The following is a 144,179-nucleotide window of genomic DNA, read 5'->3' as shown; positions in this document are numbered from 1 at the left end:
TATACCTGCAGTAGTGATATATATATATTTTTTATATCATTATCATCTCTATACTAGCAGACGCAGTACGGTAGTCCACGGCTGTGGCTACCTCTGTGTCGTCAGTGCTCGTCCATAATTGTATACCTACCTGTGGTGGGTTTTTTTTTCTATCTTCTTCATACTAGTAGTTTAGGAGTCTGCTGACAGTGTCCAGCAGGTCCGTCATTATATTATATATAGCTGCAGTAGTGATATATATATTTTTTATATCATTATCATCTCTATACTAGCAGACGCAGTACGGTAGTCCACGGCTGTGGCTACCTCTGTGTCGTCAGTGCTCGTCCATAATTTTATACCTACCTGTGGTGGAATTTTTTTTTCTATCTTCTTCTTACTAGTAGTTTAGGAGTCTGCTGACAGTGTCCAGCAGGTCCGTCATTATATTATATATACCTGCAGTAGTGATATACATATATTTTTATATCATTATCATCTCTATACTAGCAGACGCAGTACGGTAGTCCACGGCTGTGGCTACCTCTGTGTCGTCAGTGCTCGTCCATAATTGTATACCTACCTGTGGTGGTTTTTTTTTTTCTATCTTCTTCATACTAGTAGTTTAGGAGTCTGCTGACAGTGTCCAGCAGGTCCGTCATTATATTATATATACCTGCAGTAGTGATATATATATATATTTTTTATATCATTATCATCTCTATACTAGCAGACGCAGTACGGTAGTCCACGGCTGTGGCTACCTCTGTGTCGTCAGTGCTCGTCCATAATTGTATACCTACCTGTGGTGGGTTTTTTTTTTCTATCTTCTTCATACTAGTAGTTTAGGAGTCTGCTGACAGTGTCCAGCAGGTCCGTCATTATATTATATATACCTGCAGTAGTGATATATATATATATTTCTCTGACGTCCTAGTGGATGCTGGGGACTCCGTCAGGACCATGGGGATATAGCGGCTCCGCAGGAGACAGGGCACAATAATAAAAGCTTTAGGATCAGGTGGTGTGCACTGGCTCCTCCCCCTATGACCCCCCTCCAAGCCTCAGTTAGATTTTTGTGCCCGACGAGAAGGATGCAATCTAGGTGGCTCTCCTGAGCTGCTTAGAATAAAAGTTTAAGTTAGGTTTTTTATTTTCAGTGAGTCCTGCTGGCAACAGGCTCACTGCTACGAGGGACTTAGGGGAGAGAAGAAAACTCACCTGCGTGCAGGATGGATTTGCTTCTTAGGCTACTGGACACCATTAGCTCCAGAGGGAGTCGGAACACAGGTCTCACCCTGGGGTTCGTCCCGGAGCCGTGCCGCCGACCCCCCTTGCAGATGCCGAAGTTGAAGAGTCCTGAGGTCCAGAAACAGGCGGCAGAAGACTTTCAGTCTTCATAAGGTAGCGCACAGCACTGCAGCTGTGCGCCATTGTTGTCAGCACACTTCACCAACAGTCACCAACTGTCACTGAGGGTGCAGGGCGCTGGGGGGGGCGCCCTGGGCAGCAATGTATAATACCTTTTTATTGCTAAAATACATCACATATAGCCCTTGAGGCTATATGGATGTATTTAACCCCTGCCAGATCTCACAAACTCTGGGAGAAGAGCCCGCCGAAAAGGGGGCGGGGCCTATTCTCCTCAGCACACGGCGCCATTTTCCTGCTCAGCTCTGCTGTGAGGAAGGCTCCCAGGCTCTCCCCTGCACTGCACTACAGAAACAGGGTTAAAACAGAGAGGGGGGGCACTTATTTGGCGATATGATTACATATATAAAAATGCTATAAGGGAAAACACTTGTATAAGGGGTTGTCCCTGTATAATTATAGCGTTTTTGGTGTGTGCTGGCAAACTCTCCCTCTGTCTCCCCAAAGGGCTAGTGGGGTCCTGTCCTCTGTCAGAGCATTCCCTGTGTGTGTGCTGTGTGTCGGTACGTGTGTGTCGACATGTAGGAGGACGATGTTGGTGAGGAGGCGGAGCAAATTGCCTGTATTGGTGATGTCACTCTCTAGGGAGTCGACACTGGAATGGATGGCTTATTTAGGAATTACGTGATAATGTCAACACGCTGTAAGGTCGGTTGACGACATGAGACGGCCGGCAAACAAATTAGTACCTGTCCAGGCGTCTCAGACACCGTCAGGGGCTTGTAAAAACGCCCATTTACCTCAGTCGGTCGACACAGACACTGACTCCAGTGTCGACGGTGAAGAAACAAACGTATTTTCCTTTAGGGCCACACGTTTCATGTTAAGGGCAATGAAGGAGGTGTTACATATTTCTGATACTACAAGTACCACAAATAAGGGTATTATGTAGGGTGGGAATAATCTACTTGTAGTTTTTCCTAAATCAGATAAATTAAATGAAGTGTGTGATGATACGTGGGTTTCCTCCGATAGAAAATTATTGGCGGTATACCCTTTCCCGCCAGAAGTTAGGGCGAGTTGGGAAACACACCTTAGGGTGAATAAGGCGCTCACACGCTTATAAAAACAAGTGGCGTTACCGTCTCCAGATACGGCAGCCCTCAAGGAGCCAGCTGATAGGAAGCTGAAAAATATCCTAAAAGTATATACACATATACTGGTGTTATACTACGACCAGCAATCGCCTCAGCCTGGATGTGCAGCGCTGAGGGGGCTTGGTCGGATTTCCTGACTGAAAATATTGATACCCTTGACAGGGACAAGATTTTATTGACTATAGAGCATTTTAAGGATGCATTTCTATATATGCGAGATGCACAGAGGGATATTTGCATTCTGGCATCAAGAGTAAATGTGATGTCCATATCTGCCAGACGACAGTGGTCAGGTGATGCAGATTCCAGACGGCACATGGAAGTATTGCCGTATAAAGGGGCGGTCCATCGGACCTGGTGGCCATGGCAACAGCTGAAAAATCCACCTTTTGTTACCCCAAGTCACATCTCAGCAGAAAAGGACACAGTCTTTTCAGTCTCAGTCCTTTCGTCCCCATAAGGGCAGGCGGGCAAAAGGGCCAGTCATATCTGCCCAGGGGTAGAGGAAAGGGAAGAAGACTGCAGCAGGCAGCCCATTCCCAGGAACAGAAGCCCTCCACAGCTTCTGCCAAGTCCGCAGCATGACGCTGGGGCCGTACAAGCGGACTCAGGTGCGGTAGGGGGTCATCTCAAGAGTTTCAGCACGCAGTGGGCTCACTCACAAGTGGACTCCTGGATCCTACACGTAGTATCCCAGGTGTACATTGGAAATTCGAGACGTCTCCCCCTCACAAGTTCCTGAAGTCTGCTTTACCAACGTCTCCCTCCGACAGGGAGGCAGTATTGGGAACAATTCACAGGCTGTATTCCCAGCAGGTGATAATCAAAGTACCCCTTCTACAACAAGGGAAGGGGTATTATTCCACACTATATTGTGGTACTGAAGCCAGACGGCTAGGTGAGATCTGAAATATTTGAACACTTACATACAAGCGTTCAAATCAAGATGGAGTCACTCAGAGCAGTGATAGCGAACCAGGAAGAAGGGGACGATATGGTGTCACTGGATATCAGGGACGCTTACCTACATGTCCAAATTTGCCCTTCTCACCAAGGGTACCTCAGGTTCGTGGTACAGAACTGTCACTATCAGTTCAGACGCTGCCGTTTGGATTGTCCACGGCACCCCGGGTCTTTACCAAGGTAATGGCCGAAATGATGATTCTTCTTAAAAGAAATATGGACGCTTTCCTGATAAGGGCAAGGTCCAGAGAACAGTTGGAGGTCGGAGTAGCACTATCTTAAGTAGTTCTACGACAGCACGAGTGGATTCTAAATATTCCAAAATCGCAGTTTTTTCCGACGACACGTCTACTGTTCCTAGGGATGATTCTGGACACAGTCCAGAAAAGGATGTTTTCTCCCGGAGAAGAAAGCCAGGGAGTTATACGAGCTAGTCAGGAACCTCCTAAAACCAGGAAAAGTATCAGTGCATCATTGCACAAGGATCCTGTGAAAAATGGTGGTTTCTTTCAAAGAGATCCCATTCGGTAGATTTCACGCAAGAACCTTTACGTGGGATCTGCTGGAAAAATGGTCCGGATCGCATCTTCAGATGCATCAGCGGATAACCCTGTCTCCAAGGACAAGGGTGTTTCTTCTGCGGTGGCTGCAGAGTGCTCATCTATGAAAGGGCCGCAGATTCGGCATTCAGAACTGGGTCCTGGTGACCACGGATGCCAGCCTGAGTGGCTGGGGAGCAGTCACACAAGGAAAAAATTTCCAGAGAGTGTGATCGAGTCTGGAGACTTCTCTCCACATAAATATACTGGAGCTAAGGGCAATTTACAATGCTCTAAGCTTAGCAAGACCTCTGCTTCAAGGTCAGCCGGTATTGATCCAGTGGGACAACATCACGGCAGTCGCCCACGTAAACAGACAGGGCGGCACAAGAAGCAGGAGGGAAATGGCAGAAACTGCAAGGATTCTTCGCTGGGCGAAAAATCATGTGATAACACTCTCAGCAGTGTTCATTCCGGGAGTGGAAAACTGGGAAGCAGACTTCCTCAGCAGGCATGAACTCCACCCGGGAGAGTGGGGACTTCATCGGGAAGTCTTCCACATGATTGTAAACCGTTGTGGAAAACCAAAGGTGGACATGATGGCGTCCCGCCTGAACAAAAAACTAGATATTGCGCCAGGTCAAGGGACCCTCAGGCAATAGCGGTGGACGCTCTGGTAACACTGTGGATGTACCAGTCAGAGTATGTGTTCCCTCCTATGCCTCTCATACAAAAAGTACTGAGAATCATAAGAGGGAGATGAGTAAGAATGATACTCGTGGTTCCGGATTGGCCAAGAAGGACTTGGTACCCGAAACTTCAAGAGATGTTCACGGAAGACCCGTGGCCTCTACCTTTAAGAAAGGACCTGCTCCAGCAGGGGCCTTGTCTGTTCCAAGACTTACCGCGGCCGCGTTTGACGGCATGGCGGTTGAACGCCGGATCCTGAAAGGGCATTCCAGATGAAGTCATCCCTACCCTGGTCGAAGACAGGAAGGATGTAACCGCAAAACATTTTCACCGCATTTGGCGAAGATATGTTGCGTGGTGTGAGGCCAAGAAGGCCCCTACAGAGGAATTCCAACTGGGTCGTTTCCTACATTTCCTGAAAACAGGACTGTCTATGGGCCTAAAATTAGGGTCCATTAAGGTTCAAATTTCGGCCCTGTCGAATTTCTTCCAGAAAGAACTGGCTTTAGTGCCTGACGTTCAGATGTTTGTAAAAGGGGTACTGCATATACAGCCTCCTTTTGTGCCCCAGTGGCACCTTGGGATCTCAATGTTGTTTTGAGTTTCCTAAAGTCACATTGGTTTGAACCACTCACCACTGTGGACTTAAAATATCTCACATGGAAGGTGACGATGCTATTAGCCCTGGCTTCAGCCAGGCGTGTGTCAGAATTGGCGGCTTTATCATATATAAAGCCCTTACTTAATTTTTCATTCTGACAGGGCAGAATTGAGGACTCATCCTCAATTTCTCCTTAAGGTGTTTTCTGTTTTTCACATGAACCAACCTATTGTGGTACCTGCGGGTACTAGGGACTTGGAGGACTCCAAGTTACTTGACGTTGTCAGGGCCCTGAAAAATATGTTTCCAGGAAGGCTGGAGTCAGAAAATCTGACTCGCTGTTTAGCCTGTATGCACCCAACAAGATGGGTGCTCCTGCTTCTAAGCAGACGATTGCTCGCTGGATTTGTAATACAATTCAGTTTACACATTCTGTGGCAGGCCTGCCACAGCCAAAATCGGTAAAAGCCCATTCCAAAAGGAAGGGGGCTCATCTTGGGCGACTGCCCGAGGGGTCTCGGCTTTACAACTTTGCCGAGCAGTTACTTGGTCAGGGGCAAAACACGTTTGCTAAATTCTACAAATTTGATACCCTGGCTGAGGAGGACATGGAGTTCTCTCATTCGGTGCTGCAGGGTCATCCGCACTCTCCCGCCCGTTTGGGAGCTTTGGTATAATCCCCATGGTCCTGACGGAGTCCCCAGCATCCACTAGGACGTCAGAGAAAATAAGATTTTACTTACCGATAAATCTATTTCTCGTAGTCCGTAGTGGATGCTGGGCGCCCATCCCAAGTGCGGATTGTCTGCAATACTTGTACATAATTATTGTTACAAAAATCGGGTTATTCTTGTTGTGAGCCATCTTTTCAGAGGCTCCTTCGTTGTTATCATACTGTTAACTGGGTTCAGATCACAGGTTGTACGGTGTGATTGGTGTGGTTGGTATGAGTCTTACCCGGGATTCAATATCCTTCCTTATTATGCACGCTCGTCCGGGCACAGTATCCTAACTGAGGCTTGGAGGGGGGTCATAGGGGGAGGAGCCAGTGCACACCACCTGATCCTAAAGCTTTTATTATTGTGCCCTGTCTCCTGCGGAGCCGCTATATCCCCATGGTCCTGACGGAGTCCCCAGCATCCACTACGGACTACGAGAAATAGATTTATCGGTAAGTAAAATCTTATTTTTTATATCATTATCATCTCTATACTAGCAGACGCAGTACGGTAGTCCACGGCTGTGGCTACCTCTGTGTCGTCAGTGCTCGTCCATAATTGTATACCTACCTGTGGTGGGGTTTTTTTTTCTATCTTCTTCATACTAGTAGTTTAGGAGTCTGCTGACAGTGTCCAGCAGGTCCGTCATTATATTATATATACCTGCAGTAGTGATATATTTATATTTTTTATATCATTATCATCTCTATACTAGCAGACGCAGTACGGTAGTCCACGGCTGTGGCTACCTCTGTGTCGTCAGTGCTCGTCCATAATTGTATACCTACCTGTGGTGGGTTTTTTTTTTCTATCTTCTTCATACTAGTAGTTTAGGAGTCTGCTGACAGTGTCCAGCAGGTCCGTCATTATATTATATATACCTGCAGTAGTGATATATATATATTTTTTATATCATTATCATCTCTATACTAGCAGACGCAGTACGGTAGTCCACGGCTGTGGCTACCTCTGTGTCGTCAGTGCTCGTCCATAATTGTATACCTACCTGTGGTGGGGTTTTTTTTTCTATCTTCTTCATACTAGTAGTTTAGGAGTCTGCTGACAGTGTCCAGCAGGTCCGTCATTATATTATATATACCTGCAGTAGTGATATATATATATATTTTATATCATTATCATCTCTATACTAGCAGACGCAGTACGGTAGTCCATGGCTGTGGCTACCTCTGTGTCGTCAGTGCTCGTCCATAATTGTATACCTACCTGTGGTGGGTTTTTTTTTTCTATCTTCTTCATACTAGTAGTTTAGGAGTCTGCTGACAGTGTCCAGCAGGTCCGTCATTATATTATATATACCTGCAGTAGTGATATAAATATATTTTTTATATCATTATCATCTCTATACTAGCAGACGCAGTACGGTAGTCCACGGCTGTGGCTACCTCTGTGTCGTCAGTGCTCGTCCATAATTGTATACCTACCTGTGGTGGGGTTTTCTTTTCTATCTTCTTCATACTAGTAGTTTAGGAGTCTGCTGACAGTGTCCAGCAGGTCCGTCATTATATTATATATACCTGCAGTAGTGATATATATATATTTTTTATATCATTATCATCTCTATACTAGCAGACGCAGTACGGTAGTCCACGGCTGTGGCTACCTCTGTGTCGTCAGTGCTCGTCCATAATTTTATACCTACCTGTGGTGGAATTTTTTTTTCTATCTTCTTCATTCTAGTAGTTTAGGAGTCTGCTGACAGTGTCCAGCAGGTCCGTCATTATATTATATATACCTGCAGTAGTGATATATATATATTTTTATATCATTATCATCTCTATACTAGCAGACGCAGTACGGTAGTCCACGGCTGTGGCTACCTCTGTGTCGTCAGTGCTCGTCCATAATTGTATACCTACCTGTGGTGGGGTTTTTTTTTCTATCTTCTTCATACTAGTAGTTTAGGAGTCTGCTGACAGTGTCCAGCAGGTCCGTCATTATATTATATATACCTGCAGTAGTGATATATATATATTTTTTATATCATTATCATCTCTATACTAGCAGACGCAGTATGGTAGTCCACGGCTGTGGCTACCTCTGTGTCGTCAGTGCTCGTCCATAATTGTATACCTACCTGTGGTGGGTTTTTTTTTTCTATCTTCTTCATACTAGTAGTTTAGGAGTCTGCTGACAGTGTCCAGCAGGTCCGTCATTATATTATATATACCTGCAGTAGTGATATATATATATATTTTTTATATCATTATCATCTCTATACTAGCAGACGCAGTACGGTAGTCCACGGCTGTGGCTACCTCTGTGTCGTCAGTGCTCGTCCATAATTGTATACCTACCTGTGGTGGTTTTTTTTTTCTATCTTCTTCATACTAGTAGTTTAGGAGTCTGCTGACAGTGTCCAGCAGGTCCGTCATTATATTATATATACCTGCAGTAGTGATATATATATATTTTTTATATCATTATCATCTCTATACTAGCAGACGCAGTACGGTAGTCCATGGCTGTGGCTACCTCTGTGTCGTCAGTGCTCGTCCATAATTGTATACCTACCTGTGGTGGGGGTTTTTTTTCTATCTTCTTCATACTAGTAGTTTAGGAGTCTGCTGACAGTGTCCAGCAGGTCCGTCATTATATTATATATACCTGCAGTAGTGATATATATATTTTTTATATCATTATCATCTCTATACTAGCAGATGCAGTACGGTAGTCCACGGCTGTAGCTACCTCTGTGTCGTCAGTGCTCGTCCATAATTGTATACCTACCTGTGGTGGGTTTTTTTTTCTATCTTCTTCATACTAGTAGTTTAGGAGTCTGCTGACAGTGTCCAGCAGGTCCGTCATTATATTATATATACCTGCAGTAGTGATATATATATATTTTTATATCATTATCATCTCTATACTAGCAGACGCAGTACGGTAGTCCACGGCTGTGGCTACCTCTGTGTCGTCAGTGCTCGTCCATAATTGTATACCTACCTGTGGTGGTTTTTTTTTTCTATCTTCTTCATACTAGTAGTTTAGGAGTCTGCTGACAGTGTCCAGCAGGTCCGTCATTATATTATATATACCTGCAGTAGTGATATATATATATATTTTATATCATTATCATCTCTATACTAGCAGACGCAGTACGGTAGTACACGGCTGTGGCTACCTCTGTGTCGTCAGTGCTCGTCCATAATTGAATACCTACCTGTGGTGGGGTTTTTTTTTCTATCTTCTTCATACTAGTAGTTTAGGAGTCTGCTGACAGTGTCCAGCAGGTCCGTCATTATATTATATATACCTGCTGTAGTGATATATATATATTTTTTATATCATTATCATCTCTATACTAGCAGACGCAGTACGGTAGTCCACGGCTGTGGCTACCTCTGTGTCGTCAGTGCTCGTCCATAATTGTATACCTACCTGTGGTGGGGTTTTTTTTTCTATCTTCTTCATACTAGTAGTTTAGGAGTCTGCTGACAGTGTCCAGCAGGTCCGTCATTATATTATATATACCTGCAGTAGTGATATATATATATTTTTTATATCATTATCATCTCTATACTAGCAGACGCAGTACGGTAGTCCACGGCTGTGGCTACCTCTGTGTCGTCAGTGCTCGTCCATAATTGTATACCTACCTGTGGTGGTTTTTTTTTTCTATCTTCTTCATACTAGTAGTTTAGGAGTCTGCTGACAGTGTCCAGCAGGTCCGTCATTATATTATATATACCTGCAGTAGTGATATATATATATTTTTTATATCATTATCATCTCTATACTAGCAGACGCAGTACGGTAGTCCACGGCTGTGGCTACCTCTGTGTCGTCAGTGCTCGTCCATAATTGTATACCTACCTGTGGTGGGGTTTTTTTTTCTATCTTCTTCATACTAGTAGTTTAGGAGTCTGCTGACAGTGTCCAGCAGGTCCGTCATTATATTATATATACCTGCAGTAGTGATATATATATATTTTTTATATCATTATCATCTCTATACTAGCAGACGCAGTACGGTAGTCCACGGCTGTGGCTACCTCTGTGTCGTCAGTGCTCGTCCATAATTTTATACCTACCTGTGGTGGGGTTTTTTTTTCTATCTTCTTCATTCTAGTAGTTTAGGAGTCTGCTGACAGTGTCCAGCAGGTCCATCATTATATTATATATACCTGCAGTAGTGATATATATATATTTTTTATATCATTATCATCTCTATACTAGCAGACGCAGTACGGTAGTCCACGGCTGTGGCTACCTCTGTGTCGTCAGTGCTCGTCCATAATTGTATACCTACCTGTGGTGGGGTTTTTTTTTCTATCTTCTTCATACTAGTAGTTTAGGAGTCTGCTGACAGTGTCCAGCAGGTCCGTCATTATATTATATATACCTGCAGTAGTGATATATATATATTTTTTATATCATTATCATCTCTATACTAGCAGACGCAGTACGGTAGTCCACGGCTGTGGCTACCTCTGTGTCGTCAGTGCTCGTCCATAATTGTATACCTACCTGTGGTGGGGTTTTTTTTTCTATCTTCTTCATGCTAGTAGTTTAGGAGTCTGCTGACAGTGTCCAGCAGGTCCGTCATTATATTATATATACCTGCAGTAATGATATATATATATTTTTTATATCATTATCATCTCTATACTAGCAGACGCAGTACGGTAGTCCACGGCTGTGGCTACCTCTGTGTCGTCAGTGCTCGTCCATAATTTTTTACCTACCTGTGGTGGGTTTTTTTTTTCTATCTTCTTCATACTAGTAGTTTAGGAGTCTGCTGACAGTGTCCAGCAGGTCCGTCATTATATTATATATACCTGCAGTAGTGATATATATATATTTTTTATATCATTATCATCTCTATACTAGCAGACGCAGTATGGTAGTCCACGGCTGTGGCTACCTCTGTGTCGTCAGTGCTCGTCCATAATTGTATACCTACCTGTGGTGGGGTTTTTTTTCTATCTTCTTCATACTAGTAGTTTAGGAGTCTGCTGACAGTGTCCAGCAGGTCCGTCATTATATTATATATACCTGCAGTAGTGATATATATATATTTTTTATATCATTATCATCTCTATACTAGCAGACGCAGTACGGTAGTCCACGGCTGTGGCTACCTCTGTGTCGTCAGTGCTCGTCCATAATTGTATACCTACCTGTGGTGGGGTTTTTTTTTCTATCTTCTTCATACTAGTAGTTTAGGAGTCTGCTGACAGTGTCCAGCAGGTCCGTCATTATATTATATATACCTGCAGTAGTGATATATATATATTTTTTATATCATTATCATCTCTATACTAGCAGACGCAGTACGGTAGTCCACGGCTGTGGCTACCTCTGTGTCGTCAGTGCTCGTCCATAATTTTATACCTACCTGTGGTGGGGGTTTTTTTTCTATCTTCTTCATTCTAGTAGTTTAGGAGTCTGCTGACAGTGTCCAGCAGGTCCGTCATTATATTATATATACCTGCAGTAGTGATATATATATATTTTTTATATCATTATCATCTCTATACTAGCAGACGCAGTACGGTAGTCCACGGCTGTGGCTACCTCTGTGTCGTCAGTGCTCGTCCATAATTGTATACCTACCTGTGGTGGGTTTTTTTTTTCTATCTTCTTCATACTAGTAGTTTAGGAGTCTGCTGACAGTGTCCAGCAGGTCCGTCATTATATTATATATACCTGCAGTAGTGATATATATATATTTTTTATATCATTATCATCTCTATACTAGCAGACGCAGTACGGTAGTCCACGGCTGTGGCTACCTCTGTGTCGTCAGTGCTCGTCCATAATTGTATACCTACCTGTGGTGGGGTTTTTTTTTCTATCTTCTTCATACTAGTAGTTTAGGAGTCTGCTGACAGTGTCCAGCAGGTCCGTCATTATATTATATATACCTGCAGTAGTGATATATATATATTTTTTATATCATTATCATCTCTATACTAGCAGACGCAGTACGGTAGTCCACGGCTGTGGCTACCTCTGTGTCGTCAGTGCTCGTCCATAATTTTTTACCTACCTGTGGTGGGGTTTTTTTTTCTATCTTCTTCATTCTAGTAGTTTAGGAGTCTGCTGACAGTGTCCAGCAGGTCCGTCATTATATTATATATACCTGCAGTAGTGATATATATATATTTTTTATATCATTATCATCTCTATACTAGCAGACGCAGTACGGTAGTCCACGGCTGTGGCTACCTCTGTGTCGTCAGTGCTCGTCCATAATTGTATACCTACCTGTGGTGGGGGTTTTTTTTCTATCTTCTTCATACTAGTAGTTTAGGAGTCTGCTGACAGTGTCCAGCAGGTCCGTCATTATATTATATATACCTGCAGTAGTGATATATATATATTTTTTATATCATTATCATCTCTATACTAGCAGACGCAGTACGGTAGTCCACGGCTGTGGCTACCTCTGTGTCGTCAGTGCTCGTCCATAATTGTATACCTACCTGTGGTGGGGTTTTTTTTTCTATCTTCTTCATGCTAGTAGTTTAGGAGTCTGCTGACAGTGTCCAGCAGGTCCGTCATTATATTATATATACCTGCAGTAGTGATATATATATATTTTTTATATCATTATCATCTCTATACTAGCAGACGCAGTACGGTAGTCCACGGCTGTGGCTACCTCTGTGTCGTCAGTGCTCGTCCATAATTTTTTACCTACCTGTGGTGGGTTTTTTTTTTCTATCTTCTTCATACTAGTAGTTTAGGAGTCTGCTGACAGTGTCCAGCAGGTCCGTCATTATATTATATATACCTGCAGTAGTGATATATATATATTTTTTATATCATTATCATCTCTATACTAGCAGACGCAGTATGGTAGTCCACGGCTGTGGCTACCTCTGTGTCGTCAGTGCTCGTCCATAATTGTATACCTACCTGTGGTGGGGTTTTTTTTCTATCTTCTTCATACTAGTAGTTTAGGAGTCTGCTGACAGTGTCCAGCAGGTCCGTCATTATATTATATATACCTGCAGTAGTGATATATATATATTTTTTATATCATTATCATCTCTATACTAGCAGACGCAGTACGGTAGTCCACGGCTGTGGCTACCTCTGTGTCGTCAGTGCTCGTCCATAATTGTATACCTACCTGTGGTGGGGTTTTTTTTTCTATCTTCTTCATACTAGTAGTTTAGGAGTCTGCTGACAGTGTCCAGCAGGTCCGTCATTATATTATATATACCTGCAGTAGTGATATATATATATTTTTTATATCATTATCATCTCTATACTAGCAGACGCAGTACGGTAGTCCACGGCTGTGGCTACCTCTGTGTCGTCAGTGCTCGTCCATAATTTTATACCTACCTGTGGTGGGGGTTTTTTTTCTATCTTCTTCATTCTAGTAGTTTAGGAGTCTGCTGACAGTGTCCAGCAGGTCCGTCATTATATTATATATACCTGCAGTAGTGATATATATATATTTTTTATATCATTATCATCTCTATACTAGCAGACGCAGTACGGTAGTCCACGGCTGTGGCTACCTCTGTGTCGTCAGTGCTCGTCCATAATTGTATACCTACCTGTGGTGGGGTTTTTTTTTCTATCTTCTTCATACTAGTAGTTTAGGAGTCTGCTGACAGTGTCCAGCAGGTCCGTCATTATATTATATATACCTGCAGTAGTGATATATATATATTTTTTATATCATTATCATCTCTATACTAGCAGACGCAGTACGGTAGTCCACGGCTGTGGCTACCTCTGTGTCGTCAGTGCTCGTCCATAATTGTATACCTACCTGTGGTGGGGTTTTTTTTTCTATCTTCTTCATACTAGTAGTTTAGGAGTCTGCTGACAGTGTCCAGCAGGTCCGTCATTATATTATATATACCTGCAGTAGTGATATATATATATTTTTTATATCATTATCATCTCTATACTAGCAGACGCAGTACGGTAGTCCACGGCTGTGGCTACCTCTGTGTCGTCAGTGCTCGTCCATAATTTTTTACCTACCTGTGGTGGGGTTTTTTTTTCTATCTTCTTCATACTAGTAGTTTAGGAGTCTGCTGACAGTGTCCAGCAGGTCCGTCATTATATTATATATACCTGCAGTAGTGATATATATATATTTTTTATATCATTATCATCTCTATACTAGCAGACGCAGTATGGTAGTCCACGGCTGTGGCTACCTCTGTGTCGTCAGTGCTCGTCCATAATTGTATACCTACCTGTGGTGGGGTTTTTTTTTCTATCTTCTTCATACTAGTAGTTTAGGAGTCTGCTGACAGTGTCCAGCAGGTCCGTCATTATATTATATATACCTGCAGTAGTGATATATATATATTTTTTATATCATTATCATCTCTATACTAGCAGACGCAGTACGGTAGTCCACGGCTGTGGCTACCTCTGTGTCGTCAGTGCTCGTCCATAATTGTATACCTACCTGTGGTGGGGTTTTTTTTTCTATCTTCTTCATACTAGTAGTTTAGGAGTCTGCTGACAGTGTCCAGCAGGTCCGTCATTATATTATATATACCTGCAGTAGTGATATATATATATTTTTTATATCATTATCATCTCTATACTAGCAGACGCAGTACGGTAGTCCACGGCTGTGGCTACCTCTGTGTCGTCAGTGCTCGTCCATAATTGTATACCTACCTGTGGTGGTTTTTTTTTTTCTATCTTCTTCATACTAGTAGTTTAGGAGTCTGCTGACAGTGTCCAGCAGGTCCGTCATTATATTATATATACCTGCAGTAGTGATATATATATATTTTTTATATCATTATCATCTCTATACTAGCAGACGCAGTATGGTAGTCCACGGCTGTGGCTACCTCTGTGTCGTCAGTGCTCGTCCATAATTGTATACCTACCTGTGGTGGGGTTTTTTTTTCTATCTTCTTCATACTAGTAGTTTAGGAGTCTGCTGACAGTGTCCAGCAGGTCCGTCATTATATTATATATACCTGCAGTAGTGATATATATATATTTTTTATATCATTATCATCTCTATACTAGCAGACGCAGTACGGTAGTCCACGGCTGTGGCAACCTCTGTGTCGTCAGTGCTCGTCCATAATTGTATACCTACCTGTGGTGGGGTTTTTTTTTCTATCTTCTTCATACTAGTAGTTTAGGAGTCTGCTGACAGTGTCCAGCAGGTCCGTCATTATATTATATATACCTGCAGTAGTGATATATATATATTTTTTATATCATTATCATCTCTATACTAGCAGACGCAGTACGGTAGTCCACGGCTGTGGCTACCTCTGTGTCGTCAGTGCTCGTCCATAATTTTTTACCTACCTGTGGTGGGTTTTTTTTTTCTATCTTCTTCATACTAGTAGTTTAGGAGTCTGCTGACAGTGTCCAGCAGGTCCGTCATTATATTATATATACCTGCAGTAGTGATATATATATTTTTTATATCATTATCATCTCTATACTAGCAGACGCAGTATGGTAGTCCACGGCTGTGGCTACCTCTGTGTCGTCAGTGCTCGTCCATAATTGTATACCTACCTGTGGTGGGGTTTTTTTTTCTATCTTCTTCATACTAGTAGTTTAGGAGTCTGCTGACAGTGTCCAGCAGGTCCGTCATTATATTATATATACCTGCAGTAGTGATATATATATATTTTTTATATCATTATCATCTCTATACTAGCAGACGCAGTACGGTAGTCCACGGCTGTGGCTACCTCTGTGTCGTCAGTGCTCGTCCATAATTGTATACCTACCTGTGGTGCGGTTTTTTTTTCTATCTTCTTCATACTAGTAGTTTAGGAGTCTGCTGACAGTGTCCAGCAGGTCCGTCATTATATTATATATACCTGCAGTAGTGATATATATATATATTTTTTATATCATTATCATCTCTATACTAGCAGACGCAGTACGGTAGTCCACGGCTGTGGCTACCTCTGTGTCGTCAGTGCTCGTCCATAATTGTATACCTACCTGTGGTGGTTTTTTTTTTCTATCTTCTTCATACTAGTAGTTTAGGAGTCTGCTGACAGTGTCCAGCAGGTCCGTCATTATATTATATATACCTGCAGTAGTGATATATATATATTTTTTATATCATTATCATCTCTATACTAGCAGACGCAGTATGGTAGTCCACGGCTGTGGCTACCTCTGTGTCGTCAGTGCTCGTCCATAATTGTATACCTACCTGTGGTGGGTTTTTTTTTTCTATCTTCTTCATACTAGTAGTTTAGGAGTCTGCTGACAGTGTCCAGCAGGTCCGTCATTATATTATATATACCTGCAGTAGTGATATATATATATTTTTTATATCATTATCATCTCTATACTAGCAGACGCAGTACGGTAGTCCACGGCTGTGGCTACCTCTGTGTCGTCAGTGCTCGTCCATAATTGTATACCTACCTGTGGTGGGGTTTTTTTTTCTATCTTCTTCATACTAGTAGTTTAGGAGTCTGCTGACAGTGTCCAGCAGGTCCGTCATTATATTATATATACCTGCAGTAGTGATATATATATATTTTTTATATCATTATCATCTCTATACTAGCAGACGCAGTACGGTAGTCCACGGCTGTGGCTACCTCTGTGTCGTCAGTGCTCGTCCATAATTGTATACCTACCTGCGGTGGTTTTTTTTTTTCTATCTTCTTCATACTAGTAGTTTAGGAGTCTGCTGACAGTGTCCAGCAGGTCCGTCATTATATTATATATACCTGCAGTAGTGATATATATATATTTTTTATATCATTATCATCTCTATACTAGCAGACGCAGTTCGGTAGTCCACGGCTGTGGCTACCTCTGTGTCGTCAGTGCTCGTCCATAATTGTATACCTACCTGTGGTGGGGTTTTTTTTTCTATCTTCTTCATACTAGTAGTTTAGGAGTCTGCTGACAGTGTCCAGCAGGTCCGTCATTATATTATATATACCTGCAGTAGTGATATATATATATTTTTTATATCATTATCATCTCTATACTAGCAGACGCAGTACGGTAGTCAACGGCTGTGGCTACCTCTGTGTCGTCAGTGCTCGTCCATAATTTTATACCTACCTGTGGTGGGTTTTTTTTTCTATCTTCTTCATACTAGTAGTTTAGGAGTCTGCTGACAGTTTCCAGCAGGTCCGTCATTATATTATATATACCTGCAGTAGTGATATATATATATTTTTTATATCATTATCATCTCTATACTAGCAGACGCCGTACGGTAGTCCACGGCTGTGGCTACCTCTGTGTCGTCAGTGCTCGTCCATAATTGTATACCTACCTGTGGTGGGTTTTTTTTCTTTCTATCTTCTTCATACTAGTAGTTTAGGAGTCTGCTGACAATGTCCAGCAGGTCCGTCATTATATTATATATACCTGCAGTAGTGATATATATATATTTTTTATATCATTATCATCTCTATACTAGCAGACGCAGTATGGTAGTCCACAGCTGTGGCTACCTCTGTGTCGTCAGTGCTCGTCCATAATTGTATACCTACCTGTGGTGGGGTTTTTTTTCTATCTTCTTCATACTAGTAGTTTAGGAGTCTGCTGACAGTGTCCAGCAGGTCCGTCATTATATTATATATACCTGCAGTAGTGATATATATATATATTTTTATATCATTATCATCTCTATACTAGCAGACGCAGTACGGTAGTCCACGGCTGTGGCTACCTCTGTGTCGTCAGTGCTCATCCATAATTGTATACCTACCTGTGGTGGGGTTATTTTTTCTATCTTCTTCATACTAGTAGTTTAGGAGTCTGCTGACAGTGTCCAGCAGGTCCGTCATTATATTATATATACCTGCAGTAGTGATATATATATATTTTTTATATCATTATCATCTCTATACTAGCAGACGCAGTACGGTAGTCCACGGCTGTAGCTACCTCTGTATCGTCAGTCACTCGTCATCCATAAGTATACTCGTATCCATCCATCTCCATTGTTTACCTGAGGTGCCTTTTAGTTGTGCCTATTAAAATATGGAGAACAAAAATGTTGAGGTTCCAAAAATAGGGAAAGATCAAGATCCACTTCCACCTCGTGCTGAAGCTGCTGCCACTAGTCATGGCCGAGACGATGAAATTCCATCAACGTCGTCTGCCAAGGCCGATGCCCAATGTCATAGTACAGAGCATGTAAAATCCAAAACACAAAATATCAGTAAAAAAAGGAGTCAAAAATCTAAAATAAAATCGTCGGAGGAGAAGCGTAAACTTGCCAATATGCCATTTACCACACGGAGTGGCAAGGAACGGCTGAGGCCCTGGCCTATGTTCATGGCTAGTGGTTCAGCTTCACATGAGGATGGAAGCACTCAGCCTCTCGCTAGAAAAATGAAAAGACTTAAGCTGGCAAAAGCACAGCAAAGAACTGTGCGTTCTTCGAAATCACAAATCCACAAGGAGAGTCCAATTGTGTCGGTTGCGATGCCTGACCTTCCCAACACTGGACGTGAAGAGCATGCACCTTCCACCATTTGCACGCCCCCCTGCAAGTGCTGGAAGGAGCACCCGCAGTCCAGTTCCTGATAGTCAGATTGAAGATGTCAGTGTTGAAGTACACCAGGATGAGGAGGATATGGGTGTTGCTGGCGCTGGGGAGGAAATTGACAAGGAGGATTCTGATGGTGAGGTGGTTTGTTTAAGTCAGGCACCCGGGGAGACACCTGTTGTCCGTGGGAGGAATATGGCCATTGACATGCCTGGTGAAAATACCAAAAAAATCAGCTCTTCGGTGTGGAAGTATTTCAACAGAAATGCGGACAACAGGTGTCAAGCTGTGTGTTGCCTTTGTCAAGCTGTAATAAGTAGGGGTAAGGACGTTAACCACCTCGGAACATCCTCCCTTATACGTCACCTGCAGCGCATTCATCATAAGTCAGTGACAAGTTCAAAAACTTTGGGCGACAGCGGAAGCAGTCCACTGACCAGTAAATCCCTTCCTCTTGTAACCAAGCTCACGCAAACCACCCCACCAACTCCCTCAGTGTCAATTTCCTCCTTCCCCAGGAATGCCAATAGTCCTGCAGGCCATGTCACTGGCAATTCTGACGAGTCCTCTCCTGCCTGGGATTCCTCCGATGCATCCTTGCGTGTAACGCCTACTGCTGCTGGCGCTGCTGTTGTTGCTGCTGGGAGTCGATGGTCATCCCAGAGGGGAAGTCGTAAGACCACTTTTACTACTTCCACCAAGCAATTGACTGTCCAACAGTCCTTTGCGAGGAAGATGAAATATCACAGCAGTCATCCTGCTGCAAAGCGGATAACTGAGGCCTTGGCATCCTGGGCGGTGAGAAACGTGGTTCCGGTATCCATCATTACTGCAGAGCCAACTATAGACTTGATTGAGGTACTGTGTCCCCGGTACCAAATACCATCTAGGTTCCATTTCTCTAGGCAGGCGATACCGAAAATGTACACAGACCTCAGAAAAAGACTCACCAGTGTCCTAAAAAATGCAGTTGTACCCAATGTCCACTTAACCACGGACATGTGGACAAGTGGAGCAGGGCAGACTCAGGACTATATGACTGTGACAGCCCACTGGGTAGATGTATTGACTCCCGCCGCAAGAACAGCAGCGGCGGCACCAGTAGCAGCATCTCGCAAACGCCAACTCTTTCCTAGGCAGGCTACGCTTTGTATCACCGCTTTCCAGAATACGCACACAGCTAAAAACCTCTTACGGCAACTGAGGAAGATCATCGCAGAATGGCTTACCCCAATTGGACTCTCCTGTGGATTTGTGGCATCGGACAACGCCAGCAATATTGTGTGTGCATTAAATATGGGCAAATTCCAGCACGTCCCATGTTTTGCACATACCTTGAATTTGGTGGTGCAGAATTATTTAAAAAACGAGAGGGGCGTGCAAGAGATGCTGTCGGTGGCCAGAAGAATTGCGGGACACTTTCGGCGTACAGGCACCACGTACAGAAGACTGGAGCAACACCAAAAACGCCTGAACCTGCCCTGCCATCATCTGAAGCAAGAAGTGGTAACGAGGTGGAATTCAACCCTCTATATGCTTCAGAGGTTGGAGGAGCAGCAAAAGGCCATTCAAGCCTATACAACTGACCACGATATAGGAGGTGGAATGCACCTGTCTCAAGCGCAGTGGAGAATGATTTCAACGTTGTGCAAGGTTCTGCAACCTTTTGAACTTGCCACACGTGAAGTCAGTTCAGACACTGCCAGCCTGAGTCAGGTCATTCCCCTCATCAGGCTTTTGCAGAAGAAGCTGGAGACATTGAAGGAGGAGCTAACACTGAGCGATTCCGCTAGGCATGTGGGACTTGTGGATGGAGCCCTTAATTCGCTTAACAAGGATTCACGGGTGGTCAATCTGTTGAAATCAGAGCACTACATTTTGGCCACCGTGCTCGATCCTAGATTTAAAACCTACGTTGTATCTCTCTTTCCGGCAGACACAAGTCTGCAGGGGTTCATAGAACTGCTGGTGAGAAAATTGTCAAGTCAAGCGGAACGCGACCTGTCAACATCTCCTCCTTCACATTCTCCCGCAACTGGGGGTGCGAGGAAAAGGCTCAGAATTCAGAGCCCACCCGCTGGCGGTGATGCAGGGCAGTCTGGAGCGACTGCTGATGCTGACATCTGGTCCGGACTGAAGGACCTGACAACGATTACGGACATGTCGTCTACTGGCACTGCATATGATTCTCTCTCCATTGAAAGAATGGTGGAGGATTATATGAGTGACCGCATCCAAGCAGGGCCGGCAACAGAATTTTTGGGGCCCGGTACACTGATATTTCTGCGGGCCCACCCTGCCCCCCTCCTTCCCCCCGGCCCAAACACCCTCTTGCCCCCTGACTCACACACATCCCTCCCTGCATGTGCCAATAAATGTATTGAAAAATATTTGATACTATAATACCATAATTGTGCAGAGACAGGAGCCATACAATTTGGGGGTCAATGGCATGATAGAAGTAAAATTAGAGTTGCCTCCGAACATTTTATGTGACCGTTTGATATGTGTCACGATCCGGGTATCTGGACGCCATTACTTACCCTTCAGATGCCTCCTAAGGCGGGCTCAGCGTTCCAGGACCGGATTCCGCTGTTCCTGAGTTTCCACATGCAGAGTGGTCTTTTCATCAGCCGCGGCCTCCGCTGTGCCCGCGTGGTTAAATGTGCATCTATCAGCCTGGCGTCTCCTGTCTCCGGTGGCCGGCGCCGCCATTACTGTTTCCCAGACCACATGGATTACAAACCAAACTTCCCTCCAAGTATCTGCATGGGCGCAGCCATCTTGGATTCTGTCATCTGATCATTTCCACCAATCTGCTGTCTGTGTTGTTGATTTGCATAATTGCCTAGCCAACCCCTTCCTTGCTGCAGGTATAAGTAAGCTGTACCTGAGCAAGGAAGACGTCAGTGCTTTGGTTGTCAAACCTAGTTCCTGTTTGTCTCTCTTCTATGATTGTCTTCCAGGTTCCAGCTCCTGTCTCAAGACTTCCACCATAGAGACCCGCACTAGCATTCCACCTGCGGTGTAGCCTGACTCTCCAATCCATTGTGGATTCATCTGTTTCCAGCTACAACACTACCTGCTTCCAGCCTCAGCTTCCAGCAGAGTACAGCTTCCCTTAAAGGGCCGGTGTCCTTTCTACACTTTACCACTCTCCACCGGAATTATTATTTCTCCGCTCTCAAGTTCTACATTTCAGTTCACATTTCATCGCTCCCAAAGTTCATTTATTATTTAACTGGTTCCAGCCAGTATCCACTCCGTGCTAACAACAGTCTGGTTCCAGCCAGTATCCACAGCAGCTGTTTTACCTTCAGCAACCCAGCTCTTCCTGGAACACCAGCTGGTACAATCCTGGGTTATCTCCATTGCTACAGCCGGGCCTGGTAAGGACTTTCCATCTAGAAGATCATAAGAACTATCTCACACTACCAGTGCCCTGTGGCTCCTGCCATGCTGTAGTACTCAGGAACTGTATTTATTCTTTGCTGACTTTTACGTTTTCTTTTATTGCTGCTGTGATGCGGAGTTGTCATAATAAACATCATTGACTTTTATCTAAGTTGTCGTGGTCACGCCTTCGGGCAGTTATTATTCATGTTACTTACATGTCCAGGGGTCTGATACAACCTCCCAGGTTCCGGTACATCTCAGCCCCTACAACTGAGGCTGCCTCCCGTCAGCTCAGGCCCTCAGTTGTGACAGTAAGCACTGACCTAATGAATCCAGCCGGAGACCAGGATCAAGCGGCCAGGCCGATGCAAGAACTGGCAGCCCGACTAGAACATCAGGAGGCTGCACAGGGCCACATCATCCGCTGTCTCCAGGATCTCTCTACTCGGCTGGATGGGATTCAGACAACTCTCCGTGGATCAGGCGCGTCTGGTGCGTCAACCACAGTGACTCCAGCTATAACCCCACCCACCTTACCCATTTCTGCTCCACGTCTTCATCTTCCAACGCCAGCAAAATTTGACGGATCTCCAAGATTCTGCAGGGGATTTCTCAACCAGTGTGAGATTCAGTTTGAGCTACAACCTGGCAATTTTCCCAGTGACCGTACAAAAATTGCCTACATTATTTCTCTTCTCAGTGGCTCAGCCCTTGATTGGGCATCACCATTATGGGAGAGGTCCGACACCCTGCTATCTTCTTACACTGCATTTGTGTCAACATTCAGGCGCATCTTCGACGAGCCAGGCCGGGTAACTTCAGCTTCGTCTGAGATTCTCCGTTTACGCCAGGAATCACGTACTGTAGGACAATATCTTATACAGTTCCAGATCCTGGCATCCGAACTGGCATGGAACGACGAGGCCCTGTATGCTGCATTCTGGCATGGTTTATCCGAGCGTATTAAAGATGAGTTAGCTACCAGAGACTTACCCTCCAAGTTAGATGAGCTAATCTCACTTTGTACAAAAGTTGACTTACGTTTCAGAGAGAGAGCAACTGAGCGTGGAGGATCATCTGCTCCAAAATCTTCTACTCCTCCTCCTCGCCAACTGTCACCAACTACAGATGAACCCATGCAAATTGGCCGTTCCCGTTTAACTCCTGCTGAGCGCCGAAGACGTCTCTCCGAGTTTCTCTGTCTGTATTGTGCAGCTCCGTCTCACACCATTAATGCCTGTCCCAAACGTCCGGGAAACTCCAAATCCTAGCTCGCCAAGGAGAGGGCCGGCTAGGAGTAATGATCTCCTCTCCATCTCCTCAAGATTGTAACCTCCCAGTCTCGCTTCAAGTTGCTCAACGTTATCAGAACGTCATTGCCCTCCTGGATTCCGGAGCAGCTGGGAACTTTATTACTGAAGCCTATGTTAAACGGTGGTCCCTACCCACCGAGAGACTTCCTTCGTCCTTTTCCTTAACTGCTGTGGATGGCAGTAAAATTTTTGATACAGTTATTTCTCTAAGGACTCTACCAGTTCGTCTGAGAGTGGGAGTTCTTCATTCCGAACTTATTTCATTTTTAGTGATTCCAAGAGCCACACATCCTGTGGTCCTGGGCCTTCCATGGCTCCGTCTTCCCAATCCTACAATTGATTGGACGACTACGCAAATCCTGGCATGGGGTTCCTCCTGTACTAAGACATGTTTGTTTAAAGTGTTGCCTGTCTGTTCTTCCTCCCCCAGGTCGTCTGATGTTCCACCTCCTCCATATCAAGATTTCACGGATGTGTTCAGTAAGGCTTCTGCTGATATCCTTCCTCCTCATAGAGAATGGGACTGCCCGATTGATCTCGTTCCAGGGAAGGTTCCACCTCGAGGCCGAACTTATCCGTTGTCTCTCCCCGAGACACATTCTATGGAGGAATACATTAAAGAGAACCTAGCAAAGGGGTTCATTCGACCTTCTTCTTCTCCAGCCGGCGCAGGCTTCTTTTTTGTAAAGAAGAAAGATGGTGGTCTGCGGCCGTGCATCGACTACAGAGGTTTGAACGACATTACCATCAAGAACCGCTATCCTTTACCCCTGATTACTGAGCTCTTTGACAGAGTTAGCGGAGCTACCATCTTTACAAAGCTGGACCTGAGAGGTGCATACAATCTCATCCGGATCCGTGAGGGTGACGAGTGGAAGACCGCATTTAACACCCGTGACGGACATTATGAGTACCTCGTCATGCCCTTCGGATTGAGCAATGCTCCAGCTGTCTTCCAGCATTTCGTCAATGAGATCTTCAGAGACATTCTATACCGTCATGTCGTGGTCTATCTAGATGATATCCTCATTTTTGCCAACGATTTAGAGGAACATCGTTTCTGGGTAAAGGAGGTTCTGTCCCGTCTCCGTGTCAATCATCTCTACTGCAAATTAGAGAAATGCGTCTTTGAAGTCAAGTCCATTCCGTTTCTAGGGTACATTGTGTCCGGTTCCGGACTAGAGATGGATCCTGAGAAACTACAAGCAATCCAGAATTGGCCGGTACCCTTAACCCTCAAAGGGGTCCAGAGGTTCTTAGGGTTCGCCAATTATTACCGAAAGTTTATACGAGACTTTTCCACCATTGTGGCGCCTATTACTGCTTTCACCAAGAAGGGTGCTAACCCGTCCAAGTGGTCTGAAGAAGCCATGCAAGCTTTTCATCTTTTAAAACAGAGGTTCATCTCTGCACCTGTCCTGAAACAGCCTGACATCGACTCTCCTTTCATCTTAGAGGTGGATGCCTCCTCCGTTGGAGTAGGAGCGGTGTTATCTCAGAGGGCTAAAGATGGTCATTTACATCCTTGCAGTTTCTTCTCACGGAAGTTCTCCCCAGCGGAGCGCAACTATGCCATTGGCGACCAGGAGTTGCTAGCCATCAAGCTCGCTCTAGAGGAGTGGAGATATCTGTTGGAGGGAGCTTCTCATTCAATCACCATCCTTACAGACCACAAGAACCTTCTATATCTAAAAGGCGCACAATGTCTCAACCCTCGTCAGGCCAGATGGGCACTTTTCTTTTCCAGGTTCGACTTTAAACTCCAGTTCTGTCCGGGCTCTCAGAATCGCAAGGCCGATGCCCTTTCCCGCTCATGGGAGCAAGAAAATGACTCAGAGTCTTCAGACAAGCATCCTATTATAAATCCGTTGGCATTCTCCACGGTAGGGATGGACTCTACGCCCCCATCAGGGAAAAGTTTTGTGAAGCCGACACTAAGGAAGAAGCTCATGCATTGGGCCCATGCTTCCCGTTTTGCCGGACATACAGGTATCCAAAAAACCCTGGAGTTTATCTCTAGGTCCTATTGGTGGCCAACTCTGAAAAAGGACGTTTTGGAGTTTATTGCATCTTGCCCAAAGTGTGCTCAACATAAAGTATCCCGCCAGTCGCCTGCGGGGCAACTGGTTCCACTATCTGTTCCCCGTCGACCATGGACCCATTTGTCGATGGATTTTATTACAGATTTGCCCATGTGCAACAAGTTCAATACCATCTGGGTGGTAGTTGACCGGTTCACCAAGATGGCACACTTCATTCCTCTCACCGGTCTTCCGTCAGCTTCCAAGTTGGCTCAAGTATTCATACAAGAGATCTTCCGACTCCACGGTCTTCCAGAAGAAATTATCTCAGATCGAGGAGTTCAATTCACAGCCAAATTCTGGCCAAGTTTATGTCAAGTCCTCCAAGTCAAGTTAAAGTTTTCCACGGCTTACCATCCTCAGACCAATGGTCAAACTGAGAGGGTGAATCAGGACTTGGAGGCCTTCCTCCGCATCTATGTGTCCTCCTCTCAAGATGACTGGGTTCAATTACTTCCCTGGGCCGAGTTCTGTCATAACAACCAGTATCATTCTTCATCTTCCTCAACACCATTCTTCACCAACTTTGGATTCCACCCTAAAGTCCCTGAGTTCCAACCGCTTCCAGCAACTTCTGTTCCCGCAGTGGATATCACCTTGCATCAGTTTGCCAATATCTGGAAGAGCGTACGATCAGCTCTGCTCAAGGCATCGTTCAGGTACAAGAAGTTTGCGGATAAGAAGCGTCGAGCAGTTCCTGCTCTCAAGGTGGGTGATCGGGTATGGTTATCCACGAAGAATTTGAGGTTAAGAGTTCCCAGTATGAAGTTTGCACCTCGCTACATCGGTCCTTTTAAAATTGATCAAGTCATCAATCCTGTTGCTTACAGACTCCAGTTACCTCCCTTCTTAAAAATACCCAGGACATTCCATGTTTCCCTGTTGAAACCGCTAATCTTGAATCGGTTTCATTCCTCACTTCCACCAACTCCGAAAGTCCAAACTCAACGAGGCGTTGAGTATGAAGTGGCCAAGATCCTGGACTCACGTCACCGTTACGGTCAACTTCAGTATCTCATTGACTGGAAGGGCTATGGTCCTGAAGAACGCTCTTGGACCAATGCCTCTGACGTCCATGCTCCTGCCTTGGTCCGAAATTTCCACGCAAAGTTTCCTTTAAAGCCTAAGAAGTGTCCTGGGGCCACTCCTAAAGGGGGGGGTGCTGTCACGATCCGGGTATCTGGACGCCATTACTTACCCTTCAGATGCCTCCTAAGGCGGGCTCAGCGTTCCAGGACCGGATTCCGCTGTTCCTGAGTTTCCACATGCAGAGTGGTCTTTTCATCAGCCGCGGCCTCCGCTGTGCCCGCGTGGTTAAATGTGCATCTATCAGCCTGGCGTCTCCTGTCTCCGGTGGCCGGCGCCGCCATTACTGTTTCCCAGACCACATGGATTACAAACCAAACTTCCCTCCAAGTATCTGCATGGGCGCAGCCATCTTGGATTCTGTCATCTGATCATTTCCACCAATCTGCTGTCTGTGTTGTTGATTTGCATAATTGCCTAGCCAACCCCTTCCTTGCTGCAGGTATAAGTAAGCTGTACCTGAGCAAGGAAGACGTCAGTGCTTTGGTTGTCAAACCTAGTTCCTGTTTGTCTCTCTTCTATGATTGTCTTCCAGGTTCCAGCTCCTGTCTCAAGACTTCCACCATAGAGACCCGCACCAGCATTCCACCTGCGGTGTAGCCTGACTCTCCAATCCATTGTGGATTCATCTGTTTCCAGCTACAACACTACCTGCTTCCAGCCTCAGCTTCCAGCAGAGTACAGCTTCCCTTAAAGGGCCGGTGTCCTTTCTACACTTTACCACTCTCCACCGGAATTATTATTTCTCCGCTCTCAAGTTCTACATTTCAGTTCACATTTCATCGCTCCCAAAGTTCATTTATTATTTAACTGGTTCCAGCCAGTATCCACTCCGTGCTAACAACAGTCTGGTTCCAGCCAGTATCCACAGCAGCTGTTTTACCTTCAGCAACCCAGCTCTTCCTGGAACACCAGCTGGTACAATCCTGGGTTATCTCCATTGCTACAGCCGGGCCTGGTAAGGACTTTCCATCTAGAAGATCATAAGAACTATCTCACACTACCAGTGCCCTGTGGCTCCTGCCATGCTGTAGTACTCAGGAACTGTATTTATTCTTTGCTGACTTTTACGTTTTCTTTTATTGCTGCTGTGATGCGGAGTTGTCATAATAAACATCATTGACTTTTATCTAAGTTGTCGTGGTCACGCCTTCGGGCAGTTATTATTCATGTTACTTACATGTCCAGGGGTCTGATACAACCTCCCAGGTTCCGGTACATCTCAGCCCCTACAACTGAGGCTGCCTCCCGTCAGCTCAGGCCCTCAGTTGTGACAATATGACCCTTACATGCCATCAAATTTTAACACATGATTTTGACAAATCCCTTCTTAGTGGGTGCCTACGTCACATTACAAAGCTACTGCTCAAATTTCAAGTTCCTAGTCCCCAAGGTTCTGGAGATTTTGTGATGAGTCAGTGAGTCATGGGCCCTACACAGTCAGCGATCCGCTGCTGAGCTGCTCGACGGCCAAAACGGCGAACATGTGACCCGGCAGTGGGAGGGGGGTGAGGTGTCGGGGGGAGTGAAGTTTCTTCACTCCCCCTGTCAACCGTCTCCATAGCAGTGCATGCTAATATGGAAGAGATTGTCCATATTGGCCTGCATGCATAAGCGACCCGGCACCAACGATGAATGAGCGCAGGGCCGCGCATTGTTAATCATTGGTGCCTTCACACTGAATGATATGAACGAGTTCTCGTTCATTAATGAACGAGAACGTTCATATCGGTCAGTGATATCAATATTGATTCACATGTAAAGGTACACAGTACATTAAATGTCATGAATAATACAATGAAATAAAGTATAAGACAAACAACTTATTGACACTCTAATTTTTGTACAGACCATGTTTTAAGGCTTTCCTTGCTTGCACACAGGGGACTTAATTAGTACCTCAGTCAATTTGATCTAACCATGTGGACTCAAACATGGATAACCTTAAAACCTGGACTGTAAAGGCAGAGTTTGGGGAAATCTGCCGTACACAAAACTGGGCATAAAAACCTAACACTAAACTGGGTATAAGAGCATAGAAAGTGTACACCAACACCCCTGGCATCGGGTCTTTGCATAGCATACACAATGGTAGACCAAAGCAAAAGTACAGTACATACAGTAGTCTCAGTACCAAACATTAATATGAAACCACAAACCGGGTAGGAAAATGACTCATAACAGGTGCAAAGGTAGGGCATTGCAAATTGCAGAATTATGCAGAATCACAAGCCATCAGACATTCACGTACACCTTGGAGAAGATTCAGTTAGAGAAGATCCAGGACTTGCTACTGCACATCTTCAACTCCCGAGTTTAATGCCTTGAAATATTCCATTACCGTGCATGGTAAGTCCGTGGTTAACCAATAGCTCCTGGGTTAAGTGCGTGGAGCTAGGCTACAAGTCTTCAAATAGGTAATGATGCTTGCAATTCTATATCTGTGGTTTTGGAATGATATATTCAAAAAGTACATATGGCTGTATTGTTCAGCTGTAAACAAAGAAACCTAGAATTTGACAGAGAAGAACCACTATGTGCATCTAATCTGCCCTAAACACAATTACACGTAGGGTGTCATTCCGAGTTGATCGCTCGCTAGCCAGAATGCCGTCAGGGGGCCTAGGTATATTCCCATTCGAGGGGATTCCGGTGGTCAGCATACCGACACCAGGATCCCCACGAGTGGGAATATGCCTGGGCCCCCTGCCGACAGTCTGTCGGCCAGGATCCTGGTGTCGGTATGCTGACCACCAGGATCCCGATGGCCGGGATAATAACTATGTCCGGATCCCAATCCCGCCTGCCCAATACAATAACAATATAATGGGATCATCACTTTCCAAAATTAAGATTCACAGACCCACAATAGTCAGGAATTTTGTACTATCTGTGCCTAGCAGCAACTGAGCCTGACTGACCCGTCACCACCACAGCACGGACATTCTGCTCTGATGAGTCTGATCTCATCTGACACGCACATGCATGCATGCAGATGCATCTATGTGCAGAATGCAGATGCATGCATAATGTGCCTGCCTGCATCCCACCCCAATCTAACCTAAAGCCCTAAACCAAACCCAAATCCCATTCCCTATACATAAACATGTATTATTATGATTCATGACCTAAGAAAAGCCTTACCCTGCTTGCTGCTGCAGCAACACACTGACACAGCCGCGGTGCTAATTCACCAGGCTCGCCTCCCCAATTCCCGCAGGCCGCTGTACTCTGTCCTGTCCTGGCCGGACAGCTCCTGCTTTGCGCTCCATGCCTCCGTCCGGCTCCTCACACTCACACGCAGCAGAGACAGGGAGGTCTCGTGCGGTGAGGACGCTTGAGGGGCAGTCCCGTCCGGACGAGCCTCCTTGCTGGGGACTGGCTGGCAGGTGACCTGGGGGCTGGGAGCACTGAGGGGTGAACAGCACATAGGACACAGGACTCGGGAGAGAAGGGGGGGCGCAAACACACATTGAAACACACAGCGCAGCGGGCGGCCCGCGATGCCGGGAACACAATATAGTATTTTTTAAAGTTGTGATGAAATGCAGCCGCCGCAGCCCACTGCCTGGGCCTTGGGGCCCCTAACAACGACGGGGCCCGGGACGGGTGTCCCCTTTGACCCCCCCTGTCGCCGGGCCTGCATCCAAGTAGGCACGTCAGACAGTCCGTACGTATACTGGCAGGAAAAAGAGGCAATTTGGAGGCCCTTGCACAAACAGGCTTTATTCTACCTAAGTTGCCCTCCCACAAGTGTGTACTCCGAAAGTGTGTTTAGTGCCGCCGCTCACCTTGTCAGCAATCGGCGTACGAGGTTACTTCCAGAAAATGTGGAGAAGATGATGTTCATTAAAATGAATTATAATCAATTCCTCCATGGAGACATTCACCAGCAGCAATTGCCTCCACAAAGTACACAGGAAGCTGTGATGGTGGATTCCAGTGGGGACGAATTGATAATCTGTGAGGAGGGGGATGTACACGGTGATGAATCAGAGGATGATGATGAGGTGGACATCTTGCCTCTGTAGAGCCAGTTTGTGCAAGGAGAGATTAATTGCTTCTTTTTTGGTGGGGGTCCAAACCAACCCGTCATTTCAGTCACAGTCGTGTGGCAGACCCTGTCACTGAAATGATGGGTTGGTTAAAGTGTGCATGTCCTGTTTATACAACATAAGGGTGGGTGGGAGGGCCCAAGGACAATTCCATCTTGCACCTCTTTTTTCTTTCATTTTTCTTTGCGTCATGTGCTGTTTGGGGAGTGTTTTTTGGAAGGGCCATCCTGCGTGACACTGCAGTGCCACTCCTAGATGGGCCAGGTGTTTGTGTCGGCCACTAGGGTCGCTTATCTTAGTCACACAGCTACCTCATTGCGCCTCTTTTTTTTCTTCTTTGCGTCATGTGCTGTTTGGGGAGTATTTTTTGGAAGGGCCATCCTGCGTGACACTGCAGTGCCACTCCTAGATGGGCCAGGTGTTTGTGTCGGCCACTAGGGTCACTTATCTTAGTCACACAGCTACCTCATTGCGCCTCTTTTTTTTCTTCTTTGCGTCATGTGCTGTTTGGGGAGTATTTTTTGGAAGGGCCATCCGGCCTGACACTGCAGTGCCACTCCTAGATGGGCCAGGTGTTTGTGTCGGCCACTAGGGTCGCTTAGCTTACTCACACAGCTACCTCATTGCGCCTCTTTTTTTCTTTGCGTCATGTGCTGTTTGGGGAGTGTTTTTTGGAAGGGCCATCCTGCGTGACACTGCAGTGCCACTCCTAGATGGGCCAGGTGTTTGTGTCGGCCACTAGGGTCGCTGAGCTTAGTCACACAGCTACCTCATTGCGCCTCTTTTTTTCTTTGCGTCATGTGCTGTTTGGGGAGTGTTTTTTGGAAGGGCCATCCTGCGTGACACTGCAGTGCCACTCCTAGATGGGCCAGGTGTTTGTGTCGGCCACTTGGGTCGCTGAGCTTAGTCATCCAGCGACCTCGGTGCAAATTTTAGGACTAAAAATAATATTGTGAGGTGTGAGGTGTTCAGAATAGACTGAAAATGAGTGGAAATTATGGTTATTGAGGTTAATAATACTTTGGGATCAAAATGACCCCCGAATTCTATGATTTAAGCTGTTTTTTAGGGTTTTTTAAAAAAAAACACCCGAATCCAAAACACACCCGAATCCGACAAAAAAAATTCGGTGAGGTTTTGCCAAAACGCGTTCGAACCCAAAACACGGCCACGGAACCGAACCCAAAACCAAAACACAAAACCCGAAAAATTTCCGGTCCACATCTCTAATGACATGTATGTATGTTGTGTGTGCAGGTATACTGTGTGTGCATGCAGGGGTGTAGCAAGGGTGGCTCCAGTGGAGCGCAAGCTCCGGGTGCCAGAAAAGTTAGAGTGCGCACCGCCGTCTGCTCACCCCCTCCTTCTGCCCGCTATACCACACTGACTCGGACTCTGAGACTAGGTAGGGAGCAGGGCAGGTCAGAGGGGTCAGCAGGAGACACTGACAGCCGACACATGCCGGAGCTCTGCCGCCCTCCTTACAGTATATGTCTCACTGTCTGCCTGTAGCTGTGCAGCAGGGTTACTTCTGTCCTGCTACACCACTCTCTGCCCCGCCTGCTGCAGCACCTCTTTCTGCCCCCGGCTACTGCAGCACTTCTCTTTGTCCCAGCTATTGCAGCATCTCTCTCTGTTCCAGCTGCTGCAGCACCTTTTTCTGCCACAGGTGCTGCAGCACCTATCTCTGCCCCGGCTGCTGCAGCACCTTTTTCTGCCTTGGGTGCTGCAGCACCCGTCTCTGCCCCAGGCTGCTGTTGCAGCACCACTCTCTGCATAAGAAGCTGCAGAGTAACATTTATAAGCGGCTCTACTATGGCATAACTTCCCCTATATTTTTGTTGCGGTCCTTTGGCGTGCACTGTCCCTGTTTTAAACATGACGGGCGCCCAAAAGAAACTTTCACCCTGAGATCCACAAGGTCTAGAACCTGCCCTGTCACCAATTTTGGATTTTTCTATATTTTTTTCTTTTCAAATGTAACATGCACCCAATTCAGTATAGGGGAGGGGGTGCCGAAACATACTGTTGCTCCGGGCACCATGGCACCTAGCTACACCTCTGTGTGCATGTACAGTATGTATGCTTTATGTGCATGTATACTGTGTGTGTATGTATGGCATGTAAGTATGCTGTGTGCATGTATACTGTGTGTGTATAGCATGCATGTATGTATGTATGTATGTATGTATGCTGTGTGCATACATAGTGTTTATGTATGGCATGTATGTATGCTGTGTGCATGTATACTGTGTATGTATGGCATTTATGTATGGTGTGTGTGTGTGTGTGTGTGTGTGTGTGTGTGTGTGTGTGTGTGTGTGTGTATGCATGCATAGTGTGTGTGTGTGTGTGTATTTGTGTGTATGCATGCTGTGTACATGCATAGTGTGTGTGTGTGTGTGTGTGTGTGTGTGTGTGTGTGTGTGTGTGTGTGTATATATATACTGTGTGTTTGTGCAAGTATACTGTGTAAGTATGCTAATGTATGTGTGTGTACGGCAGTCCGGCACTCCTTTTGACATACAAAATGATACCCTCTGTATTTAATTGTAATCCCAGTAAAAAAGACAGGAACCCGTAGCCCCGAAACGTTGGTATGCTGTGAACTTGCATCATTCCAATTTATTTATTTTTTATAAAATCTAAGGGCCCCTGGCATTTTTACTGGGATAAAATCAATCTATCTTATCTTATCTTTCTGTCTGTCTATATTTCACACACACAGACGTGCATACATACATACATACATACATACATACATACATACATGGAAACCCCTCTATGAAAATCCTACGTTTGCCACTGGGCATTCCAATGTGTATTGTAGTTAAGATCTAATACCCTGTTATTCTGAAATGTTTTGCATTTTACCCTGTATTGTGCTGCTTACATTTTGTGGCTCCTTATGATAATAATAATAATAATAATAATAATTATAAGTGCAAAGCTGATTCAGTAAAGGAGGTGGCCTATATGCAGTCTCTGTGCAGGCCCACCCCTCTCTCTCCACGCATGCTCCGGGCAGATTCCGGCAATCTGTGAATATCTCCAGTATAATGGTGCAGACATGATTTTCCCAGTGATTTCTGCAGACAGGTAAGTGTAATCTATGGGTGCACTGCACACCCTGAACCCATTATAGATGTCTCTAAATAGGTGAAACTAGTTGGCCAGCTATTCATTCCCTAGAGTACAAGATCCTACCCTATAACATTAGCACTGTGTGGCCACATCTACACAAGCTGTAGGGAGAGCTCAGAGACTTGTAGAGAAGAAGGCAGACTGAGGGGGATATCCAATTAAAACATTGTGTCCGAAAAACGGCCGTTTTCGGTCGTTTATCTGCCTTTTTTCCCGATGTTTCACCGATTTCTTTTTACATGCTATCCTGTTAAATTAAATCGCGTGTAAAAAAAAACCCTTTCTCCCGAAAACACACAGGTTCAGTGAAACCAGTGTGTTTTCGGGTGAAACAGCCCCGTTTTCGGATGAAAACGGGGCTGTTTCCGGGGGCAGGCGAAACAAAATCCCAGATAAGTCGGCGCGTGCCGCGGCTTATCGGGGCTAATTAGATAGCCCCCGGCGGGACAATTAGCATTGGCAAACGCAGGATTTCTAGAGGGGGGGTTTCCAAATGCAATCCACAATCTCCCACTCTGTGTAACATTGGAGCAAGTGAGGGAGTCTGGGTTATCGGTAGAAGAACCTAGTAACGGCCCTGGACATTAAGGTAAACATTTTTATACACTGTATATTGTATGGAATACAGTATTAATATTTTACACTAGAGCTGGTCTATTGTATAGGCCAGGCATGCCCAAACTGCGGCCCTCCAGCTGTTGAGAAACTACACATCCCAGCATGCCCTGACACAGCTTCAGCATTCTCTGACAGCAAAACTGTGTCAGGGCATTATGTAGTTTCATAACAGCTAGAGGGCCGCAGTTTGGACATGCCTGGTATAGGCTGTATCAAACATATTTAGCTAATAAAAATAAGATAAGTGGTCAGGAAAAGGTTTAACATCCCATAATAAAGACACAAACATAATAGAACCAGTACTGCACTTTCTAAGCGCACATACTCCCACCTCATTGTAAGGCTCCTGTCTCTTCTTCCTGATAGCTACTCTCTGGTGCAGTGCACTGATTGAGAACTCAGATCCACACACACAGCAAACTTGGTAGAAGAAGCTGCTACCACTTGACATGTGCAGCAGCTCTGTTCTGTCCCTAAATCTGCATGTTGTGGCAGCAGCTCTAGTGATAATCATATTATATACCATTGCTATTGTCATAATTTGAGCCACTTGCCAAGAGGAGGGGGGGTTACGGGCAACCGGAAACCCCTCCTGCGTTTGCCTATGATTAGCCCCGGTAAAAAAACGGGGCTAATTGGATATCCCCCTTAATCCAAATCCATTTCATGTTTGCTGGAAGGAAGCAAAGAGACAGGCTTCAGGTGAGAGAATCTGCAGAGACAGAAGAAAAGTGGCTAGGAGCGAGTCAGTGCCCAGAATGGGGCTTTGCTTTTCATTAAAGCCATTCATACTGTGCTGATGACAAAATAAAAGTTATTTTTCCATTTGGACTTTGTTGGTGGAAAACCCTTTTTGTGCACAGGACACACACGCTCAGCCTCCGACCAAACTACTATTACCTGAGGCTGAGCTAATCCTCTGCCCTCAGAGATGGATGGAGATCACACAGACGGTGTGATAATATTCTAATGTAACAGGAGGCAATGCATGTAAATAGACGCCTCTTGTCAGCTTCTCTGATCAGCTGCTGCATCCGAAGACGCAGCATCCGGTAATCTGTGTGAACTTTGGTCATCTGCATAACCCTCAGGTTACTCAGGATGACTGGGCAATTTAGCTGCTGTGAGAATGCAGTGCTTATAGTAAGCTCTGAACATAAAACCAGCACACTTCTGGTTCCTTAATGTAGCATTTCTTCTGGGAACATTTTTATTGTGTAAACTGATGCATGACTGCATATGGCCACACACAGAGAATAGGCTATGTACACAATGCGGCAGCAAGTGGGATCGCAAATGTTCTAGTTCCTTTCAACTAGTGCAGCCGACACCTGCGACCCGAGCCCACACACTGAGCAGCTGGAGGCACAGAATACCAGGCAACAGTATGTTCCAGCTCCATATGCAGCATCTGGTGTTATGTCCAGAGAGCTTGTTGGACACATGACAAGTTCAAGTCCTTTGCGCCAGTTCTCAGGCATAATAAAATGTTCTGTGACTGCTATCCTATGCAATGGGACACAATGTCATATCGAAACACTGCAAATGGATTATTTTCCCTTTTATTAATTATAGTAGTCCAACAAATACTCCAGGTGTAGCAGGTATTTATTAGTACTGAAATGCAACTGTTTGAAGAGACTTGTAAATTCATGAACGTATATGTGCAGCACTTATAGGGAAATGTTTCATGAATAATAACGAAACAAATATGAACAGTTTAAGCTCATGCTGTCAAAATGCACTATTCAATTAGCTATGATAAATTTTTCTGTAAAATAAAAGAACTGACATTTTCGCAATTTTATTGCCCAATGTTTTTTTTACCCAATTCAATTTAGCAGAAACATTTACCCATCTCCGAGCGAAAAACAGAGGATCTGGGATAGGTTCCTGGATCCATGTATTTTCACAATGCAGCTGCGAAAAATAGCACTTACCATGGATGTTGTTTCTCCAGCCTCTGTGTCACAGAAACTAGTAACATATCATATCTTGATTACAATCGGCATTACACAGACCCAAAGAATAAAAAAATCCTACTATATGAATCTCTCCATGCAACCAGAACCACAGGTTTGCAATCATATACTCTCCATCAATGTATAGTTCAGAGACACCTGAGTGATAATTGGCATTAGCACAACCAATCTTCCTAGTGGATATCCGTTAGTTTGAGCCCAAGTATACATTTAATGACAATTGAATATGGACTAGAAAATGCTATAAATATTATTTTGATTAATTCTATACATTTAGTGTTTACAATTTAGGAATAAATGTAAAGCAGTTAAAAAGAAGATCTCTGAAGGCGCTAATATACTTTTATTAGAGTCTATTCTCTAGCTGACCAGACTGGATCATAGCACAAGATGTACATAAGAAGGGGGGTTTAGATATTTGATATGCTTTATGCCTAACTGTCAATTGAGTAGATTGAAATTATATTACATTAGTGATTCAACTACTTTTATAAACAACTGATGTATTTGATGAGAAATTATGTTATATAGGGGTAGATGTATGATGGGGTGTTATGGAGTTTACCAGTATGTTATGTGCTGCACTTAACACTTCTGCCCATGTATTAATGTAGTGTAGTGTGCAAAAGTATGTGCTATGTGCTCCTGTCATTATCAGTGATCCTGTCTTCTTTGTTAAATTGCATTGATTAATTTGATAAGCAACATTTGTACATCTGTGTGCAAATAAGTCTGATAATCCTTTTACACCGCCGGCTTTGAACATGGGTTATTGCACATGAGCACGCATAACCCGTGTTGCTGTGTAGTGTAAAAGAGCCCAGCTGGAAATATCCGGGTTGAGCGACCGGGTATTCCAACTCGGGTAGCAAGCAGGGTTAAACACGTGTTCAACTTGGCTCACTGTGCCGTGTAAACGGGAAGCTGGGTCGATGCAACACGTTCCCATTCACTCTGTGGTCCGGGCGGCGCTTGGAGATTTTGTGATCTCTAAGCACCGCCCCCACCACTCCACTGGTGACGTCACCAACCTTGCAATATGCCACGTAGGAGACAGCTGTGGCGAGGGGCATGAAGCGGACGCAGCCGGGAAGCACCTGTGTCAGGCTCCCAGGTGTGTTCCGCCTCAGGGGGTGTAAAAGGGGTATGAATCTGTATACAAAGTGCTATGATGTACGGGCTGCGGCTTTTCTCACTCCAAGTTCCGTTGTGCTTCACCCGTAACTTTGGATATGTTCAAAACTCATTTCTGTGCTATTAAAGTCGCAGCCCGGCATCTGTAGTACTCTGAGCGGTGTTTTGCTGCTTATGTGATGCGAATAAGATGCAAAATAGAGAATTAGGGCATGCTGCGCCTCTCTGAGCTACTCGTAGTGTGTTTCACAGTGTATGGAATAATGAGGCTAGAGATGTGTAGTTCAGTTCTCCAGAAATCCGAAATTCACATGAATTTTGTGGATCCGAACCAAACCAAAACCCGTCCGGATCTCCCAAGGAGATCCAATCAAAGTCCCAGTTCGGATCTTCGCTCAGTTTGGAATTCAGATTTTAAATCCAAATTTGGGGTTTTGGATTGCAAAAAGTACATGATTTTAGCTCTTTTTTATAAATGATTATCGATTTATTTATTTTTATTTATTTTTAACCGAACCAAAAATACTTGAGGGTGGTTTTGCCATAATCAAAACACGAATTAGAACCAAAACCAAAACACTGGGATTCAAGCACATTTCTAATTAAGGCTAGGTGTATGAGTACACATCTGTATGTCTGATAACCATGTAATGTAAGCTTATTTTAGCCTAAGTGACCGACGAACACAGTCCCTTCCGCACCTCCGCTGCTCATCTCAGGTAATGTTCCCCTGCTTCCCTATGTCCTTCTGTCTCTGCTGTCACTCTCCCTGTCTCTGCTGTCACTCTCCCTGTCTCTGCTGTCACTTTCCCTGTCCCTGCTGTCACTCTCTCTGTCCCTGCTATCACTCTCTCTCCCTGTCCCTAAATTTTGGCTCAAACTGTGTGGCATATAGTGAATTTTGGCTCATTCCGTGTGGCGTAATGTGAATTTCGGCTTATACCGTGTGCTGTAATGTGAATTTTGGCTCATACCGTGTGCTGTAATGTGAATTTTGGCTCATACCGTGTGCTGTAATGTGAATTTCGGCTCGTACCGTGAGCTGTAATGTGAATTTCGGCTCGTACCGTGAGCTGTACTGTAAATTTCGTCTTGTACTGTGAGCTGCAATGTGAATTTTGGCTCGTACCGTGAGCTGAAATGTGAATTTCAGCTCATACTGTGTGGTATAAGGTGAAAGGGGCACCAGTACTAGATAGTATAAGGGTTCCTACTACACTGAAGGACATGCCCCATTTGAGTGGCCACGCCTCCTTATCAGTGACCACGCCCCCTTTCCCGGAGCACACGAGCCTTAGGCACGCGCATAATGGCAACCTTCAATTTCCTTACCCTCTCTTCAAAATTTCCACTTCGACCATAGCCCCAGAGAGTGTCAGGGGGAGAAGGGGGAGAGAGAGAGGGGGGAGTGGGAGCCAGCACTACCTGACTCCAGCAGAGGTCTCTGATGGGGGCAGGTACGTCCCGACATTAGGCCCCACCCCCTAAATACCCAAAAATTACGGCAGTCGGAGCTGGAAATTAGCCCCCCACCCCCTCCCCTTGCTGCATCCTCTGTGCGGCTGCACTTCCTCATGAGAAGGGGAGGCTATGATATCAGCGGCATCCAAATGGTTTATGATATCAGCAGAGATGATGGGAGCTACTGGCCTTTGAGGCAGCCTGTGACTGGGTGCAGGGGGAGCAGCAGGCCCTCGAAGCAGCCCGGGTCCCATAGCGGGTGTAGTATGGTATGCCAGCGGCCGCGCTCCCGGCAACCAGCATACCGGCGCCGGGAGCCCAACCGCCGGCATACTGACAGCGTGGCGAGCGCAAATGAGCCCCTTGGGGGCTTGTTGTGCTCACCACGCTGTGGGCACGGTGGCGCGCGTTATTTTTTCTCCCTCCAGGGGAGTCGTGGACCCCCACGAGGGAGAAAATTTGTCGGTATGCCGGCTGTCGGGATTTCGGCACCGGTATACTGTGCGCCGGGATCCCGACAGTCGGCAACCTGAAGACCACCCCCCATAGCAGCTGCACCCCCAACACCCTCGGTAGTTACACCACTAAAATTCACATATTCCGCAAAGCTTTAAATAAAATATAAGTAGAGTTCTGCATGACACTATCATTGTTGGCCATTTATATCTCATCATATTAGAGCTCACTGCAGGGGCATAGCCAGAACATTGTGGGCCCCATAGCAACATTTTGAAGGGGCCCCCATCCCAATGCTTCTAAAGAGACACTTCTCTTCAGCAGTTAATTTTATGCCTTATAATAGTGCCCTAGTTCCTTTTCTGAACCATAGTAGAGCCTTATTTAATGTTATGCCCCATAGTAGCTCCCTAGTTTCTTTTATGAATCGCAGATGTGCTTAAGTTCACCCTATGTCACATTTCAGAGCTGCCAGTACACATTATGCCGCACAGTACCCCCAATTCACATTATGATATATAGTGCTCCATGTTCATATTGTCCCTCATTACAGTGCCACGGTTCATATTATATAACATTAAAATGCCCTCCAGTTCATTTTATATTACACTACAATGAGCAGGTTCAGGGGCATACCTAGCTATATTGCAGGCCCCAAGGAAAAAGTTTGAAAGGACCCCTACGTACCACCCAATGGCAAAAAATTTATCTAACACATCTAACTTTGACAGGGAATGTGGGCCCCTCTCAGCTCTGGGCCCCATAGCAGCTGCACTGCCTGAACCTATGGTAGCTACACCCTTGGCTCACTGAGTTTTAGTAGCGATGAATTCAAACATATTATTTACTGTATTTTGGGAAAATGTGATGCTGTTATACCATTGGCTGCTTGGAATATTATGTTATATTATATTATGAGGCTTATGCTCGGTTATATGTAATGAGGGAGCGAGCAGGCGGGAGGGAGGTTAGTTTTTACTTGTTTATTGCACTACTTGAGCAGTGGTACAAGCATCCATTGGATGCCTATACTGCTGCTCCAACACGTGGCAGCACCGGCGACTGTGTCAGTGACTTCCACCGCGGGGGACCCCTACAAGGTGTACACACCTCAGGGAAGCCCTGCAGCAGCATCTGGATACTAGGAGGTAAGGTACTGGCTTCCCTTCTTGCAAGAGTCCCTGCTTGCAGGAGACAATGGGGAGCAGGTGCAGTAGGGGCACAGTGCACTGCACTACACCACCACGTCATGGGCCACAGGTGTTGACTAGTCTCTGGCGTTGACAACAGCTAAAGGGGAGGTAAATATGGCCTTTATCCCCTCTCCAACCACTTTGGCTTGCTTGAAGCCATTGGCTAGCTGCATGCCTCCGGCTCACTCCTCCCTCTCTGCTACCTCAGGACACTGGGCAGCCATTTTAAGCACATTGTTGCTCCAGGTTTGCACAGAGAGGGAGGCATGGACTCCTCTCCCCTGTACCATGCTCCTATTATTTCCCACATTGTCTTGTGCTTTGAGCGTTTTGTATGCTATATAGGAACAGCCTATATTACTCTGCTGAGCAGTCAGTACAGGGCTTAGCGAACATCTCAATCTCTGTCAAACAGCTCTTAGATAGCGCTTGGTTGTCTCAACGCAGGCCAGTGGCACAAGAGAGATCTACCCCTTTGTTGGAGAAGGGCTTTGAGCCAGAAGCCATTTCAGATGTGGAGTCCTCTTTGGTTCCTGAGGAGTCCATGTCCCGAACGGTACTTCAGATCGAAGGGACAAGGCTCCAATTTTTAAGTGTCAGAAGAAGTCCACTCTGTTTCTCGCATTTGCTCAAATGGAGTACCTTTTGTAGGTGGCCTGGTCTCAGCCGACAAGATGTTTGCAGGTACCCAAGTGTATGGCTTCCTTTTATACTCTTCCTCCTAAGGAAAGGACCAAGTTGTAATCTCCTACTCCAGAGGATACACACATTGCGCAATTGGTTAGGGCCTCAGTTTTACCTATCCTGGATACCTCTTCCCTCGGATACCACGGTTAGGAAACTGGAAAATTTGCTCAAATTGGCTTATCACTCATCTGGCCCTGGCGTTGAGTACCTACGTTGGCGAGGTAGCCATAGATACGGGAATCCTAACATCTAAGGTTTCAGTTTCTACGATTGCGGCCAGGTGGACCCTGTGGCTACCTTCCTGGCGCATGGACTCCAAATCCAAAAAGGCTCTTGAGGCATTCTCTTATGCAGGAGATATGCTTTTTGGTCAGGAACAAGACAAGACAGTTTCAACGCTGGCAGCATCCAAGACAGCCTTCTTGCCCTCAGCTGCACCACCTCAAGCCAAAACTTCCTTTTGCTTCTTTCGTCTACAGGGCAGTCAGGGGTCAGGCATCTTCTAAATATCAGCCTCCATCCAGGGCTCTAAGCCTCGAACTAAGCAACCCTGGGCTACTAGACGCCCAGCTACCAAGCAGCCTGGGAAGCCCACAGTGTGATGGGACGGGCCTCCTCATGGGGAACCCTAGGGTGGGAGGCCGACGTCTGTCTTTTGCGCCACAGTGGATCAACACCACGATGGATGCATGGGTCAGAGGTGCCATCGCTCGGGGATGTGCACTGATGTTCTGGAGTTGCCCTCTTTTGTAACAAACTTCCGCAGGATGCAACAAAAGCAGCAGCTCTTCGGCACTTAGTGTAGTCTCTTCTGGCCTCCATCGTCATCACCCCTGTCCCCCAGGCTCAGAGGGGTTCAGTTTATTATACAAGCCTCTTCCTTGTTCAAAAGTCGGATGGCTCTTACCGACCTAGTCTCAACCTCAAGAAACTGAACAAGTATATTTGAATTCACAGGTTTTGCATGGAGTCCCTCCGAACCATTATCCTAACTCTGGAACCAGATGACTTCATGGCATCTCTGGACATTCAGGATGCATACCTTCACATTCCCATCTGGCCAGACCAGCAACTATGCTTTGCCGTCCTGGAGGATCACTTCCAATATCAGGCGCTGCTGTTCGGTTTGTCTACAGCTCCTCGGGTGTTTACCAAGATTATGGCAGTCATGGTGACACACCTGCATTGCAGAGGAGTCCAAATACTGCCCTATTTGGACAATCTCCTCCTATTGGCCCAGACCCTGGCCATGTTGCAAGACCACATTCGAGTTACAGTCGATCCTCTACAATTTTATGGTTGGAAGATAAATTGGCAAAAATCCTCTTTAACACCTTCACAGGAAATGCTGCACTTGAGAGCGTTCTTGGATTGTTGCCTTCCTGCCACAGGACAAGGTTTTAACAAGGTTTTAGCCTTGCAATCCAGGATCAGGTCCTTGTTACATCATCGCCAAGTCTCCATCCATGCATGTATGAAGATCCTGGGGTCAATGGTGGCTACATTCGATATTGTGGAGTACGCTCAGTTTCACTCCCATCCTCTGCAACTGCAGGTTCTCAAACAGTGAAATGGCTCCTACCTGCATATCAGGGCGCAGACCATTGTTCTCTCCCGAGAGGTTTGGCTCTCCCTCATGTGGTGGCTTCTAAAGTCCAACCTGACTCAGGGACTCCAATTCTGGATCCCAGATTTTATCCAGGGATCCACCGATGCCAGCCTGCAGGGGTGGGGAGGGGTCTGTGACACCTGGTCATTCCAGGGCCACTGGACAGCTCAGGAGAGCATACTCACTATAAATGTACTGGAGCTCAGAGCCATCTTCTGAGCTCTGTCTGTGGCTCAGCACCTCTTCCGGGGCCACTCAAAGTGCAATAGGACAATGTGACAGCAGTGGTTTACATAAACCGTCAGGGAGGCACCTGCAGCTGCGGTGCAATGAAGAAGGTGATGCGGATCTTTCATTGGGTGGAGCATCATCTGTCAGCCCTGTTGGTAGTCTTCATTCCCGAGAATTCTCAACTGTAATGTGGACTTCCTAAGCCACCAGAACATTCACTGCAGTGTGTGGGATCTACATCTGGAGGTGTTTCAGATGCTGATCCAACTTCATGGCGTCTCGGCACAGCCACCAAGTGTCCATGTATGGCACAGGGACAGTGACCTTGATGCCCTCCTAGTGGGTGAGTTAACAGCTCCATGGTCATTTCCTCTGGTGTATGTCTTCTCTCCAATACAGATGCTTCTGCGAGTTGTCTGCAAGTTTAAAAGGGAAGGCGGGACTATGATTATGGTGGCTCCAGATTGGCCACATCGAGGATGGTACACAGATATTCTGTATCTCAGCATCGACACACTACTGTGTCTCCTTCTGAGACAAGACCTTCTCTCTCAAGGCCCATGCTTTCATCCGGATCTGAACCGTCTAGCTTTGATGGATTGGCTATTGAGACATCGATCCTGAAGGTGAAGGGTTTCTCCAGCAGGGTCATTTGGACAATGCTCAGGGCCCAGAAGCCTTCCTTGGCCAGAATTTACTACCAGATTTGGAAAGCTTACTTTGTCTGATACTCTACCAGGGGGTTCAACCCGCATGCCTTCCCTCTGTCCGCTTACTAGCCTTTCTTCAAGCAGGTCTGTATCTGGGTCTTCGACACTCCTCGTTGAAGGTCCGGGTCTCTGCAATGTCTGATTTCTTCCAGCATCAGCTGGCTAGTTTTCTGGACATTTGAACCTTCTTGCAGGGGGTTCTGCATGTATAGCCGCCATTTGTGCCCCCTGTAGCTCCGATGGCTTACGTGGAAGACCTTCTTCCTGTTGGCCCTCTCCTTAACCTGATTGGCGTCGGACCTTAGTGCCTTATCCTGGTGCTCGCCCTTTTTTATTTTCCATTCAGATAGGGCGGTTCTTCGCACCAGCTCGGGCTACCCACCCAAGGTCCGTTTCCAGGTTTCATTTGAACCAGGAGATAGTGGTCCCTGCCTTTGTGGAGAGTTCATGTGAGGCGACCTCCCTGGATGTTGTCTAGGCTCTCTGCATTTATGTGCATAGGACTCGGGAGGTTTGTAGGTTGGATTCCCTGTTCATCTTCTATGACTCTCACAAATGGGGCTGGCTGGCTTCAAAGCAGACTTTGGCCAGGTGGCTCAGTTTAACTATTCACCAGGCCTATTCCTGCAGGGGTAATTACACACTTTGCTCATTCGGTGGGTGCCTCTTGGGCAGCTAGCCATGGGGCCTCTGCAGAACAACTCTGCAAGGGGGCCACATGGTATTTTGCCCAGACATTCATCAAGTGTTATGCCTGCAACACTTTTGCATTGACTGATGCAACCTTTAGGCGTAATGTCCTCAGCACAGTCCAGGAACATTCCCGTCCATGGGGTTTATTTATTAAAGTCCCGATTTTGTCCGTTTTTCTTTTTTCTAAGTGTCAAAACGGGAATTTACTAAGCACAAATCTCGGCAGTGTTGGGGCTATTCGTAATGGTTTTCATGGCAGAGATCAGAAATATGAATGAATAGACCATCGGTCAAACGCGGCTGTTTGTTCATACAACACGGGAATTTACTATTCATTCGTATTTGGGTGTTTGTCTCTGCTCAATTGCGGGTGTATTTTTTTGCAATTCGTTAAAAAAAAAGCAGCAAAAAAATAGACCTGCTTTTTCCTGGTGTGTTTGGATAATCATGCATGGATCAGTGAGATCCATGCATGATTATCTGTGGGAATGGGTCTGTTTAGCTTTAAAATGTTTTAAAAAATTGCGTGGGGTCCCCCCTCCTAAGCATAACCAGCCTCGGGCTCTTTGAGCCGATCCTGGTTGTAAAAATACAGGGGAAAGAATGAATAGGGTCTCCCCATATTTAAACAACCAGCACCAGGCTCTGCGCCTGGTCCTGGTGCAAAAAATATGGGGGACAAAAGACGTAGGGGTCCCCAGTATTTTTAACACCAGCACCAAGCTCCACTAGCCAGAGAGATAATGCCACAGCCGGAGGACACTTTTATATTGGTCCCTGCGGCCCTGGCATTATATCCCCAACTAGTCACCCATGGCCAGGGTACCCCCCCTCCAGCCACCCAAAGAGTAGGGGTGAAGCCCAAGGCTGTCCCCCATCCGTGGGCGGTGGATGGGAGGCTGATAGCCATAGTGTAAAAGTAAAGAATATTGTTTTTTTGTATAAGAACTACAAGTCCCAGCAAGCCTCCCCCGCAAGCTGGTACTTGGAGATCCACAAGTACCAGCATGAGGGAGAATAACGGGTCCGCTGGTACCTGTAGTTCTACTACAAAAAAAATACCCCCAAAAAAACATAACACACACACCGTGAAAGTACAACTTTAATTAACATACATGCACACTTACACACACACACACACATACTTACCTATGTTGACACGGAGCCCCTCGGTCCTCTTCTCTAGTAGAATCCACGGGGTACCTGTAAATAAAAAATATAGTTACAAACAATCCTGTGTAGATCGGTCCTCTTCTTTCTCCTTGTAATCCACGTACTTGTTAAAATAATAAAATGATCAACCCGAACCACGAACTGAAAGGGGTCCCATGTTTACACATGGAACCCCTTTCCCCGACTGGCAGGACCCCCCGTGACTGCTGTCAGTGAAGGTCCCACCAGCCAGTCAGGGAGCGCCACGTCATGGCACTCTCCTGATTGGCTGTCACTCTTGTGGGTGACCCCAATTAACTTGCGGTTAACCGCAGACCGCAAAGTTCCCATCATTGGTTACAATGGAGCGCCGCTACGCTACATTGCAACCAGTGTGCTCCTCTGATTGACAGTGCAGGAGCGCACAGCCAATCAGGAGAGTGCCATGACGTGGCGCTCCCTGATTGGCTGGCGGGACCTTCACTGGCAGCAGTCACGGGGGTTCCCGCCAGTCGGGGATAGGGGTTCTCCAAGTACCTGCTTGCGGAGGAGGCTTGCTGGGACTTGTAGTTCATTTTACACAAAGGCTATCAGCCTCCCATCCACTGCCCACGGATGGGGGGGACAGCCTCGGGCTTCACCCCTGGTCCTTGGGTGGCTGGAAGGGGGACCCCTTAATTTAAGGGGTCCCCACTCCTCCAGGGTACCCCGGCCAGGGATGACTAGTTGTGGATGTAATGCCAGGGCCACCGGGACCAGTATAACAGTGTCCCCCGGCTGTGGCATTATGTCCCTGGCTAGTGGAGTCCGGTGCTGGTTTAAAAAATACGGGGGACCCCTACGTCTTGTCACCCATATTTTTTTGAACCAGGACCAGACGCAGAGCCCAGTGCTGGTTGTTTAAATATGGGGGGATCCTATTCATTTTTCCCCCCCTGTATTTTTACAACCAGGACCGGCTCAAAGAGCCCGAGGCTGGTTACGCATAGGACGGGGGACAGTGCACATGGTTTTGCCCAACTGCTAACAAAGTTCCTGCTGCGATCAACTCAGAATTACCCCCATGGATTCAAAAAGTTACAGTAAATTACGGGGGGTAATTCTGAGTTGATCGCAGCAGGAACTTTGTTAGCAGTTGGGCAAAACCATGTGCACTGCAGGGGAGGCAGATATAACATATGCAGAGAGAGTTAGATTTGGGTGTGGTGTGTTCAATCTGCAATCTAAATTGCAGTGTAAAAATAAAGCAGCCAGTATTTACCCTGCACAGAAACAAAATAACCCACCCAAATCTAACTCTCTCTGCACATGTTATATCTGCCTCCCCTGCAGTGCACATGGGCCCTCATTCCGAGTTGTTCGCTCGGTAAAAATCTTCGCATCGCAGCGATTTTCCGCTTAATGCGCATGCGCAATGTTCGCACTGCGACTGCGCCAAGTAAATTTGCTATGCAGTTAGGAATTTTACTCACGGCTTTTTCATCGTTCTGGAGATCGTAATGTGATTGACAGGAAATGGGTGTTACTGGGCGGAAACAGGCCGTTTTATGGGCGTGTGGGAAAAAACGCTACCGTTTCCGGAAAAAACGCAGGAGTGGCTGGAGAAACGGAGGAGTGTCTGGGCGAACGCTGGGTGTGTTTGTGACGTCAAACCAGGAACGACAAGCACTGAACTGATCGCAGATGCCGAGTAAGTCTGGAGCTACTCAGAAACTGCTACGAGGTGTGTAATCGCAATATTGCGAATACATCGTTCGCAATTTTAAGATGCTAAGATTCACTCCCAGTAGGCGGCGGCTTAGCATGAGCAAATCTGCTAAAATCCGCTTGCGAGCGAACAACTCGGAATGAGGGCCATGGTTTTGCCCAACTGCTAACAAAATTCCTGCTGCGATCAACTCAGAATTACCCCCTACGTCCGATAAAGTTTGAGATCAAACTCCCTTAAAACCACTTAACTGGCATGGTCAGATTTCATGCAACTGTATCGTCCCACCCTGTTCTCTCGTTTTTGACGAGGAGATCCGTTCTGCAGATGTGCATAATATAATGTTTAAATATTTTAAAAAATACTTTTTTAACTTTATTAAATAAAATCAATTTTAAAAAACAATGTTGTTAATGCTTTTGAAGGGAAAAATCGTCAGTTAAGTGGAAACGGCACAAACACGAATATTAGAAAATAAACCCCCATGAGAGGACAGATTTAGGATATCCTAGCATAAGCCTCTCCTGTGCCCCCTAGTGGACAAGGTTAATGTGATTTATTGTCTTACCTGGATAAATCCTTTTCCTGGAGTCCACAGGGGGCAAAGGATGCCCTCCCTGATGCGCCTGACTTGCGGGATCTTTTTCCAATATTAGTGAGTCTGTCTCTGCGTATGTGTTGGTCTTCTTTCCTCTTCCGTCTCCTACTCCACACCAATCTATCTGAACATCCGTTGTCTGCACCAGCGTCTCTTCCTACTACCTCTCCCCGTCACCCTCTCTCTCCTGTCACCCACTGCCTGCTATAATCTCTGTGTCACACACTACTTCTCCATGTCACCCTTTTTCCTGTCACTCTCTCCCTGGCACCTTCTACCTCTTCCTGTTACCTCCTTCCTCTCACTGCTGCTCACTCCCTGCCCATCATCATTGCCTCTCACCGTCACCCTCTGCCTCTCCTCATACCCCACTCCCTCTGCCTTCTCTCCCTCTGCCCAGTGTCATCCACTGCCTGTCACCCAATGCCTCTTCCCAGCGTCACGCACTGCTTGTAACCTATTGACTGTCACCCACTGCCTCATCCCAGTGTCCCCCACTGCTTCTCCCCAGCATCACCTAGTGCCTCTTCCTAGCATCACCCTCTGCCTCTCCCCAGTGTCACCCACTGACACTCCTCAGCCAGTGCTTGTCACCAACTGACTGTCAACCACTGTCTCTCCCCAGTGTCACCCACTACCTCTTCCAAGCATCACCCACTGCCTCTCCATTTGCAATTTTATAGCTTGCAGGGGTCACCGAACACCCTAGCATTGGCCCTGCATGTGCTGTATTTTATATGTATGAGTCGCTATTTAATACACAAAGGGGGTCATTCCGAGTTGTTCGCTCTGTAAATTTCTTCGCATCGCAACGATTTTCCGCTTAGTGCGCATGCGCAATGTTCGCACTGCGACTGCGCCAAGTAAATTTGCTATGCAGTTAGGAATTTTACTCACGTTTTTTTCTTCGTTCTGGTGATCGTACTGTGATTGACAGGAAGTGGGTGTTTCTGGGCGGAAACTGGCCGTTTTATGGGTGTGTGTGAAAAAACGCTACCGTTTCTGGGAAAAACGCGGGAGTGGCTGGAGAAACGGAGGAGTGTCTGGGCGAACGCTGGGTGTGTTTGTGACGTCAAACCAGGAACGACAAGCACTAAACTGATCGCAGATGCCGAGTAAGTTTCGAGTTACTCAGAAACTGCACAGAGATGTCTTATCGCAACATTGCGAATCTTTCGTTCGCAAATTTAAGAAGCTAAGATTCACTCCCAGTAGGCGGTGGCTTAGCGTGTGCAAAGCTGCTAAAAGCAGCTTGCGAGCGAACAACTCGGAATGACCCCCAATGTAATTAGATTGGTCAATATAACTATAAAGGGGTGATGACTCTAGGGATCTAACATTCTTTGACAGACTAGGCAGAGTATTCAGGTGGTGACATATGTCTTCTACATTATTTGAAAGGGGATCAGTATGATTTACCTACAATCAAAATCCCGACAGTCAAAATACCGACAACAGTTGACGGATGGTCAAAATACCGACAAGGCCACAATACCATCATGGTCAAAATAGCGACATTTAAAATGTCAACAGGTCAAAAAGTCGATACGAGTGTTTCATTGTTTTTTGGTGTGTGTATATCAACATAGGTAGACATGGACACCGCGTACCCTCGCATGGCTCGCTGCACTTGGCACACTATTATATTCCCCCTCCACGTCCACTGGGATGGTGAAGTATGAACAAGTCGATTTCAATGATAAAATCATGAAAAACTCATGTCGGTTTTTTGATCTGTTGACATTTTAAATGTCTGTATTTTGACTATGTCGACATTTTAAATTTCTGGTTTGTGACCTTGTCGGTATTTTTACCATCGATCAATGGTTGTCGATATTTTGACCGTTGGGATTTTGATTGTAGGTAAATTGACTGCATCCCTTTGAAAGTGGATGTTTCTAGCAGCAGAAGGGGCATATCGGAAAGCTATTAAAGAGCGTCTTATTTGCCTACATCCATATCAAATCTGGTAGGATAGACTGGCATACATTAGGAGAAGAACATTAGAGTAATACTTTATAATAATTGATAATACTTTATAATAATTGATTTAAACGATTTTAATATGTAAATGATATTTGAACAATTATATGTTCGTTATAAAGGGTAATACACCTAGTATCTGTATCACATGTCAGTTGAGGATAACATGCAGCTTTAAAGCTAGAAAACTTCAATAAATCTGTATATGGAGTCTGGCGCTATTGTTGCTGTGAAGGTGCCTGCTGCTTGGTCCAAAAGGCTGGGTTCATAGCCTTAAAACCGAAATAAACAACACAGAAGGACAGCGCTGGCACTTTCACATTAAAAATTATTATTTTTAATATCGCATATAAAATCCATCCAAATTAATAATAATATCTACTAACTTATAAGACAATTAAGATATATATCTCAAATTATTTCCTTTTGTCACCAACCAGAGAATTTATATAGTCCTCAATTTTTATCTATGCATGCAGCTGAATACTCAGGCTAAATTATACGGATAGATACTGTTGTCACGATTGTAACTTTCTTTATTTGATTGTTACAATTCTTGGGTTATTTTGAAGCTTATCCCGCTGCTCATCAAACCATAGTTAACTTCTCAGGCCACTGTTCTTGGCAAACAACCGATTAGAAGCAATTTCGTATCACAGTTCCTCCGCCCAATTGTGGTGATTAATGGTGGGATTCCCACTTGTAATATATTAATAAATTATGGCTGGAGCTCATGAGACTTTCAAAGATAATTGTCTACACATATGTGTGGAGTTTTACACATTGTATATGATACCTCTCCCGGCTGTCGCTTCCAAATACAGCCTTATCTTGAGTCCACCGTCCCGTGGATAACAGGTTCAATATCGGGTATTTTTCCACGTGTATTTCTTTCTCTGGTTGGCCAACAAGTAGGTTTGAATGTCTAATATCTCCTCTGCAGTATGTCTGACAAACGCGTTTCTCCACTTTAGATATTCAACTCAGCGGCTTCCTCAGTGTCCATCAGGATGCTATGGAAAGCCGTTCACCCCGCCGTTCATCTGCTGGTGATACCGTGGCATATACACTGGGTGGCTTTGAGCTGAAAGCAGCTCAACACATCAAAAGTGAGCTGCTTTCAGCTCAAAATCGCCCAGTGTGTATGGGCCTTAATATCAGGGGCTGATTGGGAAGTAAAAGTGGCCCTGGAAAAATTTCTAGATGTGGCCTCACATGGGCGGCACCAAATGAACTGTAGGCAGGAATAACACCAAAGTAGGCAGAATAAGTTGTTGGTTTCAATGTTATTGGTAGTCGTGGACCCAACACTCACAGACCTTTAACCTGCAGTGACAAACCCCAAACCTCCATATTCTATATAACACCCACCCACCACGACAGAGACTGAAGACAGACACCAAAACCTCCAGCAAATAGACACACAATCATTAAAACAAAGAGCCCAAACTCACTGCCCAAATATCACAAATATCATCACTCCCCACCCATGGAGCCAGGAATCACCCCAGAAATTGGTTCAAACAAAGTTAATACCAACTCCTGATCCAGGAGCAGGGTCTGGCACACACACAGGGCTGGGTACAGGAGCAGGGGCTGGCACACACACAGGGATGGTACAAGAGCAGGGGCTGGCACACACACATGGATGGGTACAAGAGCAGGGGCTGGCACACACACAGGGATGGGAGCAGGGGCTGTCGCACACACAAGGCTGGGTGCAGTGCCTGACACAGAGGGCTTGGTAGAGAAGCAGGGGCTGGCACACATACAGGGCTGGGTAGAGGAGTAGGTGCAGACACACAGGGCTGGGTACAGGAGCAGGGACTGGCACACACAAGGCTGGGGGAAGGGGCTGACACAGAGAGCTGGGTAGAGAAGCAGGGGCTGGCACACATACAGGGCTGGGTAGAGGAGTAGAGGCAGACACACAGGGCAGGGTAGAGAAGCAGGGGCTGGCACACACACAGGGCTGGGAAGAGGAGCAGGGGCTGGCACACATACAGGTCTGGGTAGAGGAGTAGGGGCTGGCACACATACAGGTCTGGGTAGAGAAGCAGGGGCTGGCACACATACAGGGCTGGGTAGAGGAGTAGGGGCAGACACACAGGGCTGGGTAGAGAAGCAGGGGCTGGCACACACACAGGGCTGAGAAGAGGAGCAGGGGCTGGCACCAGAGGCGGATTGGCTATAGGGTCTACAGGGAAGATCCCCGGTGGGCCGACGCACCCGTGGGGCCTGTTTTGTTTGAGGATATGTGGTCCTATATATAGACATATAGGGAACTTTGTGGTCAGCGGTGAGGTTACTTTCGGTCAACCGCTGACCACAAAGTTCACACCATTGGTTACAATGGAGCGCATAGGCGCAACATTGTATCACTGCCGTGTGCTGCCTGACAGACACTACAGGAGCACACAGCCAATCAGGAGGGTGCCACGATGTGGCGCTCCCTGATTGGCTGAAGGAACCCTCTTAGACAGAAGTCAGGGGGGGTTCCTGGCAGTTGGGGAAAGGGGTCCCATGTGAAAACATGGGGCCCCTTTCAGTGCGTGGTCGGGTGTTCGTTTTTTTATTTTGCCAAGTTCGTGGATTACAAAAAGAACAGAAGAGGACCGATCTACACTGGATTATGTGAATATAATTTTTCCCACAGGTACCCCATGGATTCTACATGGAGAAGAGGACCGACCCTCGTGTGAACATAGGTAAGTATGTATGTTTGGAGGTGTGGATGTATGTAATAAACTTTTACTTTCAAGGTGTGTGTGTGTCCTGTTTTTATTGGGGTATTTTTTTAGTAGTAGTACTACAGGTACCAGCAGGCCCGGTTTTCCTCTGCATGCTGGTACTTGTGGTTCTCCAAGTACCAGCTTGCGGGGGAGGCTTGCTGGGACTTGTAGTACTGCTACTAAAAACAATATAAACATTTTGTCAAAAAGGCTATCAGCCCCCCATCCGCCGCCCTTGGATGGGGGGGATAGCCTCGGGCTTCACCCCTGGCCCTTGTGTGGCTGGAGGGGGGGACCCCTTGATTTAAGGGGTTCCCACTCCTCCAGGGTACCCCGGCCAGGGGTGACTCATTGGGTATGTAATGCCAGGGCCCAATATAAAAGTGTCCCCTCGGCTGTGGCATTATGTACCTGGCTAGTGGAGCCCGGTGCTGGTTTCAGAAATACGGGGGACCCCTACGCTTTTTGTCCCCCGTATTTTTGGAACCAGGACCAGGCGCAGAGCCCGGTGCTGGTTGATTAAATATGGGGGAACCCCTGTCATTTTTCCCCCCATATTTTTTCAACCAGGACCGGCTCAAAGAGCCTGAGGCTGGTTTTGCTTAGGAGGGGGTCCCCACGCATTTTTATTTTTATTTTTAACAATGTTTTTTTTTTAACGAAAGGTGCACAATGAAGCCCAGCACGGATATCACAGATCCGGCCGAGATTCATTGTGTTAAAGTCGGCAGTGTTTTAAAATTCACTCCCGTAAAACACTGCCAAAAAATACGAATGACATCGACATCGGTAAATACGAAAATGCAGAATACGACAGCTTAGTAAATTAGTCGTAATAAATTCAAAAAGTTGCAAATTTACACTTTCGATGTCTTCGTGTTTGAACTTTAACCTCATTCGGAAAAATACGAATTTTAGTAAATTTACCCCATAATGAATAAGATGCCAAACAATTTGCATATATGAAAATGACTTTGCCACTTAGCCTGTGATTGCAGATGATCTAGTGTATGCTCTGTCTGCCTGCTTGGCTGACATATAAGATTGAGTGAATAGTGATTGGGATACGGTTGGTGTAATAAGCAAGAAAATATATCTTTCTAAAGAATTATATAGTTTCCTAAATTCCAAAAGTGTATCATATAATGTGCTCATAACATTTAATTTTATTTCCTTTTAACTTCCCCTTGATGTTGGACATGTCCACTATCTGGAAAGTCTTGGGGGGAGGGTGCTGCTGCCATGGCCCATGGCTAGACCTTACACCTCTGGTGCTGCCCAAGTGGGGCCACTAGTACAAATTTTTCCAGGGCCGCTTTTTGTTCCCAATCCGCCCCTGGCTGGCACACATACAGGGCTGGGAAGAGGAGTAGGGGCTAGCAAACATACAGGGCTGGGTAAGGGAGGGGACTGGCACACACATGGGGCTGGCTGCAGGGGCTGACACACAGGGCTGGGTACAAGAAATGGGACTGGCACACATACAGGGCTGGGTATAGGAGCAGGGGCTGACACACAGGGCTGGGTACAGAAGCAGGGGCTGGGTACAGGAGCAGGGGCTGGGTACAGGAGCAGGGGCTGACACACATAAATGGCTGAGTACAGGAGCAGGGGCTGACACACACACACAGGACCCCCCGGGATCAGTACGAGATCCCACCAGACGGAATCCCGGCGGTTGAAATACTGACACTGGGATCCCGGCCGGCACAATCCCAACAGGGGGGCGAGTGCAACACAGCCCCTTGTGGGCTCGCTGCGCTCGCCACGCTCGGCACACTAATTTATTCTCCCCTATGGGTGTCGTGGACACCCACAAAGGGAGAATATGTCAGGATTGTGCCGGTCGGGATCCCGGTGTCGGTATTCCGGCGGGATCTTGACCACATCCCGACCTCCCTTCCCCCACCCTTCCTTCCTAGATAGGGGAGAAGTGTTTGTTAGACTGGGTTGGGCTCCCCTAATCCAACTATCATTGTACCTCTTTGCTGTATTCCATGTTTAGTTTTTTTGCAGCTCCGCACCTGTGTCCAGCAGCACTTACTCAGCCTCAGGCAGGAATTTAAAGTAACCACACACGAGTCATGACACTTCCTGTATAGCCAAAGGATGAGCAGAGGTTGTGCTGTCAGTGCTGCCGGCGGCCACTAGGTGGCTCTGCCGGGTTATAGGCAGCAAAAAGGAAAAAAAAATCACACACAAAAAAAAAAGTCACTCAGCCAGAGGCTGGCACCACAGTAGTGCCGGCCTCCCGGGAATCTCCCCGGTACATCTTATGGCCAGTCCACCCATGCTTAAGATATAAGACAAAGATCATGGAAACTATGTCAGCATGCCCTCTAACTGTACCTTTTTTGGCAGGTACACAGGGGCGGTGCTAGGGTCAGTGGCATAAGTTTGTCCCAGTTGCCCGGAGGCAAGAAAATATTGGTGGAATCCCCCCTCCCCCTATATATATATATATATATATACACACACACATATATATATATTGTAACACTGTAGGGGTGCAAGGCGCCTTTTCCTGGGGAATATGGCCGCATGCAGCAGCTGAGGAACAACACAAGTCCAGTTTCTGGTACAACTGACCCCGGCCAGTTTTATTGAAACAGAAAATAAAACAAACCCCAAAATAAAAATACCTTGCCTGTCCGGCACTAACTAAACATAAGATATTCCTAACTGTCACTAAACAAAACACAGAGTTCTTCAGTACATACTGTATAGCTTACTTTCATCAGAAAACGTGTCTCTCACACACAGATCCTGCAGCCTTCCCAGGCAGTCTGCCCATACTAATCAGGTTAGAAGCACTATAACACTCTTACACAGCTGAAACCCTGATTAGCCCTCTGTGAGGCCAAAGACCCGAACTGGGCCCAATGTCTAGAACTCGCCTTATCTCTCTCTCAGAGCCTTTACCCAGCTTTTACAGCAAACTGAAAAGGTTCAGACAAAACAAAAAGCATTTTTCCTAGAAGTTAACATTTTCTAAAACATGTAAGACAAGAACCTGGGACAAATATACCTGCCCTCAAACACTATCCCAGTGTTCTTGTCACATATCCCCCTCCCCTGTTTCGACCTAGGGGCCGGAACACTTGTAGCCCCCAAACAGAAGATGCGAGACAATGCATCTGCGTTGGCCAATTGTGTTCCCGGTCTATGTTCAACAGTAAACTTAAAATCCTGCAACGCTAGAAACCATCTAGTTACCCGAGCATTCTTGCCTCTATTTACATACATCCATTTTAAAGGGGCATGATCCGTCACTAGTCTGAATTGTCTACCCAAGAGGTAATATCTCAAGGTATCTAGTGCCCACTTAATGGCCAAAGCCTCCTTTTCCACAATGGCATACCTTTTTTCATGCTCATTGAGTTTCCTACTCAAATAAATGATAGGGTGTTCGTCCCCATCTCTGGTTTGGGACAGCACAGCACCTATCCCTACCTCTGAGGCATCTGTCTGTACCACAAATTCTTTTGAAAAATCTGGTGTTATCAACACCGGTTGTGAACACAAAGCCACTTTTAACGCTTGGAACGCCTTTTCTGCATCAGGGTTCCATTTCACCACATTTGACTGCTTCCCTTTGGTAAGGTCTGACAACGGCACCGCTGTGGTCGCAAAATTGGGAATAAACCGTCTATAGTACCCAGTAATTCCCAAAAAAGCCCTTACCTGTTTTTTATTCACTGGACGAGGCCAGTTTTGAATAGCATCAACTTTATTCAATTGGGGCCTAATCAGACCTCTGCCTATGGTGAAGCCCAAGTATTTGACCTCCTCCATTGCGAGGCAGCACTTCTTTGGGTTAGCAGTTAACCCTGCCTCTCTGATTGAGTCCAGTACTGCTTGTACTTTAACCAAATGGGACCCCCAGTCTTTACTGTGAATTACCACATCATCCAAATAGGCAGCTGCATATTTTCTATGGGGCCTCAAAATTTTATCCATCGCCCGTTGAAAGGTTGCTGGAGCCCCATGCAACCCAAAGGGTAACATCTTATACTGGTACAGCCCCTCCGGAACCGAAAAGGCTGTTTTTTCTTTGGCGCTATCAGATAAAGGTATTTGCCAGTAACCTTTGGTCAGGTCCAATGTGGTGAGAAACCTGGCTGTTCCCAGCCTTTCTACAAGCTCATCCACACGGGGCATGGGGTATGCGTCAAACTTGGACACCTCATTTAACTTACGAAAGTCATTACAGAAGCGTATGCTACCGTCAGGCTTCGGGATGAGCACTATGGGACTGGACCACTCACTGTTAGACTCCTCTATGACTCCAAGTTCTAACATGGTTTTAACTTCTTTAGAAATAGCTTCTCGCTGAGCTTCAGGAATCCTATATGGCTTTAAATGAACCCTGACCCCTGGTTCTGTGACAATGTCATGTTTTATTATGGTCGTTCGGCCAGGCAGCTCTGAAAATACCTCCCTATTTTGGATGAGAAATTCTTTAACCTGATTGTTCTGATCAGCTGATTATGTCTCTGACACCTTCACTGCGGGAAGCAACCGGGGTGAAGACACCGAAGGGCAAGGCTCCGCTGACAGAGACAACCTATCTTTCCAGGGTTTGATTAAGTTAACATGGTAGATCTGTTCGGGTTTTCTCTTTCCCGGCTGGTATACTTTGTAATTAACCTCATTCACTTTTTCCCTAATCTCAAATGGACCCTGCCATTTAGCTAGGAATTTGCTTTCCACAGTGGGTACCAAAACAAGAACTCTATCTCCAGGAGCAAATTCCCGTATCTTGGCACTCCGGTTATAGACCCTCTGTTGAGCACTTTGGGCCTGTTCCATGTGCTCTCTGACAACAGGTACCACGGCTGCAATCCTATCCTGCATTTGTGTTACATGCTCAATAACGCTTCTATAAGGAGTGGGCTGTCCTTCCCACGTCTCTTTGGCAATATCCAACAGCCCTCTGGGGTGTCTACCATACAACAAATCAAATGGAGAAAACCCCGTAGAGGACTGAGGAACTTCTCTGATGGCCATTAACAAGTAGGGCAACAAACAATCCCAGTTTTTCCCATCTCTCTCAACAACCTTTTTTAACATACTTTTTAATGTTTTATTAAACCTTTCCACCAACCCGTCAGTTTGGGGATGGTAGATGGACGTCCTGAGGTGAGTGACCTTAAATAACTTGCACAATTCTTTCATGATCCTTGACATAAATGGAGTACCTTGGTCAGTCAAAATTTCTTTTGGTATTCCCACTCTACTAAATACCTGCACCAGCTCCCTAGCTATCGCCTTGGTTGTGATAGTGCGTAAAGGGACAGCCTCAGGATATCGAGTGGCATAGTCCATAATTACCAGGATATACTGATGGCCCCGAGCAGACTTTAACAAGGGCCCCACGAGATCCATGGCTATTCTGTCAAACGGGACCTCTATAATAGGCATGGGAACTAGTGGGCTCCTGAAATGGGGTCTAGGGGCATGATACTGGCATTCAGGACAGGAAGAACAATATTCAGACACTTCTTTATAAACCCCTGGCCAAAAGAACCTTTGTAAAACTCTTTCAGTGGTTTTTTCTGCCCCTAAATGTCCTGCGGTAACGTGACTATGAGCTAAATCTAGTACCGTTCTCCGATAAGGCTGGGGAACTACCAACTGTTCCACCACATCCTCACCCCTTTTGACAATGTGGTACAAGAGCTCATTACAGATGGCCATGTGGGGATACGCAACCCTGTCACCTGGTACCACAGGTTCCCCATTAACAATCTTAACATTCTCTCTAGCCTTTATTAAGGTAGGATCCTTTAACTGTTCAGACGCAAACAGATCCTTCTTTACCTCCAGGTCAGGCACGCTTTCCGTTCTAACTACTATGTCTCTGTTCCCAGCAAGAGGGTCCTCACTGGACTCCCCATCTGTCACTTCCCCAGCCAAACTAGCAAAAGGCAAAGGGCCAGAAAGTTCCGAAGACCCACGTACATCCATAAAATCACCGGTATTATCAACTGGCTTTTTACTTCTCACATCTGTAGATAACCGTGATTCCCACAGTTTCCAAAAATGAGGAAAATCCCTCCCTATTATGGCCTCATGCACCAAGGTAGGGACCAGTCCCACTTTAACTATTGCTGACCCACAACAAGTTTCTATATTCACCTCAGCAGTGGCATAATGTTGGGTATCCCCATGTATGCAAGTTACCCCAATAGGTATTTGCTGGACCTTTAAGGGGTTCACTAACCCAGCTTTCACGAGGGTAACTAAACTTCCTGAATCTAGCAAGGCCTCTACCCGGTTACCCTCTAAGAACACATCACACATTTGTTTTTCCAGCTCAGGTGAAGGTACCACAGTACAGGCTAACCTAGCAAAGAAAGACATTCTGCGACATTCAAAGGCAGCATCACATTGCATGGGTTCTTGCGTGACTGGGCAATTGGCAATAACATGACCTGGCATACCACACCTAAAACATTTAATCACACGATTATCAACCCGTTTGGGCAGCATAGACCGTTCTAGCCCCATTGGCCTGTTTCCAGGGCCAGTGTTTACAGTCTCTCCAGCCTTGCGTTCTCTTAACCGCCCAGCAACGTTTTCCCACGGAACAGTCTTACCAGTCTTTACTGAAGGGCGCTGTCGAGGATCTCAGTCTTTAGTTTATCATAGTCCCGAGCCTCAGCAGGGCTTAAATCAAAGTAAGCTTTTTGGGGCTCACCTGACAGGAAAGGTGCCAGCAGACTGGCCCACTGTGCTTTCGGCCAGTTCTCACGCTCGGCAGTCCTTTCAAACGTGGTCAGATAGGCCTCCACATCATCAGCCTCTGTCATTTTCTGCAGGAAGTGACTGGCCCGTATAGAACTAGAGCTGGTTGGAGCACTGACGGCCACATCTCCAACCCGAGCTGCAAGTCTCTGCACCACTTCTGCTAAGGCCTCTCTATCCTGACGCTGTTGCCTGTAAAGTTCATCAACAACTGCCTGCTGTTGTCTCTTATTTTCCTCCATGGCCACCTGCTGCTGTCTGTTGGCCTCCTGCTGTAGTCTCCAATTTTCCTCCATTGCCACCTGCTGTTGTCTCCTATTTTCCTCCATTGCCACCTGCTGCTGTCGGTTGGCCTCCTGCTGAGCCGCTGTAGCTTGCAGCAAGGCTTTAAGCAGATCCTCCATGTCGACAGATTTTTCAGGCGGCTTTGTAGCTGCTTTCACCCAGGACATATTTCAAACCCTCAGGGGTGAGTCTCAGTAACTTCACACTGGGCTGTATCTGCATAAACCACCGTTTTCTGCAGGCCTCACAAAGCTGCTGCTTTCACTTATGCGCAGAACGGTGTGCTCGCATTCTCCACCAAGTTGTAACACTGTAGGGGTGCAAGGCGCCTTTTCCTGGGGAATATGGCCGCATGCAGCAGCTGAGGAACAACACAAGTCCAGTTTCTGGTACAACTGACCCCGGCCAGTTTTATTGAAACAGAAAATAAAACAAACCCCAAAATAAAAATACCTTGCCTGTCCGGCACTAACTAAACATAAGATATTCCTAACTGTCACTAAACAAAACACAGAGTTCTTCAGTACATACTGTATAGCTTACTTTCATCAGAAAACGTGTCTCTCACACACAGATCCTGCAGCCTTCCCAGGCAGTCTGCCCATACTAATCAGGTTAGAAGCACTATAACACTCTTACACAGCTGAAACCCTGATTAGCCCTCTGTGAGGCCAAAGACCCGAACTGGGCCCAATGTCTAGAACTCGCCTTATCTCTCTCTCAGAGCCTTTACCCAGCTTTTACAGCAAACTGAAAAGGTTCAGACAAAACAAAAAGCATTTTTCCTAGAAGTTAACATTTTCTAAAACATGTAAGACAAGAACCTGGGACAAATATACCTGCCCTCAAACACTATCCCAGTGTTCTTGTCACAATATATATACACATATATATATATATATACACATATATATATATATATACACACACATATATATATATATATATATATATATATATATATCTATCAAGCCTGCAAATTTTTACTATATGAAGCTACTACAAAACCGTTGCAACTGGGCAGATCTTTGTAGGGGTCCAGCCACACACTACATAGATCAGCTCAGTCACTCACAATGCTGATTATTTCTCTGACAATTAATTTGCAAGTGTCATATCCAGGATTAGAACCCACAACCTATTACACTGGAAGCATGCACCTTACTGATGGAGATATGTGCTCTTGCACAGGAAGTGTGAGAATACTAACTACATGAAGAGACTTGTCATTGTCAGAGAAATAACTTCATATGGTTAGGATTCTCATGCTTCCTTTATAGGAGCAAATAGCTTCATCAGTAAGGTGTCTGCTTCCAGTGTCTCTATAATAAAGAGGTAAGGTGTAGTGACTAGTGGGGAAGTCGGCTACGGAAGAGATACCGTCTGCTGTCAATTAACTTAATTGATTAATGTCGCTGAACACACAGAACCGGAGGAGAAGTGCCCCCCTTCAAAGCAGGAGCCCGGCGGCAGTTGCCTCGGTTGCCTCCCAGAGTCCTGCCTCTGGCTAGGGTGTTTGGCGCCCCCCTGCAAACTATAAATTTGCGCCCTCCCATATTCCTTTGGCGCACACCGGGAAAGGGGTGTGGTCTCACGAGTAAGGGACATGGCCACACAATAGTAACATAGAAACATAGAAACATAGAATTTGACGGCAGATAAGAACCACTTGGCCCATCTAGTCTGCCCCTTTTTTTTTATCCTTTAGGTAATCTCAACCCTTTTTGAACCTTAATTCTTTGTAAGGATATTCATATGCCTATCCCAAGCATGTTTAAATTACTCTACAGTCTTAGCCTCTACCACCTCTGATGGGAGACTATTCCACTTATCCACTACCCTTTCTGTGAAGTAATTTTTCCTTCAATTTCCCCTGAACCTCCCCCCCTCCAGTCTCAGTGTATGTCCTCGAGTTCTAATATTTCTCTTCCTTTGAAGAATGTTTCCCTCCTGAACTTTGTTAAGACCCTTGATATATTTGAAAGTTTCTATCATGTCTCCCCTTTCCCTTCTCTCCTCCAAACTATACATGTAAAGATCTTTTAGCCTTTCCGGGTACGTTTTGCGATGTAGGCCATGCACCATTTTAGTTGCCCTTCTTTGTACACTCTCTAATGTCTTTATATCCTTCTGGAGATATGGTCTCCAGAACTGGACACAGTATTCCAGATGGGGCCGCACCAATGACCTATACAGTGGCATTATCACTTCTTTTTTCCTGCTACTGATTCCTCTCCCTATACAACCAAGCATCTGACTTGCCTTTCTCATTGCTTTGTTGCATTGCTTTCCTGCCTTCAAGTCACTTGAAATAGTGACTCCTAAATCCCTTTCCTCCTCAGTAGTTTCCATTATAGTACCCTTGATACTATATTTAGCCTTTGGGTTTTTGAGACCCAAGTGCATGATTTTGCATTTTTTAGCATTAAACTGTAGTTGCCACGTTCTTGACCATTTCTCAAGCCTAGCTAGGTCATCTGCAAAAAGGCATACCTTCCCTTCAATACCATCTGCAATAGTACCCCCATTTAAAATTACGCCACAATGTAGCACAATTTTATTCGTCTTATACGTAATGCCCCACCCGTAGTAGTAGCGTCCTTATATGTAATGCACCCCAGTAGTAGTAGCATCCTTATACATAATGCCCCCCCCTGTAGTAGCAGCATCCTTATACATAATGCACCCACAGTAGTAGTAGCATCCTTATACGTAGTGCACCCCCAGTAGTAGACGTGTCCTTATACTTAATGCCCCCCCAGTAGTAGTAGCGTCCTTATACGTAATGCGCCCCCAGTAGTAGTACCGTTCTTATACATAATGCCCCCCCAGTAGTAGTAGCTTCCTTATATGTAATGCCCCCCAGTAGTAGCATGCTTATACGTAATGCCCCCCCCCCGTAGTAGTAGCATTGTTATACGTATTGCCCCACCCAGTAATAGCAGCATCCTTGTACATAATGTCCCCCCAGTAGTAGTAGCATCCTTAAATGTAATGCCCCCCCAGTAGTAGTAGCGTCCTTATACGTAATGCCCCCCCAGTAGTAGCGTCATTATACGTAATGCCCCCCCAGTAGTAGTAGCATCGTTATATGTAATGCCCCCCCAGTAATAGTAGCATCCTTATACATAATGCCCCCAGTAGTAGCATTCTTATACGTAATGCCCCCCAGTAATAGTAACATCCTTATACGTAATGCCCCCCCAGTAATAGTAGCGTCCATATACATAATGCCGCCCCTGTAGTAGTAGCGTCCTTACATGTAATGGCCCCCCCATTAGTAGCGTCCATAAAGCGCGTGCACACAGACATACCTCACACACACACACACAATTCACACATATATACACACACATACACACCCACCATACACACGCACACACACACACCATACACACACACATACATTTCTCTCTCACCCTCCACTTACCAAGTCTGGCTGGCCGTCACTGCAGTGCTTACTCTCCCACTGCTCAGCTGCCTGGTCCCGTGTAGCTCCGCCCCTCTATTCAGTTTAGCTCCACCCCCTCATGTCATCATAGCCCCACCCCCTTTTCAGGACCCGCGCTGCACACAGCTGCTGTCACAGGTGATTGGGGGGGGCTTTTCATGCTGTCGGCGCCGCTGCCGGTCATATAGTGACAGGCACAGCAGCTGGCAGCTGCAGCAGGGGGTACAGGACGGCGCAGCAGCAGGAAAGGGATGCAGAGCAGGGGGAGCGCCTCTCCATCCCAGCGCCTTCCTGCACTGCATCCCTTCGCTGAGCGAGTAGCGCCGGGCTTGCAGGTACAGTACCATTTATTATGGTCTGTACAGATTTTTGGCTCTCCAAACTTCCATTGAAAGTATAGGAAAAGGGGCGTGTCCCTTTACCCGTTGCTACGCCTCCTTTTCGAGTTTGAACCGATTTTTATTTGTAAAATGTTGGAGGGTATGTGTCAGTGCAATTACATAGGGTCTGGGTGGAGAAAATTGCTGGAAACAAGTTTGTAAGAATATTTATTTAATCACAGCAGGTGTCCAATTCTGATTATTGAAAAGTACAACATAATGTATTATTACGTTTTTCTGTTGTAACAATAATAAACATTTGGTACACAAGTAAAAGATAAAACGTACAAATTAACTGTGTGTTGGGGGAGGGGGGGTTCAAAAAAAAAAAACAGTTTACATGTGTATTTTTGATAAAATTTACATTGACACTGCATTGGGCACTATATACCAGAGAGGGGTGTGATATGTTTGATAGACTAGACCAGTGGTTCCCAAACTTTTTTGAATCACGGCGCCCTAGAGTATCAGAATTTTTATCACGGCACCCCTAGTCCAAAAGTTTCTAATTGGGAAATTTATAAAAAATATAAAATTAAGTAAATTATGTTTATATGTCATACTTAGGTTCAGTTATGTGGTGAGGGACAAGATTTGCTTCTGTTTGTACACATATTTTATGACTGCCAGCCACAAGTACTAGTTTTTCCTATTACATGGATAATAAATATTTTGAATTGGTTCTGGACCACCAATCCGAGGCACCCCTGCAAGTGTCCCGCGGCACCCCAGGGTGCCACGGCACACAGTTTGGGAACCACTGGACTAGACTTAGGTCGATAGTGTCTAGGTCGACCACTATTGGTCGACAGTAACTAGGTCGATATGGTTTCTAGGTCGACAAGGACTCTAGGTCAACATGTACTAGGTCAACATGAAAAAAGGTCGACATGAGTTGTTTTTGTTTGTGTAGTTTTCTTCGTAGAGTGACCGGGAACCCCAATTAGTGCACTGTGTTCACTCGCCATGCTTCGGGCAAGGTTACCGTTCCCAATTGCAGTCCACGTGGATCGTAAAGTATGAAAAAGTTCAAAAAATGAAAAATAAAATGTGAAAAACTCATGTCGACCTTTTGTCATGTCGACCTAGAGTCCCTGTCAACCTAGAAACCATGTAGACCTACTTACTGTCTACCAATAGTGGTCAACCTAGACATTGTCGATCTAGAGACCTGATCCCTCCAGAGAGTTTTGACTATCTGCAAGCTTTTTTTTTGGAGGTAGCATCATACCGAACCACTGTGTTTGAGTGGTTTGCAGAATTTCGGCATGCAAAATGGTCCCTGGAAGATGAGGAGCACTGTGGCCGACCTGTGTCCACCATCACCGAGGTCAACGTTGCTGCCAAGAGGGACATAGTTAAGGTGGATGCCAGGGTGACCGTGGCCCAGTTAGAGAAGGCGATAGGCATCTTGTCAAGATCCATGCGCTTAATAATACTCCATGAAAAGCTTGGCCTGAGCAAGGTTTCTGCATGTTGGCTACCCCATCAGCTGGCCTGAGAGCAGAAGGAGGCTCATATGACTTGGTGCCCTCAGCTGGCTCAAGAGCAGAAGGAGGCTCGTATGACTTGGCCAAGTTTAATGGCAGTCGCTCAAACTCTGGGACATCATCAGTGGCGATGAATCCTGAACAGTGGCGCTGAGACAGGGGTAGAGTGGGTACTCTTTACCGAGGGCTGGGCTTTTTGGAGGGGTTCCGCTTACCCCACCCCCCATCCCCATTGCAGAGTTTTGTGTGCAAGGGAGAGGGAGGACTGGCAGCCACTCTCCATAGCACAGCACATGGCACACACTGCTGTGTGCTGTGCTGGGGGGAGAGGCAGAAGTCAGTCAGTCATTTCTCCGCTTGCGTTATGTGTGGGGTGAGTGATTGCACCCACCCGCTGCCGTGACCTTTCCCCCCTCCCAGCTTCTGGTGCTGCCGCCCACTATTTGCTGCCCACCGCATAGGGGACTAGTGCCCCCCTGTGCAGCTTGCGCGGTCGAAGTCTTTCCCCCTACGCTCTCCCATTACTAGGCCAGGCGAGGCTGTCGGCACCCCTAATCCTAGATCTACAGTTTCGACCCTGAGACCAAACAGCAGTCGGCCCAATGGATCCCAGTTGGAGGTTCACACATGAGCCAAGCAGATAGTGGCTGTTTTTGTGGACAAGACTGGTCATGTAGCTACCATCAGAGGCAGAACTCTGGGAGGCAACGGAGTCATCTGCCGCCGGGCTCCTGCTCTCAAGGGGGGCACCTCTCCTCCCATTCTGTGACTTCATTGAATTAAGCTAATTGATACAATAGCTGCAGCTATCTTTTCAGTGGCAGACTTCCTCACTGGTCCCTGCACCTTACAAATCACACCCTCTTTATTATACTGAATATACACATTTTACAAGTGTCATAGCCAGGATTAGAAACCACAACCTATTACACTGGAAGCAGACACCTTACTGATGAAGTAGTTTGCTCCTGTACAGGAAATATGAGAATTTTAACTATATGAAGATACTTCTCTGACAATTACACGTAACTTCATACAGTAAGAATTCTCATGCTTCCTCTACAGGAGCAAATAAATCCATCAGTAAAGTGTCTGCTGTCAGTGTAACAGGTCATGGCTTCTAATCCTGGGTATGACTGCTAAGAAATGTGTGATTTAAAATAAAAGACAATTAAATGTATAAATACAGTATATACATTTTTTCAGAACACTCCATACATACACACACACACACACACACACACACACACACACACACACACACACACACACACATATTTATCTTAATATAGGAAATAGGGGGGCACCAACATTTATCTTGCCTCCGGGTAACTGGGACGAACTTACGCCACTGGCTATTATACCACTCATGCAGCAGCGCCCTGTCACTGGGCACTGGTTTGCCAACCAATGCCTGCCACATGTGCTGGAAGCCATTTCCAGGCGCCGTCCAAACGCTTGCTCTCGTGGTGCATTTCTCCATCACTATAATGCACCTGCCCACAAATCCAGGAAAGTGGTGGATTTTCTGGCCCATGAACACATCCATGAGCTTGGTCATCTGCCGTTCAGTCCAGACCTGGCCCCCTGAAACTTCTGTGTGTTCCCACAAACCAAGCCCAAGATGCGTGGGATTCATTTTGAGTCACCGGAAGCTACAGTGGAGACCTTCATCTAGCATGTAGAAGATGTACCTGCTCTGGCGAATACTTTGAAAGAATGTAATGGGCCCTACACACTGGGCGATATGAGTGAAAGATATGAACGATCTCGTTCTTTAATGAACGAGATACCGTTCATATCTTTCAGTGTGGAGGCACCAGCGATGAACAATGCGCGGCACCGCGCTCATTCATCGCTGGTGCCCCGTCGCTTGTGCATGCAGGCCAATATGGACGAGATCGTCCATATTTGCCTGCACTGCTATGGAGCCGGGTGATGGGGGGAGTGAAGAAACTTCACTCCCCCCGTCACTGCCCCCCGTCACTGCCCCCCCGCGCGCCGCCGGGTTGCCCGTTGGCCGTATCCGCCATCTGGCAGCTCGGCTGGGGATCTATCAGTGTGTAGGGCCCATAAGTTTTACTTTGTTTGTAAATAAAATACTTTTTGTGCATCCGGAAACTTACTGCACACCCCTTGTGTGTGCATTGCTAATATTTCCACTGCAAATTACTCTTAAAATGTTTATTATGTTGCTTGGTTTGTTTTGCATTTTGTGCATACTGTATAAACAAGTGCATATAAGGTCAGTTCTTACCTTACAGCTTTATGGTTAAGAAGTAAGTACTATGTGAAAGACTGTATGTATGAAATCATTGTTCCTTTCTTCGAAGCTCTTAGTAATTTTATAATTTATCAATTATATGATTTACAGGAGTACACAGATAAAGTAATTTTCTCCACACCATGCTGTTTTTTTTTTTTAAATAGTTTTTATTAATTATCCACATGAAAATAAGGATACAGAATGGAAACGGGAAACAAAGGGATCGCAACCAAAAAAAAAGAAGGGAGAAAAAAAAAAGAGTCAGGAATACATATGCAAACAAAAATACAAACACAATGCGCTACCAACGGTGTAAATGCAGCCTGCCACTAACACAGGAACCTTCACCTAGATTCCAAAAAATACATATACAAAAGAAAAATGGAAAGCGGTGGGCGCAACACCATATAATCCTTACATGAAAGATCTGTAAACCAAAGGATTTATCCTTAGTCCTATAGCAAAGGCTTAGTAGGTCTGAAGCAGTTTCCTCTGTGTTTCCTTTCAAGGTGTAATTTCTTATCTCGAAAAAAGGAGACAGATCATCGAACAGACCAGTATGACAAACAGACCACAGGTTTATTACACTAAGCACTCACAATGGTACAGATAAAACAAGCATATAACCACATGAAAGTGGATATGGGGGTGGCTGACATCTGGTCACAAGTTACCCTCCCAGGAGGCACTGGAAGCTCCGGATTCCACAGTACACCAGAAGAGAACGATTGTCCAGATAAGCGGCCACCCTTTGCAAACAAAGGCCACTAGCTTAACGCGTTTCGGACTTAGAAGTCCTTCTTCAGAAGCATAGTGGCAGTCTCTAGATTAGTGGTTTTTATACCCACAGTCATTATCCTTAGTTGGCTTGAAATGATGGAGCTTTTCCCGCTCAAACCGCGGCAATCGTCCGCGTCCGGAAGTCCGTCACCGGAACCGGAAGTAGTGCGTTCCATCGCCCTCGACCGGAAGTCCGTCACCGGAACCGGAAGTAGTGCGTTCCACTGGTAAAAACAGGGAAATTCATGCGTTCCACTCTCATAAATCGGCGGGGCTTAATGCGGCCAATCAAGGAGTTGATCTCCGTTATTCCAGGAAAGATTTACCAAAGTTCAAAGTTCATTAATAGTCCACAATATGAAAAATAAAAAAACATAAAAAATAATCAAAAACAGAGGTTAAAACAGGAATACATAGTCTGTAGGTGTTACACAATTGCACATTTAACCGAGGTAAATATATAGTAAGTAGAAACTCAGTTTAAACATTGCGCGTAGAAATTACCAGACCCGGTAGAGCAACTAACGCCTTTACGGGGAATCTAAAACTGAAAGATCCACTGTTCTATAGTATATAGAAAAGTGACCTTGCACATCAATTTAATCACTTCATATGTGGAGAGGATGCAGAGGAAGGATATTTGCAATCTGCTGTCTCGAAAGCATAATGTTTGTGAATACTATTTTCAATGGTTCGTACATTAGGGATATCAGCAGATCTCCACTTTTAGGCGATGGCAGCTTTGGTAGCTACCAGAATATGTCCCATAATGTATCTATCCCCTAGAGACAAGTCCCCAGGATTGAAATGTAAAAGAGCTACTAATGGGTCGGCCCTTATGGGTACCCCAATGACAGTACCAATCAGTGTAAATACGTCTCTCCAAAGCGGCTGAAGGAGTGGGCATAACCAGAAGATATGTAATATATCACCCACCTCCAACAATATTTGACATTTAACTATAGCTACCTGAGAGCGGTACCACCACGAGATCCCCCCCCCCCCCCCCCCCCATCCCTTCCCCCCCTGTGGCTAGGAGATGTAAATCTGGATAGCACATATGTTGGAAAAGAAGGCTTCCTTATTGGGGCAGGCAAAGAACTCTGCAGCCAGTGTCTAACCTGGAGATACTTATAAAAGTCCCTTGATAAAATACCATAGTCTGCCTGAAGATGTGAGAATAAAACCACCCCATCCTCTGATAGTAAATCCCCCACTGCAGTGATTCCGCAACTAATCCAGGACGTTAACTGCAATTTAGGTATCAGTTTGGCAATACCTGCTAAAGAGAGGGCAGGAGAAGGTAATGTAATGTCATCTGATTGAAGCACAAACCTCCTCCACGCTAGCACAGTACATTGAACCGCTTTAGAGGAACCAAGTTGTGGAAGATTAATATTACTAGGTAGCCATAAAAGATCAGGGAGGTCAAAAGGCCGCACCAACTCCCTCTCCGCTATTACCCACGGTTTAGGTGAGACAATATCAAACCAATCTCTAGCTTGATTTAGCAAACATGCCACGTGGTACTTCTCCAAGTCTGGAAAAGCCACTCCACCCTCTAATTTAGGAAGGGACAGGGTAGGACTTGCAATTCTGGGTTTGCTTCCTGTCCAAACATAATTTGTGATTATTTTATTGAATTTATTGCATAGTTTTTTTTGGAAGCTGTCTACGAATGGTCCGTAACAAAAAAAGTAATTTTGGTAATAAAACCATTTTAATTGCTGCTGATCGTCCCATCCAAGACACTTCCTGAAACATCCAATCTTTACCCAAGCCACTAAACATTCCAAAGAGTGGATCATAATTACACGACATAAGGTCATGTTCACCAGCTAACTGCACACCCAGATACTTTAAGGACCGCATTTGCCAAGCATATATATATAAATAGAGTGTAAGTTAGTTAATATATCAGTGGGAATATGAAACGGGAGGGCCTCAGTCTTGTTGGTATTTAGTTTACAATAGGAAACGTCCGCAAAACTACCTAATACATGAGTCAATGCTGAGAGGGAATGTTCGTGGCACAATAAACACAACAATACATAGTCTGTGAACAGACAGACCTTATGCGTAATACCACCAATATGCGGGCCCTGGATAGAGTCAGAGATTCTAATTTTTTCTGCTAGCGGTTCTATAGCAAGTGCGAAGATCAGAGGGGAAAGCGGGCAACCCTGACGAGTACCGTTAGTGATCATAAAACTCGAAGACAGGAAACCATTTATGAATATCCTCGCAGAAGGACAGGAATATAAGGCCAAAATGGAGTCGAGTATCCTACCTAAGCCAGGTATTATGATCACTTTACAGCACAAGAATTTGTATCAGATATTATAATCACATTAAGTACTGAGATTTGTATCAAAATATACAGTCACGATTGACTTAGTGGGTAAACCACGGACAAGGGTGGTCATTCAGAGTTGTTCGCTCGCTAGCAGTTTTTAGCAGCCGTGCAAATGCTATGCCGCCTCCCACTGAGGGTGTATTTTAGCTTAGCAGATGTGCGAACAAAAGGATTGCAGAGCGGCAGCATAATTTTTTTGTGCAGTTTTAGAGTAGCTCAATACCTACTCAGCGCTTGCGATGACTTCAGACTGTTCAGTTCCTGTTTTGACGTCACAAACACGCCCTGCGTTCGGCCAGCCATGCCTGCATTTTTTTCAACACTCCCTGAAAACGGTCAGTTGACACCCAGAAACGCCCAGCAGTGCGATTGAAAAGCTTCGCTAGACCTTGTGTGAAACTACATCGTTCGTTGCAATAGTACGACGTGCGTGAGCATTGCGTCGCATATGCATGCGCAGAAGTGCCGTTTTTTTGCCTCATCGCTGCACAGCGAACGAATGCAGCTAGCGATCAACTCGGAATGACCACCCAGACTAAAATGCAGAAATATAACCGTTTTGTTCTTGCTTAAATTATATATGCATCCAGAGACAAAAAAGTTATTGTTAATGCACACCTGTATAGTGCTTACCCCTAATTGGACAACAGCAATAGGTGTATGCAAACTGAAACAATCACTTACTTAAATATGTTACAAACATATGAACCATTATGAACCCCACCTGATCCAGATGAATCATGAATCAACGATGGAAGCAAAGGAGAAAGACGATTTGCAACCAGTTTAGCGTATAACCTGACATCAGTGTTCAACAATGCAATGGGAGGATCATTTTGGACTGAAGTGGGAGGCTTCCCTGGTTTAGGAAGAGCTATATTCCTAGCTTCCAACATCTCACATGGGAAATTTCCCCTTTCAGAAGCCTCATTAAACACTGATGCCAATATCGGGGCCAGGGTCCCTTTGAACGTTTTATAGAAATTAGACGGCTAACCAACCGGCCCAGGGGCTTTGTCTAAGGGTAGCGAATCAATAGCCCGCTCAACTTCCTCCACGGACCAGGGAGCTTCCAATGTCAGACAAGCTACACTGTCTAAAGATGGCGGATCTCCAAAATTTAGCAATTCTCTCTCTATATGGCTGTGTGGTAAGCGGGTCCATCTCAAGAATATATAATCGGGAGTAATAGTCTGCGACTACATTCGCAATTTCAATGGGATCATAGACGTTGTTACCACTAGGGTTAAAAACGTTCTGTACCCTCTCTTTAGCCCGCCTTCCCCTCAGCTTGCGCGCCAGTAAATGGCTAGCCCTATTGCCATAAACATAAAATAGCTGGTTAAGGTGAGAGAGATTCCTTTGAACTTCCCTAGGAGCTAAGGTATTAACCTTCACCCTTGCCTTAAGCAACGCTCTATACAATGCCTTGTTGGCTGGGTAAGCTTTATGTGCCTCCTCAAGTATCAACACCTCAGCTTCTACTGCATCACACTGCTGCCTATATACACGCTTAAGCCTGGCCGCCGTCTGGATAGCTAAGCCACGCATCACAGCCTTTAGAGCACACCAGAAATTAAATATTAAAGTGTCCTCTGGTTTATTAGTTTCAAGGAATAGGGACAAAGACCCTTGGAGAGACTGCTGTGCCTCGGACTGGGAAAACAAATATGCGCTCAACCTCCAAGGGCCTGGAGGAGCTAGCCTAGCTTAATGCTAGCCATACATCAGGACGATATCTTTCCAACCAGCCAACTAGTTGGCTGGTTGTAAAGATAATCAGGCAGTGTGTGGGAGCAAACGATTATCAGCCGTTTGCTCCCACACGCTAAAAAACGGCCAGAAACGGTCTGTCCAACTAGTTGGGAAAATCAAACCTGTTTGATTTTCCCAACTCATCGTTCAGGTGTAGGGGGAACTGAACGATAAGTAGGCGGACACCTACTTCTTCATCGGAATCCCTGTCAGACGCAGCGGCTGAGCGGGAGGAGAGAATTCAGTGCTCCTGCTGCACTGGCGCACCTCAACAGTGTTCACCGCCTGCAGCAGCTGTGTCCCCCTGCCTGCACCCTTGTCAGAGGTCACCCGGCACCTACCCTACAAACCCCCGCATTACCAAACCCAGCAGTGGTGTTCCCCTACCCGGACCCCATCAGCAGCGGATACCCGGCAGCTGTCATCCCGCCCGCGATCACCAGCCGCAGGAGTGATCCCCTGTCCGCGCCCCATCAGCAGCGGACACCCGGCGGCTGTCATCCCGCCCGCGATCACCAGCCGCAGCAGTGATCCCCTGTCCGCGCCCCATCAGCAGCGGACACCCGGCGGCTGTCACCCCGCCCACGATCACCAGCCGCAGGAGTGATCCCCTGTCCGCGCCCCATCAGCAGCGGACACCTGGCGCTGCTGCATGCCAGCCTTCCCACCAGGCTGCAGCATATACCCCATTAGAGGTCACAAGCAAACAAACAAGCTGCCCCTGTCAACCCGGCAGCGGCAGCTGTATATACACATGGTATTAGACACACACTGGCATGCACGCACAGACACACTGTGACACGCACACACACTGTGACACGCACACACTGACACGCATTCGTGGAAAGGGGTCCCATGTGTAAACATGGGACCCCTTTCAGTCCGTTTGGTCCGGGTGTTCGGTTTGTTGTTTTGCCAAGTACGTGGATTATACTCTGGACCCTGGATCAGGTGAGTATAATTATCTTTTATGTTCAGGTACCCGTGGATTCTACTTGAAGAGGACCGACTGCTTCGTGTCAACATAGGTAAGTATGTGTGTGTCGACATGTGTGAAATAAAGTTTTACTGTCACGGTGTGTGTTTCCTGTTTTTATTTGGGTATTTTTTTGCCATTAGAACTACAGGTACCAGCGGGCCCGTTTTTCTCCCACATACTGGTACTTGTGGTTCTCCAAGTACCAGCTTGCGGGGGAGGCTTGCTGGGACTTGTAGTACTACTGGAAAAAACAATATTCTTTCAATTTTCTCAAGGCTATCAGCCCCCCATCCGCAGCCTTTGGATGGGGGAGACAGCCTCGGGCTTCACCCCTGGCCCTTGGGTGGCTGGGGGGGACCCCTTGATTGAAGGGGTCCCCACTCCCCCAGGGTACCCCGTCCAGGGGTGACTAGTTGGATATTTAATGCCACGGCCGCATGGCACTGTATAAAAGTGACCCCCGGCTGTGGCATTATCTGTCCAGCTAGTGGAGCCCGATGCTGGTGCTGGTTTTAAAAAGACGGGGGATCCCCTGTCCGTTTTTCCCCCGGATTTTTAGAACCAGGATCGGCTTGAAGAGCCCGAGGCTGGTTATGCTTTGGAGGGGGGACCCCACGCCATTTTTTTTCGGGTTTTTCCCATTCCATTTAAAAAAATAATAATAATAATAATATAATATAATAATCTTTTTTAAAATATATAAATAATACTTGTGTCTCCAAAAAAGACAAACCAACTACCTAATCCCTTCTAATATAAATAGATAGGCTATTATAAAAACAAACAAAAAAAAAAACATGTTTTTAAATTTTTTTATTAGATTCCGCCACCAAAGTGTGGCGGATTGAAAATGACGAATTTACTGTCTAAAAGCACTGTTGTCGAATTTACAAACTTCAATTGAATATACTTTTGTCGAATTGCCGCATTTGTACCATTGCAGAAAATCCAGAGTAGCTGATTCTGCTACATATATGTTGCAACTCAGTCTGTGCATGTATCCATTTTCCTCATTCAAATGCAGTCCAGATAAGCAGCTGAAGGAATATAAATTATTATCTAATATTTAGCAGAGCTGTTTAACTGCTGAAGTCCATATAAGCCACTATAATTATTGGGATATATGTATGTATGTATGTATGTATGTGTGTGTATGTATATATATATATATATATATATATATATATATATGTGTGTGTATATATATATCTCACAAACTATAGGCGGCACTCTAGGACTTTTCAAAAATCAAGAACAGACGTGACCCTGTTCTGACAGCTTAACATTTCGGTTTAATGTAACCGTCTGACGACGGTTACATTAAACCGAAACGTTAAGCTGTCAGAACAGGGTCACGTATGTTCTTGATTTTTGAAAAGTCCTAGAGTGCCGCCTATCGTTTGTGATATGTTTGCTTTTTGAAGCTCAGGAGGGCACCAGGCAAGCTGTACATTTTACTACATTGGGAGTGCCGAATATCTACATCTGGTATATATATATATATATATATATAATTTGCCTTGGCAGCCCAACCATGCTGGTATCCATAGTTCAGTATAAAAATAAGTAAATCTAATAAATGTATGGTGGTGAAAGAAAAGCCCAGTTTCACTGAAAAAAAGACACTTCTGCATGTTTTGAAATGAAAAAAACAAAACTGAAGAACTGTAGGCAGGCACTGTCCGCCTACTTCGGTGACATCACAAGTTGGACAGAAGTTGGAAGGTTGGTTGGTCTGATGAAAAGTTGGTTAGATGTGTGGAGCACTGGTAAAAAGTTGGTGAGATGTGTGGGGCACTGTTTTAGTTGAACAGACAAGTTGGATGGTTGGAAGTTTGGAGTGTTGGAGAAAAGTTGGTCTGATATATGGCTAGCATTAGTATCCCAGGTCAGGAACACCAGGGAGTGGTCAGTACACGTCATAGGTAAGATATCTATTTTTGTGATAGAGGGCTGAGACCATTTATCTGCCAATACCAAGTCTATCCTGCCAATACCAAGTCTATCCTGGAATATGAATGATGCACATGAGAATAAAAGGAATAATCTCTCTCCTTGGAGTGACTGACTCTCCACGCATCGTAAAAATCATATTCAGCTAGAAGCCGTCTAAACCCTTTAGAAAAATCATGAGATATCCTGGACCGGGGAGAGGGGGACTTGGATCTATCTAAGACCGAATCAAGAACCATATTAAAATCACCCAACACTAAGACAGCCCCTTTATCATGCTTAGAGAGCATCAAACATAATTTACGACAAAAAGAAAGCTGTCCAGTGTTGGGCGCATAAGCAGACACCAGAGTTAAGTCAATACCATCCAATTGACCCGTTAAAAGCAAGTACCTCCCGTTAGTATCAGAAAGCTGACTGGACAATACAAAAGGACAATCCTGAGATAACAATATTGCAACACCTGCTTTCTTACAGGGCCCATTGGCCATATAACAACGAGGGCATTTAGCATTACTAAATAGAGGTGGGGCATCTCTTTGAAAATGTGTTTCTAGCACTGCGATTACATGGGCTTTCAATTTACGAAAGTAATTAAGGGCAAGTCTCCATTTATGAGGGGAATTGAGCCCCTTAGCGTTAATAGATACTATACTTATCATTATAACACCGTAACAAACAGCATTGTATACCTAGGGTAATTTGTGCAATCAGAGAAATCTTACATAGAAACATGGCAATGTAATCCTGAGGGGAGTGGAAATAAACAACGACACAAAGTGAAAAGGTAATGGATAGTAAACAAAGATCTTGCTGTGTTTTAAAATAAATAATGTTTCCTGTTTAAATGAGTTTGTTATTACTATTTATTTTCAATGGAATTCAAACAATGCTGTTTATTTTGCTAATGTACCTAATTTGTATTACATAAAAAGTATAACAAATTAAAATATAGTAATGTCTATTATAAAACTAGTTTAACACTAACCAAAGAGGCCAGACAAGTGCTTTAAACAGTAAAATATGACTAAAATATAAAATATGGTTTTGATGTCAGGATTTTACATATAACTAGCATTCTAAATATTAACATAGAAATGGAATCACCAATTTCCTAATACATAATAAGGGTATGGGTCGTTGGGTTAACTCAAATTAGGTTGACAGTCATTGGGTTGACCACGATAGGTCGACATGTGTTAGGTTTACAGGGTAACTAGGTCGACATGATCGTTAGGTCGACCTGTAGTAGGTCGACAGGTGAAAAGGTCCACATGAGTTTTTGGATTTTTTTTGGTATTGTTTTCTTCGTAAGGTGACGGGGAACCCCAATTAGTGCACCGTGTCCCCTCGCCATACTTCGGGCAAGGTGCCTCGCTCCGCTTTGCTCGGCACAGGTTACCGCTCCAATCATAGTCCACGTAGATCGTCAACTATGGAAAAATCCAAAAAATGAAAGAAAAAAAAAAAGTGAAAAACTCATGTCGACCTTTAGACCTGTCGACAGGGGCGGATCCAGAAGGAAATGATAGGGGGGGCACCATGGAAGGGGCAAGTGTATTTGCGTGCGGCTTTGGTGCATGCGCTTCCAGAAATGGGTTATGTCCCCACTACAAGGGGCAGCGTGTGAGGGGCAGGGGGCAGCGTGTGAGGGGCAGGGTGAAGGGGGCAGTGTGTGAGGGGCAGGGGGCAGTGTGAGAGAGTCAGGGTGCAGGGGGCAGCGTGTGAGGGGCAGGGTGTGAGGGGCAGGGGGCAGCATGTTAGGTGCAGGGGACAGCGTGTGAGGGACAGTGTATAGGAGGCAGTGTGTGAGAGGCAGGGTGCAGGGGGAAGCTTGTGAGGGGCAGGGGGCAGGGGGCAGCGTGTGAGGTGCAGGGGGCAGCGTGTGAGGGGCAGGGGGCAGCGTGTGAGGGGCAGGGGGACAGCGTGTGAGGGGCAGGGGGACAGCGTGTGAGGGGCAGGGGGACAGCGTGTGAGGGGCAGGGGGACAGCGTGTGAGGGGCAGGGTGCAGGAGGCAGTGTGTGAGGGGCAGGGGCCAGGAGGCAGCGTGTGAGGGGCAGGGTGTGGGGGCAGTGTGTGAGAGGCACATACCACCATATACTACATATAGACCGTATCGCCCCCCCCTTAGTGCCTGCCGCCGCAGCAGCAGCCGCACACACGTTAAAGGTAGCTGGCAGAGGCTGGCAGCCGCGATACAGCAAACAGCATACTCACTGTGACAGGCTTATATACACAGTGAGTCACTGTCTCTGTCCTGCTGCTGCTGCCTCTGCGGCTCTGCCTGCTTCGATCGGCGCCTCTGTCTCCTCTCTGTGTGGCCGCTGGGGAGCCTGGGCTGGCTGGAAGTGAAATCCAGTCCACGCGGTCCAGGGTCCACCACTACGCGCTGCCTGACTCCTTAGCCTGTCCCGCAGCCCGCTCCGTCTCCCGGCCTCCGTGCGCTGCTGCCTGCTGGTCACATGCAGTGCAGCAGGAAAGGAGGAGGGAGGGAGCGCTGCACTCACTGTGGGCGTGAGCCGGCTCTGGTCCCAGCGGCAGCTGTCAAATCAGCGTGCGCTGACAGCCTGCTGGGGCCAGGCCGGCACAAATGAAAAAAAAATTCTCTGCCCTGAGACTTAATGGGCCGCAAATGACGGGGGGGCACGGACCCGAGTGCCCCCCCCCCCCCTGGATCCGCCACTGCCTGTCGACCTATTACAGGTCGACCTAATGACCATGTCGACCTAGTTACCCTGTTGACCTAACGCATGTCAACCTATCGTGGTCGACCCAATGATTGTCGACCTAAATTGGGTCGACCTAACGACCGTATATACATAATAAGATGATTTGCAAAATCGTATTTGTTTTCAAGGTCTCATGATAAAAAATTAACAGCTTTACATTTTTATATATTTTACAGATTACAGCAACACTGTTTCAACTAAATGCACATCTGCCTGCTGGGATTAGAGAAGTGTGTTTCCAGCTACCTAAACCAGTGATCTCCAACCTGTAGCTCGTGAGCTACTGGTAGCTCGCCATAGTATTTTCGGTAGCTCGCCATAATATTTTCGGTAGCTCACAGAGCGCACGGCTTGGGCAGTCACTGGCACTCCTCCTCCCTTCATTTTTAATATAGTGCTGGCCGTCAGCCAATCAGAGCTCATGGACCAGCAGTGGCGGCAGCAGATTGGTGCGAGTTTTGATTGGCTCACTTACTGGCACCATATTTTAAATGCCCGCCGCCGCTGGAGACTCTGTCACCCTCACCGCAGCCGCTCTCCGGACTTCACAGGAGAGGCGCGCACCGCGCTCTCCTCCCCTTCCGTCCCTCATACAGGAGGAGCAGCACCGGCGGCAGTAGAAGAAGCAAGCAAGGGTTAGCACTGTGTGGGGCACTGTAACGGAAACTTTGTGGGGGTGGCGGGGGGCATTTTATCTGGTGCTGTGGGGGGAATTGTATCTGGCACTGCTGGGGGCATTATTTGTGTATCTGGCACTGCAGTGAGGCATTCTTTGTATATCTGGCATTGCTTGTGGGCATTATTTGTGTATCTAGCACTGCTGAGGGGCATTATTTGTGTATCTGGCACTACACGTGGAGGCATTACTTGTAGTTTTGAGGCCACACCCACTTTTGTGAGGCCACACCCACTTTCACAGGAATGCACGCACATTGGGGCGGAGGCGGTAGCTCCTTCAGAGGTTTTATTTTCCGAAAGTAGCTCACACCCCAATTAAGGTTGGAGACCACTGACCTAAACGTATATGAAATAATCTGCTTGCCAGTATAGGCTACAAAAGTTTTGTGATACACTGAAAAAGAGAGACCATTTCAATGCTTAAACTAGAAGGGAATGCAAAGTTACTTTTTACATGTATTGATCACCCCCAAATCTTTACAAATGGAACCAGTTTAGGAAAAGATAAAAAACTAAAACGGATTTCTTCCCATTATGAGGTTAAACTGACAGCTGTTCCCCTGGGGAATATTCTGCATTCCTCTGGATTGTGCCTCTCGTGTGTCCAGTTTTTTCCATGATGGTAACAATATTATTACTGGAAATCGATCAGTTCTTATTTTTTAGTCAGTCTTTACGCACCCAGGTGACTGGAATTAGTGCGACCTGCTATAGTTGTTTTACATTAGCTGCCACTGAAATAGGAAGAGATGAGTGTGTATATAATGGACAGATGTCAGAGTACATAGGTGCCTCTGTAATTTGTTGCTAAGACACCCCGAATCCTTGAATACCACCACCGAATTCATGACTGCTCTCAGCCTCTGCAGTGACAGCAGTTAAGCTTAGCTGCAGAGCCACCCAGCAGCAATGTAGGTGGCTCTGCATAGACATCATGATAGTGGCACTGCCAGTTCACGCTCCATACCCTGTTCCTGAAGCTGAAGCCTCATAGGAGACAGCGATTAGAAACCTTTTGCATGCATATCGCGTCTACATCTCCCCTTCCTCACATGCCTAAGGGGAAATCTGTCACTGATTATTCACACAGAAGAATAGAACAAATATTACTTCTCCCAGTACAGTATGATAATGTGTTTTTTATATTATTTGTACTTGTCTGTTTTGGTGCTGAAGCCAACTTCAAAGCATCCTGGGTAGCCTCAACCACTGAATATTATACAGTATATATGTTCAATTTTATATATATATATATATATATATTGTGGCAGTCCAGTCCGGATGCCACTCCGGGTGTCTGCAGGACAGGGCACAACAGTTCGGGTGCCCCGAGCTAAGGCGACCTGGGTTTAGAACTGGACCAAGAGGAAGCCCAGGGAGGTGTTGGGACACAGCAGGTTGTCTCTTTAATGTTGTGTCCAGGCCCGGCGACAGGGGGGGTCAAAGGGGACAGCCGTCCCGGGCCCGACGTTGTGAGGGGCCCCAAGGTCCAGCGGCGGCACCATGTAACAGATCTAAATAATTATATATATTGCGGCATCGCGCCAGCTGCGGGCCGCCTGCTGTGCAGTTAAAAGTAATAAATAACTGACCTTTTTTTTCAGCTCCCCCACCCCCATGATCTGTGGTCACCACTTAGAATCCCCAAGCCCAGCCCCAGGTCAGCTGTCACACAACGCTACCTCCAGACCTCCCCTCCTCTCCCAGTCATCACCGCCCGCCCTGTCTCTGCTGTGAGGAGTGTGAGCAGGCAGGCAGGAGCAGGATTGCGGGACTGCTGGCAGCTTGTTGAGGCGGGGTGCATCAAGCTGGTCACTCGGAGGCTGAGCCTCGTTGATTCACGGCGCCGGCGGCTGTGTCTGGTAAGTCAAGTGTCTGCACTGCAGGTGCACTCGGCTCTCCAGCAGGAGTTTGGGGCTTTGGGTTTGGGATGGGCTGCGTGCAGGCACATATCATGGATGCATGTGCATGCATTACATTTGCCCTGTAAACCTGGTATTACTGTAGGTAAGAGCGAAGATTGCAGGGCGAGAAAAGGTAGGGATGGCCATTATGGTGGGGCATGCTGGATCATTACAGGTGAGTATAACTCTCTCTCCCCCTCCCATAATGTGTAAAAATGGGGACTGCCTGCCATAATGTGTAAAAATGGGGGACTCTGCCTGCCTAATGTGTAATAAAGGGGACTCTGCTGCCATAATGTGTAAAAAAGGGGACTCTGCTGCCATAATGTGTAAAAAGGGAGACTCTGCCTGACGTAATGTGTAAAAGGAGCTCTGTGGTCACGCCCCTATATTTGTATATCGGGGGGGCCCACAGGGATATCAGTGTACCAGGCCCCAAGATTTCTGTTGCCGGCCCTGGTTGTGTCAGAGATTATCTGGCAGTTGGAAATTATAGTATTGTATTGCTGTTGATACACAGAAATACCCTGCAATGTAATACATGAGATCCCATCCATGCATGCCCAGGTATTGGAGCAAGCGCTCCCAGCAATCAGGCACACCTGTGCCACACTTTTATAAAGCTCGTTAGGGCAAGGGCTCAGGGCTCCCGATGCCAACAAGTGGCCAGGTGATAGAGGGCGGGCCAGTGGGTTAGAGACAGGGAGCCTGAGAATGTGTACATGCTGTTTGTGAACTGGGGTCTAATTAAGTTACCCAATGGAACATGCTGTGAAAAGTCTGTTTACTGTGCTGTGGAAGTAAACGGACTGGTTTTCTTTTCTACAACTGTGTCAGCATCGTGTCTGGTGGAAGGTTGCTTGTTACAATATATATATATATATATATATATATATATATATATATACACACACACACACACACACATATATACAGGTTGAGTATCCCATATCCAAATATCCGAAATACGGAATATTCCGAAATACGGACTTTTTGAGTGAGAATGAGATAGTGAAACTTTTGTTTTTTGATGGCTCAGTGTACACAAACTTTGTTTAATACACACAGTTATTAAAAATATTGTATTAAATGACCTTCAGGCTGTGTGTATAAGGTGTATATGAAACATAAATGAATTGTGTGAATGTAGATACACTTTGTTTAATGCACAAAGTTATAAAAAATATTGGCTAAAATTATCTTCAGGCTGTGTGTATAAGGTGTATATGAACCATAAATGCATTCTGTGCTTAGATTTAGGTCCCATCGCCATGATATATCATTATGGTATGCAATTATTCCAAAATACGGAAAAATCCCATATGCAAAATACCCCTGGTCCCAAGCATTTTGGATAAGGGATACTCAACCTGTATATGCAGTCCCATTTCTAGCGGCGGGTGAGCCGTGCAATCAACCATGTCATTCCATGATACTCTGCCTCCCAAGCGGAATACTATGACCGGGAGGAGGGGGAGCAGGATAGCAATGAGCATTATCCTTGGCAATGAACATGGATTCCAGAGCATGAAACCCCTGGCAGCAAGCATGAAACCCCTGGCAACGAGCATGACAGCCAGAACATGAAACCCCTGGCAATGAGCAGGTATTTTAAAAGTAATATGAAGCTTTACTGAAGGGTGTAATATGGTGCAGGGGTCATAATATTGCGCACGGGGCATTACTGTGTTGGACTTAATATGGTGGATTTTTTTTTTATAGAACTGTGGTGGCTGAGGTCTGTTGTTGCAGGGTCAAAAACTGGGGTGTAAGGTAGTCTTTTCCTGCAAGGCCACGCCAATTTTAGCAAGGCCACACACCCTTTCCAGGAGTACTTCTGCGCTCGCCAAATAAGTTTTTTAGGTCTATGGGGGGGATGGGCGCATTTTTGAATGTCTATGGGGGGGGGGGGGTGCTTTTTTTTTAATGTTTGCAGTGGGAGCCGAATTGTCTAGAAACAGCCCTGTACATATGGGGTGCAACCAATGCTGCTTATATTCCACTTGTGTAATGCCTGGAATGAACACCCTACATCCAGGAGAGCCGTCCGTCGTGCCCTTAGGATGCACTCGCATGCAGCTACCTGCTTTTCTTCTGTAATGTCATGACGTGCTGGTAAACCAAGGGTGCAGAAGCCTGTAACGGCACTGTATATATACAGTGCATCTGTTGAGGGAAAGCCTGTGAGTAACATTGCCTTCCTCCTGAAGTGCTGAAATGGAAGAGCAACAGGTTTCCTTCATTACTCAAGTCTGGTGTAGAGGAGGTATTCTGAGCTCTTTTAATCTCAATGCTGCTTTCGACCCCAGTGTTTTCACTGACCCCAGGAACCCGGCCGCAGAATGCCGGTTGGGGGAACGGGGGCATCAAAGCTGCGCTCGCCACAGGTTCTATTCCCACTCTGTGACACCCACGAGTGGGAACTGATCATGTGAATCGGCATTCCGTCGGCCGGCATTTTGAGTGCTCGGTATTCCGGCGTCAGCATGGTGACCGCCGGGATCCTGACCACATCCCACATTTTCATATGCAGGAAGATTGCATTGAGGAATCGTGAATACTAAATCCATTGTTTACAGCTCACACAAGTTTGGACACTGATGACAGCAGAGACTGTTCTGCTGTTTGACTATTTGCCAGCATGCATTCAGGTGTCATCAGACGCTGAGTCACTGTGTCTGGGTGTCTCAGCCATAAACCTTGTCCTAAGCACATAAGACTGAAAACACACAGTCACTATAATTTACTTGACTTGAAATGTAAAGGATAAAACAATCTGGGGAGCTAGCTGAGGCTGCCATGTAAAACAAGCTTCCAATCTTTTCTAAAGAGAAATCTTTCAAAATAAATTTCATGAAAAACACAACTTACATGAACCATACCTCCTAACTGTCCCAATTCTCGTGGGACAGTCCAGTTTTATTTGGGACTGTCCTACCCGCAGGCTGCAGTGTCCCGCGGTGGGGGGGGGGGGGGGCAGTTGGGAGGCTGTCACTGCTGCTCTGCATAGAAGAGCAGCGGAGTATAGACACTATACACACGCGCACAGCATCTATTCAGTGGAGAGGGGTCATGCCAGCAGCTCATAGGGCACTGGGCATACCCCCTCAGTGTCGAAAACGGGGGCATAGCTCACAATCGCGTGCCCTCCCGGGAAAGCCACAACCCCTTTGCAATAGGTCACTCCCCCTTTTTGGGCAGGGCGCACGCTATGCACGTGCAGGTGTCCCTCTCCCTGGGTTCCAAATGTTGAAAGGTATGATAAACTGCTACTTAAAACACTGAATTTGCAAATCGATCCAACCGCAGTTTTTCCAGTGGCCCTCACTGTGCATGCGCAGTCCCATCCTGCATGTGCGTGCGCAGTTAAAGCCAATGGTCAGCATTAACTGTGAACGCCTTTGCCTGATTGTAAGGCAGAGACGATCGCAGGGTAAATGGGGGGGGGGGGTGGCACAAACAGGGGGCGTGTTGGCGTTTTCGGGGCGGCTGTGTCGTCATACGCAACCACTCAGAACTAAAAAATGTGACTGACAGTCTGCTGCAGTTTGGGGGGCAGTGATGGTGTAAGAGATCTGATGCCACATCCTGGGACACAGCTCAGATCACTACTGCAGCAGGAGGTGCCTGCTTGTAATAGACGCCTCCTGCTGCATTTCCATACAGCGCTATCACTGCTGCTTCCAAGAAAGCATCAGTGGTAGCAGCACCAACCATATCTGAATGAGCCTTAGTGTGCCGTCTATGGACCAGCAGCAGCATAGCAGTGAATGCCAAGTCAAGATGAGAGAAAGGAAATCCTAAAAACTAAAAGGTAGAGATACTGCACAGGACTAATGTGTATATTGCTACTATTCAATATATTTGCTTTTTCTGTAATGATATTCTTTTATATATATATATATATATATATATATAAATATACACACACACACACCAACTATTATTCATTATGATCAGGGAAATCCCTCATTGCAGTGTGTTGCAATGTTCCCAGGAGTCAGTGCTAGTAGCATGAATAGAACTCCCTTGTGGAGCACACCCCTGTTTTGTAAAACGTCAGCTTTGACGCCTCTGCTACATCCCCTAAACAGCCACACCATATCAACCATGTAATCATGCTGCAGCTTTGGGGCACCACAAGTGAGATCGCAGACATACAGCGACAGATGCGCAGTACAGATGCTGTGCATGCACTGGTCAGTAAACATTGGAATTATGCATAAACCATTGGGTCTGCGTACAACTGTATATCAGGCCTATTGTGTTGATATGTTAACAATGTCCCGGAATTATCAGATGAAGTTTAATAACTATGGGGGCAATACTATATGGGGGCATTACTACACAAGGGCACTACTACACAAGGGCACTACTACAGGGGGCACTACTACAGGGGGCACTACTACAGGGGGCACTACTACAGGGGGCATTACTACACAGGGGTATTACCACTGGGGCATTACTAATGAGGGCATTGTATGGGCACTTCACAAGAGGCATCACTCCTGGAGACATAAGGGGCACTACTACTGGTGACACTGCATAAGGGGCACCATTACTATGGACTCTACATAACGGGCACTGCAGTGGGCATTGCATAAGTGTTACTACTACTATGGGCATTGTATAAGGGGCACTTCTGCTGTGGGCATTATGTGTATTAGGGGTGCTACTACTGTGGGCATTATGTGTATTAGGGGTGCTACTACTGTGGGCTTTGTGTATAAGGGGCACTAATTTGTGTCATAACATGAATAAGGGACACTACTATGTGGTGTAATGTGAATAAGATTGCTCTACAGTGTGGCATAATTTGAATTGAAGATACTGTTGCATGACCATGCCCCTTTCTTTTTGAGACCACACCCCTTTGTTGCGACGTGCACAATCCCTTTATTACACAGGCACTGGGGGAGGGATAGTTTCTCCACCTCTCTAGGACAACTTTAAGCACTAGATAGATAGATAGATAGATAGATAGATAGATAGATAGATAGATAGTATCTTAGCTTAGTAGAATAGCGAACAAAAGGTTAGCAAAACTGCTACTAAAGAATTCCTTGCAGTTTCTGAGTAGCTCCAGACCTACTCCTAGATTGCGATCACCTCAGTCCATTTAGTTCCTGGTTTGACGTCACAAACACTCCCTGCTTTTTGCCAGCCACTTCCCCGTTTCTCCAATTACTCCTGCGTTTTTACCTGGCACGCCTGAGTTTTTTAGCACACTCCCTGAAAACGGCCAGTTTCCGCCCAGAAACACCCACTTCCTGTCAATCACACTACGATCTCTCGAGCGTTGAAAAAACGTTGCTCGAGCTTGTGTAAATCTCCAAAGTTTTGTGTTAAATTAATTAACGCATGCGCGCTGCGTACCATGCGCATGCGCATTTTCCACCTAATCGCTCCGTTGCAAAAAACGGCAACGAGCGAACAACTCGGAATGACCACCATTATTATTATCCTTTATTTATATGGCGCCACAAGGGATCCGCAGCACCCAATCCACAGTGCATAATCAAATGAGCAAATAAGAAAACAGCACTTACAGTTCAAGACAATATAGGACAGGTATAGAAAACCAGGGCTTAGGTGCCATCAAAGGGAGTAAGGAGTATAAGATTGTGTAAGTAAGATAAGGAAAGGCACATGAGGAAAGAAGCCCCTGCTCTTGCAAGCTTACAATATAAAAGGTATGCTAACAGACCGGGGTGACACAGAAGGGGTAGACAGTGAGCATAGACAAGAGGGTTAGGAGGAGAGTTGGCTGGGTTTGGTGAAGTGAGTCTTGAGAGCCCATTTAAAGTTTCGTAGAGAAGTGGAGAGTCAGATGGGGAGAGGTACAGCATTCCAGAGATAGGGAGCAACACGTGCAAAATCTTATAGGTAGGAGTGGGAGGAGGTAATCAGTTGGCAGGAGAGACGGCATGCATTAGCAGAGCGAAGAGGACGGGTGGGAATGTAAAGAGAGATAAGGTCAGAGATGTAAGAGGGAGAAGAGTGGGTGAGGGCTTTGTAGGCGAGTGTGAGAAGCTTGAATTGGATTCTGAATGGGAAGGGTAGCCAGTGAAGGTCCTGCAAGAGAGGGGATGTGAATGTAGTACATTTGGTGAGGAAGATGAGACGGGCAGCAGCATTGAGGATAGATTGGAGTGGAGAGAGGCATTTTTGAGGGAGGCCAGATAGGAGGAGATTGCAGTAGTCCAATCTGGAGATGACCAGTGAGTAGATGAGGGTCTTCGTAGCATCCTGGGTGAGAAAGGGTCTTTTTTTGATATGGAAATGGCAGGTTTGTGAGAGGGAGAAGTCAAGGATTACTCCAAGACATTGCACTTGGGGGCTAGAGGAGATAGTTGTGCCATCAATGGATAATGAAATTGTGGGAGGTGAGGTTATGCGGGAGAGAGGGAAGATGATCAGCTCAGTCTTAGACATGTTAAGTTTAGTAAAGCGCTGGGACATCCAAGGAGGAGATAGCAGAGAGACCGTTGGAGATACGAGTGAGGAGAGCAGGGGAGAGGTCATGGGAGGAAAGGTAGATTTGAGTATCGTCAGCGTAGAGATGATATTGTAAGTCAAAAGAGCTAATGAGCTCACATAATGACTATCACTGACCTGGTTTGGGATTGTTGTGGACTCGGGGTATCTTCCGAAGATCGGGAAGAGGAACCGCAAACAGAGATGGCCGAATGTAGGTTTTCCTCATACAGGATTCGGACAGCAGGCAGGAGGCACGTGTTGGATATTGAAGATCTCCTGAAAAACAAGAACTTGAAAGGGCTGATGAATCCTCTGCAGACAGACGATAATGAACGTGGCTGGAGAACAGGAAGATTGAGAGTAGTAACCGTGGCTGGAATGCACGGTGTGGAAGCCTGTGTTTGCTGGACGCACGGTAAATTAGAGGTACAGGACGCGGAAGGCACTGACTGCTAGGAGATACAGAAGTGCTTGGCGGCACTGAGGTGCTGGAGGCACGGAGGTGCTTGAGGCACGGAGGTGCTTGAGGCACGGAGGTGCTCGAGGCACGGGGGTGCTCGAGGCACGGGGGTGCTTGGAGGCATGGGGGTGCTTGGAGGCACGGGGGTGCTGGAGGCACGGAGGTGCTTGAGGCACGGGGGTGCTTGAGGCACGGGGGTGCTGGAGGCACGGAGGTGCTTGGAGGCACGGAGGTGCTTGGAGGCACGGAGGTGCTGGAGGCGCGGAGATGCTGGAGGCACGGAGGATTGGTGATCACCACTCTGGGGAACTGATGATACTCAGGCACTGATGCAGGGCCTGGCGCCTGAATTTATACTTCCCATCACCGTCTGATATTGCAGGTACTTATGATGATAACGAGAGTCCAGAATAGTTTTGATCTCGAAGTCTGTCCCAGTTTCAGATTCTACCGGAGTGGGGCTTGAGGGCTTAGAATGAAAACGATTAAGGATGAGAGGACGAAGGAGAGAAACATGAAAGGCATTCGGTATGCGTAGATGAGAAGGTAATCCCAACTTGCAGACCACAGGATTCAGGATTTGTAACACAGGGTATGGACCGATGAACCTTGGGGCGAACTTCATGGTGGGTACCTTTAGCCGGAGGTTACGCGTGGAGAGCCATACCCTGTCACCAACCTTGTATTGAGGAGCGGCTCTGTACTTGTATCGGACAGAAACCTTTTTAAGACTAGCATGAACCTTACTCCAAATTTGTCTGAAGTGTAGTAGAGTGGAAGTCACAGCTGGAACCTCTCCTATTGGAAGAGTTGGTAATTCTGGAACTCGTGGGTGGAAACCATAGTTGATGAAGAACGGAGATTCGCCAGTGGAGGAATGAAATGAATGGTTATGTGCAAACTCTGCCCAAGGCAATAACTCTACCCAGTTGTCCTGTGAAGGGGAGAGATACAGGCGGAGGAAAGTCTCCAAATCTTGATTGACTCGTTCCGTTTGCCCATTAGTTTGGGGGTTATAAGCGGACGAAAACTTAAGTTTAATTTGTAAGGCCGAGCAGAGAGCTTTCCAAAACCTTGCGGTGAACTGTACCCCTCGATCAGAGACTATTTCTTGAGGCAACCCATGCAACCGAAAATGTTCTCGGACGAATAATAGAGCTAATTTAGGAGCTGTCGGCAGACCAGTCAATGGAACGAAGTGCGCCATCTTCGAAAAACGGTCGACGATCACCCAGACAGTGTTGTAACCTTTGGAACAGGGCAAGTCGGTGATGAAGTCCATGGAAATGTGAGTCCAGGGTTTCATAGGAATGGACAGAGGACGTAGCAACCCAGCAGGGGGCAGGCGAGGAGATTTATGCTGTGTACACTATGGACAAGAATTAACATAATCCTGTACATCCTTCCTCATGGTGTCCCACCAGTAAGATCTTTGCAGAAACTTTTACATCTTCTGGGCGCCGGGATGACCGGAAAACTTGGAGATATGGGCCCACTGTAGTATTCTCGGACGGAATTTAGCTGGTACGGACATTCTTCCAGGGGGAGGACCTGGAGTAGTTGAGGCAGCGGAGACAGAAATTGGATTCAGAATTAAACTCCGCTCAAAAGAATCCTCTTCATCTGTGGGAGTTTGTGAACGGGACAGCGCATCCGCTTTAGTATTGAAAGTCCCGGCCCGGTACTTGATAACAAAAGAAAATCGAGTGAAGAAGTGTGCCCATCTAGCTTGGCGAGGATTCAAGCACTGTGCGGTTTTGATATACAACAAATTTTTGTGATCAGTGTAAATGGTAATCACATGTTTGGCCCCTTCTAAGAGATATTTCCACTCTTCCAAGGCAGATTTAATTGCCAGAGAGTTCCGGGTCTCCAATAGTGTAATTTCGTTCAGCCGGAGAGAATTTACGAGAGTGGAAGCCACACGGATGTAATCTCTTATCTGAGGAGTACTGAGAGAGAACGGCCCCAACTCCGACCGAGGATGCGTCAACTTCTAGGAAGAAAGGCTCCTCGAAATTTGGTTGTTGGAGTACTGGAGCGGACATAAAAGCTGATTTCAAGTGGGAAAAAGCCTCTATGGCTTCGGGAGGCCACAAACCCGGGTTGGAACCCTTTCTCGTCAAGGCGGTAATGGGCGCAACAATGGAGGAGAAACTCCTAATGAATTTTCTGTAATAGTTCGCAAAACCCAGGAATCTTTGTATTGCTTTCAAGGAGAGTGGCTGTGCCCAGTCCCGAATGGCAGAAAGTTTCTCCGGGTCCATGCGAAGTTCCGTCCCCGAGATTATATAACCGAGGAACGGTATTGATGTTACTTCGAAGGTACACTTGGAGATCTTGGCATAGAGATGATTCTCACGTAAACGGCGGAGTACCTCTTTGAGCTGTGTCCTGTGTTCAGCAAGATCTTTGGAAAAAATCTGTATGTCATCCAAATATACCACGACACTTCGGTATAACATGTCTCGGAAGATTTCGTTGACGAATCCCTGGAAGACAGCAGGAGCATTGCTAAGACCGAACGGCATCACCAGATACTCATAATGCCCATCCCGGGTATTGAAGGCGGTCTTCCATTCATCTCCCTCTCTGATGCGTATAAGGTTATAGGCCCCCCTCAAATCGAGCTTGGAAAAAACGTGGGCACCACGAACTCTATCAAATAGCTCTGTGATTAGGGGCAAGGGGTATTTATTTTTGATGGTAATATCGTTTAGGCCGCGGTACTCGATACATGATCTTAAACCCCCGTCCTTCTTTTTCACGAAGAAGAAGCCCACTCCAGCCGGGGAGATAGAGGGGCGAATGAATCCCTTGTGAAGATTGGACTTGATATAGTCTGACATAGCTTGTGTCTCTGGAAGGGACAGAGGATAAATGCGACCCCGGGGCGGCATTTTCCCTGGGATTAGGTCAATGGGGCAGTCCCAAGGCTTATGGGGTGGTAACTGGTCAGCCGCCTGTTCCGAGAACACATCCTTGAACTCTTGATACGCCTCCGGGATAAGTTCTTCCTCCGCCTTAGTAGAGACACGAAGCGGACAGACAGGGGTGAGACAGTTAGCGTGACAAAAAGAACTCCAAGACAGAATCTGTGAGGTCTTCCAATCGATATGGGGATTGTGAATTTTGAGCCAAGGCATTCCGAGAACCAGATCGTGATGCATTTCCGGAATCACCAGGAACTCCAAATATTCTTGATGTAGAGCCCCGACCTGTAGTTTAACTGGGACCGTGCGCCCTGGTATGATACCCTTGGATATCCTAGTACCATTGATAGCTGTCAAAGGAATAGGCCGCTCGATGGGCCGTACTTCCAAATTCAGGCTTTGGACACAGAGAGAAGAAACGAAATTCCCCGCAGCCCCGGAGTCCAACAGGGCCTCAAAAGACTTGGAAGTAGACTTGGTGGTTAAAGATACAGGGAGCAAACAGTCCGAAGTCGGAGAAGATTTGGTCGTAACCCCCAACTCGACTCCTCCGGAACAAGCTAGGCCTGCCCGTTTCCCGGACGGGATTTGCAGGACTTGATGAAGTGACCTGCAGCTCCGCAGTACAGACAGAGTTTACCCTCATGACGACGCTGTCGCTCTTCCGGAGACAATCGGGATCGGTTAATCTGCATGGGTTCGTCCGGACTTGGGACCACCGCTTGCCTTGCAGGGGGGAGCCGGAACCTAGAACGATCTGATCGACTACGTTCACCTCCACATTCCTGCATCCGGAGATCTACCTTGACGCAGAGAGAGATCAATTCCTCTAAAGAATCCGGAAGCTCCCGAGTGACCAACTCATCCTTCAGGCGATCAGAGAGACCGTTCCAGAAAGCAGCTCTCAGAGCCTCATTATTCCAGCGAAGTTTAGAGGCAATGGTTTGAAAATGAACCACATACTGACCCACGGATCGGGAGCCTTGACAGATGTGGAGCAAGTCAGAAGAGGCCGAGGTCATCCTGCCGGGATAGTCAAAAATTCTTCGAAAAGACGTGATGAATTCGGGGTAATTGGAAACCAGTGAATCAGATCGTTCCCATAATGGAGACACCCAATCCAAGGCAGAGCCTTCCAGCAGAGAAATAATATATGCCACCTTGGACCAGTCTGTAGGAAAGTTATGTGCAAGTAGCTCGAAATGAACCTCGCATTGGTTTAAAAAACCACGACAATTTTTAGGATTCCCATTATAACGGGACGGAGTAGGCAGTTGAAGGCGCGGAGTGGCACCGGCCGATGGCTGAACATTGCTGGAAGCAGCAACTGGTGCGGCTACGGGAACTGGTGCTGGAATTACCGAGGCTAGGGACGCTTGAATCTGATCCAGACGCCCGGACAACTCCTGGAGGTAATGCATCACCTGACCTTGTGCCGCTTCCTGACTTTGTACTCGGGAAGCCAGATTCTGGATAGCACTTGATTCCGTGTTCCGATCCCCCAGGTCCATGTGGCCTGAGTATACTATCACTGACCTGGTTTGGGATTGTTGTGGACTCGGGGTATCTTCCGAAGATCGGGAAGAGGAACCGCAACTGGGCCGCAACAGAGATGGCCGAATGTAGGTTTTCCTCATACAGGATTCGGACAGCAGGCAGGAGGCACGTGTTGGATATTGAAGATCTCCTGAAAACAAGAACTTGAAAGGGCTGATGAATCCTCTGCAGACAGACGATAATGAACGTGGCTGGAGAACAGGAAGATTGAGAGTAGTAACCGTGGCTGGAATGCACGGTGCGGAAGCCTGTGTTTGCTGGACGCACGGTAAATTAGAGATACAGGACGCGGAAGGCACTGACTGTGCTAGGAGATACAGAAGTGCTTGGCGGCACTGAGGTGCTCGGAGGCACTCGGAGGCACGGAGGTGCTCGGAGGCACGGAGGTGCTCGGAGACACGGAGGTGCTGGAGGCACGGGGGTGCTTGGAGGCACGGAGGTGCTGGAGGCACGGAGGACTGGTGATCACCACTCTGGGGAACTGATGATACTCAGGCACTGATGCAGGGCCTGGCGCCTGAATTTATACTTCCCACCACCGTCTGGTTTGTGGGAAGTGCCTGATGACGTCACCCGCCCAGACGCCGGACATAGCGCCGGGAGCCGCCAGCGAGGACGGCCGCAGAGAGGACCAGCGCTCCCGAAGAGGTAAGTATGGCGGGCGGGGCGGCGGCGTGACAATGAGAATGTGTAGAGAGAGAAAAGGAGAGGCCCAAGAACAGAACCTTGGGGGGGACCTACTGGTAGAGGAAGTTGGGGGGAGGTGGAGTCATAAGAGGAGACAGAGAAGGAATGGTCAGAAATGTAGGAGGACAGCCAGGAGAGAGAAGTATCACGCAAACCAAGTGAGTAAAGGATTTGCAGGAGGAGAGGGTGGTCTTCAGTGTCAGCAGAGAGGTCAAGGAGAATAAGCAGAGAGTAGTGGCCCCTGGATTTAGCAGCAAGGAGGTCATTGCAGACTTTTGTGAGGGCAGTTTCAGTGGAGTGCTGAGGATGGAAACCAGACTGGAAAGGGTCAAGCAGTGAGTGGGAAGAAAGAAAGACAGTAAGGCAGTTGTAGACAATATGCTCAAGGAGTTTGGAGGCAACAGGGAGAAGAGAGATGGGTCGGTAGTTGGAGAGATTGGTTGGATCAAGGGTAGGGTTTTTTAAGAATAGGGGAGACAAGTGCATTGTTGAAGGCAGAAGGGACAGTGCCTGATGGGAGTGAGAGATTGAGTAAATGGGCAAGATGGGAACAGGCAGAAGACGAGAGGAAGTGGAGAAGGCGGGAGTGAATAGGGTCAAGTGGGGATGTGGAGGGGGGTGAGGACCTGATGAGGACCATGACTTCCTCTCCAGATACAGGGAAGAAAGATGTCAGAGTTGGTAGGAGGGAAGGAGAGGGGGGATCGGGAAATGGAGGAGGGGGGTTGCTCAGGCTCTGGTGGTCCAATTTTGTATGTGAAGTAGTTGGCAAAGTCAAGAGCAGAAAGTGAAGAGGGGAGTTGTGGCGGGGGTGGGCAGAGGAGCGAATTGACAGTGGCAAAGAGGCGCTGGGGGTTTGAGGATTGGGAGGAGATGAGGTTTTTGAAGTAAGATTGTTTAGAGAGGGTAAGGGCAGCAAAGTAGGATGAGAGCATAAATTTTTAGTGGAAGAAATCTGCCTTAGAGCGTGATTTCCTCCACTGTTGCTCAGCGGTACGTGAGCATTTTTGCAGATATCTGGTGCATTTAGTGTGCCAGGGTTCAGGTGTCGATCTGTGAGGTTGAATAGTGGTTGGTGGGGCGACAAAGTCAAGAGCAGAGGTAAGGGATGCATTGTATAGGGACATTGCTTGTTCAGGGAAGGAAAGAGAGAGAATAGGAAAGAGCAGCAGGTCAAACGGGGAAGATAGGGAAGTGGTGTCAATAGCCTCAATGTTATGCTTTGTGATGGTAGTCTTAGGTGGTAAAGATGGAGAAGCAGATAGAGATAGGTTAAAAATGAGCAGGTGATGGTCAGAGAGGGGGAACAGGGAGTTGGAGAAATCAGAAAGATCACAGCGGTGAGTGAAGACCAGATCTAGTGAGCTTCCACTCACATGGGAGGGGGAGGTGGACCACTGGGAGAGACCAAGAGAAGAGGTGAGGTTAAGGAATTTAGAGGCAGGTGAGTTTGTGGGGTTATTTATAGGGATGTTGAAATCACCTAGGATAATAGAGGGAATGTCAGAAGAGAGGAAATGAGGAAGCCAGGAAGCAAAGTTGTCAAGGAATTTGGAAAGCATGCCAGGGTGGTGGTAAATGACAGCTACTCGAAGATGAACAGGTTGGAAGAGGCATATGGCATGGACCTCAAATGTAGAGAATGTAAGAGGCTAGATATGCTGTAGTGTGGATGAGGTAAGTAGTATGATAAATTTTGAAATATGAGTGGTGGTTGTAAGATGAACAGAGCAGTAGAATTGCAGAACTGTAGGTGAAAGTACAGTGTTGGAAGTGTTCAGTGGCATTAAAATTTGGTTACAGCAGAAAGTTTATGTAATTGCAGAAATAGAAATTGAAGGATGTGTTAGAAATGAGAGAACATTATTTATTATTTATTTATTAGCAGTTTCTTATATAGCGCAGCATATTCCGTTGCGCTTTACAATTAGAACAAGTTATAGAACAAAACAGGGCAAAGACAGACATAGCGGTAGGAAGGCCCTGCTCGCAAGCTTACAATCTATAGGGAAATAGGTATTGATACACAAGGATAGATGCAACCTGTTACATAATGTTTCCCCAGATTGCTAGGTTCTTAGTGGGTTGTATGATATGATCACCCAGCAATGTTGGAAGACAAAATGTGAGGTTATGGGGACTGTGCAGAGGAAATGTAACTGGATAGGGAAGCATTGAAGGATGTGTGTGTGGGTCAGGAATTTGGTAGGCTTGTCTGAAGAGATGAGTTTTCAGGGAACGTTTAAAGGTTTGGAGACTAGTGGAGAGTCTTATTGTGCGTGGGAGGGCATTCCACAGAGTGGGTGAAGCCCGGGTAAAGTCCTGTAATTTTGAGTGGGAACAGGTAATACATCTGGATGAGAGACGCAGATCTTGTGCAGAGCGGAGGGGTCTGGTAGGGAGATATTTTGAGATGAGTGAGGAGATGTATGATGGTGCAGTTTGGGTAATAGCCTTGTATGTAAGTAAAAGTATTTTATATTTGACACGGTAGAATACCGGTAACCAATGGAGGGACTGACAGAGCGGATCAGCAGACGAAGAACGTCTGGCGAGGAAGATTAGCCTCGCAGCTGCATTTAAAATGGATTGAAGTGGTGAGAGCCTATGTTTGGGAAGACCAGTAAGGAGACTATTACAATAATGCGGGAGATGATGAGTGCATGGATCAGAGTTTTTGCAGTGTCTTGTGTAAGATAAGGGCGTATTTTGGATATGTTTTTAAGGTGCATGTAACATGATTTAGAGACAGATTGAATGTGTGGAACAAACGACAGTTCAGAGTCAAGGATGACACCTAGGCAGCGAGCTTGTGGGGTAGGGTGGATAGTTGCATTGTCAACAGTTATGGCAATATCAGGTTGGTAACTACCCTTAGCTGGTGGGAAAATAATTAATTCTGTTTTGGAAATGTTGAGTTTGAGATGGCGAGATGACATCCAAGATGAAATGGCAGACAGGCATCCAGTGACACGAGCCAATACAGTTGGTGATAAATCTGGGGAGGATAGGTAGATTTCAGTATCATCAGCGTACAAATGATACTGAAATCCGAAGGAGCTGATTAGTTTACCAAGAGAGGAGGTATAGATTGAGAAAAGCAGAGGACATAAGACTGAGCCTTGCGGTACTCCAACTGATAGAGGTAGAGAAGAGGAGGTAGAATCAGAGAAGTGAACACTGAAAGATCGATTAGATAGGTAGGATGAGAACCAAGTAAGGGCTGTGTCCTGAAGACCTAGGGACTCTAGTGTTTGTATGAGAAGAGAGTGGTCAACAGTGTCAAAAGCAGCAGAGAGATCTAGAAGAATAAGTAGTGTGTAATGGCCTTTTGATCTAGCAGTGACCAGATCATTCACTACTTTGGTCAGTGCCGTCTCCGTGGAGTGTTGGGCACGAAAGCCTGACTGAAGTGGGTCCAGTAAGTTGTGGGAGTTAAGAAAGTGTGTAAGGCGAGTGTAGGCAAGTCTCTCAAGTAGCTTGGAGGGACTGGGTAGCTGAGAAATGGGACGGTAGTTAGAGAGTGTGTTTGGGTCAGAGTTGTGTTTTTTCAGAATGGGAGTAATCACTGCATGTTTAAACAGAGATGGAAAGATGCCAGTAGAGAGAGAGATTTTAGTTAAGGTTGAGATAAGCACAGGAGACAAACTTTTGCTGACCTGTGAGGGTATAGGATCAAGAGGAGAGGTAGTGGAGTAGGAGGATGAAAAGAGTGTTGATACTTCATCTTCACTTGTGGGATCAAATGAAGAGAAAGTGCCAGAGGGTTCAGATAGGGATTTGAGCAGGTCACTGGCTGAGTTAGAGCATACCATTTCATCTCGGATTTTATCAATCTTATCCTTGAAGTAGGAAGCAAGTTCTTGTGCACTGATAGTAGCTAGTGGGGGAGGTGAGGGAGGGTAAAGAAGTGATTTAAATGTATTAAAAAGTCGTTTGGGGTTGGTGGCATGATAAGAGATAAGAGATTGGAAATATGTTTGTTTGGCAGTGTCCAGGGCCTGACGATAGGAGTGGTAGGTAGTCTTATATGCGAGAAAGTCACTTGGATTCTGAGATTTCCGCCACTGACGTTCTACCTTACGTGACAGTTTTTGTAGGTGTCTTGTTGATTTAGAGTTCCATGGTTGGCATCTAAGCCTACGTGGAGTGTGATGGGTAGCTGGAGCAACTTCATCAAGGGCACTCTCTAGGGTCTGAGAGGGTAGGCAAAAGGCAAAGGTAATTCAGACTGAATTTGCAAGTGTCTAAAGACCAAATGATATAGGTTCAGCATGTGCATGAAGATGTTTGTGAATACTGCAAATAAATAAATATACAAGTAACTGAAGGAGAAATTAAAAATTGTAAGTGCGTCAAAAACATGAAAATACAGTGCTTATTGTCCAGGTTACACAGACAGGAGTTGTTAGGTGTGATAAGAAGATGAAATCACAATTGTGCCAATGAAGATCTTTGTGATCCTGAGTATGGATAGAAACTTTATAGATAGATAGTCAGTGACTCAAAATATAAATAAATAATAATTTTAAAAAAATTAAAAAGTCCAAGTACTAGAGTCCATTATTCTTAATAAGGAGTAGTTAGTAAAGATTAGATGCAATAAACCAATGTGTTTATTGTGCAAACAGCAACTTTTGAAATCACTGTGATTCTTATTCAAGCACAACCATATATAATGCCGAAGGCAGAGTGTGTTCAACCACCCAAGGCGTGCGTGTTTCATAGTGTGACCGCACACCTAAAAGTGGTATATCTAGCTTATAAAATGGTCCCTGTTGTTGCAAAATAGTTCTACATGCAGAGGCAGAACTCTGGGAGGCAACGGAGTCATCTGCCGCCGGGCTCCTGCTCTGAAGGGGGCACCTCTCCTCCCATTCTGTGACACCATTCAATTCATACTTGCTTACCTGACCCTCTCCATGAGGGAGAAAATGCTCTGTTCCTGGACTTTCCTGGTAATGTATGATTGCCATCACCTGTGGTGAAAAACCTTTCTTATCAATTAACTAGCTCACCACAGGTGATGGCAATCATACATTACCAGGAAAGTCCAGGAACAGAGCATTTTCTCCCTCATGGAGAGGGTCAGGTAGGCAAGTATGATTCAATTAAGTTAATTGATAGCTGCCACTATCTCTTCAGTGTCCGACTTCCTCACTGGTCCCTGCACCATACAAATCACACCCTCTTTATTATACTGAATATACATATTTTACAAGTGTCACACCCAGGATTAGAAACCACAACCTATTACACTGGAAGCAGACACCTTACTGATGAAGCTGTTTGCTCCTGTATAGGAAATATGAGAATTTTAACTATATGAAGATACTTCTCTGACAATTACACGTAACTTCATATAGTTAGAATTCTCATGCTACCTCTACAGGAGCAAATAACTCCATCAGTAAAATGTCTGCTGTTAGTGTAACAGGTCATGGGTTCTAATCCTGGGTATGACTGCTAAGAAATGTGTGATTTAAAATAAAAGACAATTAAATGTATAAATACAGTATATACATTTTTTTTCAGAACACTGCACACACACACGTAAGTATATATGTGTATACATATATATATATATATATATATATATAGGCACATCTACATACATATATTTATCTTAATATAGTAAATAGGGGGGGGGGGGGGGCACCAGTATTTATCTTGCCTCCGGGCAACTGGGACAAACTTACTCCACTGTCTACATGAGATGTTGTAGGGTGAAAAAGATACAGAATAGGATATACAAATAGTACAGTCATCTTTGGTGAGGATTGTTGTCAGGTCTTGTGAGTTATGTAGTAATTTTGACTTTTTTTTCTGTGAGAAATGTGTATGTCTGTCAGTGAGGCTGGGATGTGCTGCTGTCAGTGAGTCTGGGATGTGCTGCTGTCAGTGAGGTGGTGATGTGCTGCTAGTATACATGATGCCGAAGACTGAGTGTGTTCAACCAGCCAAGGCGTGCGTGTTTCATAGTGTGACTGCAAACCTAAGAGTGGTATATCCATTTTATAAAATGGTCCACGTTGTTGCGAAATAATTCTACACAAGATAATGTAGGGTGAAAAAGATACAGAATAGGATGAAAAAAATAATCCAGTCATCTTTGGTGAGGATTGATGTCAGGTCTTGTGAGTTATGTAGTGATTTTGACCTTTTTCTTCTGTCAGAAATGTGTATGTCTATCAGTGAGGCTGTGATGTGCTGCTGTCAGTGAGGCTGGGATGTGCTGCTGTCAGTAAGGCAGGGATGTGCTGCTGTCAGTGAGGCGCTGCTGTCAGTGAGGCGGTGATGTGCTGCTGTCAGTGAAGCAGGGAAGTGCTGCTGTCAGTGAGGCGCTGGTATGCTGCTGTCAGTGAGGCGCTGGTGTTCTGCTGTCAGTGAGGCGGTGATGTGCTGCTGTCAGTGAGGCGCTGGTGTGCTGCTGTCAGTGAGGCGCTGGTGTGCTGCTGTCAGTGAGGGGGTGATGTGCTGCTGTCAGTGAGGCAGGGGTGTGCTGCTGTTCGTGAAGAGCAGTGATGTGCTCCGGCCAGTGAGGCGGGGATGTGCTGCGGCCAGTGAGGTGGGGATGTGCTGCGGCCAGTGAGTCGATGCTGTCAGTTGGTGATGTGCTGCTGTCAGTGAGGCAGGGATGTGCTGCTGTCAGTGAGGCAGGGATGTGCTGCTGTCAGTGAGGCAGGGATGTGCTGCTATCATATATGATGCCGAAGGCTGAGTGTGTTCAGCCAGCCAAGGCATGCGTGTTTCATAGTGTGACCGCAAACCTAAGAGTGGTATATCTATTTCTCTATCGTCCTAGTGGATGCTGGGGTTCCTGAAAGGACCATGGGGAATAGCGGCTCCGCAGGAGACAGGGCACAAAAAGTAAAGCTTTATGATCAGGTGGTGTGTACTGGCTCCTCCCCCTATGACCCTCCTCCAAGCCTCAGTTAGGTTTTTGTGCCCGTCCGAGAAGGGTGCAATCTAGGTGGCTCTCCTAAAGAGCTGCTTAGAAAAGTTTAGCTTAGGTTTTTTATTTTACAGTGAGTCCTGCTGGCAACAGGATCACTGCAACGAGGGACTTAGGGGAGAAGAAGTGAACTCACCTGCGTGCAGGATGGATTGGCTTCTTTGGCTACTGGACATTAGCTCCAGAGGGACGATCACAGGTACAGCCTGGATGGTCACCGGAGCCTCGCCGCCGGCCCCCTTGCAGATGCTGAAAAGAGAAGAAGGTCCAGAATCGGCGGCAGAAGACTCCTCAGTCTTCTTAAGGTAGCGCACAGCACTGCAGCTGTGCGCCATTGCTCTCAGCACACTTCACACGGCAGTCACTGAGGGTGCAGGGCGCTGGGGGGGGGCGCCCTGGGAAGCAATGTAAACCTATTTTTTGGCATAAAATACCTCACATATAGCCTCCGGGGGCTATATGGAGATATTTAACCCCTGCCAGAATCCGTTAAAGAGCGGGAGACGAGCCCGCCGAAAAAGGGGCGGGGCCTATCTCCTCAGCACACAGCGCCATTTTCCTCACACAGCTCCGCTGGTCAGGAAGGCTCCCAGGCTCTCCCCTGCACTGCACTACAGAAACAGGGTAAAACAAGAGAGGGGGGGCAAAATTGTGGCAAAATTATATATATTAAAGCAGCTATATAGGGAGCACTTATTATAAGGCTATCCCTGTCATATATAGCGCTTTTGGTGTGTGCTGGCAAACTCTCCCTCTGTCTCCCCAAAGGGCTAGTGGGGTCCTGTCTTCTTTAAGAGCATTCCCTGTGTGTCTGCTGTGTGTCGGTACGTGTGTGTCGACATGTATGAGGACGATATTGGTGTGGAGGCGGAGCAATTGCCAAATATGGGGATGTCACCCCCTAGGGAGTCGACACCAGAATGGATGGCTTTATTTATGGAATTACGGGATAGTGTCAACACGCTAAAGCAGTCGTTTGACGACATGAGACGGCCGGACAATCAATCAGCACCTGTCCAGGCGCCTCAAACACCGTCAGGGGCTGTAAAACGCCCGTTACCTCAGTCGGTCGACACGGACCCAGACACAGGCACTGATTCCAGTGGCGACGGTGACGAATCAACCGTATTTTCCAGTAGGGCCACACGTTATATGATTTTGGCAATGAAGGAGGCGTTACATATTGCTGATACTACAGGTACCACAAAACAGGGTATTATGTGGGGTGTGAAAAAACTACCTATAGTTTTTCCTGAATCAGATGAATTAAATGAGGTGTGTGATGAAGCGTGGGTTGCCCCCGATAAAAAACTGCTAATTTCAAAGAAGTTATTGGCTTTATACCCTTTCCCGCCAGAGGTTAGGGCGCGCTGGGAAACACCTCCTAGGGTGGACAAGGCGCTCACACGCTTATCAAAACAAGTGGCGTTACCCTCTCCTGAGACGGCCGCACTTAAAGATCCAGCAGATAGGAGGATGGAAAATATCCAAAAAAGTATATACACACATACAGGTGTTATACTACGACCAGCTATAGCGACAGCCTGGATGTGCAGTGCTGGGGTAGCTTGGTCAGAGTCCCTGATTGAAAATATTGATACCCTGGATAGGGACAATGTTTTACTGTCTTTAGAGCAAATAAAGGATGCGTTTCTTTATATGCGTGATGCACAGAGGGATATTTGCACACTGGCATCACGGGTAAGTGCTATGTCCATTTTGGCCAGAAGAAGTTTATGGACGCGACAGTGGTCAGGTGATGCGGACTCAAAACGGCATATGGAAGTTTTGCCGTATAAAGGGGAGGAGTTATTTGGTGTTGGTCTATCGGATTTGGTGGCCACGGCTACAGCCGGGAAATCCACCTTTTTACCTCAAGACACTCCCCAACAGAAAAAGACACCGACTTTTCAGCCGCAGCCCTTTCGTTCCTTTAAAAACAAGAGAGCAAAGGGATATTCATATCTGCCACGAGGCAGAGGAAAGGGGAAGAGACTGCAACAGGCAGCTCCTTCCCAGGAACAGAAGCCCTCCCCCGCTTCTACAAAAGCCTCAGCATGACGCTGGGGCTTCTCAAGCGGACTCGGGGGCGGTGGGGGGTCGTCTCAAGAATTTCAGCGCGCAGTGGGCTCACTCGCAGGTGGATCCCTGGATCCTGCAGATAATATCTCAGGGTTACAGGTTGGAACTAGAGACGTCTCCACCTCGCCGTTTCCTGAAGTCTGCTTTACCAACGTCCCCTTCCGACAGGGTGACGGTCTTGGAAGCCATTCACAAGCTGTACTCTCAGCAGGTGATAGTCAAGGTACCCCTTTTACAACAAGGAAAGGGGTATTATTCCACTCTATTTGTGGTACCGAAGCCGGATGGCTCGGTAAGACCTATTCTAAATCTGAAATCCTTGAACCTGTACATAAAAAAGTTCAAGTTCAAGATGGAGTCACTCAGAGCGGTGATAGCGAACCTGGAAGAAGGGGACTTTATGGTATCCTTGGACATCAAGGATGCGTATCTCCACGTTCCAATTTACCCCTCACACCAGGGGTACCTCAGGTTCGTCGTACAGAACTGTCACTATCAGTTTCAGACGCTGCCGTTTGGATTGTCCACGGCACCTCGGGTCTTTACCAAGGTAATGGCCGAGATGATGATTCTTCTTCGAAGAAAAGGCGTATTAATTATCCCATACTTGGACGATCTCCTAATAAGGGCAAGGTCCAGAGAACAGCTAGAGATGGGACTAGCACTGTCTCAAGAAGTGCTAAAGCAGCACGGGTGGATTCTGAATATTCCAAAATCCCAGTTAATTCCGACAACACGTCTGCTGTTCTTAGGGATGATTCTGGACACGGTTCAGAAAAAGGTTTTTCTCCCGGAGGAAAAAGCCAAGGAGTTATCCGAACTTGTCAGGAACCTCCTAAAACCAGGAAAGGTGTCTGTACATCAATGCACAAGAGTCCTGGGAAAAATGGTGGCTTCTTACGAAGCAATTCCATTCGGCAGATTCCACGCAAGAGTTTTCCAGAGGGATCTGCTGGACAAATGGTCAGGGTCGCATCTTCAGATGCACCAGCGAATAACCCTGTCTCCAAGGACAAGGGTATCTCTTCTGTGGTGGTTGCAGAGTGCTCATCTATTGGAGGGCTGCAGATTCGGCATACAGGATTGGATCCTGGTGACCACGGACGCCAGCCTGAGAGGCTGGGGAGCAGTCACACAAGGAAGAAACTTCCAGGGCGTGTGGTCGAGCCTGGAAACGTCTCTTCACATAAACATTCTGGAACTAAGAGCAATCTACAATGCTCTAAGCCAGGCAGAACCTCTGCTTCAAGGAAAACCGGTGTTGATCCAGTCGGACAACATCACGGCAGTCGCCCATGTAAACAGACAGGGCGGCACAAGAAGCAGGAGTGCAATGGCAGAAGCTGCAAGGATTCTTCGCTGGGCGGAGAATCATGTGATAGCACTGTCAGCAGTGTTCATCCCGGGAGTGGACAACTGGGAAGCAGACTTCCTCAGCAGACACGACCTTCACCCGGGAGAGTGGGGACTTCATCCAGAAGTTTTCCACATGCTTGTAACCCGTTGGGAAAGACCAATGGTGGACATGATGGCGTCTCGCCTCAACAAAAAACTGGACAGGTATTGCGCCAGGTCAAGAGATCCGCAGGCAATAGCTGTGGACGCGCTGGTAACGCCTTGGGTGTACCAGTCGGTGTATGTGTTTCCTCCTCTGCCTCTCATACCAAAAGTATTGAGAATTATACGGCAAAGAGGCGTAAGAACGATACTAGTGGCTCCGGATTGGCCAAGAAGGACTTGGTACCCGGAACTTCAAGAGATGATCACGGAGGATCCGTGGCCTCTACCTCTGAGAAGGGACCTGCTTCAGCAGGGTCCCTGTCTGTTTCAAGACTTACCGCGGCTGCGTTTGACGGCATGGCGGTTGAACGCCGGATCCTAAAGGGAAAAGGCATTCCGGAAGAAGTCATTCCTACCTTGATTAAAGCAAGGAAGGAAGTAACCGCGCAACATTATCACCGCATTTGGCGAAAATATGTTGCGTGGTGCGAGGATCGGAGTGCTCCGATGGAGGAATTTCAACTGGGTCGATTCCTACATTTCCTGCAATCAGGATTGTCTATGGGTCTCAAATTGGGATCTATTAAGGTTCAAATTTCGGCCCTGTCGATTTTCTTCCAGAAAGAATTGGCTTCAGTTCCTGAAGTCCAGACCTTTGTTAAGGGAGTACTGCATATACAGCCCCCTGTGGTGCCTCCAGTGGCACCGTGGGATCTCAATGTTGTTTTGGACTTTCTCAAATCTCATTGGTTTAAACCACTAAAAAATGTGGATTTGAAATATCTCACATGGAAAGTGACCATGCTACTAGCCCTGGCTTCGGCCAGGAGAGTGTCAGAACTGGCAGCTTTATCTTACAAAAGCCCATATCTGATTTTCCATTCGGACAGGGCAGAACTGCGGACTCGTCCGCATTTTCTCCCTAAGGTGGTGTCAGCATTTCATCTGAACCAGCCTATTGTAGTGCCTGCGGCTACAAGCGACTTGGAGGACTCCAAGTTGTTGGACGTTGTCAGAGCTTTAAAAATATACATTTCAAGGACAGCTGGAGTCAGGAAATCTGACTCACTGTTTATACTATATGCTCCCAACAAGTTGGGCGCTCCTGCGTCTAAGCAGACTATTGCGCGCTGGATTTGTAGTACGATTCAGCTTGCACATTCTGTGGCAGGCCTGCCACAGCCAAAATCGGTAAATGCCCACTCCACAAGGAAGCTGGGTTCTTCTTGGGCGGCTGCCCGAGGGGTCTCGGCATTACAACTCTGCCGAGCGGCTACGTGGTCGGGGGAGAACACGTTTGTAAAATTCTACAAATTTGATACCCTGGCTAAGGAGGACCTGGAGTTCTCTCATTCGGTGCTGCAGAGTCATCCGCACTCTCCCGCCCGTTTGGGAGCTTTGGTATAATCCCCATGGTCCTTTCAGGAACCCCAGCATCCACTAGGACGATAGAGAAAATAAGAATTTACTTACCGATAATTCTATTTCTCGGAGTCCGTAGTGGATGCTGGGCGCCCATCCCAAGTGCGGATTATCTGCAATAATTGTACATAGTTATTGTTACCTAAATCGGGTTATTGTTGTAGGGAGCCATCTTTCAGAGGCTCCTCTGTTATCATACTGTTAACTGGGTTTAGATCACAGGTTGTACGGTGTGATTGGTGTGGCTGGTATGAGTCTTACCCGGGATTCATAAATCCTTCCTTATTGTGTACGCTCGTCCGGGCACAGTATCCTAACTGAGGCTTGGAGGAGGGTCATAGGGGGAGGAGCCAGTACACACCACCTGATCATAAAGCTTTACTTTTTGTGCCCTGTCTCCTGCGGAGCCGCTATTCCCCATGGTCCTTTCAGGAACCCCAGCATCCACTACGGACTCCGAGAAATAGAATTATCGGTAAGTAAATTCTTATTTTTATAAAATGGTCCCTGTTGCAAAATAATTCTACACGAGATAATGTAGGGTGAAAAAGATACAGAATAGGATGAAAATATAGTACAGTCATCTTTGGTGAGGATTGATGTCAGGTATTATGAGTAATGTAGTAATTTTGACCTTTTTCTTCTGTCAGAAATGTGTATGTCTATCAGTGAAGTGGTGATATGCTGCCGTCAGTGAGGCGGGCAAGTGCTGCAGTCAGTGACGCGGGCAAATGCTGCCATCAGTGACGCGGTCAAGTGCTGCCGTCAGTGATGCGGGCAAGTGCTGCCGTCAGTGAGGCGGGCAAGTGCTGCCGTCAGTGAGGCGGGCAAGTGCAGTGAGGCGCTGATGTGCTGCTGTCAGTGAGGTGCTGATGTGCTGAGTGATGCACTGCTGTTAGTGAAGCAGTTATGTGCTGCCGTCGGTGAGGCAGGGATGCGCTGCCGTCGGTGAGGCGCGGATGCGCTGCCGTCGGTGAGGCGATGCTGCGCTGCCGTCGGTGAGGCGATGCTGCGCTGCCGTCGGTGAGGCACTGATGCGCTGCCGTCGGTGAGGCACTGATGCGCTGAGTGATGCACTGCTGTTAGTGAAGCAGTTATGTACTGCTGTCAGTGAGGCGGTGATGTGCTGCTGTCAGTGAGGTGCTGGTGTGCTGCTGTCAGTGAGGTGCTGGTGTGCTGCTGTCAGTGAGGGGGTGATGTGCTGCTGTCAGTAAGGCAGGGATGTGCTGCTGTCAGTGAGGCAGGGATGTTCCGCTGTCAGTGAGGCAGGGATGTGCTGCTGTCAGTGAGGCAGGGATGTGCTGCTGTCAGTAAGGCAGGGATGTGCTGCCGTCAGTGAAGCAGGGATGTGCTGCCGTCAGTGAAGCAGGGATGTGCTGCCGTCAGTGAGGCAGGGATGTGCTGCTTTTCTGTGAGTAGTGTCCCTGTGAGTGATGCTAGTGGTTGCAGTTGTGGAGTGATACAGCTGCAGCTCTGTGATGGGGTTTTGGTGACAGCTGGAAGTAGTTCAGGTGTGTGATCAGGTGTGCTGAAAAAATGCATAGTCATTTGGTCAGGAGTGTCCAATCGTGTTAGTGGGATTTCTTTCATTATAACACACCTTTACATATAGTCCCCACCCACAGCCTCCTGACGACCGATTGTGATGAAAACTAATATTTGCTAAAAATGACTTACACAATGGTGAAAACAGCATTGCTATCGGTTCAGTGGTTTCGGAGTTTATCTCTATCAAACAAATAAACAAGACATTAATTTATAAGATGTATAGCTAGATTAGAATTTAAATGTGACGTCCTGTATGTAATGATGGAAAGAGAAGTAAGATCCTATCGGCAATCTCTTTAGCCTCTACTGTGTCACTGTGTGTCCATGTATTATATGGTGGATGAGAGCACACATGGGTAGAAGCAAGATTAGAAGCGCTTCTGCTTTTCAGTCACAGCAAGTAAGAGTAAAAGACATTGCAGGCAATCCTCACTGCATGGGACGATGTGAGAGCACAGGAGATACCATTCACCTTGAGGAGGAGTGTACAAGGAAGGATGAACTTGTACTGTGCCTGAAGGAGGAGTAAAGTAAGGAGATGCATCCAATCAGGGACCTCTAAGCAGGGCCGGTGCTAGGGTGTTCGGCGCCCTCCTGCAAACTATAAAATTGCGCCCTCCCTCCCTTAACTCATAAAGGGTCAGCGTGCGTCACAAAAGAGAGGGAGTTACAGGGAGGATGAGGGCAGGGACGCTGACGGGGATTTACAGGGAGAATGAAGGCAGGGGCACTGGCAGTGAGTTACAAGAAGAATAAAGGCAGGGGCAGTGACAGGGAGATACAGGGAGGGTGAGGGCAGGGACGCTGAAGGGTGGTTACAGGGAGGGTGAGGGCAGGGACGCTGAAGGGTGGTTACAGGGAGGGTGAGGGCAGGGATGCTGATGTGGAGTTACAGGGAGAGTGAAGGCAGGGGCACTGACAGGGAGTTACAGGGAGGGGGTGAGGGCAGGGACGCTAATGGGGGTTAGAGGGAGGGTGAGGGCAGGGGCGATGACAGGGAATTAGAGGGAGGGTGAGGGTAGGAACGCTGAGGGGGGTTAGAGGGAGGGTGAGGGTAGGAACTCTGAGGGGGGTTAGAGGGAGGGTGAGAGTAGGAATGCTATGGGGGGGTTAGAGGGAAGGTGAGGGTAGGAACGCTGAGGGGGGTTAGAGGGAGGGTGAGGGTAGGAATGCTATGGGGGGGTTAGAGGGAAGGTGAGGGTAGGAACGCTGAGGGGGGTTAGAGGAAGGGTGAGGGTAGGAACGCTGAGGGGGGTTAGAGGGAGGGTGAGGGTAGGAATGCTATGGGGGGGGTTAGAGGGAGGGTGAGGGTAGGAATGCTATGGGGGGGTTAGAGGGAGGGTGAGGGTAGGGACGCTGATGGGGTTAGAGGGACGGTGAGGGTCAGGACGCTGACTGGGAGTCAATGGGAGGGTGGGGGCACGTGTACATAGGATGCAGTAATATGTGTACCTAAGACATACTTTTCCTGACATATGCCTTCTGTGGAATTTTATTTCAAATTATGTGTATATAAATATATGTGTGTATGTGTAATATTAAAAAAATATAGCTCTATTTGAATAAACAAATGCTTTAAATCTATGTGTGGGATTTCTGACAATTAAACTTAATATGTAGTCTATATGCTATGCAGAGAGCCCCTGACTGTCACTTACCTGATAAAGGCTGAAGCAGTGCCTCCTCTCCACTTAAGGGACAGGCAGCTGTCACACGTGGGTCTCTATCTCTAATGTCTCTCTTCTCCACCTCCTAGTTATTGCGTGCCGCTCCTCCTCGGTTAGTCTTTGCAGGGGGAGGGTTAGACTTTGCTCTTGGTGTGACATCATCATGTCACACCAAGCAGCTACCCGTGGACTTAAAGCAGCGCAATGGGGAGGCGGAGCTCAGGACAGGACTCAGAGCTGCTAGTCTCCTCCTGGATTTGACTGGGCAGGCGGCGACAGCGGAAGTATATTTAAAATTTTTGTGATATGGCCAATGGGTGGTCCCGGCCCGGTGCACACCTGGACCCCTTTTAGTTTTGCCGGGCACGGTCATCGAGAGAGGGGGAGAGGCGGGACACGCTCTTCATGCTGCTGGTGCCGCTACCCACTGCCTGACATTCAGTGAAGGGCAGAGGCTGCGGCAGCTACAGTGCACATCAGCAAGGTAGCAGAGCGGGGAGAGCGCCTCTCTGTCCCAGCGCTTCCCTGCTTTGCAGGACCTTGCTGAGCGGGTAGCGCCGGGCCTGCCTCTAAGGCTGGGTACACTAGAACGATATTTCAACATGTCTGGCTGTGTGTACAGGCGACCCGCTGACAGCCTGTTGACGTCACAGCAGTGGGCAGAAATTCAAATGCCTGCCCAGTTGTGATGACTGCACAGACATATCTAATGGCCAACTGGTTACTGTGTATGCTTACCTAATCGGCTGCTCTGTTGGCGTGACGGGCAGTGTGTAGTGTAGCGTGTAACCAGCCTTAGGGGTCTATTTACTAAGCCTTAGATGGAGATAAAGTGGACGGAGATAAAGTACGAGCCAACCAGCTCCTAACTGCCATTTTTCAAACCCATCCTGTGACATGGCAGTTAGGAGTTGATTGGCTGGTACTTCCGCTCTGTCCACTTTATTGTTTCAAGGCTTAGTAAATAGACCCATTAGAGTTGATTGTAGCCCTACTATAAATATCATAAAACTTGAAACGTGTTTGTGGTAGGAACCAAATGCATCATTGGAGAGTACCGGACACCTCCAGAAGGAAGAAGAGGTATCCAGAGCTCCTATCTTCATTTATTTTCCATGGCCCTCATTCCGAGTTGATCGCTCGGTATTTTTCATCGCATCGCAGTGAAATTCCGCTTAGTACGCATGCGCAATATTCGCACTGCGACTGCGCCAAGTAATTTTACAATGGAGATAGTATTTTTACTCACGGCTTTTTCATCGCTCCGGCGATCGTAATGTGATTGACAGGAAATGGGTGTTACTGGGCGGAAACAGGCCGTTTTATGGGCGTGCGGGAAAAAACGCTACAGTTTCCGGAAAAAACGCAGGAGTGGCCGGGGAAACGGGGGAGTGTCTGGGCGAACGCTGGGTGTGTTTGTGACGTCAAAACAGGAACGACAAGCACTGAACTGATCGCACAGGCAGAGTAAGTCTGGAGCTACTCTGAAACTGCTAAGTAGTTAGTAATCGCAATATTGCGAATACATCGGTCGCAATTTTAAGAAGCTAAGATTCACTCCCAGTAGGCGGCGGCTTAGCGTGTGTAACTCAGCTAAAATCGCCTTGCGAGCGATCAACTCGGAATGAGGGCCCATGTCCTAAAACATCTTACTTCTGGTAGGAAGCTGTCATCAATAAATGGAATCCATTACATGAATATACATTATTTTGAGAGGTACATTTCAATAAGCATATATTTACTTTAGAGGTGATCATAAGAGATTGTGCCGTTTACAGTACTAGTAAATTATGATTTGATGAAAAATGGGTAATATAGTACTGTAAGCAACTAATTTCACCATATAGGGGGAGATTCAAATGTTTGAAAAGTCGGTTGGGAGTCTGTTTTTTCCTGTCTATTAGATAGGAAAAAACAGACTCCCAACTGACTTTTCAAACATTTGAATCTCCCCCATTGAATATTTGTATTACTCACAAACATGTAAAGAAATTTGTCTTTTACTATCAATAACAGATATTGTTATTACACTTTTTGCGGTCTACTGATAACTCTGGAAAGTTTCTAACACAATACGTACACAATGGGAGAATGTAATAGCGTGCATGAACCAGGAAGTGCGGTGTGCTGTCCTTGCAAGGGCAGCAAGGCCCTCTGGACATTGTTAGATGTTGCCCTATTGTTGCTGGTTGTGAAAAGGCCCCTATAACAGTTCAAGCTTCAGGGCCCCAAAAATGTGCCACTGGGTGTCGCTCAGTGCCGTAACTAGACATTTTAGCGCTGTGTGCAAGAAACGGCATCAGCGCCCCCACTTTATGTAAAACAGGGGCAGTGCACGCCGTAGGTGCGCGCCCAAAATATAGGGGCATGGCTTCATGGTAAAGGGGTGTGGCCACAAAATAATACCAGTTCATATTACGGTGCACAGTAGTCTCCATTATTCAAATTACACTGCACAGTAGCGCCACTATACCAGGTAGAGCCCTTTTTACACATTACGTCAGACAGAGTCCCCTTTTTTTACACATTATGGCAGACAGAGTCCCCTTTTTAACACACAGTATGGCAGACAGCGCCCCCTTTTTACACATTATGGCAGACAGCGTACCCCTTTTTACATATTACAGCAGACAGCGTGCCCCTTTTTACATATTACAGCAGACAGCGTGCCCCTTTTTACACATTACTATCCAGAGGGTATGGCAGTGAATGGGAGAGGAAGATGAGAAGAAGGAGCAGGGGGGGGGGGGGGGGGTGGAGGGAGAGCTTCGTTCACATACCTGCCGCCAGAATCACTGAACTTACAGCTAGCCGGCAATGAAGTTTTAAGTCAGCCCAGCGCAATCAAGTACGCTGCGGCTGCCCTAAATAATACAGCGCTGGCTGCAGTGTCGGTGCCGAGCTGCCTGTGGAGGAGGGAAGGCTGCAGCCGCTGCAGAGCTCGAGCTGCGTCCGGAGGTGGATGAGACTCGTGGGCCAGGAGGAGGCGGAGTATGCAGGCATACAGTTGCGGCGCTGTCCACGGAAATGTATGTAGTGGTGTGCCCAGTGGCGATGCAGCTGAGCGCACATCTACATACCTGACAGCGAGCAGCGCTGTAGATGACGGGACCGGGGCAGCGTATTAAAAGAATAGCACAATGTGGCCCTGCGGGTGCTGCCGGCAGGTCCTGCGCCCACAGCGCATATGCGCTGTGTGCAAGGCCCCGCCGTCACACACCTAGTTACGGCACTGGTGTCGCTATCTCAGTCGCGCTCAAAAAATGAACGTTATGGTAAGAACTTACCGTTGATAACGTGATTTCTCTTATGTCCACAGGTATCCACAGGATAACATTGGGATATTGTCGAGCGACAGCGAAAATGGCACCAACACGGTCACGAGCTTTCTGGCCTCCCAGGATGCATTGGGGCCTCCACTATATAGTCCCGCCCACTGATTCAGTCAGATCAGTTCTTTCCACAGTGATTATAGGCAGGAACATTAGGTAGAGACCTGTACAGGCGATAAGAACACACATGCACACCCTTCCATACAAGAAGGAAGAGGTTTTTAGTGTTTGTCTAGATCCTCAAATCAGATGCGTACGGGTGGGATCCCTGTGGATACCTGTGGACATAAGAGAAATCACGTTATCAACGGTAAGTTCTTACCATAACGTTCATTTCTCTGGCTGGGTCCACAGGATTATCCACAGGATAACATTGGGATTCCCAAAGCCATTTTAGTGGTGGGGACGCTCCTGATTGCACAGGAGGACCTTTCGCCCGAAGTCTGCGTCATGAGAGGCAAAAGTATCCAAGGCATAATGTCTGATGAATGTGTTTATGGGAGACCATGTGGCTGCCTTACATATCTGTTCTGCTGATGCACCCTGTTGTGCTGCCCAAGAAGGACCTACCTTACGTGTAGAGTGTGCAGAAACATTAGCCGGAATAGGGAGATCTGCATGAGAATAAGCTTCAGATATTACCATTCGGAGCCATCTCGCCAGCGTCTGTTTACTAGCAGGCCAACCTCTCCTATGGAATCCGTAGAGGATGAAGAGGGAATCTGTTTTCCTGATGGCACTAGTACGATCTATGTGGATTTTTAAAGACCGGACCACGTCCAGTGACGCTTCTCCCGCAGATAGTCCCGATACCTGAAAAGCTGGGACTACAATCTCTTCATTCAGGTGAAACTTTGACACCACCTTTGGAAGATAACTAGATCTCGTTCTGAGAACTGCTCTGTCTGGAAAAAAACTTAGTAAAGGAGACTTACATGATAATGCTCCTAAATCTGACACTCTTCTGGCTGACGCCATTGCCAGTAAAAAAAGAACTTTAACCGTTAACCACTTAAGATCTGCTCTCTCAAGTGGTTCAAACAAAGGACCCTGGAGAAATTTAAGAACTAAATTCAAATCCCAGGGAGCTGCAGGAGGAACAAATGGAGGTTGAATATGTACTACTCCTTGGAAAAAAGTACGTACATCCTGTAGGTCAGCAATCTTCTGCTGAAACCATACAGTCAACGCTGAGACTTGCACCCTCAAGGAAGCAACCTTCAACCCCTTATCCAATCCTGCCTGCAGAAAATCCAAAATTCTAGCTACTTTAAAGGCTCTTGGATTGTAATTTTTTCCAGAACGCCAATGAATATAGGCTTGCCATATTCTATGATATACACGGGCCGAAGAAGGCTTTCTTGCTCTAAGCATGGTTTGGATTACTTGCTTTGAAAATCCTTTAGCCTCTAAGATAGAGGTTTCAACAGCCACGCCGTCAAAGACAGGCGATCCAGATGACTGTGACAACAAGGACCCTGCATTAACAGATCTGAACGTTGAGGGAGCAGTATCGGTGCTTCCACGGACATTCTCCACAGATCTGTGTACCAATGCCTTCTTGGCCAAGCTGGAGCTATTAGAATGATTGCTCCTTTTGCCTGTTTTATCTTTCTCACTACTCTGGGTAACAGAGATATTGGAGGGAACAGATATGCCAGCTGAAACCTCCATTCTACTGACAGTGCGTCTACCAGGACTGCTCCTGGGTCCCTTGTTCTTGATCCGTACCTCGGAACTTTGTTGTTTAGACGAGACGCCATAAGGTTTATCTCCGGTAGCCCCATCTGTTCACCAGTGTTTGAAACACTTCTGGGTGTAGTGCCCATTCGGTTTCCTGAATGGTGTGCCGACTGAGAAAATCCGCTTCCCAATTTAGTACACCCGGGACAAATACTGCTGACAATGCTGGGAGATGGAGTTCTGCCCACTTTATAATGGGAGTTACTTCCTCCATCAGACTCTTGCTGTGAGTCCCTCCTTGATGATTTAGGTATGCTACTGCCGTCGCATTGTCTGAGCGGATCTGGACTGGTCTTCCTTGTAGATTGTCCTTTGCCTGAACTAGGGCCAAGTAAATGGCTCTTATTTCTAACAGATTTATCGGCAGGCGACTTTCCCTTGCGGTCCATTTTCCCTGGAACCATAGGCTTTCGTGTACCGCCCCCCAACCTTGCAGGCTGGCATCTGTCGTCAGGACTTGCCACTCTTTTATCCAAAAGGGACTCCCCTTGTTTAAATGGTCTGTCTGTAGCCACCATGCTAGAGACGTTTTTACATTTACTGGAATCTTTATCATCTGCTTCTTTATTGTTTGATGATTTCCGTTCCATTTTGTCAAAATGAGATGCTGCAATGGTCTGGAGTGGAATTGCGCATATTCCACCATGTCGAACGTTGATACCATCAGCCCCAACAGCCGCATTGCTGCATGGACTGACATTGTCTGGGCTTGCAACGCTTCCTGAGCCATGACCTGCACCTTGACTATTTTCTTCTCTGGTAAGAGAACTCTCTGTAGGTCTGAATCCAATATGGCTCCCAAATGAACCATCCGCTGTGATGGATTCAGGGACGACTTCTCCCAATTTATGAGCCACCCGTGTCTCTGTAAACAAACTATCGTCTGTTGGAGATGGCTCAACAGTAAATCTTGCGACTGTGCTAAGATTAATAGGTCGTCTAGGTATGGGAATATCCTTATCCCTTGTTTGCGCAGACAAGCTGCCATAACCACCATGATCTTGGTAAACACCCTGGGTGCTGTAGCTAGCCCGAAGGGCAGAGCTTGGAACTGGAAGTGTTCCTTGAGGATGGCAAACCTGAGGTAACACTGATGTGATAGTGCTATAGGCACATGTAGGTAAGCATCCCGCACATCCAGAGATACCATATAGTCTCCCGGTTTCATAGCCAACATTATGGAGAGTAACGTCTCCATGTGGAACTTCGGGATCCATATGTAATTGTTCAACATCTTCAGATTTAGAATTGGTCGATATGACCCATTTGGTTTCTGGATTAGAAACAGATTGGAGTAATTGCCCTGTCCCTTTTGTGATGGAGGTACTGGGACAATCACACCTGACTGCAGTAATTTTTGGACTGCTTCTTGCAGGGCATTGGCCTTCGACTCTATACGAGACGGGCTGGTGCAAAAAAATCTTTGAGGAGGCTGCCTCCTGAATGGGAACCCATACCCCTGAGATACTACCTTCTGCACCCAGGCATCTGATGTTGACTGTTGCCATGTGTGTGCAAATTGCAGTAGTCGGCCCCCAACCCTGGAATCCTCCAGGCGGAGGCCCGTCTCTTCAGGCTGAGGGCTTTTGTTCAGGTTTGGAAGCTGGCTTTTTGCTAGCCCACTGCTTCTTACCCCTGGATTTAAACTGGGGTTGTTTAGGCTCCTCTTTACCTTTCGCTTTGCTTTGCCAGCGAAATGAGCGAAATTTTAAACCCTTGGACTTAGGGTTGTAGGTAGCCGGAAATCTGACCTTCTTCGATTCAGCCTCTGACTCTAGGATATCCGATAAAGGTTTTCCAAATAATATATTACCCATGAAAGGCAATGCTTCCAATTCCTTCTTGGACTCCGCATCTGCCTTCCAGGTCCGTAGCCAGACTGCTCTGCGAGCGACTACTGCCAGGGCTGAAGCTTTAGAAGCAACAGTGCCTACATCAATGGCTGCTTCTTCTAAATACTGGGCAGATTGTCTTAAACGGCAAAGACGATCCTCTTGCTCCCTAGTAGGAGAGGGGATGTCATTCTCTAGTTCCTCTATCCATTCGCCCATTGCCTTTGCTACCCAGGCCGAAGCCATAGCAGGTCTTACCACTGCACCCACAAGATAAAAAATATTTTTCAATAGGCTCTCTACCCTCCTGTCTGTGACATCATTCAAAGAGGTAGATGACAGTGGCAAAGCAGATTTGTGCACGAGTCGCAGAACATGTGCATCTACTTTTGGAGGAACTTCTCTCTTCGAACAATCTCCAGCAGGAAATGGATAATAAGAATCCCATCTCCTAGGAATCTTATACTTTTTACCGGGCGCTGCCCAAGACTCATCCATCATTTCCGTCAACTCCTCTGACGCTGGAAATTCAGCTTTCACTGACTTTGTTCGTTTGAATACAGGTGCTTTTGCTTTTAACGCTGTCTTGGCTGGTTCTTCCAGAGAAAGCACAGCCTTTACTGCATTAATGAGTTCAGCTACATCATCTGAACTAAAGCTCTGCGACTGATCATCATACGGAGTTGAATCTATTGTTTCCGCATCATCATCCGATGTATCCTCTTGTGTAGTCTGCCATACAGACGTATCTGTCTTAGTCTTACCTACCCCTTGGTTGCTTGTAGAGGCTACTGGAACCAAACCATAGGAAGGGAGCTGCATGTATGGGTTCATAGTGTAACCTAACCCCTGAGGTGGTGCTACTGGAGCTAACCTGTCCGCTATTGAAGACAGAGTCTTTGCGAACATATTCCATGGTGGCTCTACTGGAGGTTGAACTAACTCCTGTTTTTTACTTCGCTGAAAAGCGAAACAGTTTGCACACAAACCCTCATAAGTGACCAATTGAATCATATCAATTACCCCTGACTTACAAGATAAGCATGTTAGGGCTGTAGGAGTGCTTGACAAATTCTCCTCATCACTTTTGCCGCTCACAGACATTTTTTCTGATATTGACTACACAATTTTGTGACTGAACCACACCCTATAATCAGTATATAGAGGTGAAATCAATCTGACCACAGTGCACCTGATTTGAGGGTCAGAACAGGACTGACATTACACAGAAAAGTCAGCACACATACTAGCAGTCAGTCACATGTTAAAGCATTAGACATTGTCATATGAGAATACAACCTCCGTAATAACTTATACATAAGTAGGAAATTTGTACTTCTGTTTAACTGGTTCTTTTTCAACATAACATGCAGAAAACACAGTAATATACAGGTCTCATATGCAATAGGTACTAAAAATTAACAGTGCACACTAAGAAGTAGAAGGAATTTTTAGTACTGTATACCCTGCCTCCAGGGAGCGGGATACAGGGAGACTCACCACACTTCCATATCCAAGCAAAGACGCTCGAAAGACGCTGAGTGGATTCAGATGCTACTGGTGTACACTGCCGCTCTTGGTAACTGATAACGGACACGGACGCTCACCAACGGACACGGACGCTGAGCGACTCCACGTGCATGCAGACACTAAAGGCCTGCGACACTAAAGGTCTGGGCGGGTTTATATCCAGTGTACACAACCGCAGCGTCTAAGCTGCGACCGAGTACCCTCGTGGTAGCGTCTGAGCCGGAAGTGAGGTTATTCAGTTCATGAAACGAGAGACCCGCGGGAACTGGCCATGAACTCGGAGGAGGGACGGCCAGGAGAGCGTCTGAAACCCCCTGTTGACTTAAACTCCCAGGATCGCGGCCTCACCTAGTCCTGGCGCCTATGATCCCCGGAGCGTAGCGCTGTCACACTCGAGATGTTCGGCGCATCAACACGCTGTTTGTAGTCTCCACCAAATCAGCGTAGCTGTGTCCTGACCCCTCTAGTAAGAGGAAGTCCATATACTCACTGTCTCCCCATGCTCCGGCCACAGCCTGGTAACGTCTGCTGGACCTGCTAGAACATCCGACACAGACGCCCGTCGAGACAGCACTGTACCGCGAAGGTAAGCGTTGTTGCGACCCGGTGGGGAGTTGTTGGAGCGACTCTTTCTAATACACGTTTAAGACGCTGTTAAGAGAAGTCGCTCAAACAAAAACAGTAAGTCTATAAAAATAAAGTAATGAAAACTTGAGGCTGCTTTCACAGCAGCCCTGTGACCATGCGGCTTCCTGCCGCACCAAGCAAAAAACTGATCTGACTGAATCAGTGGGCGGGACTATATAGTGGAGGCCCCAATGCATCCTGGGAGGCCAGAAAGCTCGTGACCGTGTTGGTGCCATTTTCGCTGTCGCTCGACAATATCCCAATGTTATCCTGTGGATAATCCTGTGGACCCAGCCAGAGAAATATTGGATTTCTGAATATTTTGGATTTCTGAATATTTTGGATATCAGATATGGGAAACTCCACCTGTATTAAATGTTAAGTTTTCAAATCTTTCGTCATATTAAATGATAAAAGTGCCCTTTTCTCCTAAAATATTCAGGAAAGGAACTCTAAGATAAATAAGGTTGATCCTAGATGGAAGAGGATGGTTGGGGAACAAGAGATAGCAATAGTTACAGGCTTGAGCTGCATGAGGGAAGGGAACAGCCCAAACAAATAGGACTGTTTATATTAAGGAACGTAAAATCATAGAATTTGATGGCAGATAAGAACAACTTGGGCAATCTAGTCTGCCTAAATACAGGTATGTGCACACATATACATACAAGGTTTTATTTTATTGGGAGCCTATCAACCTACCAGTATATTTTTGGAGTGTGGGAGGAAGCCAGAGTACCACACCCTATAATCAGTATATAGAGGTGAAATCAATCTGACCACAGTGCACCTGATTTGAGGGTCAGAACAGGACTGACATTACACAGAAAAGTCAGCACACATACTAGCAGTCAGTCACATGTTAAAGCATTAGACATTGTCATATGAGAATACAACCTCCGTAATAACTTATACATAAGTAGGAAATTTGTACTTCTGTTTAACTGGTTCTTTTTCAACATAACATGCAGAAAACACAGTAATATACAGGTCTCATATGCAATAGGTACTAAAAATTAACAGTGCACACTAAGAAGTAGAAGGAATTTTTAGTACTGTATACCCTGCCTCCAGGGAGCGGGATACAGGGAGACTCACCACACTTCCATATCCAAGCAAAGACGCTCGAAAGACGCTGAGTGGATTCAGATGCTACTGGTGTACACTGCCGCTCTTGGTAACTGATAACGGACACGGACGCTCACCAACGGACACGGACGCTGAGCGACTCCACGTGCATGCAGACACTAAAGGCCTGCGACACTAAAGGTCTGGGCGGGTTTATATCCAGTGTACACAACCGCAGCGTCTAAGCTGCGACCGAGTACCCTCGTGGTAGCGTCTGAGCCGGAAGTGAGGTTATTCAGTTCATGAAACGAGAGACCCGCGGGAACTGGCCATGAACTCGGAGGAGGGACGGCCAGGAGAGCGTCTGAAACCCCCTGTTGACTTAAACTCCCAGGATCGCGGCCTCACCTAGTCCTGGCGCCTATGATCCCCGGAGCGTAGCGCTGTCACACTCGAGATGTTCGGCGCATCAACACGCTGTTTGTAGTCTCCACCAAATCAGCGTAGCTGTGTCCTGACCCCTCTAGTAAGAGGAAGTCCATATACTCACTGTCTCCCCATGCTCCGGCCACAGCCTGGTAACGTCTGCTGGACCTGCTAGAACATCCGACACAGACGCCCGTCGAGACAGCACTGTACCGCGAAGGTAAGCGTTGTTGCGACCCGGTGGGGAGTTGTTGGAGCGACTCTTTCTAATACACGTTTAAGACGCTGTTAAGAGAAGTCGCTCAAACAAAAACAGTAAGTCTATAAAAATAAAGTAATGAAAACTTGAGGCTGCTTTCACAGCAGCCCTGTGACCATGCGGCTTCCTGCCGCACCAAGCAAAAAACTGATCTGACTGAATCAGTGGGCGGGACTATATAGTGGAGGCCCCAATGCATCCTGGGAGGCCAGAAAGCTCGTGACCGTGTTGGTGCCATTTTCGCTGTCGCTCGACAATATCCCAATGTTATCCTGTGGATAATCCTGTGGACCCAGCCAGAGAAATATTGGATTTCTGAATATTTTGGATTTCTGAATATTTTGGATATCAGATATGGGAAACTCCACCTGTATTAAATGTTAAGTTTTCAAATCTTTCGTCATATTAAATGATAAAAGTGCCCTTTTCTCCTAAAATATTCAGGAAAGGAACTCTAAGATAAATAAGGTTGATCCTAGATGGAAGAGGATGGTTGGGGAACAAGAGATAGCAATAGTTACAGGCTTGAGCTGCATGAGGGAAGGGAACAGCCCAAACAAATAGGACTGTTTATATTAAGGAACGTAAAATCATAGAATTTGATGGCAGATAAGAACAACTTGGGCAATCTAGTCTGCCTAAATACAGGTATGTGCACACATATACATACAAGGTTTTATTTTATTGGGAGCCTATCAACCTACCAGTATATTTTTGGAGTGTGGGAGGAAGCCAGAGTACCCGGAGGAAACCCACACAAACATAAGAATATACAAACACCACATAGTTAGGGCCATGGTGAGAGGGAGAGAGAGACTGAGGATGTGAGAGAGAGGGAGAAAGAGACTGATGGCGTGTGAGTGTGTGTGTGTGTGAGTGTGTGTGTGTGTGTGTGTGTGTGTGTGTGTGTGTGTGTGTGTGTGTGTGTGTGTGTGTGTGTGAGAGAGAGAGAGAGACTGAGGGTGAGAGATAGAGGGGAAGAGAGAGAGAGACTAAGGGTGCATGAGAGAGAGAGACTGAGACTGAGGGGTCTATTTACTAAGACTTGGATGGAGATAAAGTGCATGGAGATGTAAGTACCAGCCAATCAGGTCCTAACTGCCATGTTACAGGCTGTGTTTGAAAAATGACAGTTAGGAGCTCATTGGCTGGTACTTTATCTCCATCCAAGGCTTAGTAAATAGACCCCTAAGGCTGGGTACACACTGGAGTGACGTTGCACCAAAATGCCGTTTTGGTGCGACATATCGCTTACATCATGCAGTGTGTACCCAGTACTGCATGCTCCCGTGGTCACATGCAACAGATGTACAGCAAAAAGTCTGTAAAACACCTACAGCGCATGCATTTTTCTGACTACATCCGCTGTAGTGTACAGGATTGCTGACCTTAGGAACGGAGAGGCAAAACCATGGCAAAACCATGGGCATTCCTGAGTGATGGCAGGGAGTCAGGATGATATGGAATGGTCACTGGTATGTCCATGCAATCGGCTGCATTCTCAGGCGCAGTACTGCAGCCACGGATACCATGTTTAGCTGGATCGCATCAATATGCACATGAGTGATACAAAAATTAGTCATTAGAGTATCTCCATATCTTTCAAACAAGAAATTTATATACTAGCGTGTAGTTCAGTGGTTCCTAAACTGGGGTGCATCGGGGCACTTGCAGGGGTGATTTAGATTGGTGATCCAGGACCAATTCAATTATTTATGGTCAATGTAATAGGCAAAACCAGTGCTGGTGGCTTCCATTCATAAACATGTGGACAAACAGAAATGAATCCTGTCCCTCACCACACAACTGAACCCAAGGATGACAAATAAACACAATTTACTTAATAAAAAAAATAAAAATCTAAATTTCTCAATAAGAAACTATTTGCCCAAGGGTGACGTAAACTTCTGAAACTCTATGGCGCCATGATTCAGAAAAGTTTGGGAACCACAGCTGTAATTGTTTTTCTCCATATCTCTTTGTGTTTATGATAGATAATTTTAGTAAATAATAATAAAAATGTATATGGGCATATGGAATAATGGGGCAGATGTATTAAGCCTGGAGAAATGATAAAGCAGTGATAAGTGGAAGGTGATAACGCACCAGCCAATCATTATGGGTTTTAAAAATGACAGTTAGGAGCTGATTGGCTGGTGAGTTATCACCTTCCACTTATCACTGCTTTATCACTTCTTTATCACTTCTCCAGGCTTAATATCTCTGCCCCACTGCACTCACTGCTTATGCATCAGGCAGTTTTTAGCTCAACACATATCTTTTTGATTTTGTCTTTTTAAATTCAAAATAAAGGCAGTAGAGACAACATAGATGGATGGAGAAAGCTAGTGAGACAATTTTGGAGGAACACCCCTCCCCCCAAAAAACAAAAAAAACAAAACAAAAACACAATCTTAAAGCATGCAACTCACATATACAGTCAAGCAAATGCGAACAAGCTAAACATTAAGATGCATGTCTTTACTATGACACAAATTGGGAAATCGTATTGAATTCTATATCAGGCATATATACAGGTTACATCTGTAATTGCAGATATAGGTGCTTTTACTGGGTATTAAAACACAGGGGATAAGGATTTATGTAATCAACTTTAATCTGTTACGGTTTGTAAATTAACTAAGAAAAAGCTTTACAGGTTTTTTTTTTTTTTTACACATTCAAGAATATTTTGTATTGATACTGATTTCAGCATTTAAGCAAATACAAAATGAAAATAAATACTATTAATACTGTATATATGCAAAACAGGGCGATAGGCCTTTTGAAAGGACTCAGACTGAGATGCATCTGTTTTGGTACTGTACAGGACAGTCACTGCAGAGAAATGGCCACTAGGGGGAAGCATAACAAAAAGCTGTGACCTCAGGAATATGTAGCTACACATGGAATCCCATAAAGCCCCAGTCAAATACATTACAAAGGTGCCCAGCTTAAAAATGTAAGGTCTGATTCTGAGTTAGGAATAAAGCAAGAAAGGGCATGTAACTGTGCACCTGGATAAAACCATGATACACTGCAGGTGGGGCAGATGCAAAATGTGCAGAGAGATTGAGATTTGGTAGAGGTGTGTCCAAACTCAATCTACATTACAGTATAACTCAAAGCTTCCAAGTATTTGTGGGCAATGTGTAAAATCGGACAGTATTTACCTTGCATGCAAGACAATGTATTTGCACCCCAGCATTGCAACATGTTCTTTCCAGGTGCTCGGTTACTTGCTCTTTCTTGCTTTATTCCCAGCTCGTAATCAGGGCCATAGATTTTTTTCTTTCTTAAACTGTCAGTGATCTGTCTACGAAAGCACTCAGAAAGGGTCCCAGCAACAGCCGACCCGCCTGCTCAACTTGTTTATTATAGTGCAGTGGTTCTCAAACTCGGTCCTCAGGACCCCACACAGTTCACATTGCTCACTGATACATTTGAAAAGATCCACAGGTGGAGCTGATTATTTCATTTGCAATTCTGTCAGGAGACCTGGAAAACATGACCTGTTTGGGGTCCTGAGGACCGAGTTTGAGAACCTGTTATAGTGTATCACCACAAATATTAAAACAGTGTATTGCAGTCAAATTTGAATATATGTAGTGGGAAAATATGTATTGCTGACTTGTAGTTTAGTTAAATAAAAATGTACTATGAACTTTCTTATATCTTTGTCATTCCATAGATCTATAGTAAAAAGATAGTCAATAGGTCGACCCCAAATTATCAACATGCAAAAGGTCAACAGGGTTAAAAGGTTTACATGGAAAAAGTAGAAGGTCAACAGGTACAAAAGATTAACATTGTCCAAAGGGCATGAAAATGGTCGACAATTATTATTTTTTTTTTAGGGGTTTGTATCAGTGACGTGCGGTGAGGTCACTGGTTGGGGAGGCACTGGCAGCTAACAAGCCCCCCCCCCCCGAAAAAAAAAAAAGTGTGGTCCCCCAACACATCAGTAAATCCAGCACTAGGCAGAACCAGCCAGGGGGAGTAATGCCATAGCAGGGGAGACACTCAGTGTGGTGTCCCCCTGCCATAACATTAATCTGCCCCCCCAGCCAGTCAGCCCAGGGTTGGAATTCCTCGGAAAGTGGGAACCCCAAAAAATAAAAATGGGGCCCCCCCTCCCGAGCAATAACCAGCACTGGGCTGATAGCCCAGTGCTATGCCCCGCACCCCTGGTGGCGGTGGGTGCGGGGGTTCATTGTGTGTTAATATTGTTCTTTACAGGTGGCCTACAGGTCCCAGCAAGCCTGCCACAGCATGCTGGCACTTGGAGAACCACAAGTGCCAGCATGCCCGGACATAAAGGGCCTGCTGGCACCTGTAGTCCACCTGCAAAGAATAGTAATATTGTTCTTTACAGGTAGCCTACAGGTCCCAGCAAGCCTGCCCCAGCATGCTGGCACTTGGAGAACCACAAGTGCCAGCATGCCCGGACATAAAGGTCCCGCTGGCACCTGTAGTCCACCTGTAAAGAAAATATTAAAATAAAACACCACACGTCTTGAAAATAAGCTTTATTAAACTGGGTCTTCACCTGGGGGCGGCGGTCTTTAAGCTCTTTTGCGTGGCCGCCGCCTTCCCAGGGCTTCCGGCGTCTTCACCTGGGGGGCGCCACCCCCCCCAGGGCTTCCAGCATCTTCACCTGGTGGGCGGCGGATGCTAAGCTCTTTTGCATAGCCGCCGCCCAGACAGGACTTCCGGCGTCTTCTCTCTTCAGGAGCTTTTCACTGCTCCTCCTCCGCCGTCGGACTGACTCTCCTCCGCCTCGCGCTGACTTATATAAGTCAGCCGGAGGGGGCGGGGCGATGACGCGGCGAGCCGTGATTGGCTCGCGGCGGCCATCTTGAATTTCAAAAATGACGCTGAGGCGCCATTTTTGAAACTGGAACCGCTCCGCTGCCAAACTCTGCAGGATAAAGGTAAATTTCCGCCGCCGCACCGCCGCCGCAACCCGCCACCCGCACCGCCGCCTCCCGCACCACCGCCGCATCCCGCCGCCCGCACCATCGCCGCATCCAGCCGCCCGCACCTCCTCCGCCAGCGTCGCCGACACAGTGATTGACAGCGGATCCAGTGACGGATCCGCTGGCCAATCACTGTGGCCTCACTGACAGGGACGTGCTTTCATAGGTTGAAAGCACGTCCCTGTAGGAAAGCGGCACCACTAATGGTGCCGCTTTCCCATATATTTTCAATGGGCTTTTACAGCCCATGGCTAGTCCCCGCCCGTGCCCGCCCCCCATACTTTCCCCAGTGACAACGGGAGGCAACACGATCGGTGCCTCCCAAACACATACAGAGGGGAGCAATGCAAAGAATAATATTAAGAAGATACATATGACACAGAATATGTGTCATATGCATCTTCTTTGTATTATCTTAATCATTAATGACAGGGGAGGCACTGCCTCCCCTGCCTCCCCTGACTGCACGTCCCTGGTTTGTATAATTTTTATGTTTCACCATATCTGAACCAAATTATCGGAAATGTGTACCCTCGCAGGCTTGCTTTGCTCGCCAAGTGCCTCGCTCTGCTACTGCCGCACTCAGCACATGTTGCTTTTCCCAATTGTAGTCCACTGGGAATGGTAAATGATGAAAAAGTTGAAATGAAAAAAACAAAAATACTTGTGTCGACCATACGTGTGTTGACCACTTTCATGCTGACATTTTGAACCTGTCGACCTTAATCACTGTCTACCTTTTACCTGTCGACCTTTTGAACCTGTTTACATTTTGCAAGTCGACAATTTGGGGTCGACCTATTGACTATAGATCTATTAACCGGATACCGTTTTAAAGAGCATAGAATATTCTGGGTCTGTCTATCTAATCTATCTGTCTATGTAATCTAATCTAATCTAATCTAATCTATCTATCTATCTATCTATCTATCTATCTATCTATCTATCTATCTATCTATCTATCTATCATTGTATGTATGTATGTTCCAGCATAACTCTGGAATGCCTTGAGCAATTTACACCAAACTTGGTACACATATGATTTAGAAAAAAAGCAATTGTTTCCCCAGCACCCTGAATGATAACAGTAACCAGATATAAATCCCACATGATAATAGAATTCAGAGATCTTCGTTACACATATTTGCGCAAATGTGTGGTTAAGCCCCAAAGCCGCATCAAGGCCTCTCTGTATATTTGGGGTCCCTAGCGCTATATCTAGGTGCAGGGTGTGGCACCCCAAAACACCAGAATGAGCCAGAAAGCCCAGCGTGGCACACCAGTGTAAAAAACTATAGTGTTAATAAATTAGTATTTAGGAAGCCGAAGCTATAGAGGGGGTGATACAAACATGAAATGTAATTAAAATAGAGAAATAGTGTTAGAAAATTAATAAGTGAAAAGTGTTAATAGAATGTAAAGGTATGCCACACTAAAGCCATCCAGCTCAGCCAGTCCAGAGGCACCACACCTCACACCTCCATTACCCCAATCTGGGTCTAATATTAACCAGCAAGGAGCCACATGATAATGGCTCCTTACTAAAATATGTCTAAGCTAAGAGCTACCTACCTTGGAGCAACCCCATAATGCTCCATGTGGCATGTCAGGGCCTGCACCTCCTCCTAATGCAGGAACCTCTCTGCCTCTCACAACAGACATATAGATTGGTAAATGCTCAATTAGCTTAGTGATATCATTCAGGTGCTCGAAAGGAAGGGGTATTTCTGAGCAAGAAAAAAAGCAATTGTTTCCCCAGCACCCTGAATGATAACAGTAACCAGATATAAATCCCACATGATAATTGAATTCAGAGATCTTCGTTACACATATTTGCGCAAATGTGTGGTTAAGCCCCAAAGCCGCATCAAGGCCTCTCTGTATATTTGGGGTCCCTAGCGCTATATCTAGGTGCAGGGTGTGGCACCCCAAAACACCAGAATGAGCCAGAAAGCCCAGCGTGGCACACCAGTGTAAAAAACTATAGTGTTAATAAATTAGTATTTAGGAAGCCGAAGCTATAGAGGGGGTGATACAAACATGAAATGTAATTAAAATAGAGAAATAGTGTTAGAAAATTAATAAGTGAAAAGTGTTAATAGAATGTAAAGGTATGCCACACTAAAGCCATCCAGCTCAGCCAGTCCAGAGGCACCACACCTCACACCTCCATTACCCCAATCTGGGTCTAATATTAACCAGCAAGGAGCCACATGATAATGGCTCCTTACTAAAATATGTCTAAGCTAAGAGCTACCTACCTTGGAGCAACCCCATAATGCTCCATGTGGCATGTCAGGGCCTGCACCTCCTCCTAATGCAGGAACCTCTCTGCCTCTCACAACAGACATATAGATTGGTAAATGCTCAATTAGCTTAGTGATATCATTCAGGTGCTCGAAAGGAAGGGGTATTTCTGAGCAAGAAAAAAAGCAATTGTTTCCCCAGCACCCTGAATGATAACAGTAACCAGATATAAATCCCACATGATAATAGAATTCAGAGATCTTCGTTACACATATTTGCGCAAATGTGTGGTTAAGCCCCAAAGCCGCATCAAGGCCTCTCTGTATATTTGGGGTCCCTAGCGCTATATCTAGGTGCAGGGTGTGGCACCCCAAAACACCAGAATGAGCCAGAAAGCCCAGCGTGGCACACCAGTGTAAAAAACTATAGTGTTAATAAATTAGTATTTAGGAAGCCGAAGCTATAGAGGGGGTGATACAAACATGAAATGTAATTAAAATAGAGAAATAGTGTTAGAAAATTAATAAGTGAAAAGTGTTAATAGAATGTAAAGGTATGCCACACTAAAGCCATCCAGCTCAGCCAGTCCAGAGGCACCACACCTCACACCTCCATTACCCCAATCTGGGTCTAATATTAACCAGCAAGGAGCCACATGATAATGGCTCCTTACTAAAATATGTCTAAGCTAAGAGCTACCTACCTTGGAGCAACCCCATAATGCTCCATGTGGCATGTCAGGGCCTGCACCTCCTCCTAATGCAGGAACCTCTCTGCCTCTCACAACAGACATATAGATTGGTAAATGCTCAATTAGCTTAGTGATATCATTCAGGTGCTCGAAAGGAAGGGGTATTTCTGAGCAAGAAAAAAAGCAATTGTTTCCCCAGCACCCTGAATGATAACAGTAACCAGATATAAATCCCACATGATAATAGAATTCAGAGATCTTCGTTACACATATTTGCGCAAATGTGTGGTTAAGCCCCAAAGCCGCATCAAGGCCTCTCTGTATATTTGGGGTCCCTAGCGCTATATCTAGGTGCAGGGTGTGGCACCCCAAAACACCAGAATGAGCCAGAAAGCCCAGCGTGGCACACCAGTGTAAAAAACTATAGTGTTAATAAATTAGTATTTAGGAAGCCGAAGCTATAGAGGGGGTGATACAAACATGAAATGTAATTAAAATAGAGAAATAGTGTTAGAAAATTAATAAGTGAAAAGTGTTAATAGAATGTAAAGGTATGCCACACTAAAGCCATCCAGCTCAGCCAGTCCAGAGGCACCACACCTCACACCTCCATTACCCCAATCTGGGTCTAATATTAACCAGCAAGGAGCCACATGATAATGGCTCCTTACTAAAATATGTCTAAGCTAAGAGCTACCTACCTTGGAGCAACCCCATAATGCTCCATGTGGCATGTCAGGGCCTGCACCTCCTCCTAATGCAGGAACCTCTCTGCCTCTCACAACAGACATATAGATTGGTAAATGCTCAATTAGCTTAGTGATATCATTCAGGTGCTCGAAAGGAAGGGGTATTTCTGAGCAAGAAAAAAAGCAATTGTTTCCCCAGCACCCTGAATGATAACAGTAACCAGATATAAATCCCACATGATAATAGAATTCAGAGATCTTCGTTACACATATTTGCGCAAATGTGTGGTTAAGCCCCAAAGCCGCATCAAGGCCTCTCTGTATATTTGGGGTCCCTAGCGCTATATCTAGGTGCAGGGTGTGGCACCCCAAAACACCAGAATGAGCCAGAAAGCCCAGCGTGGCACACCAGTGTAAAAAACTATAGTGTTAATAAATTAGTATTTAGGAAGCCGAAGCTATAGAGGGGGTGATACAAACATGAAATGTAATTAAAATAGAGAAATAGTGTTAGAAAATTAATAAGTGAAAAGTGTTAATAGAATGTAAAGGTATGCCACACTAAAGCCATCCAGCTCAGCCAGTCCAGAGGCACCACACCTCACACCTCCATTACCCCAATCTGGGTCTAATATTAACCAGCAAGGAGCCACATGATAATGGCTCCTTACTAAAATATGTCTAAGCTAAGAGCTACCTACCTTGGAGCAACCCCATAATGCTCCATGTGGCATGTCAGGGCCTGCACCTCCTCCTAATGCAGGAACCTCTCTGCCTCTCACAACAGACATATAGATTGGTAAATGCTCAATTAGCTTAGTGATATCATTCAGGTGCTCGAAAGGAAGGGGTATTTCTGAGCAAGAAAAAAAGCAATTGTTTCCCCAGCACCCTGAATGATAACAGTAACCAGATATAAATCCCACATGATAATAGAATTCAGAGATCTTCGTTACACATATTTGCGCAAATGTGTGGTTAAGCCCCAAAGCCGCATCAAGGCCTCTCTGTATATTTGGGGTCCCTAGCGCTATATCTAGGTGCAGGGTGTGGCACCCCAAAACACCAGAATGAGCCAGAAAGCCCAGCGTGGCACACCAGTGTAAAAAACTATAGTGTTAATAAATTAGTATTTAGGAAGCCGAAGCTATAGAGGGGGTGATACAAACATGAAATGTAATTAAAATAGAGAAATAGTGTTAGAAAATTAATAAGTGAAAAGTGTTAATAGAATGTAAAGGTATGCCACACTAAAGCCATCCAGCTCAGCCAGTCCAGAGGCACCACACCTCACACCTCCATTACCCCAATCTGGGTCTAATATTAACCAGCAAGGAGCCACATGATAATGGCTCCTTACTAAAATATGTCTAAGCTAAGAGCTACCTACCTTGGAGCAACCCCATAATGCTCCATGTGGCATGTCAGGGCCTGCACCTCCTCCTAATGCAGGAACCTCTCTGCCTCTCACAACAGACATATAGATTGGTAAATGCTCAATTAGCTTAGTGATATCATTCAGGTGCTCGAAAGGAAGGGGTATTTCTGAGCAAGAAAAAAAGCAATTGTTTCCCCAGCACCCTGAATGATAACAGTAACCAGATATAAATCCCACATGATAATAGAATTCAGAGATCTTCGTTACACATATTTGCGCAAATGTGTGGTTAAGCCCCAAAGCCGCATCAAGGCCTCTCTGTATATTTGGGGTCCCTAGCGCTATATCTAGGTGCAGGGTGTGGCACCCCAAAACACCAGAATGAGCCAGAAAGCCCAGCGTGGCACACCAGTGTAAAAAACTTTCTCTATCGTCCTAAGTGGATGCTGGGGTTCCTGAAAGGACCATGGGGAATAGCGGCTCCGCAGGAGACAGGGCACAAAAGTAAAGCTTTTACAGGTCAGGTGGTGTGTACTGGCTCCTCCCCCTATGACCCTCCTCCAGACTCCAGTTAGATTTTTGTGCCCGGCCGAGAAGGGTGCAATTCTAGGTGGCTCTCATAAAGAGCTGCTTAGAGAGTTTAGCTTAGGTTTTTTATTTTACAGTGATTCCTGCTGGCAACAGGATCACTGCAACGAGGGACAGAGGGGAGAAGAAGTGAACTCACCTGCGTGCAGGATGGATTGGCTTCTTGGCTACTGGACATGAAGCTCCAGAGGGACGATCACAGGTACAGCCTGGATGGTCACCGGAGCCACGCCGCCGGCCCCCTCACAGATGCTGAAGCAAGAAGAGGTCCAGAATCGGCGGCTGAAGACTCCTGCAGTCTTCTTAAGGTAGCGCACAGCACTGCAGCTGTGCGCCATTTTCCTCTCAGCACACTTCACACGGCAGTCACTGAGGGTGCAGGGCGCTGGGGGGGGGGCGCCCTGGGAGGCAAATGAAAACCTTTAAAAAGGCTAAAAATACCTCACATATAGCCCCAGAGGCTATATGGAGATATTTACCCCTGCCTAAATGTACTAAATAGCGGGAGACGAGCCCGCCGGAAAAGGGGCGGGGCCTATCTCCTCAGCACACGGCGCCATTTTCTGTCACAGCTCCGCTGGTCAGGAAGGCTCCCAGGTCTCTCCCCTGCACTGCACTACAGAAACAGGGTATAACAGAGAGGGGGGGCAAAATAAATGGCAATATATTAATATAAAAGCAGCTATAAGGGAGCACTTAATCATAAGGCTATCCCTGTCATATATAGCGCTTTTTGGTGTGTGCTGGCAGACTCTCCCTCTGTCTCCCCAAAGGGCTAGTGGGTCCTGTCTTTGTATGGAGCATTCCCTGTGTGTCTGCTGTGTGTCGGTACGTGTGTGTCGACATGTATGAGGACGTTATTGGTGTGGAGGCGGAGCAATTGCCAAATATGAGGATGTCACCTTCTAGGGGGTCGACACCAGAATGGATGCCTTTATTTGTGGAATTACGGGATAGCGTCAACTCGCTTAAGCAGTCGTTTGCCGACATGAGGCGGCCGGACACTCAATTAGTGCCTGTCCAGGCGCCTCAAACACCGTCAGGGGCTGTAAAACGCCCCTTGCCTCAGTCGGTCGACACAGACCCAGACACAGGCACTGATTCCGGTGGTGAAGGTGACGAATCAACCGTATTTTCCAGTAGGGCCACACGTTATATGATTTTGGCAATAAAGGAGATGTTACATTTAGCTGATACTACAGGTACCACTAAACAGGGTATTATGTGGGGTGTGAAAAAACTACCAGTAGTTTTTACCGAATCAGAAGAATTAAATGACGTGTGTGATGAAGCGTGGGGTGCCCCGATAAAAAACTGCTAATTTCAAAGAAGTTATTGGCTTTATACCCTTTCCCGCCAGAGGTTAGGGAGCGCTGGGAAACACCTCCTAGGGTGGACAAAGCGCTAACACGCTCATCAAAACAAGTGGCGTTACCCTCTCCTGAGACGGCCGCACTTAAAGATCCATCAGATAGGAGGATGGAAAATATCCAAAAAGGTATATACACACATGCAGGTGTTATACTACGACCAGCTATTGCGACTGCCTGGATGTGCAGTGCTGGGGTAGTTTGGTCAGAGTCCCTGATCGAAAATATTGATACCCTGGACAGGGACAATATTTTACTGTCGTTAGAACAAATAAAGGATGCATTTCTTTATATGCGTGATGCACAGAGAGATATCTGCACACTGGCATCACGGGTAAGTGCTATGTCCATTTCGGCCAGAAGAGCTTTATGGACACGACAGTGGACAGGCGATGCGTAGAGGAGTTATTTGGGGTCGGTCTATCGGATTTGGTGGCCACGGCTACGGCCGGGAAATCCACCTTTCTACCTCAAGTCACTCCCCAACTGAAAAAGGCACCGACCTTTCAACGCAGCCCTTTCGTTCCTTTAAAAATAAGAGAGCAAAGGGCTATTCATATCTGCCACGAGGCAGAGGACGAGGGAAGAGACAGCAACAGGCAGCTCCTTCCCAGGAACAGAAGCCCTCCCCGGCTTCTACAAAAGCCTCAGCATGATGCTGGGGCTTCGCAAGCGGACTCGGGGGCGGTAGGCGGTCGTCTCAAGAATTACAGCGCGCAGTGGGCTCACTCGCAGGTAAATCCCTGGATCCTGCAGATAATATCTCAGGGGTACAGGTTGAAATTAGAGACAGAGCCACCTCGCCGTTTCCTGAAGTCTGCTTTACCAACGTCCCCCTCAGAAAGGGAGACGGTTTTGGAAGCCATTCACAAGCTGTATTCTCAGCAGGTGATAGTCAAGGTACCTCTTCTACAACAAGGGAAGGGGTATTATTCCACTCTTTTTGTGGTACCGAAGCCGGATGGCTCGGTAAGGCCTATTCTAAATCTGAAGTCCTTGAACCTGTACATAAAGAAGTTCAAGTTCAAGATGGAGTCACTCAGAGCAGTGATAGCGAACCTGGAAGAAGGGGACTTTATGGTATCCTTGGACATCAAGGATGCGTATCTCCACGTTCCAATTACCCCTCACACCAGGGGTACCTCAGGTTCGTTGTACAAAACTGTCACTATCAGTTTCAGACGCTGCCGTTTGGTTTGTCCACGGCACCTCGGGTCTTTACAAAGGTAATGGCCGAGATAATATTTCTTCTTCGAAGAAAAGGCGTATTAATTATCCCATACTTGGACGATCTCCTAATAAGGGCAAGGTCCAGAGAACAGCTAGAGATGGGTTTAGCACTATCTCAAGAGGTGCTAAAGCAGCACGGATGGATTCTGAATATTCCAAAATCCCAATTAATGCCGACAACTCGTCTGCTGTTCCTGGGGATGATTCTGGACACAGTTCAGAAAAAGGTTTTTCTTCCCGAAGAAAAAGCCAAGGAGTTATCTGACCTGGTCAGGAACCTCCTAAAACCAGGAAAGGTGTCTGTACATCAATGCACAAGAGTCCTGGGAAAAAATGGTAGCTTCTTACGAAGCAATCCCTTTCGGCAGATTCCATGCAAAGGGATCTGTTGGACAAATGGTCAGGGTCGCATCTTCAGATGCACCTGCGGATAACCCTGTCGCCGAGGACAAGGGTATCCCTTCTGTGGTGGTTGCAGGAGGCTCATCTATTGGAGGGCCGCAGATTCGGCATGCAGGATTGGATCCTGGTGACCACGGAGGCCAGCCTGAGAGGCTGGGGAGCAGTCACACAGGGAAGAAATTTCCAGGGAGTGTGGTCGAGCCTGAAAAAGTCTCTTCACATAAGCATTCTGGAACTAAGAGCAATCTACAATGCTCTAAGCCAGGCGGAACCTCTGCTTCAAGGAAGACCGGTGTTGATCCAGTCGGACAACATCACGGCAGTCGCCCATGTAAACAGACAGGGCGGCACAAGAAGCAGGAGGGCAATGGCAGAAGCTGCCAGGATCCTTCGCTGGGCGGAGAATCACGTGATAGCACTGTCAGCAGTATTCATCCCGGGCGTGGACAACTGGGAAGCAGACTTCCTCAGCAGACACGACCTTCACCCGGGAGAGTGGGGACTTCATCCAGAAGTTTTCCACATGCTATTAAACCGTTGGGTAAAACCAATGGTGGACATGATGGCGTCTCGCCTCAACAAAACACTGGACAGGTATTGCGCCAGGTCAAGAGATCCGCAGGCAATAGCTGTGGACGCGCTGGTAACACCTTGGGTGTACCAGTCGGTATATGTGTTTCCTCCTCTGCCTCTCATACCAAAGGTATTGAGGATTATACGGCAAAGAGGAGTAAGACTAGTGGCTCCGGATTGGCCAAGAAGGACTTGGTACCCGGAACTTCAAGAGATGGTCACGGACGATCCGTGGCCTCTACTTCTGAGAAGGGACCTGCTTCAGCAGGGTACTTGTCTTTTTCAAGACTTACCGCGGCTGCGTTTGACGGCATGGCGTTTGAATGCCAGATCCTAAAAGGAAAAGGCATTCCAGAAGAAGTCATTCCTACCTTGATAAAGGCAAGGAAGGAAGTCACCGCGAAGCATTATCGCCGTATTTGGCAAAAATATGTTGCGTGGTGCGAGCAGCGGAGTGCTCCGATGGAGGAATTTCAACTGGGTCGTTTTCCTACATTTCCTGCAATCAGGATTGTCTATGGGTCTCAAATTGGGATCTATTAAGGTTCAAATTTCGGCCCTATCAATATTCTTCCAAAAAGAATTGGCCTCAGTCCCTGAGGTCCAGATTTTTATCAAAGGAGTACTGCATATACAGCCTCCTGTGGTGCCTAAGGTGGCACCGTGGGATCTAAATGTAGTTTTAGATTTCCTCAAATCCAATTGGTTTGAACCACTAAAGAATGTGGATTTGAAATATCTCACATGGAAAGTGACTATGTTACTGGCCCTGGCTTCGGCCGGGAGAGTATCTGAACTGGCGGCTTTGTTTTATAAAAGCCCTTATTTAATTTTCCATTCGACATAGGGCAGAGCTGCGGACGCGTCCGCATTTTCTCCCTAAGGTGGTATCAGCGTTTCACCTGAACCAGCCTATTGTAGTGCCTGCGGCTACAGACGACTTGAAGGACTCCAAGTTGTTGGACGTTGTCAGAGCCTTAAAAATATACATTTAAAGGACGGCTGGAGTCAGAAAATCTGACTCGCTGTTTATACTGTATGCACCCAACAAGTTGGGTGCACCTGCTTCTAAGCAGTCGATTGCTCGTTGGATTTGTAACAAAATTCAACTTGTACATTCTGTGGCAGGCCTGCCACAGCCTAAATCTGTTAAGGCCCATTCCGCAAGGAAGGTGGGCTCATCTTGGGCGGCTGCCCGAGGGGTCTCGGCATTACAACTCTGCCGAGCAGCTACGTGGTCAGGGGAGAACACGTTTGTAAATTTTTACAAATTTGATACCCTGGCAAAGGAGGACCTGGAGTTCTCTCATTCGGTGCTGCAGAGTCATCCGCACTCTCCCGCCCGTTTGGGAGCTTTGGTATAATCCCCATGGTCCTTTCAGGAACCCCAGCATCCACTTAGGACGATAGAGAAAATAAGAATTTACTTACCGATAATTCTATTTCTCGGAGTCCGTAGTGGATGCTGGGCGCCCATCCCAAGTGCGGATTATCTGCAATACTTGTACATAGTTATTGTTAACTAATTCGGGTTATTGTTTAGGAAGCCATCTTTCAGAGGCTCCTCTGTTATCATACTGTTAACTGGGTTTAGATCACAAGTTGTACGGTGTGATTGGTGTGGCTGGTATGAGTCTTACCCGGGATTCAAAATCCTCCCTTATTGTGTACGCTCGTCCGGGCACAGTACCTAACTGGAGTCTGGAGGAGGGTCATAGGGGGAGGAGCCAGTACACACCACCTGACCTGTAAAAGCTTTACTTTTGTGCCCTGTCTCCTGCGGAGCCGCTATTCCCCATGGTCCTTTCAGGAACCCCAGCATCCACTACGGACTCCGAGAAATAGAATTATCGGTAAGTAAATTCTTATTATAGTGTTAATAAATTAGTATTTAGGAAGCCGAAGCTATAGAGGGGGTGATACAAACATGAAATGTAATTAAAATAGAGAAATAGTGTTAGAAAATTAATAAGTGAAAAGTGTTAATAGAATGTAAAGGTATGCCACACTAAAGCCATCCAGCTCAGCCAGTCCAGAGGCACCACACCTCACACCTCCATTACCCCAATCTGGGTCTAATATTAACCAGCAAGGAGCCACATGATAATGGCTCCTTACTAAAATATGTCTAAGCTAAGAGCTACCTACCTTGGAGCAACCCCATAATGCTCCATGTGGCATGTCAGGGCCTGCACCTCCTCCTAATGCAGGAACCTCTCTGCCTCTCACAACAGACATATAGATTGGTAAATGCTCAATTAGCTTAGTGATATCATTCAGGTGCTCGAAAGGAAGGGGTATTTCTGAGCAAGAAAAAAAGCAATTGTTTCCCCAGCACCCTGAATGATAACAGTAACCAGATATAAATCCCACATGATAATAGAATTCAGAGATCTTCGTTACACATATTTGCGCAAATGTGTGGTTAAGCCCCAAAGCCGCATCAAGGCCTCTCTGTATATTTGGGGTCCCTAGCGCTATATCTAGGTGCAGGGTGTGGCACCCCAAAACACCAGAATGAGCCAGAAAGCCCAGCGTGGCACACCAGTGTAAAAAACTATAGTGTTAATAAATTAGTATTTAGGAAGCCGAAGCTATAGAGGGGGTGATACAAACATGAAATGTAATTAAAATAGAGAAATAGTGTTAGAAAATTAATAAGTGAAAAGTGTTAATAGAATGTAAAGGTATGCCACACTAAAGCCATCCAGCTCAGCCAGTCCAGAGGCACCACACCTCACACCTCCATTACCCCAATCTGGGTCTAATATTAACCAGCAAGGAGCCACATGATAATGGCTCCTTACTAAAATATGTCTAAGCTAAGAGCTACCTACCTTGGAGCAACCCCATAATGCTCCATGTGGCATGTCAGGGCCTGCACCTCCTCCTAATGCAGGAACCTCTCTGCCTCTCACAACAGACATATAGATTGGTAAATGCTCAATTAGCTTAGTGATATCATTCAGGTGCTCGAAAGGAAGGGGTATTTCTGAGCAAGAAAAAAAGCAATTGTTTCCCCAGCACCCTGAATGATAACAGTAACCAGATATAAATCCCACATGATAATAGAATTCAGAGATCTTCGTTACACATATTTGCGCAAATGTGTGGTTAAGCCCCAAAGCCGCATCAAGGCCTCTCTGTATATTTGGGGTCCCTAGCGCTATATCTAGGTGCAGGGTGTGGCACCCCAAAACACCAGAATGAGCCAGAAAGCCCAGCGTGGCACACCAGTGTAAAAAACTATAGTGTTAATAAATTAGTATTTAGGAAGCCGAAGCTATAGAGGGGGTGATACAAACATGAAATGTAATTAAAATAGAGAAATAGTGTTAGAAAATTAATAAGTGAAAAGTGTTAATAGAATGTAAAGGTATGCCACACTAAAGCCATCCAGCTCAGCCAGTCCAGAGGCACCACACCTCACACCTCCATTACCCCAATCTGGGTCTAATATTAACCAGCAAGGAGCCACATGATAATGGCTCCTTACTAAAATATGTCTAAGCTAAGAGCTACCTACCTTGGAGCAACCCCATAATGCTCCATGTGGCATGTCAGGGCCTGCACCTCCTCCTAATGCAGGAACCTCTCTGCCTCTCACAACAGACATATAGATTGGTAAATGCTCAATTAGCTTAGTGATATCATTCAGGTGCTCGAAAGGAAGGGGTATTTCTGAGCAAGAAAAAAAGCAATTGTTTCCCCAGCACCCTGAATGATAACAGTAACCAGATATAAATCCCACATGATAATAGAATTCAGAGATCTTCGTTACACATATTTGCGCAAATGTGTGGTTAAGCCCCAAAGCCGCATCAAGGCCTCTCTGTATATTTGGGGTCCCTAGCGCTATATCTAGGTGCAGGGTGTGGCACCCCAAAACACCAGAATGAGCCAGAAAGCCCAGCGTGGCACACCAGTGTAAAAAACTATAGTGTTAATAAATTAGTATTTAGGAAGCCGAAGGCTTAACCACACATTTGCGCAAATATGTGTAACGAAGATCTCTGAATTCTATTATCATGTGGGATTTATATCTGGTTACTGTTATCATTCAGGGTGCTGGGGAAACAATTGCTTTTTTTCTTGCTCAGAAATACCCCTTCCTTTCGAGCACCTGAATGATATCACTAAGCTAATTGAGCATTTACCAATCTATATGTCTGTTGTGAGAGGCAGAGAGGTTCCTGCATTAGGAGGAGGTGCAGGCCCTGACATGCCACATGGAGCATTATGGGGTTGCTCCAAGGTAGGTAGCTCTTAGCTTAGACATATTTTAGTAAGGAGCCATTATCATGTGGCTCCTTGCTGGTTAATATTAGACCCAGATTGGGGTAATGGAGGTGTGAGGTGTGGTGCCTCTGGACTGGCTGAGCTGGATGGCTTTAGTGTGGCATACCTTTACATTCTATTAACACTTTTCACTTATTAATTTTCTAACACTATTTCTCTATTTTAATTACATTTCATGTTTGTATCACCCCCTCTATAGCTTCGGCTTCCTAAATACTAATTTATTAACACTATAGATTTTTACACTGGTGTGCCACGCTGGGCTTTCTGGCTCATTCTGGTGTTTTGGGGTGCCACACCCTGCACCTAGATATAGCGCTAGGGACCCCAAATATACAGAGAGGCCTTGATGCGGCTTTGGGGCTTAACCACACATTTGCGCAAATATGTGTAACGAAGATCTCTGAATTCTATTATCATGTGGGATTTATATCTGGTTACTGTTATCATTCAGGGTGCTGGGGAAACAATTGCTTTTTTTCTTGCTCAGAAATACCCCTTCCTTTCGAGCACCTGAATGATATCACTAAGCTAATTGAGCATTTACCAATCTATATGTCTGTTGTGAGAGGCAGAGAGGTTCCTGCATTAGGAGGAGGTGCAGGCCCTGACATGCCACATGGAGCATTATGGGGTTGCTCCAAGGTAGGTAGCTCTTAGCTTAGACATATTTTAGTAAGGAGCCATTATCATGTGGCTCCTTGCTGGTTAATATTAGACCCAGATTGGGGTAATGGAGGTGTGAGGTGTGGTGCCTCTGGACTGGCTGAGCTGGATGGCTTTAGTGTGGCATACCTTTACATTCTATTAACACTTTTCACTTATTAATTTTCTAACACTATTTCTCTATTTTAATTACATTTCATGTTTGTATCACCCCCTCTATAGCTTCGGCTTCCTAAATACTAATTTATTAACACTATAGTTTTTTACACTGGTGTGCCACGCTGGGCTTTCTGGCTCATTCTGGTGTTTTGGGGTGCCACACCCTGCACCTAGATATAGCGCTAGGGACCCCAAATATACAGAGAGGCCTTGATGCGGCTTTGGGGCTTAACCACACATTTGCGCAAATATGTGTAACGAAGATCTCTGAATTCTATTATCATGTGGGATTTATATCTGGTTACTGTTATCATTCAGGGTGCTGGGGAAACAATTGCTTTTTTTCTTGCTCAGAAATACCCCTTCCTTTCGAGCACCTGAATGATATCACTAAGCTAATTGAGCATTTACCAATCTATATGTCTGTTGTGAGAGGCAGAGAGGTTCCTGCATTAGGAGGAGGTGCAGGCCCTGACATGCCACATGGAGCATTATGGGGTTGCTCCAAGGTAGGTAGCTCTTAGCTTAGACATATTTTAGTAAGGAGCCATTATCATGTGGCTCCTTGCTGGTTAATATTAGACCCAGATTGGGGTAATGGAGGTGTGAGGTGTGGTGCCTCTGGACTGGCTGAGCTGGATGGCTTTAGTGTGGCATACCTTTACATTCTATTAACACTTTTCACTTATTAATTTTCTAACACTATTTCTCTATTTTAATTACATTTCATGTTTGTATCACCCCCTCTATAGCTTCGGCTTCCTAAATACTAATTTATTAACACTATAGTTTTTTACACTGGTGTGCCACGCTGGGCTTTCTGGCTCATTCTGGTGTTTTGGGGTGCCACACCCTGCACCTAGATATAGCGCTAGGGACCCCAAATATACAGAGAGGCCTTGATGCGGCTTTGGGGCTTAACCACACATTTGCGCAAATATGTGTAACGAAGATCTCTGAATTCTATTATCATGTGGGATTTATATCTGGTTACTGTTATCATTCAGGGTGCTGGGGAAACAATTGCTTTTTTTCTTGCTCAGAAATACCCCTTCCTTTCGAGCACCTGAATGATATCACTAAGCTAATTGAGCATTTACCAATCTATATGTCTGTTGTGAGAGGCAGAGAGGTTCCTGCATTAGGAGGAGGTGCAGGCCCTGACATGCCACATGGAGCATTATGGGGTTGCTCCAAGGTAGGTAGCTCTTAGCTTAGACATATTTTAGTAAGGAGCCATTATCATGTGGCTCCTTGCTGGTTAATATTAGACCCAGATTGGGGTAATGGAGGTGTGAGGTGTGGTGCCTCTGGACTGGCTGAGCTGGATGGCTTTAGTGTGGCATACCTTTACATTCTATTAACACTTTTCACTTATTAATTTTCTAACACTATTTCTCTATTTTAATTACATTTCATGTTTGTATCACCCCCTCTATAGCTTCGGCTTCCTAAATACTAATTTATTAACACTATAGTTTTTTACACTGGTGTGCCACGCTGGGCTTTCTGGCTCATTCTGGTGTTTTGGGGTGCCACACCCTGCACCTAGATATAGCGCTAGGGACCCCAAATATACAGAGAGGCCTTGATGCGGCTTTGGGGCTTAACCACACATTTGCGCAAATATGTGTAACGAAGATCTCTGAATTCTATTATCATGTGGGATTTATATCTGGTTACTGTTATCATTCAGGGTGCTGGGGAAACAATTGCTTTTTTTCTTGCTCAGAAATACCCCTTCCTTTCGAGCACCTGAATGATATCACTAAGCTAATTGAGCATTTACCAATCTATATGTCTGTTGTGAGAGGCAGAGAGGTTCCTGCATTAGGAGGAGGTGCAGGCCCTGACATGCCACATGGAGCATTATGGGGTTGCTCCAAGGTAGGTAGCTCTTAGCTTAGACATATTTTAGTAAGGAGCCATTATCATGTGGCTCCTTGCTGGTTAATATTAGACCCAGATTGGGGTAATGGAGGTGTGAGGTGTGGTGCCTCTGGACTGGCTGAGCTGGATGGCTTTAGTGTGGCATACCTTTACATTCTATTAACACTTTTCACTTATTAATTTTCTAACACTATTTCTCTATTTTAATTACATTTCATGTTTGTATCACCCCCTCTATAGCTTCGGCTTCCTAAATACTAATTTATTAACACTATAGTTTTTTACACTGGTGTGCCACGCTGGGCTTTCTGGCTCATTCTGGTGTTTTGGGGTGCCACACCCTGCACCTAGATATAGCGCTAGGGACCCCAAATATACAGAGAGGCCTTGATGCGGCTTTGGGGCTTAACCACACATTTGCGCAAATATGTGTAACGAAGATCTCTGAATTCTATTATCATGTGGGATTTATATCTGGTTACTGTTATCATTCAGGGTGCTGGGGAAACAATTGCTTTTTTTCTTGCTCAGAAATACCCCTTCCTTTCGAGCACCTGAATGATATCACTAAGCTAATTGAGCATTTACCAATCTATATGTCTGTTGTGAGAGGCAGAGAGGTTCCTGCATTAGGAGGAGGTGCAGGCCCTGACATGCCACATGGAGCATTATGGGGTTGCTCCAAGGTAGGTAGCTCTTAGCTTAGACATATTTTAGTAAGGAGCCATTATCATGTGGCTCCTTGCTGGTTAATATTAGACCCAGATTGGGGTAATGGAGGTGTGAGGTGTGGTGCCTCTGGACTGGCTGAGCTGGATGGCTTTAGTGTGGCATACCTTTACATTCTATTAACACTTTTCACTTATTAATTTTCTAACACTATTTCTCTATTTTAATTACATTTCATGTTTGTATCACCCCCTCTATAGCTTCGGCTTCCTAAATACTAATTTATTAACACTATAGTTTTTTACACTGGTGTGCCACGCTGGGCTTTCTGGCTCATTCTGGTGTTTTGGGGTGCCACACCCTGCACCTAGATATAGCGCTAGGGACCCCAAATATACAGAGAGGCCTTGATGCGGCTTTGGGGCTTAACCACACATTTGCGCAAATATGTGTAACGAAGATCTCTGAATTCTATTATCATGTGGGATTTATATCTGGTTACTGTTATCATTCAGGGTGCTGGGGAAACAATTGCTTTTTTTCTTGCTCAGAAATACCCCTTCCTTTCGAGCACCTGAATGATATCACTAAGCTAATTGAGCATTTACCAATCTATATGTCTGTTGTGAGAGGCAGAGAGGTTCCTGCATTAGGAGGAGGTGCAGGCCCTGACATGCCACATGGAGCATTATGGGGTTGCTCCAAGGTAGGTAGCTCTTAGCTTAGACATATTTTAGTAAGGAGCCATTATCATGTGGCTCCTTGCTGGTTAATATTAGACCCAGATTGGGGTAATGGAGGTGTGAGGTGTGGTGCCTCTGGACTGGCTGAGCTGGATGGCTTTAGTGTGGCATACCTTTACATTCTATTAACACTTTTCACTTATTAATTTTCTAACACTATTTCTCTATTTTAATTACATTTCATGTTTGTATCACCCCCTCTATAGCTTCGGCTTCCTAAATACTAATTTATTAACACTATAGTTTTTTACACTGGTGTGCCACGCTGGGCTTTCTGGCTCATTCTGGTGTTTTGGGGTGCCACACCCTGCACCTAGATATAGCGCTAGGGACCCCAAATATACAGAGAGGCCTTGATGCGGCTTTGGGGCTTAACCACACATTTGCGCAAATATGTGTAACGAAGATCTCTGAATTCTATTATCATGTGGGATTTATATCTGGTTACTGTTATCATTCAGGGTGCTGGGGAAACAATTGCTTTTTTTCTTGCTCAGAAATACCCCTTCCTTTCGAGCACCTGAATGATATCACTAAGCTAATTGAGCATTTACCAATCTTTCTCTATCGTCCTAAGTGGATGCTGGGGTTCCTGAAAGGACCATGGGGAATAGCGGCTCCGCAGGAGACAGGGCACAAAAAAGTAAAGCTTTACTAGGTCAGGTGGTGTGCACTGGCTCCTCCCCCTATGACCCTCCTCCAGACTCCAGTTAGATTTTGTGCCCGAACGAGAAGGGTGCAATCTAGGTGGCTCTCCTAAAGAGCTGCTTAGAGAAAGTTTAGTTTAGGTTTTTTTCTTTACAGTGAGTCCTGCTGGCAACAGGATCACTGCAACGTGGGACTTAGGGGGAAAGTAGTAAACTCACCTGCATGCAGAGTGGATTTGCTGCTTGGCTACTGGACACCATTAGCTCCAGAGGGATCGAACACAGGCCCAGCCGTGGAGTCCGGTCCCGGAGCCGCGCCGCCGACCCCCTTGCAGATGCTGAAGCGTGAAGAGGTCCGGAAACCGGCGGCTGAAGACTCCTCAGTCTTCATAAGGTAGCGCACAGCACTGCAGCTGTGCGCCATTTTCCTCTCAGCACACTTCACTGGGCAGTCACTGAGGGTGCAGAGCGCTGGGGGGGGGCGCTCTGAGAGGCAAATATAAACCTTATACAAGGCTAAAAATACCTCACATATAGCCCATAGGGGCTATATGGAGATATTTAACCCCTGCCTGACTGGAAAAATAGCGGGAGAAGAACCCGCCGAAAAAGGGGCGGGGCCTATCTCCTCAGCACACGGCGCCATTTTCTGTCACAGCTCCGCTGGTCAGAACGGCTCCCAGGTCTCTCCCCTGCACTGCACTACAGAAACAGGGTAAAACAGAGAGGGGGGGCACATTAATGGCTATATATATATATATTAAAGCAGCTATAAGGGAGCACTTAATATAAGGATATCCCTTGTATATATAGCGCTTTGTGGTGTGTGCTGGCAGACTCTCCCTCTGTCTCCCCAAAAGGGCTAGTGGGTCCTGTCTTCATTAGAGCATTCCCTGTGAGTTTGCGGTGTGTGTCGGTACGTGGTGTCGACATGTATGAGGACGATATTGGTGTGGAGGCGGAGCAATTGCCAAATATGCAGATGTCACCCCCCAGGGGGTCGACACCAGAATGGATGCCTTTATTTGTGGAATTACGTGATGGTTTATCTTCCCTTAAACAGTCAGTTGAGGACATGAGGCGGCCGGACAATCAATTAATGCCTGTCCAGGCGCCTCAAACACCGTCAGGGGCTGTAAAACGCCCTTTGCCTCAGTCGGTCGACACAGACCCAGACACGGGCACTGATTCCAGTGACGACGGTAGAAATTCAAACGTATTTTCCAGTAGGGCCACACGTTATATGATTTTGGCAATGAAGGAGACGTTACATTTAGCTGATACTACAGATACCGTAAAACAGGGTATTATGTATGGTGTGAAAAAACTACAAACAGTTTTTCCTGAATCAGAAGAATTAAATGACGTGTGTGATGAAGCGTGGGTTGCTCCTGATAAAAAGTTGATAATTTCAAAAAAGTTATTGGCATTATACCCTTTCCCGCCAGAGGTTAGGGCGCGCTGGGAAACACCCCCTAAGGTGGACAAGGCGCTCACACGCTTATCCAAACAAGTGGCGTTACCCTCTCCTGAGACGGCCGCACTTAAGGATCCATCAGATAGAAAGATGGAAGTTATTCAAAAGAATATATACACACATGCAGGTGTTATACTACGACCAGCTATAGCAACTGCCTGGATGTGCAGTGCTGGAGTAGTTTGGTCAGAATCCCTGATTGAAAATATTGATACCCTAGATAGGGACAATGTTTTACTGTCGTTAGAACAAATAAAGGATGCATTTATCTATATGCGTGATGCACAGAGGGATATTTGCACACTGGCATCTCGGGTGAGTGCTATGTCCATTTCAGCCAGAAGAGCCTTATGGACACGACAGTGGACAGGCGATGCGGATTCAAAACGTCACATGGAGGTTTTGCCGTATAAAGGGGAGGAGTTATTTGGAGTTGGTCTATCAGACTTGGTGGCCACGGCTACTGCCGGGAAATCCACTTTTTTACCTCAAGTCACTCCCCAACAGAGAAAGGCACCGACCTTTCAACCGCAGCCTTTTCGCTCCTACAAAAATAAGAGAGCAAAGGGCTTGTCGTACCTGCCACGAGGCAGAGGAAGAGGGAAGAGACACCAACAGGCAGCTCCTTCCCAGGAACAGAAGCCCTCCCCGGCTCCTGCAAAAACCTCAGCATGACGCTGGGGCCTCTCAAGCGGACTCGGGGACAGTGGGGGGCCGTCTCAAAAATTACAGCGCGCAGTGGGCTCACTCGCAGGTAGACCCCTGGATCCTGCAGATAATATCTCAGGGGTACAGGTTGGAATTAGAGACGGATCCTCCTCATCGTTTCCTGAAGTCTGCCTTACCAACCGTCTCTTCCGAAAGGGAGAGGGTGTTGGAAGCCATTCACAAGCTGTACGCTCAGCAGGTGATAGTCAAAGTACCCCTATTACAACAAGGAAAGGGGTATTATTCCACTCTATTTGTGGTACCGAAGCCGGATGGCTCGGTAAGGCCTATTCTAAATCTGAAGTCCTTGAACCTCTACATAAAAAAATTCAAGTTCAAGATGGAGTCACTCAGAGCAGTGATAGCGAACCTGGAAGAAGGGGACTTTATGGTATCCTTGGA

The sequence above is a fragment of the Pseudophryne corroboree genome, chromosome 5 (genome assembly GCF_028390025.1).
Source record: "Pseudophryne corroboree isolate aPseCor3 chromosome 5, aPseCor3.hap2, whole genome shotgun sequence".
Taxonomy (NCBI): Eukaryota; Metazoa; Chordata; class Amphibia; order Anura; family Myobatrachidae; genus Pseudophryne; species Pseudophryne corroboree.
The sequence above is the reverse complement of the archived record's forward strand: the minus strand, read 5'-3'. Positions refer to the sequence as shown.